The sequence below is a fragment of the Haemaphysalis longicornis genome, unplaced genomic scaffold, assembly GCF_048455015.1.
Source record: "Haemaphysalis longicornis isolate Haplotype H1 unplaced genomic scaffold, Haemaphysalis longicornis Haplotype H1 scaffold_7, whole genome shotgun sequence".
Lineage (NCBI taxonomy): Eukaryota > Metazoa > Arthropoda > Arachnida > Ixodida > Ixodidae > Haemaphysalis > Haemaphysalis longicornis.
In genome coordinates, this window is record NW_027526422.1 from 134,694,485 (window position 1) to 134,838,663 (window position 144,179).

The 144,179-nt window shown below is 47.1% G+C and overlaps 1 protein-coding gene and 1 pseudogene across 3 annotated transcripts; one reads left to right on the forward strand and one right to left on the reverse strand.

Moving 5' to 3' along the window:
- Positions 1-6,900: 6,900 nt before the first annotated feature.
- On the forward strand, positions 6,901-119,834 carry LOC144147023 (cationic amino acid transporter 3-like). Of its 3 annotated transcripts, none has more exons than XM_077679044.1 (17): positions 6,901-7,042; positions 41,655-41,819; positions 51,642-51,761; positions 55,699-55,827; positions 57,283-57,438; positions 70,407-70,546; positions 72,212-72,329; positions 75,261-75,421; positions 76,384-76,445; positions 78,373-78,512; positions 80,085-80,187; positions 90,920-91,000; positions 95,497-95,663; positions 101,944-102,113; positions 105,325-105,433; positions 110,434-110,541; positions 117,521-119,834. In XM_077679044.1, the coding sequence occupies exons 1-17, from the start codon at positions 6,952-6,954 to the stop codon at positions 117,553-117,555; spliced, it is 2,055 nt and encodes a 684-aa protein (XP_077535170.1). In that variant the 5' UTR covers positions 6,901-6,951; the 3' UTR covers positions 117,556-119,834. The 3 variants fall into 3 exon arrangements, with proteins under 3 accessions (XP_077535170.1, XP_077535171.1, XP_077535172.1); XM_077679046.1 differs by lacking the exon at positions 6,901-7,042 and adding an exon at positions 30,968-31,097; XM_077679045.1 differs by lacking the exon at positions 90,920-91,000 and having other exon boundaries at positions 6,902-7,042.
- Positions 61,401-62,666, reverse strand: LOC144147024 (E3 SUMO-protein ligase ZBED1-like; annotated as a pseudogene).
- Positions 119,835-144,179: the final 24,345 nt, after the last annotated feature.

Consider the following 144,179-nt stretch of genomic DNA (forward strand, 5'->3'; position numbering starts at 1 on the left):
TTCACTTTGAGCTGTTTACGTCTCGGTACATCATCGCCATCCTGGCCATCTGCATCCTCGGGTGCCTGTTGCGTCGGGAATCTGTTCAATTGTATGGCAAAACAGTCTTGCGTTTAATTTTTTTCCGTATGGTTCTCTTAAACGGACAGGTTGCGTTCGTTGCTTTTGATGTCGGATCACCTGCGGTCAACTCGTCACCGCTATTTCCTGGCCCCGCATGTCTCATTTCAATCACGATCGCTTCAGTTTCACCTACACAGTCAATGTACATCGGATGGCGCTTGGGGTCTTCTGCGCAGAAATCAAGACGTCTGTCGTCTATAGGTGGTATGTCTTGCCAATTCATCTCTGGTCTACACTGGTCGTCTTGGCGTCGTTCGGCTACGAGGGTATTGTTTCCGTTCACAGTTTCCTTATTTTTTGTAACATTCTCTTCTCTGTTTGGGCGCTGTGTGGGATCTGATCTAATTTGATTTCTAGTGGATGTGAGGAGAGCTTACGGATTACTTCTGACATCGGTTATCTTCATTTCTAGTTTAACCTTTACCAATATCACCGTGCCTTCAAAGTCAAATGCTTCAAAAATTGGATTACTTCTGACATCGGTTATCTCCATTTCTAGTTTAACCTTTACCGGTATCACCGTGCCTTCAAAGTCAAATGCTTCAAAAATTACATATTCGAGGTTCTCAGTGTCCACGGTATTTTCTAATTCTCTGTTAATCTCGGTCAAGCAATCGTTTTGTCCAGTCAAGAGTTTTTAACAGGTGAGTCAACTCACGTATATCTGGTTGCTCGGCGCGAAGAAAGTCGTCAACCTTCCCGGTCACATCTGTTAGTCGCTCCCGCATGATCCGCCGTCTTTTGATGAGGGCCTCCAAGGCCCAGTGCAGCGTCAGGGACGTCGATATGGCTGGCGATCAGGCACACGAGGCAGAAGTCGACACCATCGTACAGCCGCGAAGGCGCATCTCATGTGTTCCTGTGTCGGCAAAGGTGCAGCACGAATGGGTCCGGCCCGTTTCTTCTTCTAATGCCGAACCCCAGCTTTGTCACGGGTTCTTTGAAACGGCGGCTTCATTCTTGTTCCCCAGAGGTGAGAAGGCGGTCAAGACAATAAGACAAATCCGCTCGGAGTGGCTCACCTCCAGAGGTCCCTTGGTCCCGGGTTTCTTGCACCAAAAATGTGGAGAAAGGGACGAGCCGCCGCGACCCGTTCTGATGCTCGTCTTTAATGGAACATGATCATGATGATGATTAGGATGGGCACGAGGGAGGCGAGGCGTCATCGTTTTCAACAACTGAGGCACGCAAGACAGCAACGGCGGCCATTTTGGTGTTTATCAGTGTTGCGAGATCGCCGCGTCTACGGCCTTGCCGCTAACTTCGACTCGATTGTTTGTTAGCAACACTGCAGAAGATGCAGCCAAGCGGCATCTTAGGACACGCTTATGCTGCTGAAATGCTTCTACACGCGTTATCTTTGAGTCGCGTTTGAAGCGACGTCAGTCGCGCGCAGCCGCAGAGCAGGGAGGACAAGCTAAGTTTATCGGAGTTGACTGCCTAAAACGCAAAAACAACAAAAAAATCCCGCGCTCATTAACCATCGCAGTGTAAACAAATATCATGTGAGGTGAACTGGCCAATGATCAAAGCGGCGGCTCGGCACAATAGGAGAAAATAGTGCCGACACTCTGAAACGTTATCGAGTGACTCTAGCATCACCCAATGCAAGGATGACGTTCTCTACTGCACTGTGCCACTGTAATGATCACATTATTTAGTTAAACTGTAATCGCTTTGGAGTCATTCTCCACATTTGCTTTGTTACCAGCCCGGATTGATGAACAGAGTGCATTGCGGTGAAGCTCGACCTCGGAATTGTGTCACAATCTTAAGGGAGTAAAAATGGTTAAATTGTGTTTTCGCAAGTTGCTGATTATCTCACAACCCCAATAAGATATCGAGCAGTTATTCGCTGATAGAGGTAAGAAATGCAAATGTCTAAAAATTGCCTTACAGGGTTTTCCCCTATCCTACCCCTAACAGGGTGGATTTGGATTTGGACATATTTATTTGCTTTTACGAATTCCTGAACAGATGTTTTCACATTAATATACCCAATTGATTTTGCTTAGAAATGCTATCAATATAAATGCCCGCAAACGATGCCATGATTTTTCCTTACTCATCCCGTGGAAGGGCGATCTTACTTTTGAAAAATTACTGACATAGCGAAGCGAAAAGGGCGAAAATGTGCTTATAACGCCAAGCCCAAAATGCTGGACCAAGAGATTTAAAATCTACAGAGTGCATTCCCATCATGGCGCAGGAGCTCAAAAACGTGAATAAAGCCTTTACGAAAGTGAAAAAGGCAAAATCATCTCTTCCGAAAATTCTTGATTACATTGGAGTCCCACTAAAACCTGAGACTCGCTTTTGATCATTAAACAAGGCTTGCGAATGCCTACAAAGTAATCGCAGTGTTTACAAAGTACTTCTACAAAGTAATCGCAGAGTGGGTAAAAGTTCCGGACTGCAAAGGGGAAGTTATGTGTTAAACTCAATAATAATGTTGACAAACCTGGGAAGCACCGAGTATCGCTAGAATGCATACACTGCAACGGTATGACTTTTAAACGCACGCCCAGAACAACGCCCACTGCTGTGTTTCGGGCCCTTTTGAAAAAAAGGGAGAGGGAAAACTTTATTCCAAAGACTAAGCTCGGTCGCAAGACCTATCCAGCGGCGGATAAACAGGTCAACAAAAAAGAGGAAGTTATGTGGAGGAAATTGCAAACCGGGGTGTTTCCCAACCCTCAACTGTACAGCAAATGGCATCCGGAAGTCTTCAATCCTAGACGCACTCGCTGCAATAGCATTGCAGACCTAGTCCACATGGTCTGGACATGCCCTTTCTATAAGGACCCGAACAGAAATGTGGAATCTTGGGAGATCTTATTACTCAACCATGAAGCAGAAGAGCAACGCAAAGTCATCGGTCTCGCCCTGACCGCCGCCGAATCCCAAGGGATTCCGGCCGACGGTTAGGGGGTGAACGGGGGTCTAGGCTAATGCCCTCTCCCTCGTCATTTTAGACGGGTGCAAATAAAAGGTATTCCTCTCTCTCTCTCTCTCTCTCTCTCTCTCTCTCTCTCTCTCTCTCTCTCTCTCTCTCTCTCTCTCTCTCTCTCTCTCTCTCTCTCTCTCTCTAGTGCGTGTCCCGCACGCACTTGTGTTCTGCAGACCGTGACGGGGGAGAGCAAAAATAGTTGGGAGGCGTCAGGATTACCTGGATGCGCTGCACAAAAAGGGGCTGGAAAGCTGGAATATGACGTAGCAGTAAACTATAGTCAGGACTATAGCTGGACTTTCGCCTTCGACGCAGGTATAAGCAGTCTTATGTGCACGAGGATTTATTTATAACCTTGATGGTTCGATGTCTGATAATGTTGCAGGTATGTGATGATGTTGCTTTCTTATAATTTTGGTGGATAGAATACCTTCCTGATAGGGTAATTCATATCCGACACGGTGGTTTGATGCGACATGAGAAGCCTTTCCGCAATGTTGCGTGTTTCTTCGATCCCAGGAGTGTGGTGAAGATTTGCCATCTTCTTGATATGTTTAGATGTCCGTTCATTGAGTCGTAAAGCTGTAGGCAGTTTCGTGTGAGGCTCCTTTGTCGGCGCATACTTGGCATCTTTCGGTTATACTGTAAATTCTTGCTTGAATGATTCTCCTGCAATTGCGCATGCGCCAATTTGTAATCAGTTACTTCCGCCTTTCCCGTAACATCACTAGATGTTGGTTCACTTGCGGATTCCACCACGTTTTGTGCGCTTTGTGTAATTGTTAACGGTTGATTGCATCACCGAGCTCCAATCGACGACGCCGAGATGAGACTCACGTGAAAGACGACGAATACAACGCTCAGTAGTGCAACCCTGCACCGCACTCTACTCGCTCGCCAGGAGGTAATATGTCTTCTGGTTCCCCATTGTACATGGCGTAAATACACTACATTGTTGAATGACAGCTTTGTAATATCTTGTGGTGTAGGTAACATGGTACCTCTTGCGCAGACGGAGCTTCGAAGCGGCCGCCCGATTTCACTCGTCCAGTACTCAGTCCTTCACAACAAAGCCCATACACAGACAGCGACCATGACCAGCCCGGCATCTATTCTCTTGAAACCGCGCGACCCTGGCATACTTTGGAAAAACGATGACGTGGACATCAAAGCCTGGCTTCACATGTATGGGCGTGACAGCAGTCACAACCAGTGAAATGCAACGCTCGGGCTGGCCGAGTAATATTCTACAGGAAAGGTACGGCTAAGGTCCGGTATGAGGCCCGTGCATAAGAAATTCCAAGTGGAGATGGAATCAAGAAAAAGCCTATGGTCTTATTTCACAAATCCTCCGGTCGTCAGCTAAGTGCTAAAAAGAGTCGTCATCCCGCGCCCTGACACCAACAGAATCACACGCCTCATACATCCAGGACGTGCTGGGTCGGTGTTCTAACTTGACGGCATTATTGCTGAATACCGGAGACTCGAAGAAGCGAGGAGCAGGCGCATCCACCATCAGTTCACGAGGCTTCCGAACACAGCTGTGGCTTCGTCTTGAGAAGACGTGCAACGCCGGCAAGTAACCCTTTGCTAAGTAACCCTTGTCCCACCAACATGTACCCTTTTCTTTACCGTTTTCTTTCCTCGCCCAAAAAAGAACAAATAAAGTAGGGAACAACACCTGCTACACCTCAGCTATGGAAGGTTTAAATCCAATTAAAAATAAATCAACAGGGGCAATTACCCGCAATTTAGTGTTCAAATAGGAGTCACCATATTACAAAACGTGATCTGGTTGGGAAGATTACGACGCAAAAGCACCGAGACCAGCAGCCATCGCACGGGCAGCGGGCTCGGGACATCATTAACACCTTCTTCTCAATTAGGCTGGCCTCTCGAAGGTCGCCAATAAACCCGGCGTCGTGTAGCATACGCGTGCTTCCGTGCCTTCAACAATTCGGTGCCAGGATGAAGACAAACCTGAGCCTATTCGAGCCTGACGCCCAATTAAGCTTCCCTCCAGCGTTCAGTAGCACAGCTTCACGACGCGACAGCGCCCCTTGCGTTATCGGAACGAGCACTCTCGAAGGGCTGCCACCCGAGAACTGACCAATCTGCTTCCATTTTAGTTGGGCCAACCACATCGCTCATGAATGCCCGCGACTATGGCGATCGCCACACAGAAAAAACAAGGCTCCGACTCACCCCAGTCCTTTTCCACCTCTTCGTCAGCCGCAGCGCCATGACACCGCGGCTGCTGTCTATGAGTTTGGGGGTCATTCGCCATCACCGCTCCGCCGCCAGACCCGTTCATTCCGTCGCCCTTCTTCGATCAAAATGGATAACTTCATTTCACGAAAACATTAACCTTGTTATAAGTCTTTCAGCTCTTGTGTTACGACAACAATGAGCGGAGATGAATTCTGTCAGTGTTTTTTTTTTTCTAGGTCTTGTCGAATAGCCAACTGTTTCGTGACATGAGGGGGACTTTATTGTGACGCGCTGTTATTCGAGAGAGCCGCGGGTTTTTGACAGCTTCTGCCTCGAAGCTGCGCTTGGGATTGTGACCGCATAGCGCGACGTCGCAGCGCGTGTTAGGTGCGCAACCGTCGCATTCCGAATAACACAACAGGTGTCCGTGGCCGTCGTGCTCGCAATAGCTTGACAACACGTGCCTACACTATCACACCTATAGAAGCGAAGCAAACAACACGTCACGTACTGAACGTTAGAGAAGCCATCCCAACCGGTCTTCCCCTTCTAGACCGTAGCGCTCGCGTGGGGCTCTGCAAGCGAATGCAGCATGCAGCCTGTACTAGACCAATGCTTCTATTCTACCGAAAACAAGTTTTAAAAAAAACGGCGCAGCTTGTACAAGTGGTGCAACGTTGGGGGGAAAAGCAGAGCTCATGGCCCATCTCCCTTCGCCGGAGATCCGTCGGTTGCAACTCACATGCATTTCCTAACTTGCCGCTGAAAGTTCTCCATGACTGGCGGGCCTGGATCCTTTTGTCCGCAGCCGTTCACATTTTTCCCAAAGTGAACTGCATTAGCCCGCGGCAACTGGCTTCGCGAACTCGGCGTCTGTTGACCGAACTCGACGTCTGTGCTCTCCACTTCAGGCGCGAACCTACGTGAACTGGCGAGTAGAAGAGCTCCGAGAGATCACGCCACGAACGCTGGGCAGAATGTTTTCGAAGGTCGAGCTGGCCGACGCCTGGCGCTCCTCACGAATCGCAGGCTCACGTGCGCTGTCTATTTTCGGTATTTTTTTCTAATGCTGTACGGCGGAACTAAAAGCTTAAACAGCTCTACGGTTAACATGAATCCCCCGTCACCCGGCGTCATACGACATCTGTTCAACCTGGCTGAACGACCTTGGTTATCGTTTTTCCTTTTTTTTTTCAGTAATTGCCCTATCCCAAACAACAGATTCCCGACCGCCGAATTCCTCCTTTGTTGGTTTACATAAGCGCCCTTGAGGATAACGACACTATTTTCTTCCCCGCCGGTACGCGTAGTCGTGCGTACACATTGACATAGAAAGTGCTCGCGACTTGGTCTAGAGCATACCTGTTGTCGCTCGCGTGCGCCAGTGGGCACACAGCGGCCTTGCTGATGTGTGTGCCATTGCGACAGAGCATCACGCGAGCCATAACAGCCGCAGGTGTGCAGCCTTCGCTGGCTATCCGCACTCCTCGTAAAGTCCCTAATACTACCGAGGTATGCAAGTCGCGCGCCGGCCAGTATCTCAGCACTGACGAAAGCCGCGTGATATGCGGTGGCGACCGCGCGGATGAATGCGTGTATAGCGTATCTGAAGACGTGATACACAAGCGAGCGCGAGCCAGAAAGACGGCCACTGAACGCAAGTCAACATGCTCGCAAAGACGTCCAACTTGAATGTTCACGAGCCCCGCAAGATCGGCATCTTCACATTCGGTGTGGATGGGCCAGACGCCTCATCTGGTAAGATGTTTTCACATTGCCCTACAGCGCAAAAGTGTATATACAGAAAGATGGGTCAGCAGTCTACAACGCCAAAGGAGGCATAGGGGTGTGGTTAGGCTCTTTACCCCTATGCCTCCTTTGGCGTTGTAGACTGCTGACCCATCTTTCTGTATTTCCTCAACGAGCCCCTCATTTTCCTTACTATATATATATATATATATATATATATATATATATATATATATCAAGGTTGCAGTCGTCATTGCCAGTGCTATTCGGCTGTTTCCGAAATATTTAATAGTGCCGAATAACGTGTTTGTCATGTTTCTTTGATACAGTAATAAATAGGTGAAAATATAAGTCGAGAAAAAATCCGCCGTTTTTCCGGGAGCGGGAGTCGAACCCACATCTCCACATAACGCGTGCGGTGCGTTAACCAATTCTACTACTAACTCTGTCTCTGTCTCTACTAACCTTATATATATATATATATATATATATATATATATATATATATATATATATATATAGAGTTAGTAGAGACAGAGACAAACGAGAAAGACGTAGAAAATAGAAATAATTTTACTGACGTTTCAGGGAGAGGACTCCCTTTCTTCTTCAGAAAGGGAATCCTCTCCCTGAAACGTCAGTAAACTTATTTCTATTTTCTACGTTTTTCTCGTTTGTCTCTGTCTCTACTAACCTTATTTTTTTCGCGCTCTGTGTGAGTTTTTATCTTTTCAGACTATATATATATATATAATATCGGTGTGTCTAACCGAAAAAAATACCGGTTCGGTTACGGTTCTGGTTCAGGCGAAATCATTTCGTTCCGGTTCAGTTCCGAACCGGTCCGCGGACCGGTTCGGGAGCTTGAACAGGTTCTTGAACCGGTTCGATGAGTTGAATTATCACTAAAATCAGAAAAAAAACATTTAGTAGTTTAAAACGACAGTCAAATCAAAATGCAAAAAAAATTCAAAATGCTGTTGTTCGAAGGGCAGTGGCGCAATTGCAAAGCAAACTTTAAACAATTACGAGATATTAGAAAAACAGATGAAGCGGTGACGATTTACCACCTACTTTCTCGCCCAGACTTAACGACTAGCGACTATTCATAAAGCCACCGCCAAGAGACATGACGGGGGGATATATTTTCTACCCTTTTCTTTTTGTTGAAATTGCAATGGAATCGCCCATCACGCTAACCTTGAAACCTTAAATTTAGGCCTGCGAGTGGCGCGTTCAAATACCAGCGCTTAATACCAATGGCGCACATTTTTATATTTGTAACAAAACAGAAAAATCGTACAACAGGCACATAAATACTGATGTGATTTATTGTAGGGTTCAACGCGCCGATGCAACGCAGGCAATAAGGCGCGCTGTAGTGGAGGGCTTCGGATTAATTTAGACCACTTGGGGACCTTTAACGTGTGCTGAAATCTCGTACACACGGGCGTTTCTGCTTTTTTCTCCTGCATCAGAAAAGCGGCTGCCGCGGCCGGGAATCGAACCCGCGGCCTCGTGCTCAGCAGCGCAACGCCTTAGCCCCTGAGCCACCGCGGCGGGTGGCACATAAATGCTACCAATGAATGAGATTATTTGGTCACCCTGAACAATTTGTTAGCTGTCACCTTACCGAATGTATTAGCCACACTTTTGTCAACAGTAAGCTTTAGTTAACGCTTAGTCGTTGCATTATTGCTCCGACCACTGCAATTCCTTTTGCGAGAGCTATACCGGATGTGTGCATTACCGCCTGACCCCCGGCCATCTTTCCGTGTGCTACATTGCGGAATCTTTCCGTGTGCTACATTGCGGAATCTTATAACAGATTATACTGTTACAAAATAAAAGGAAAATTTGACGCGCGGAGCATGAGATTGAACTTTTTTGTGTAGACGCTCTTTAATTCGTGCACAGCAGTACTCTCCTCCAGAACAAGTAGCAGTAAAAATGATGTGGCGGGTTGGGCAGTCAGTACAAGTGCACCTTCGAAAAAAAGCAGATCTGAAAGAGACGAAACTGCAGAACAAGCAGAAAAGATGATCGCTTGGCGAACGGGGCAGTGTGAGGTACTGGCCTGCTTTTCTGCACGCGTCATCTGCTTTATTACTGTTTCTGCTTCCAAGCAAGGTCGAGGGCTGCAGTTTCTTGCCAAGGGATTAAGTGCGCACCTTAACAGTTTACCTTGACATATCGGTTGTTATTTGTATCCGTAAAAAACAGAGGTTGTACACTGTAGTGTCCTCAAAAACTGACCACGGAACTCACTTCCTTCGCATTGATGACACGTTTGGTTGTGCAAGGCGGGGCTAAGAAAAGTATAGAGCAATATCCAGGTTTTGGGTTTTTTTACTTATTCGGTTTTCAGATTCAGTTTATTTCATGTACAAGTACATCAGGGGGTTGGAGAAAAGCTGCAGTACTGCAGCTTGACAAAGCTCCAACCCCCTTATTTTTTATTTACTTATTTTTTCCGTAATATTTTAAAACAACGTGATTCGCCTTTTCTTTTTTGTTGTTTTCCGTGTAAACACATTAAAAAAAACTGGCGCATTTGATGCCCCGTGCTATATATCTGCTCTGAGGCGCAGCTTATGTTGCAGGCCGGCAGACATATTTTAACCAGCTGGTGATATTAAACGAGGATCAAAATCTCGATACACGGACATTCTGGATTTCCATCTACTTCAGAAAAACGGTCGTGGGGAAGGGGGATCGAGGCCATTTGTGGTCAGCAGCAAACGGCTCAGCCACCGAGTAGCTCCTGCGGTCAGACTTGTCAAGTATTAAGAATTTGCAGGCGTCGGTCCTTTTAAACAAATTATGAAATGCAAAAAGTTTGCACACATCGGATGTGGGCTTTCGCTGTTGCGCAGTGGAGCACTCCTGCAACTTGATTGCTCCAATAAAGCCGCCGTTAGGGAAGGGAAAAGTCGTTTTATATCCCTGCAAGTGCCGGGAATTACATTTCATTTGGTCAGCTTGCACTACGCTCGCGCTTCCAGCAGCAACAGACCATTTCTACATTGGTGCTCATTCATTTCCCCTGTTGTCACATAGAGCGTGATAATGTTCAACTGTGTGGATGAGAAAGTGCGCGAGCGGGTACGAAGTTGATGGTACGTGAAAGAAAAAAGGCCTGATTTGCAAATTGCATTGACTGTGCAATATCAACAACGGAGGGTCGAACCGTTTCGGCATGTACCGGTAACCGTTATTTCTTTTTTCGGTTCAGTTCCGGTTTTCGGTTCGGTTCGATTCCGGTTCGACACTCTGATATATATATATATATGTGTGTGTGTGTGTGTGTGTGTGTGTGTGTGTGTGTGTGTGTGTGTGTGTGTGTGTGTGTGTGTGTGTGTGTGTGTGTGTGTGTGTGTGTGTGTGTGTGTGTGTGTGTGTGTGTGTGTGTGTGTGTGCGTGTGTGCGTGTGTGTGTGTGTGTGTGTGCGTGTGTGTGTTTGTGTGTGTGTGTGTCCTGCTGAACTAATTAGGCAAATAATTGCATATTCAGCGCCAATTCTGCATGAGCCCTCGAACACCGCTGAGGAAAGACTTCAAATACTGTTGGGTCGTAGGAGTCCGCATGTGTTTGCTTAGGTGTTCCTAGACCATCGTCAAGTCCTCTTGCAATTGCTGAAGCTCATCAACCTCTCATCCTAGTGATGCGAACGGTAGAAGCGTGTCGGCATTTTTTTTCGGATATCAACCGAGCATGTTCGCCATCATCTTAAACAAGGTCTTCTTGAAAGAAAAGGTTGTAGGATACACAGGGCGCTTGAAGGCAATAAAAGCATTTAACCTATGTGTGACGTTTGGCCAGGTAACCCTGTGTACACTCGTGGCTTCTTTCAAGTCCTTTAATTGAGTGTCCGTGCAGGGTCTATTCCAAAAAGAGGATTTACCTGCGGTCGCCGCGCAGCAACTGGCTCATTGTCAAATATACATGCACTACCCCGGCGTCAGTCATGTCTACACAGGTGGGTCTTGCCTAGTACAGTCAAACCCGATTATAACGAGCCCGGATAGAGAGAATTATGCTATATATCGAACAAAACAAAATCAGTTACGAAAATACACGCTTAACATATTTATAGAATAAAGCGGAGAGACGAAGGGCCGAGGAGTCCCGGTGATGCGGTGGTAGTTCTATTCTACAAGGTGGCGATGAGAGACGGTCACCTTGACCGTCACCTTGAGATAGGACACTTTGACGGTCACTTCTCTCCTACCTTGACGCTCGAGTCTCGTCCTTGGGGGTGGACGGATCCCACCGTATTCCTTATAACGAAGTTCACATCGGATATATCGAACTCGGCGAACCTAGGATTGCCGCCGAAACGCATTGTCTCACAGCGGTAATTGAGACGTTGGTTGGCCGCGGTTGTGAGTTTGAGCATCACATGGAGCGACGTGACGCCGGACACTTTCCGTAACTGAAGGAGAGAGGAAAGCCGGGCTAGTTGAAAATGGTTCATGACTGCAACCCCGCACAACAAAACTGGACCACAGAATTGCTTCGGGGATTTCCTGAGTGTCGTCGACGACCAGGTTGCCGTCACTGTGAGCCCCTCTGATGCAGACACCGTCGCCGATGTTAAGGCAGCTGGTACTGCTGAAAGCACCAAAGAGGCAGAGGATGTCGCGGTCGGAACGCCGTCCGCCGCTTAATGAAGCGTTTTCGGCAGTTGATATGATCCGCCATTTTATTGCTTCGGTATTGAAATACACGGACTCGAATGCTGTGCTAGTTGGCGCCGCCAAAATGAAAGTGAAAAGAAGAATCGCCTCTTTTTTGCCAAGTAGGCAGTTGAGGCCGGAAGTATCCTTATTGCTTCCAATAAATGGATTTTTTTGTGTATGGTAACGACATGCTTAATTGTGTTGGTTTCCGCTTGTGGGGATGGGGAAGGAGAGGGGTGTCCCGCGTATTGCGAATTCGTAACAAAAATTTGTTGTCGGTGGGTTTTGCTATATCGAACTATTGGATATATCGAACTAATCGCGGCGCATATTTCCGTTCGTTATAGCCGGGTTTGACTGTAAACGCCTCTACGCCTGCGTTTGTTATAACGACATTGCATTAGGAACACAAAATTAGGCGGTCCCATTATACTTTGTCAGCTACGGCGGAACTTTACGCTGTTCTGTTGGCACTGCGCGCGCGGTTCATCTGAATTGTGGCAGTTCCACAAAATTGGTTGATTCTTTCTGACTCTCAAGCAGCACTAGCATCTATGAAACTCACTAGCAGCGCTTTCAATGATTCATTAGAATATAAAACTTTAAAGGCATTCCTAGAGCCTCGAGGTGTACCATATTGTGTTTCAATGGATTCCTGGCCACTGTAATATTCCCGGCAAAGCAGGGGAAGATGTGGCAGCTCGCCAAGCACATCAATTTTCAACCACAGACAACTTGCCTCTTTACATTCCAGACTTGCGACATCTTCTTACGAGATCTTGTGATAGCATTTGACACAATACGTGGTTCGATGGATGCTCACAATGCAGAGGTTGATCCTTTAGTGCGGTTCGATATTCCAATACCCACATCCCGAGGCTAAGAGACGCTTACACACCGCCTGCGTATTTCCACTGCTTATACAAAACATTTTCTGCACAAAATTGGCAAAGTTCAAAGCGCCTGCTGTTTATGGGGTATTCCTGATGAAACTGTTGCTCATGTCATTTATGAATTTCCCCCGTCACGACGCTGCGAGGCAGTGTTTTAAAAATGTGCTGATGTCTTTAGACAATAGGCCTTTTAACCTTGGCGAAGTTCTCGGCCCATGGTCAACACCTAGTCAGCGACGGCGTTCGTTTCTTGCCCTCAAACTATTTCTACAGTCTGCTCATATTTTAGGATTTTATAAGTTTCGAAATGTAACTCTGCCTTTGCCCTTAACGCCCCTTCGAGTCTACGACCACTACTAGCTACCATTAACTTTTATTGTGTTTTTAATTGTATTGTATATCGTCTCTTCTCTTAAGTATACGTTCTACTTTCAATCCATGTGTGTTTTATACTAGTTCGCCCTGAACTGTTTCTTCCTCTTACCATTCCAACTTATATCCACTCACTTGCTTCAATGGACAAATTGGTGTCTCCAGTGTACTGCGTGCGCTTTGCTGGAGCTTGTTCTCCTTACAAAAACTGTTCATAACTCAACGAACATTGCAAAGACTATCAGAAACGTTCACCTTTAAAAAACTGTGCAATGTTTATGGGCGGGTTGCAATGTATTCTTAAGAGCATTTTCCTTACCTGAGAAGGTAGGCGGCACTCATATATGGCTTCAACCTCTCTTATACCTTCTCATAAAACAAAGAAGAAAAAAGTTCACTTCTTTTTCAGAATACTGGCAGGAGAATTTATTAGTCGGATGCAAAGAATTGCGATGAGATATAAACGTTTCTAGATTCGCGCGACCATGTTCTCAAATCGTGAAGATGTCGTCTATGTAGCGGAGGTAAACCTGAGGTTTATGCGGAAAAGAGCTTAATAGGGTGGCTTCAAGTTGCCCCATGAAAGTATTGGCATAGGTCGGCGCGAATGGAGTACCCATGCTGGTTCCGAAAATTTGCAAAAAGTAAGACGAGTCAAATTCAAAATAATTGAGAGTTGAAACTAGTTTTAACAAAGTTAGGTACAGTTCTGGCGCATGCTGGTGCGGGTTCTCTGATAAAGCTTTTGAAATAGCTTTGATTCCTTCGACGAAAGGGATGTTTGTATACAATGCGGCAACGTCAAGAGTAACAAGGAGGGTTCCACTGGGTAGGCGCCCACCCTTATTTATCTCTTCTATTATGCGGAAAAAGGGGGGGGGGGGGGGTGTCCTGAACGAATGAAGAAAGAAGAGCCGGAATGTTGGATAGGTAGTAATTCCGAAACAGAGATAATGCTTCGGTTGTGGTATTGTTATTCGAAACTATGGGTCTGCCAGGAATGTCGGCAGTGACAATAATTCTATGGGGACTTTGTGCACTTTTAGGAGGAGGTAAAAACGTCCTGCATGCTTATTATTGGGTTTCATGAAATTTGAGCCAGTGGTCGTTAATAATTCTCTAGATCGCAGATCTGTGACGCTCTGAAGGATTTTTAGGCTGTACTCCTCGCTCGGATCGTTATCTAAGGGCTTGTAGTGGCAAAGAATATTGAGCTGCCTATAAGCTTCATCTTTGTATTTTCCCATAGGTAAAACAACTACGCTACCAGCCTTATCGGCTGGCTTTATGACTATATCGGTTCTGGCTGATAGGCTATTCAGGGTAACTTCTTCCAACGGAGTTAGGTTCTTGCGCTTGTTGGATCGCTTAGTTGTTGTCAATATTTCTCTTGATGCTGATTTTAAGTACAGATCTAATTCAGGTGATTGATCTATATCTGGAGTACGAGTGCTAGGAGGGTGAAGGGTGCGTTCGTTAATGTCAGGTTGTTCCTGCGTTTCTGAAAAAAACTCATTTCGTCTCGTTCTCCGAGAAAATTCAGTGAGATCTTTATGTAACTCGTATTCATTCACACGGTTATTTGTGGGACAGAAAGTTAGACCTCGTTCTAGGATACATTTTTCGTCGGCCGTTAGTGTTTTGGAAATGTCAATAACGTTTCCTTATTTATTTATTTATTTATTTATTTATTTATTTATTTATTTATTTATTTATTTATTTATATACCAAATTTTAATTGACGAAATATAGGCACTGCAGCATCGGGCCGCGTGTTTATGTTCAGGTCACAGGACTTCAGCTCAAGCATACCAAACCTAAAACACGATCTTTCACTAGAACCATTGCATCTGCACCGGAAAATCGCTCTTCTATGCATTTTTCACAGATACATTCATAGCACCAGGCATTCCCCATTACACACTTGAAGCCCTGTTTCCACATCACGCAAATTTACAACCAAAGCAGCTTCACGAGCATCTGCAGCACCACGAACGCATTTATTTATTGTGCTCTCCCACTTGTTATCCGCTTATGGAACAATCTTCTTGATGATGTCGCGTCGCTTAATAACCCGCAAATATTTCGTCATCCTTTGCAGAAGCATTTTTCAATTTAAACAGGAATGGTACCATTTCTTTCCGTGGGCACCTTTTATTTTATTTTACAGATACGACTACCATGATTCCCTCCCCCAGCTGTTTTTTCGAGTTTTCACAGTTTTTTACCTAATGTTTTTGTTCCTTCTATAAGGACCATAGAAATAAACGTAAAGGAAAAGCAGGAATTTCAACCAGGTTATGGCTTGGTATGCTATCTTACACGTGGGAAAGGGGAACAGTGGGAAAAAATAATAAAACAGAAAATTAAACGACATGTAAGGACAGATCGTAAAGATGTGCGCTCGGCGTTACGACATTATAGACGATGAATTTCAGTGACTTCTGAGAGTAGACTTTTGTGCTACAGTTTTCTGTACAAGTTCAATGTTTTTTGGAAGCACAGAAGCACATTTGTCGCCTTGTGCGTAGATGACGGAGAACGCCAGTGGCCCAGGATTTTCTCCTTGGAGAACGGCAGCCGGGAGTCCAGCGTTTGTAAAGTTGAGGAGAGTAAAATGTCCTTGCCATGACCGTTGTGATGAAGTTCTTCTTTGCACTGATCGTCTAATTGACTTTTTGATGTATACGTTATATGATTAGTTATCGTATAACTTTTGTGGTTTTTTGTTATAACTTCTTCTACAAGCCCCTCTCACCCAATGCTCTGCTAGGTCTGTCTGTCTGTTTGTATATATATTTCGTAACGGTGAACTCACACGTTGAGGGTTGCGACAGGTGAAAAGAGTACGTTTATTCTAAAGGCGAACTTGTGCCCGACAGCAAGCCAGTCACAGTCAGCTTCGACTTCCTCTTCCTCATCTTTTCCCTCGGCCTCTGTGCGGCCCAGAACCTTGTTTTTCTTCTTCTTTTCGTGCCTTATCAAAATCCCCGCTAATAGGATTCTGCTGAGAGCGGAATATATATATATATATATATATATATATATATATATATATATATATATATATATATATATATATATATATGAACAGACGTGTTATTATGTACGCTGAAAATCGGGTGACTGAGGCCCCTGTCAGGTCACGTCCGCCTTTAGTCTCAGCATCCCCTTGGTTTTGCCAAGAAATAAAAATGAAATAGTCAATATATATGTATATGTATATATAGGAAATGAGGGGCTCGTTGAAAATAAGACATAAATAAGAGTTGGCAGTCAAGAAAACCTCGGAAAGCAAAGGGGAGGACATGGTAGGTCATTGAAACAGGTAAAGAGTTTGGAAAGAAAGATTGAAGAATATATATATATATATATATATATATATATATATATATATATATATATATATATATATGGAGTATCTCACCAGTTTTCATTCCGGTGAAGCCGCTTTACTCGGTGGCGTTCTGGAGTTCCTTTTCGCCACCGTCGACCCCTCTTCGTGGTGGTGCCTTTCACGTTTGAAGGAGCCATGAAGACGAAACACAAGCTTGGTTCATTCGAAAGGTTTCCTGGTTAGAATCATACTGACACCACTTTTAACGTACTCTACACTCAAATAAGCTATATAATTAGGAAAAAAGGGAATGGCCATGCGACCCACTGGTTCTTTTCTCGCAACAGAACCTAAGATGTCATACCACAATGCTCTGCGATTGGCTGAACCCGGCAAAAGCAAACGCAATTTAGGCAGAGCTTATAAGCTTGCCGAACGAGCTATTCGCTCCTAAATGCAATGCATATCCATTTTACAGCAGTAAGAATGGTGCGGTAAACAACAAAAGTTACGAAAATACACGTAAACATAGAAGTACCGATGCGCACTGCTTTGGTAGTGGGCGCACTATGCTTGTTTTAGCTGCACAGCAGTCCGACGCTTTGGAGTTATCTTATACGACACTGGCCGATTGGCGTAAGCGACGTTGCTTTACGTGACCCTGTTTCTCAAGTATACTCCATGTTTCAGAAAGCGATTACTTTCTACCCCAACAAAAACAAGCCAGGTGTACATACTCTAAAAAAGCAACGTCGGAGTGCTGACTATGCTAGCGCCATCTGGGAGGTTTCACGGCAAACAAGGCTGCTGAGCCGAATGGCGCACTGGAAGTTTGTTTGTATACGCGCTGCTATTACTTTTTTTTTTGCCGTCGACCTGATCTTTTTTTTTTTTTTTGAGGTGAGGTATCTTTTATTTCGTTGTTACATCGCAAGGCTGACGATAAAAGCTGCATAGAAGCAGCTTGACAAGCCCGTCAGCCCCATTCAAACTTCAGCAGCAGACGGCAAATATGCATGCTGTACAGCTTCTAGTGTAATAAACACAAAACACACCAAAGTATCGCAATTCTATTGCGATAACAAAAATATGCAGAGTAAATATATATATATATATATATATATATATATATATATATATATATATATATATATATATATATATATATATATATATATATATATATATATATATATATATATATATATATATATATATATATATATATATGCATGCACGCTAACAACTAAACAAAGAAACGGTATTGTATTCGAAAAACATGAGAACGCTACATGAAAATCATATTTTTGCTGAGAAAAAAAAGACGAAACAAGAAAAAGAGAAACGACGAGGAACATCCTGAAACAAGCATACTGATCATACTTCATTGTATACGTCACCAAAGCACATGATTTGGCGGGAGAAATAAAATTTTAACCTGAATTGATTAATTTCTCAGTGAATACTGCATCATTTGCTGCCGCGCAAGCGCTGGGGACGCTATAAAACACGAAACCTTTCGGATAAAAGAAACTTGTATTTTGTCTTCAGCAGTTGCCGGTTTGTGACTGCACGTGCGGGGAGTGAAGGGTGTAAAGGAGGGAGGGGGCAGAGAGAGAGAGAACCACTTTATTTACGGCTGGGTCAGGGGAAGGAGGTGGCGGGGGCCCAGAGGGCCTCCGCGGCCTGTTGGGCCCAAGAGACGGGGGTGGTCTGGGTCTCCGGAGTCGAGCTCCGCAGGACCTTCTCCCAGTGGGGGGGGGGGGGGGGGGGGGGGGGGGGGACAGGGAGAAAAGGGGAGCGCGGGTAGTTACAGAGAAAGTGTAGTTCAGAGTCCCGGGCGCCGCAGAGTGGGCAGAATTGGGAGGGGAAGAGCGAAGTGTGTGAGTGAGAAAGGGAGGCTCTGCAGGGGAAGGAGTGCGCTTAGAGGAGGCGCCAGGTTCTGACCTCCTCTTGTGTGAGGTTGGGGTGCGGGGGGGATAGTGGCGGCAGAGTGTGCGGTAGTGTTGTGTGATCTCCCGGTACGAGATGAGAATGTCCCGGAAGCTGGAAGGCCGTGGTTGATCTCCAACAAAGAACCTGCTCGGGTAGTCATATCTCGAGCTTCTCTGTTGGCCGGCACCTATTTCCGTATGGGCGTGGGCCCACAACAATTTTGTGGGCAATTTTGGATATTCTGCCAGCTTGGAAATTTCTGATTGCGGATTGCGAATCTGACAAAATGGTGTGTGGACAGAGGTCTCGGGGTAGGGCGAGGGATACGGCCGCTTCCTCCGCCGCTGTGGCTGAACTCGTGAGAACAGCGAGGGAGTCCTGAGTTGTGCTATCCTCGAAGAGCCCTACTATGAAGAATGCAGCTCGGGAGATGCAGCTAGCAGCGTCTACGTAGATGGTATAAGGTGACGGGGGATGCAGGCGTTGCAGGTTCGCTGCGCGGGCAGTACGTCTTGCCGCATGTAATGTGGGGTGGTAGTTGCGAGGTAGTGGCTTAATTCTTATGAGTTGGAGAAATTGTTGGGGGATGGGGACGGAGGATGGGGGAGAATATGGGTTGAGATAGAGAGTCGAGCGAGTACGGAACGCCCACTGTGGGTGCGGGCAGTCGCTGGATTAGGAACGTGCTGTGGGTTTCGATGAGTTCAGACGAGGTGTTATTATGTGCAACAAGCATAGGGAGGCGGTCGGTAGGGGCATTCGGTGGACGGAAAAGAGCACCCCTATAGACTTTGCGGAGAAGGCAGTCCGATTTGGCTTTGTCGGTTACGGTGAGCCTGCGGTATGGGAGGGGGTACGTAAACCTGCTGATTACGAAGGAATTGAGCAGCCGAAGTCGCTCGGGCTCCGTCAGGCCGTGGTGCCGAGTTGTAATGCGTCTGAGGAGTCCTATGGTCTAAAGTGTGTGTGAGCGTAGTCGTTGGAAGGTGAGCGAATTTCCGCGCTTAGCTTGTATCGCGACGCCAAGTATGTGTATGGAGGGGTCGATAGGCACTTGGGTGTTGTCAATCCAGACGGCGATGCGGGGCGCAGTGGGTGGGTTTGGACGAGTGGGATGTAGGATGAGAAGTTCTGATTTGTGCGGTGACCATGATAGACCGATTGTGCGGGCGACTGTACTCGCAATTTCTGCTCCTAGCTGCAGCGTCTCTTCGATGTGAGCGTCACTGCCACTGGTCATCCAGGGGTGATGTCATCGGCGTATACAGAAGTGTGTAGGTTGGGGATGGTTAGTAGGGCGGTGGCCACGGGGATCATAGCAAGATTAACGAGAAGAAGGGATATAACCGAACCCTGAGGGGGTGCCGACTGGTGGTAAGGGGAAGAGGTTTGAGGTAAGGGGCCCTAGGCGAAGGGTAGCTGTGCGGTTACTGAGAAAGGAGGCGACATAGTAATAAGTGCGTGATCCCAGGTTAAGGGAATTGAGAAACCGTAGGATGGCTGCGTGAGAGACGTTATCGAATGCTTTGTGCAAGTCGAGGGCTAGGATAGCCGCACTGTCACTCTTGGATGGCAAAAGAAGTAGGTCATTGTGTAGTTGAAGGTGGGTGTCCTCAGTGGAGAGGCCTGGACGGAAGCCGGTGAGTATGTGTGGGAGAAGGTCATGATATTCCAGGTAGGTTGTGAGGCGGCTAGGGATAATGTGTTCAAGGAGTTTTCCTAGACATGAGGTCAGGGATATCGGTCGGAGGTGCTCGATTTTGGCGGGTTTATTGGGCTTGGGTACGAGGGAGATGTCGGCATGGCGCCAGGAAGTGGGGAGGGTGCCAGATCGCCAGTGGTGGTGGAACACGTTCAAGATGGTGTCGAGGGTGCATCCGTCTAGGTTACGCATGAGTTTATTACTTATGTTATCTGCACCGGGGGCTGTTTGACGCCGAAGTTCTGTGATGGCATGTTCGATCTCTGCGATGGTGCTGTCGGCGTCGAGGGGGGTGTTAGGCAAGCCCGCGTATGTACCCGTAGGACTAGAGGTGGTAGTGAGGGGGATGTATTAAGACCGGAGTTCGGAGAGCAGCTGGGCTGTGGTACCAGGGTATGTGTGGATAAGGGAATGAATGCGGGATGATGTGTGTGCTTTGGCAGGGGTGGGGTCGAGTAAATGTCTTAGTAGCGCCCACGTGCGTTTCATGGAGAGCCCACCACGCATATCGTCGCAAATTTGGTACCAGTGAACTCGGGTGAGCGCTGCTGTGTGTTCTTGAATTTGCGTTTGGAGATGTGCACGCGAAGCTATAGGTTTCATGCCCTCACTGGTGACTTGTTCGTTGGGATAGCGGGAGACTTACACGTGGGCGTCAAACAGCCGAATGCGGCCTGTCTGGTGCTTCACTGGTGAGTGGATTGGGTTGTGTGTTACACCATAAGTTGCTACGACGTGGGAGGGAAATAGACGGCCTCATGTTTGTTCGCTAGACTAAAGCTCAAGTCCTTCCAAGTTTCATTCAGCTAAATGGCTGGAAGTATGCTCAATCGCAAATTACAAACAAACGTGGTTCGTTTATATCGTGCACTCTGTCGACTGCGTCCAGCTTCGCAGGTCATACGTCTTCACAGATTGGATGGGCACTATTTTTATTCGTGTTACTATACCTTACTATTTCCGCGTATGCCCCTCTCTATGCCCCTTCCCTTGGAAAGGATGAGCGATTACACGCTTTTACTGCGCAACCGCACGAGGCGCTGGCTTGAGCCTTGACCTTGTCCGACCTTGAAAATCAAATTTACTCTTCTAGAAAGGACACATTTCTCGGTTTGAACTGGAGCGATAATATATGTTAAGTGTAAGCAATAACAAATGCATGTCCATGTATACATGAGTATGTACACCCAAGAGCAGATGTTTACGGACCACGAAAGCAGCAATTTTGAGGTATTTCTCTGCCGCACGGCAGGCCGGAATACTCTGTGCGGTAGTTTTCATTAGTTAATTACTTATAAAACAGCTCGCATGCATTCGAGTTTGTCGGGCTGCTATAGGACGAGAAACAACCTAGAATTTCCATTTCTCTGGTCCGTAAACTTTTGATCGTGGCTGTACATACATTGTTTATTGCATGCGTACTATCGCGCGTACGCAGTTGCCCTAGGGATGGTGGCACCAAAGTACAGCGAGGTGGACTTCGCTTCCACTAATAAGATTTGTGAAGATGGTTCCCAGTTTCTTTCCATGTTAAAGCCAAGAGCAGGCTGCTTGGTTGAAACCTTCAGATCATCGATTGTGGAAACAGCGGTGAAGCATTCAGGGCGCAAGCACCGGTTAGTTCTAGAGACGTCTGCGGTTGAAAAAAAAAAAATCATTTGGAAAAAAACAGGTTTCTTTGTTTTGTTTTGTTTTCAACCAGGACAACATTGAAAAAATCAATCATCGCTTCTACGGACAAATTCATTGTGATGCGACCAATCTTCAGTGAGGGAAACGCTTTCTGAAATCAATGTCTTGACGTTTATGCGCCCAGCGCCTATCACGCACCCTGTACCCACCCCAGTCCCCGTCTAACTCATGAGGCTGCGTGTCTCAATCGCCAGGCTCACGCTTCTCCCCTCCCCTCCCGTCATGTCATTCACCCCATCTATCAGCGTCCTGCCCGTCCTTCCTGTTCCACCTGTTGTTCCTACCCATCCATACCTCATTCTTATTGAGTACACACCCCATCATCTCTTGCCCCATCCCTCGCCTCCATCACTTCCTCGGAGCTGTGGCTGTCTACAGTGAACGTCCTGGCTGCCCAGGAAGTTCTCTGTGAACATCTGCACCAGCTCCGCACGAACATTCTCTAGCACTACTTGGACCCGGTGAATTGAAGACTAAAATCAGGACCTGGACGTAGGTCCTGCGGACAATAAAGGTTGTTCTATCTCGCACGCGCGTTCTGCGCCGAATTGAGATTCGTACTGGATACCTCAAGTCATTAAGATATGACGGCCAGCCGAGCTCTTTGTGAACCTCTCTAGCTGGGCAACTCTTTGCGCCTCTATCAGTTCCTCCAAGGTATTATCAATTACTAACGCATCAAACCTTCGGTGGGCGTGGTAACTGGTATCCCGAGAGCTTGTTTATATGCTTTCCTGATTATAGTATTATTTTGATCTTTTCACCGGTACTGACCTATACGGGGCAGAAACTTGGAGGCTCGCTAAGAGGGTTCAACTTAAATTCAGAACGACTCAGCGGGCAATGGAGCGGAATATGATAGGTGTAACATTAAGGGACAAGAAGAGGGCGGAGTGGGTCAGGGAGGGAACAAACGCGTGTCAAGGACATATTAGTAGAAATTAGGAAGAAGAATCGGACGTGGGCAGGGCATGTAATTCGAAGGCAAGATAACCGTTGGTCATTGAGGGTAACAGAGTGGATCCCTAGAGAAGGCAAGCGTTGCAGGGGGCGGCAGAAAGTTAGATGGGCAGATGAGATCAAGAAGTTTGCGGGGATAAATTGGTCGCCGTTTGCACAGAACCGGGGTAATTGGAGAATAATGGGAGAGGCATTTGCCCTGCAGTGGGCGTAGATAGGCTGGTGATGATGATTATGGTCTTTTCGTCCACCCTTAGGCTCAAAAAAGGTGTTACGTACGTTACGTACGGGAATGCGTCCCCGAACCGGGCTCCATCGCCTCCGTCATGTGAGGTAGCGTGGTAAAGAGCGGCCAGTAAAAGTTGCTGCCTTTGTCATGACGACAAGAAGCCGAAGGCAAACTTAACTGGTTTACTGCATTGCGAGAGGTGAGCCGAAGCAATAGGCACCGGCCACTGCCCAGAGGGTGACACAGAGCCAGCAACACTCAGTGCCGCCTTCGGTTGGTACGTACAACACTGGGTCGGTCACCGCACGCCAGCACGTTCGTGACTGAGGCGCGCTCCGTTTCTGCCGCAGCAGGTGAATCAATCATATTAATAGCCCCTTGTGTTTAAAATCAACTGCGATATTCTACATTAATCCTGTCATACAGTGCAGGAGAACGAAGACGGATTTACTCGATTGAACGCGCGTATGGAATGGAAGGTCGAAACCCATCATCGTGACGCCCACAAGAGAAACGCATGCGCGGGATAGCTCACGCGTCTTCTGACTGCCCCGCACAACCTCCTCATGATCTGCGTGTATTGGTTCAAAAGAAAAAATTACGCCCATCTTCCCGCGATGGAACCCTGATGTAATGCGACGCATCGGGGGGTTCAATTGGTCGTAACGTTGCCTTGAGCGTTTGCGCTGACGCTAGTATTGGATTGTGTCAGCCCACTCGCTGAAGGGACCATCGCTTCCATCACGTCTTCATCGGAAGAATCAAGTCAAGCACGGAGTCGGAGGGACTCCGCCGCCGGAGGGACATGCCTCAGAGCAAGAGATGCGTCGCATCTAAAAATACTTTATTGATTTAGAGTCTCATAATACGGTATCAGTCGTTGCGCAATAAGCCGATCTATGTAGTACACTTGTCGAAATACGTTGTTGACTGCACAGCTATGGAACATGGGCGTTACATAGTGGTGTGATCTGATTATGGTACTTGGCATATGCAACAGTACGAAAGTCACATTTGTTTGTGTGTACCGGAAGCGGTGACGTTAATGACTGGAACGCACCATCGAATACGACGTCAACAGATGAAAATCCAATGCTTATTCTGAATCCATGAACTTCGATTACAACAACCAAAAATTATAAGAGTGCGTCGTACCCGGTACAACGTGCCATCTGCTTTTGATGTCGCTTTGTTCGCTTCTCTTTGTTCACCTTCTCCAGCCTTACGAATAGAGGAAAATACCTGTGTGTCTATGTTGGCTAGTCCACAAATAAACTTCACGGTTTTCTAGGTGCTACCCAACGCGCCAGCTGTACAAAAACACGCCGCAACAAAAAGGAAGTTTTTGTTAGAGAAAGCTATCAAAGAACTTTCATTCGGATGAGAAAGCCGGAGAGCGAGGGGGAGCGGGGTGTGAGCATGGCACCCAATAAGGATTTTGGAATTATTTTAGAATATTCGTATTTGGCGACATTTTTCACTCTACACAACGGCTCTGGCTCGACAACTCTGCTAGAAAGTAATTGTGTCGCTTTTATTACCTCCCAGCTAATTCGCAGCAAAAGCTTTTCCAACTTTTATTGAAGCCGATGTTATCTGTATTTTTCTTAGCCGTTCAATGGATTAGGCGTAGGTCTTGCATAGTTTTTTTTTTTTTTTGCAGGAAAAACCAATGGTAATAAGGATATCCAATAGCTGAAGAAGCATTTAGGAACATCAACGCCTAGAGAGTCCACACCACGTGTGGTTGTCTGTAATAAATACGGCGATAGCCACGGGAAACAATAGATAAACCATAAAGTGGAACCCCCGGGTAAAACTACGTTGTGATAACTGCGTTTGAGCGTGCCCGTTGCCAACAAATATTCTGCGCACTTACGCGTATTTATAGCCTGCTACCCAACCTTATAACCACCTGCTCGTATTTCACAGCAGCACGTAATCCGCTCACTCACTCTGTTTTTAAAATGCAGTAACCAATGCAGTAACTATGGCTTGGTACCTGCTAAAAGAGAAGCGTCTGCGAGGAAATGCAAAGCCTTGAAAGCAACCTTCACAGTGTCCTTGCCTACAGCTCGGCAGGAGGGCAATATTATTTCATCTGCGCCGTTTTAATTGGACGCTTCCACCATCTACGTACAACATTTCTTTCTGCCATTGTTGCAGTATTTTCTAGGTATGCGTACAATATGCTAGACGTCTTTCCGAAGACGCATTCGAGGGTGATTAAGGCGGTTGGCGCGGCCCGGCCGAAACAGAGTTGTGCTCGTCGGCCGCGGCTGGCGCTGCGTTCGCCCGACAAACAAGTGCCTGGATCATCATCATCATCATCATCATATCTACGCCCACTGCAGGTCAAAGGCCTCTCCCATTAATCTCCAATTATCCCGGAGCCTAAACAGGAACAATAGCCTTCCGGGCGAGGTTACAGTGGGACTCGAGCCGAGTGACAGCATGGGTTCGCTACTTCCAAACGAATTCGAACTATCCGCCGAGAGGGCGGGTTTTATACACAATAACCGTAATGGCCGCGCAGCTAGCTGTACCACTGCTTCTGTGCAGACGGCCTGAAAATAATACAGACACACACAAGACTCCCTCCGAGTTCGTGAGGGGCCAGTAGTAGCGGCGCTCGTTGAGTCTGATAGAGGGGGAAGGAGATCTCGGCTGCGGCGTCCATAGAGTTTCATACAAATAACTTTTGTAAGAAACTCTATGGCGGCGTCCTCTTCTCCGGGATAAGTATCTACATGAAGATCCGTTGGCAGCCGCCGAGTTCGAAACACCGACAGCGAGGCGCCCACGTCCGGCCGTTCACCGGCAAGCAGTAATCTGTCCGAGCAGACTTTCTTTCACAGCACCGGAGCACTCCACAACTTGCAGCACGCGCGAAAAGGGTAGCCGCGCGCTGTACGCTATGTACGCTAACAGTACGCTATGCGACTCAGGGCAAGCGCTTGTACTAGCGTGATCACACTTCCCTCCTTCATTCCGTGATGTCGGTTTGCTATTCTGAAAATCAGCCTGGCGGTTTGATGGACGCTTTTTTCTAAAGCTTCGTCGGTTTCAATATTTTGCCCGTTGGCCTGAATTCTCAACCCGAAGATCCTGATACTCGTCACAACTGGAACGAGATTACCATCAGCAAAAAGCTCAATTTCAGGGACTTACAGGGCACGGTTACGTCCTCTCATTGTGGGTTTGTTAAGTAGCAACTCCAATTTCTGCGGAGAGCCCGCTAGACCTCTCGGCTTCACGTATTTTTTTATTGCACCGATCGCTGCCTGGGGAGTGTTCTAAGTTCGATCATGATTACCTCCGGTGACCCAGAGGGTGATGTCATCAGCGTGGAAGCTGTGGTTCAAGCCTTCTATCCGATCTAGTATTTCAGAAAGGCCAGTCATGGCTGCATTAAAAGGCAAGGACGACAGGACGGATCCTTGCGGTGTTCCCCGGCTACACAATGCTATGTCCTCTTATCTGACCCCTCCGATAGTTACTTGAGCTTTCCGGTCGGAGGGAAAGTTGGTTATGTATTCGTAGGTTCTACGACCCACTCCCAGTTTTTGTAAGTTTTCTAGGATGGCCTCGTGAGCGATGTTATCGAAGGCCTTTGTTAAGTCCAATCCCAAAATTTTTGTTTTCGTGTCTAGGGACGAAAACGGCTTTTGGCGGCACGCTCTGCTACATATTTTTGGGCCTGATAAGGTGTCGGCAACCCACGCCAGACAATTTCGGGCCCTTTTCCCCCTCCTCCCCCCTCCCTAAAAACCCCATCGCATCGCATTGCGGTTCGTTGAATTAGCTCTGGAAAGAGCAGCACGTCTTCCAAGAAAACCAGTAGGAAACGCGATGTTATCTCTGGCTCAGGGAAGGAACGCTTAAGCCGCGAACACCAGACACGGGCAACAAACAGCATTCAGCAGCGCCAAGGCGCACTGGGACGGAGCGGTTTGTTGAGTATTTTAAAGGAGCACTGACACCAATTTTCCGCGTTAGTATTATTGCACAGTTCGCTTCCTTCACTAAACAGAATACCCTGGCTGAAATATGACCGGCCTGCGACGCGAAGAACATAGTTCAATTGGATCTCATTTATCGCGCCGACGGAGCAGCGCGCGGAGCGGCACTCAGCAAATGGACATCAGCGTGACATCACTCCAGGAGAGGAAAATGAAGTGACGCGACAGCGCTCGTCAAAAACTCGTGACGTCACTTCACGCGCGCTGCCCCACGAGCGGCGAGCGGGCGCAACACCCTCTCAAGCGGGCGCCGGTGACGTCCGCACAAAGCGGTGAGGTCAGCCAGGGAGTCTGTCATATGCGCCATTCGGGGTGAAAGCGTGGGAATTTGAAACAAACGATTTTCAGGCCGTTCAATGTAAATAACTATCGCGCGCTGAATTATTTGAAGTGCTGTTTCAGGTTCGCCAGACCATTAAGCATCGATAAAAGCAATAAATGTGTAACATAAAATTTTCGTGTCAGTGCTCCTTTAGGAGTGTAAAAAATGCGCGCGCACAGTTAACCACCGCACAGTTGGTTACCCAACGAAGCTGTTATGTGCGGTCAGTGTTTTATGCATGGCGCACGGCCAACCCATTTCGAAGTATAACGTGCGGCCGGTGTTTGCTATTGCCACATTAGAGAGTTTTAGCAGTCCGTCTGTTCCGTCGCGTGTACGTAGTTACCGTGTCGACCGGGACCCGTCTGGGCACTCGTGCATTCGTCGCGGTAGGTGGATTAGTTCCGCGGGCCGGCCTTCGCCATGGCCGCGCATTCGTCACGGTGAGGTGCGCCTCCTCGCCCTTCCGCGCGCGCAGGCGCATTCGGGCCCCGGTAAACACGGTAACTACGCACGCGACGGAACAGACGGACTGCTAAAACTCTCTATTGACGCTGCTCCGTTTGCACCTCCGGCCGCCCCTGCCCGCCGTTGTCGTTTGAACTGTTCTTCCCGCAGTAGCTCGCTGCGAGCGTGCTCTAATGCGAGAAAGACTTTATTCATATCTCTCCCATGCGGCGTTCCCACTCAAAGGAACACTACAACAGTTTTCCAATCTTTTCTAGAAATCTTAAACTAGCACTGACACGAAATTTCAAAGTTCAGATAACTATGTACAAAATTTCCTTGTATATGGTGATACCCCCTCTGAAGTTTAAACCATAACCGGTCGGTAGAACATGTTTTAAATAAATTTAAATTTTTGCGCGCACGAGAAGGCTCATCCGTGCAAACGAGCAAGCTCATGACGTCACCTGCGCTTCGACCCTAACGGGCGACGTCAGGGCTCCCGTCTCGTATCGAGGCGGTCGCGGTGCTTCTGGCGCACGCTTTTCCGCCTTGTGCATCACGTCCCACTTTTTGGCACTGACGTCACGTGCGACTACAGCAGGTCGGGCCGGTCGGGCACGAGCGCGCGCGCGCACAGGCCGGCATCGATTGTGGTGCGACGAGAACAGTGACGTCAAATGCGTCTTCACATCATGGCGACTGCCTTGGTGTTCGCTTCACCGAAACTGACGCGAATAAACGGAGCTGTAAGTAATTACTTATGCTCCGCTCGACAACCTAATGTGCCATTATGTGATTAAAGGGCTAGTAGGCACCTATAGCCGCGAAAAAAAAAATCGTGTCAGTACTCCTTCAAGAGCTTTCAGGCTGTAGCCAACACATCCCGTGCTTAAAATAGGGGGTCGCGAAGTACCACAGCCAAAAATTACTGCCGTATACCCATCAGATAACTTAGAAACTTGCCCCCCAATTTTTTTTCTCTCTTCTTCTCGGTATTGGCGTTCTCCGAGCGTTTGAATTACGTCATCAGAGCCATGTAGCGGCTTTCTTTCAGTTGCGGATTCGGTAGTGACTTAAAAAAAATTGCCACAAAAGCAAAGCGCAAACAGAAGGCGGATCTGAAGCGACGAACAAAGCCCGCGGTGCCGCTCCGTGCTGGCGACAACTAAAGCTTTCGCAGTTCTTTCAGACCCGAAGGAAAGAGAGAAAGCGTTTATCGGAAGTGTTGCAGAGTCCCTTTAACAGTGTTGGTAGATGCGAGAGTGTAGCTATGTCATCTATAAACAAAGCCAATCATCCTCCCCTTACTTCTAACCCCTCTTCAACCTGTCTTTTCTTTTTCTTTTTTTTTTTTTGCGCATGGGGGGTTTTGCAGGAGAAGCTCAATTGCTGCGTACACAAAAACGCCGGATTTTCCTGTCACCTATAGTCGTCACAAACTTCGCTTTAATTTTTTTACACCACAGCTGTATACCTCTACCCGCAACGGTTTCATCGCCGTTGGTAAAAACGATCTCCGTGGGCAAAAATGCCAAGGCGCCAAGGCCTAAGACGCCGAGCGCATGCGTCAGGCTAATCAGGCACACAGCATAGAGCTCAGAATTCATTTAAGTGAACCACAAAACAAGCATCAAAACTACATCATGGATGGCAAGGCGCCTGGGAACAATGGGACCCCCCTCCCCATGTGTTCCTGGTAAAAATTGTTTGCAGATTATCGGTGAAGGCTAGGCAGGATTAGCGTCACTAAATAGAGCAGATTTTAGATGCGACTGCATCTCATTCACTCGCCTTGTCCCTGCATCCGGCGTCGTCGTCCGCCCCTCCCTCATTCTCCTCGCCGCGCGAGCTGCGCTCTCCGCCGCTCACTCCCTCTCCTCTCCGATGCCCCTCTCTCGCGAGGGGCATTGGATTGGATTCGAATGGATTGACCTGGCTTGGATTTGGATTGGATTAAAGTGGATTGTGTTGCGTCATAGCCGCGGCAGACGCACTGGCGCCGGCGCGTCCCCTCACCGTTATGCGCGCTATAAAACGCGGTGCCTGTGCCGCTCCGGTCCATCGTTCCAGCGCCGTTCCTCCGCTGTCCAACGCTGCAACGTGAACCCCTTATGCGTCGCATCTACACAGGGGTTCCCGCGAGGAGAGGTGGGAGTTTTTTTGCCCAAGTCACCGATCGCATGCGTCAAGCTAGACATCACCCAACATTTCCCGCCAGAGAAGCCGAGCGTAGTGTCAGTAGATAAGGTATTAGAGTACCGCCAATGAGGCACGCAAGCATGGAGGCACACAAGTCAGCAACGGCGGCCGTTTGCCGGCCGTTCATCAGTGTTGCGAAATTACCTCGTCTACGGCCTCGCCGTTAATTTCGACCGGGTCGTTTATTAACAACACCACCGAAGATTTGGCGAAACGGCATCGTTGGATACACTTCTGCTGCTGAAATGCTGTTACATGCGTTATCTTTGATTCGCATCAGAACGACGTCAGTCGCGCGCAGCCGCAGAGCAGGAACAATAGGAGAAAAGAGCGCCGATACTCTGTACCCAATTATGACACTAGCCGAGCGCAAGCGAGTTCAGCCCGCCGAGATGACGAGCTCCTCCATCACCATTTGTAGTGGTTTACATGGTTTACAACAGCTCTGCTGGACATCCACTTTCGCAGGGCGGGATACCTATAACAGGAGAATAATTGACCCTCCGCCCGCAGCTCGTGCAGCCGGCATTAATCGATCGCTTCAATTCATTGTATTAGCCACCGTTCGCAGAGAAGCAGAAAATAGTCTTCGAATTCATAAGCCCCGAGTACGACCAGTAATTCAAATCGTATTTATCAGGGCGGTGCACCCCAAGGCTTCGGTTGCATTTTTACTTTACATATATATTTCGCGGTCCCAGCACGTGTGCGCGCGAACCGAATTCCAACGAGCCCCGTATCCGGCGGCGCTGGCTGAAGCTGGCCTCTGACCTCTACTCCGGCGTATCTCTGACAGAGCACAGCTGAAAGATAAGTATTATCGCAACGCCAACAAGTACGCACGCATTCACGCACGTAAATCGCCTCCGCGGATCGCTACCAGTACTTTTCCGCCTACGTGCACCCGAAATGGAAAAACCTCGTGGGAATAAAACAGCCCCGAACGAACGAGCTGGTGTTATGGGAATAGCGTTCTACAGCTTTTGTGTGCTTTCGTTCACTGCGAATATACGTCAACACATGCCCTAGGCGCGGGCACGCTCAGGCGGAGAAGCTGGGCTACCTATCGGAGGTGAAACCAAAACCGCAACCTGTAGCGCCAATTAGCATTTAGCTATCGCCACCTGTCGACGATGCGCCGAACTAACACCAATATTGCCTTCACCAGTGGGCGGGCGTAACGCACGGGCTGAACCGTTTTATGGGTCTACCGGTGCAGTCACCTGATAGCGAAGACACTCGGTCACTGCTCCGCGTCACCAAATATCTGTGAGTAGTGAGGCAGTGCCTTTTGTTGTGTGTCACTAAATTACGGAATTAGTGAGAGATGAAACTTCCTCGTGTGACCTGCTTGTCGGACGAGCTCGGGTTCAGCAGCTGTCGAACCACGTTTCTCGTTGTTTGAGGAATCCTCCCTCGCAAATTAGCGTAGCCTGGCGGGTGTTCGTTGGGAGGCAGCGACGTTCACGTGATTTCACTTCGTCGTGATTGAATGATGGAGCAGGCGCGGTGATCGGCGTCTACCGCTTTTCGCGGATGTATCGCACAGCTGTTTAGTTGGCAACGTTGTTGACGTCCTGACTTTTGTTTACAAAACCTCTGCTTTCGCGCTGGCTGTCGCGCACAGGTGTGTGCGTGCAGCAAGTTGCTTCGTGAACCGCGTCTTGCCCGCTTTCCTGGAACAGGGCTGGCACAATGAATGAAGGAATGCGTGGGCAGGTGTCACGCTTTGTGGCAATTAGGTAGGATCCTTCGCGGTAAAATTGGATGGGGTGTGTTCTTTCATTCTTGTACAATCCTTTTGGCATTCAAAATGAAAAAAAAAAAACATCTAGTTTCTGAAACAAATGATTTTTCAAGTAGTTTCCAGCCGGCATTAACATCCGAGTGCGTGCGTTTCGGGACTGCTTTATCGCTTTGTCGCAATTTCCGGAATGTGTCATTTAAGTTGGATTATCGTTTGACGTCGTCGGACCTTTGCAACGCAGCCGGTAGCGTTATTCGGGCCGCATACACGACGTTAAACGGCACAAGACCGCTTGGTGACGCACAATAACCGAGAACCCCCACATCGATTATTTTCAGATCCCGCAGTGTGCGCGAATTAAGCTCCAGATTCAATTTCAAATTTCACTCGGGCCCACACTCACTCCACCAGTACTTCGACGACAAAGCCTTTTTTTTTTTTTTTTGTTAGAGAAAGGTTTAGGCAGACTAGAAGGCTGAACAATTTTTTTTTTAACTAAAAGATTGGGCCTTTCATAGCCGTTCTAGACTAGCTTTTATTCAACAACAAATGATGCTTCATTTCTTAGAAATAATAAGTAATAACCCGGCCCCATCACTAAGGCTACTGAACGCAAGATGGTGATTCTGATTCACCACTATGATGGCAATTTTTCTGGTGGATGCGACAAACACCACTGCCCCTGTGTGGCGATTTTGGTGCACGTTTATAGTCCTGAAGTTATCCCAATTTATCCTTGGCCCTACGCTTCACGACCCCGGAATTGGCACTTTTGTAATAAAGAATTTGTTTCTATTTCTTTTGCATTCTGTTGCTGAAGGAGAAATTCACGGTTCTTAATGGGCGAACTAAAGGCTGAATGACTACTTGTTTTAACTGAAACGTGACACCCGTCTTTCCGCTTTGTTCGTGAGAAAAAAACAGTTCTTTGTTGGTTTAGAAGGGAATAATGAAAGATGGCACTGCCCTCTATTGTTTCCCGTGCATGTTTCGAAGCATACCTGCCTTAATGTTTGCATCCGAAAACCTCTTAGTCAACCTTCACCAGCCCCGTGTGACAATTCAGAATTCCGGATGTCTCAAATTTAGTAGCAGTTTTCACTCTTTTGGCATTCTCTGCGTTAGTAAGCAAGTGTTGTTGCTGCAAGGGGTATATTCGAATTCACAGCATAGTAATCTGTCGATAGACGCTAATAATTAATTTCAACACTTTACTATTTAATGGGCCATGCCATGATGCCGTCTAATAGCATCTTCGATAAACCACACCGATGCACACCAGAGCGCACCAGTGCGCCTTTTCATCCTCGATAAACCACACCGGTGTGCACCATCTGTCTTGGATAAACCAGGGCGCACTGTCACGTGGCAGTTTTTGGTTGCTTCTTCGTGCTCCGAGAGAGTCAACGGAGGGGTGCAATCCTGAGATGCATCGTGAACAGTGCCGGCGAAGCAGTTTCCTCTGCCGTCTTCTGCAGCTACAGCACGTTGATGCACTCGTGTAGAGGCGAAAACAGCTGTATTTCATTATTTATGCGGACGGGTTGCTTGCGTATTCACCAGACAGTGATGCAACAGTCTCAGAGCAGGCACCAAGGCCAGAGAAGGCTTATGAACACGCAAAGAGTCTGTGCCATGTAGGAATTTCGCTTACGGCAACAAAGTCTGCATGTGCCAGCCAGTAGGAGTAAATATTGGAGCTTTGCATTCGCTTTGTTCGAATGAGGTATCACGCACAGTCGCTTGAGTGCCTACACCATGAAGGGCCTACATATTTTGCCATAGCACGAAGGACAGGCCGTGACTGTAGGCACTCGCGATGTTGTGGTTCTCAGCAGACGAGATGGAGCTTGTAGGTGCCTGTTTAGTAGGAGTGCGTTGTGGCACATGGGTGAAGGGTATAGGTTGTGTATAGGTGGCTTTCCATAAATATCAGTTTGTAGCAGCGCTGTGCTGTAGTAAGCTGCTTTATTCAAACTTGTCAGCGCTTTCACAAGTTGCTCGCATAGCCCACGAGATGGCGCTAGTGTAGAACCACTCCGTTCTACACTAGCTACACAAAATATGTTTTGAGAGGAGGTTGAGAGCAATAGACCAACGTAGGAGGACAGCTGAAGTTTTCAGGTACCTATACATGAAAGGTGTGGACATGCAGTGGTTAAGGAAAATTGGAGGGCTAACGATGAAATACGGAAACAACAGTGGAGGATACAAGGCAGCCAAGGTAACCAAAAAAGAGTTGAGGCAGATAGAAATGAATAAATGGAGAGAAAGAATGGAAGCTAAAACTTTGTTAGAGACGTACAGGGCAGAGAAATTGAATATCACAGAGGAAACATTCTACGATAATTCTAAAAACAGTGCTTTGCTTTTTGAGGCTAGAGCAGGCGGCTTGTGAATGAAGAGCTTTGTGGGGAAGTATTCACAAAATGTTGGGGTATGCGTGGTCTCCGGAAAAGGAACAGAAACTATGCGGCACACAGTGTTAAGATGCGAGGGTATCCATACAAATCTACATGAGGGAAATATTTGGCTTCCAGAAGCCCTAGGATTGAAGGGTAGCACAGAAAAAGTTAACTTCAAGGCTTTCGAGGTGACGAAAACAAGGTTGTGCGTCGCCTGCGTAGGCATACACAACAGTCATGTTGCAAACTCTGCAAAAAAAAAAAAAAAAAAAGGAGAACACTCCTTTCCACATCAGGGCTTTTACAACAAAAACTGGTGTTGAGATTGTACAATTCCACCTTGTAAAGGGCATGGTGTGGGTTTGAAATGCAGGTGCCTGCTTACTACTGGCATAGCAAGAAATATTTTTTACCCGCCGCGGTGGTTCAGTGGCTAAGGCATTGCGCTGCTGAGCACGAAGTCGCGGGTTCGATTCCCAGCCGTGGCGGCCGCTTTTATTATGGAGGCGAAAAGCAAGAACGCCCTTGTGTATGAGGTTTCGGCGCACGTTAAAGATCCCCAGGTGGTCAAAATTAATTTTGGAGCCATCCACTACGGCGCGCCTCATCGCCTGCGTTGCGTCGGCGCGTTAAACCCCACAATCAATAAAGAAATATTTTTTGGGAAGGGGGGGGTGGGGTTACACCTTGCTGATAAAACAAAAAAGAGAGAGAGCCTGAGCCACTACAATATCTTGGTCATTTTTCTGCTTTAATAAAACCGAGGGGTTAGTGATTTCCTTCGTCGTAATATCTACACAAAAATACGAAGGCATACAGGACTCTTGAGGGCTTCATAATATTCATTTTCTCTCTCTCTCTCTCTGTCACACAGAAAGAAACACTGTTACAAGAAAGAACGCAAATGTACCAGAACATTCCTGAACGATTACTGAAACGCAGAAATAAGGGCCACTGTTTGAAATTTCAGCCCGGAACTGTTGGGTGAGAAAAAAGCGCGCTGTTAAAATATGGTCGTGGCAATATGTGAAGCTTCTGCGAGTGCCTTTACAAGCTGAAAATTACGTGAAGTAGTCCGTTTACCTCCAGTTGCTATTGCACAAGTGAAAAGAAAGGAGTGTCTCCGCACACATTCAAGCTCCTCATTCAGCCGGAGCCGCCACTGGTGGACAGAAAGATGCGAAAGGACAGTTTGTGCACTGACAGTGTCTAGATTAGCATGGCTGAAGAAAGGGGGGTGGAGGGGAATGCAGTACTCAGAAAATTTCTCGGGGTGTTCTTACACTGAAACACCCCCCCTGGCTACGCCCCCTGCTACATACATTTTCTTTTCCTTTTTTACAAGTTTATGCACACAGCTGCACTTCTACAGAATACCTTAAAAACACTAGCGCCACTCAACGCATTTCCCGTTAGTCTTTTCGCATTTACTTGAATTATTTGTTCGGCAATACAAGCCTGTCTCGTGTGGTCGCTGCCTGTTTCATATAGACACGGATACATATTTGAAACTGCACCTCTCTACAAAAACAAACAAGTGTCCTTCTGAAATGACCTACCGCCTGTCAGGCCTTTCCAAAGCTATGTTACCTGGCTCCACTGTGTTGGCTTCATTGGGAAAACCTTAACTTTGCTTTGAATAAATGTGGCCATTTAAAAAAGATGTGTGGGAGGGGTTTGCATGGTGACACTTTCTGAGCGCTCAGAAGTAGGAAAAATCCGAACGTCCCCACTGAGGCGTACTTCAGAAACTGCCACCGGTCTTTCTGATATTGAATTTTCACCCTCGAGGTGTCCTGTCCGAGACAGCGGTAATGTAATGCCTACGTATACAGCGGCAGTGCTTACTGTGCAATAAAACCTCCATGTACTGCGCTGCATGGTGTGTGTAATCTAGCAGGTTTTGCAAATGCAGTAACAGCGCATAAATGCTTTCTACACTGCCACTAAACATCAATGCGTGCATCGGGTGCTCAGAAAATGGACAGCATTGGAAGGACGCAACCTCTTTTAATTCAGAGCTGCAGCCAAGCGTGGAATTAAAGTTTAAAAAATGATGCATTGTTGAATTAAAAATAAAACACAGAAAACTGGGGAACGCATGCAGTCGTGCTGCAGACGGTGCAGCGATAGCTGGCAATGGGATGTCGCATGCATGTCTCTCGCTCTGTCAGGCTATGATGCGGCTATTTCCTCAGATAAGGCACTACAGCATGTCTAGTAGTTGCATACGCAGCTATACGCGGTCACCTTATGCGAGGCTACAAAACTAAATTGGGCAGAGCTCTTTATTATATCAAAGGGAAACCACAATCCAGTGTGGAAGGTCAAACAGTCGCCACTCAGCTTGTATTCCACTTTCAAGGCCTCACACAGTCAATCCAGTCGATGGCAGGTTTGTGCCCATCCAATGTTTCTCATTGGCACACGCTATAAGAGTTAGTGGAAAGTTCACAAACTTGCCGAGCATCTTGCTCTTGACCACAAGAAAAGGAGCTGCCGACTTGTTATTATATGCTGTACAGGTAAGCATTGCAAGTTGGCCGCGTCTTCTCCCTGCTGAATATAAGCATATGAACCTCCCTAGTTGCACACAGCTATAGGATAAGAATGGGATGGAGTGCATTCGGCAGGCATCCTCAGATAATGAATGGCAGCCTACCATTGTCCCTGAAGAAGAAACTGTATGACAGCCGCATCTTACCGGTACTCGCCTATGGGGCAGAAACGTGGGGGCTCACTGAGAGGGTTCAACCTAAATTGAGGACCACTCAGCGAGCAATGGAACGGAAGGTGATAGGTGCCACATTAACTGACAGAAATAGAGCGGGGTGGGTCAGGGAACAAATGCGTGTTAAGGACACATTAGTAGAAACTAAGAAGAAGAAGAAATGGACGTGGGCAGGGCATGCAATGCGGAGGCAAAATAACCGTTCGTCATTACGGGCAACAGAGTGGATCCCTAGAGAAGGCGAGCATGGCAGGGGGTGGCAGAATGTTAGATGGGCAGATGAGATCAAGAAGTTTGCGGGGATAAATTGGTCGCAGTTAGCACACGACCGGGGTAATTGGAGATTAATGGGAGAGGCCTTTGGCCTGCAGCGGGCGTAGATAGGCTGCTGCTGCTGCTGCTGCTGCTGCTGCTGCTGATGATGATGATGATGATATGCTTTCACCGTATACCAAGAAGGAAACGAAATATAACTAAATTGGTCACTGCTCCTTATACAATAGCACAAGAAACCATGATCCGCTGTGAAGGGTCAGGTGGTTGCCACTTAATTTGTATTCCACCCCAAGCGCCCTTGTTGGTTGCAGTACCAAATGCTGCTGTCGCGGTGTTTGCATGACTGTAACGCGAACAGCCCAAAGGACAGTAGCGTTGGCAGCTCTTGCTACAAAATAATGAGTTATGCTCTGGATTGGGAGCTGAGGTAGTTGCGACGTTTTGAAAGCAGATAAAACAAGACGACACCTAACAGTGCATCGCTATGTTTATCGTTGAGTGTTTGGAATGTTTTTTGTTTGCTTGGGCCGCTTACTTTTTTTCCAGCCATGCCTTTCAGGGCTTGAAACCACGAGTAGGCGATTATCAGTCCTGTTTGTGTACGTGCTCCCTTTAACAATGTCAACTCTTTGTAGGAAGTTTGGAGCTTCCACGTCATCCGTAAACAGCCTAAGGTGACACTAACGGCTGAGTAACTTTGTTTGTTTGAACCGGAACAGTTGTGCTTCCTTAGCAGTGCCAGGTGTTATTCAACGACAAACAGTGGTGACGTTGTTTGGAAGCGAATGATTAGAGCTTGTATTTTTTCTCTTGCATTCTCCGTTTACGCCCCGAGCTTCTGCCGCCTCTTAAACGGGGCAGAAACCATGAAGAGTCATCCAACAGCGACCTTTTTTGCCTTGCTGCTTCCGCTAAAAATATCGAGTTTTTGCCGCAGTTTGTTGTCAATGCCTGCTGGTGGTTAAAAACATACTTGGATATTTGTGTCCACGTTCATAAATCTTTGAACTTTAGTTGCTCACATCTGACACCGAAATTGAAAGTGAAATGTACTTGGCTTAAGTTGAAGCTTGGAGGGATAGTAGAACATACTTGAAAAACAAGACAAAGTAAGTTTGTCGTTCTTCGTGCGGCCTGTTGTTGGTTTTGCTGCTTTAAATTCTTGGAACTGAGCCAAAAGACGGGCTAGTAGTGCTGCTTGTTTTATAATGCTCGCTAAGCTAAAGTTCATTTCTCTTTAAAAACATTGGTTCAGTTAAAAGTGCCAGATACATTTATTTTACTAAGTTCTTAGTGAACGGATATATGGTCAAAACGGGGACCATTGGCTGAAAGTTGTGGCACTAGAAAAATTATCATGCCTCATTTTCTTCTGCGTCACAGGTTAATTCCGAAATTGGTGTAAATACTGCACGTATGAGATGTGGCTCATGTTATGGTTCCCGAGATGATGTGGACCAATTTTGTAGACTGCCTCCCCCTCCGCCACAGTCGGCGTCATGGATTAATTGTGGTGTGAACAAGTTACACGTTTTGCACACATCGCCTATAGTTTTTAAAGTACAGTAGACTCCGGTTAAGACAAACTCGAAAAGACAGTGAATCGCTATATTATTAGAAATTCCGCCTAATACTATCAGAAAATCACATTATGAGAAATTATCCAAAATATTATCAGAAATTCATCTTCTGTCAAGGTTCTTTGCATTGTGGATGCGAAAATGAGCAAAGAAAAAAAAAAGGAAAAGGGGGACACTGCTCTTGAAACAGCTTCCTTTAATTTTTAAGTAAACTCTGTGAATAAATTGTTCAGTCTTGCTGCTTTTCCCCCACTGATTTCAAATATGGCATAATTTTTTTGAGTTGGTCAATTACTTCCCCAGATAATTTGAGATAATTAGTCACTTTTGGAGGGACAGTAGACAAACCGGTGTTGGTCATAAAACTGTAATCTTTATATTTTCCAATACTTAGAACCCTAGGGAGTGCATTGAGAGAATAAGTTTTTTGATGCACAGCTTTGAACTAATTTTGCGGCTCATTAAACTTTGGCATTTGAAATGGGAATTCGAAATTGTTCCTTGCCACTGGTGCAACCAAAGTTCAATGAGCCGCAAAATTAGTTCCAAGCGGTGCATCAGAAAACCGATTCTCTTATTGCACTCACCAGGGTTCTTAGCAGTGGAAAATATAAAGATTACAGTTTTACGACCAACACCGTTTTGTCTATTGTTTCTCCAAAAATGGCTAATTATCTCAAATTATCTTGGGAAGTAATTGACTGACTCAAAAAATGATGGCATATTTGAAATCAGCGGGGGAAAAGCAGCAAGTCACAAGTTTCACAGAGTTTACTTAAAAATTAAAAGGATCTGTTTAGAGCAGTGTCCCCCCTTAATCGGAGTCAACTCTATGTGAAACCTCTTGATCCCTACCTGGATTTTGGATAAAATTTTAATGTTTCATCGTTATTCCTCTTGAAAATGTACTGACTCACCTGCTCTTCTGTTTTAGCAATGCAAAGTATTTATAGGGGCCATGAAGGCAAAATGCAAGTTTGGTCCATTCAAAAGACGGCTTTCCCCCAAGTTTGGAATGCAGCTCAGTGAAGGCCCAAAGGCTAGTTGTATCAAATTAAACGAAGTGCTATTTTGGTGTTCATGCCCTTCCTCGATAACTGAAGTGAGACCTTTATTGGGTGCCACGTATTATTTTTTTTTCCGTGTCTCGTCCCGCACATTCCAAAAAAAGAAAAAAAAAGATGTGTTGTGGTGTTGTCACTAGACCTTTGTACGAAGTGTAGACAAGTGTTGCTCGTGAATGTAGTTAACAGAAGAATGGAAACTGCAAAAAAACCAGACAAGAAAGAAAAAAAAGCAAAAAAGACGCTGCAGACACACTGACCCACATTTCTGGATAGGAGGATCGACACTTGAAAGATTATCGCCCCCTCGTATTCTATTTCTGTCCTCTATCCTCGTTCTGAAATTGTTGTTTGCATTCTGGCAACTAGGCCATGTGGTGTCATCTCAAGGATATCACCTGCTCCTGTCATTTTTTTTTTTTTTTTTTTCATTTGTCCTTTCAGTTTACTGTACTCGTAACGTGGTTAGACCAAGCAATCAAAGGTGTTGGTATGGTCCGGTACAAAGCTAGTTTGAAATTTCGAAAAGCGTTAAACTTTAGAGTGTACATAGACTACGACAAATTTTTGAGTGGTTTAATTGCACTTCTAGTCTCGTCTACTGATGGTTCATATGGTTATTGTTTTGCACTCGAGCCCTAGTGTCTTCCTATTTTATTGGAACCCTCACTCGTGTCATCCAGTGTCGTTTAAGGGGGGACATGGCTCTTAAAACAATCACTTTCTTTTCAGTTTTAAGTAAACTCTGTAAAACTTGTCAGTCTTGCTGCTTTTTTCCCACTGATTTCAAATGTGCCATTATTTTTTCAGTTGGGCAATTAGTTCCCGAAATGATTAGAAATAATTAGCCATTTTTGGAGGATCAATAGACAAACCGGTGTTAGTCATAAAACTGTAATCTTTATATTTTCCACTACTAAGAACCCTGGTGAATGCAGTGAGGGAGCAGTTTTTTTGGTGCACTGCTTGGAACTAATTTTACAGCTCACTAAACTTTGGCGTTTGAGATGAGCATTCGGAATGGTTTCTTGCCACTGGTGCCACCAAAGTTTTGATGAGCTGAAAATTAGTTCCAAGCGGTGCATCAAAAAACCAATTCTCTTATTGCACTCACCAGGGTTTAAAATTGCTAATTACCTCTAATCATCTTGGGAACTGATTGCCCAACTGAAAAAATAGTGGCATATTTGAAATAAGTGGGGGAAAAGCTGCAAGACTGATAAGTCTCGCAAAGTTTACTTAACAACTAAAGAAACTGTTTTAAGAGCAGTGTCCCCCCTTTTATCACACTTTTTCTCACGAGCTTACAACTTTATATTCAGTTGTTTCACTGCAAAAGTCTCCAGTTGTGGGACTGTTGCGTGAGTGGCGGCATCCATTAATAAACCGTAAGGAGGTGCATTTTTCTCTAAGGGAAGACTTTAATAGCCAGCATTTTGAGACTTTTTCTCTTTCACGCTTTTGCATTGCTGCTAGTATTGTATGATCGATGCACAGAACACAGTAGCAACCTGTAAACTTTGCTTGGAATTCCTCTTGGCCTTTGCTTTATTCTTAGCAGTTATGCACATAAAGCACTCTGAGCAGGCTAGTTTGTCGCACACATATTACAGCTTCTTGACGCCCTCTTTTTTAACACCAGTTTTTGATGAAAGCGGCAACTCCTTTGCGTTGGCAGCGCAGTGTTGGCACTAGATTTGACATTCCTGCGCGCAGTAACGTTTAAGCAGTGAAGCCTTAATTTAATTGTGGCCTGTTTTAACTGTGTCCGTTCCCTGCGAAATTGTTCCGTAAAAATATGGGGTGGCAAGACACAGAAACAGGGACATGTCCGTAACATCGGTTGAGGCGAAATCGTTCGTTGTATATACGGGTTCTGCGACACGATTCTTATTCTTTTCATGCCTGCAGCGGATGAGAACATTGAGAGTCTTGTTGGAGATACTCTTCGAGCCTATGTGGCGTCGAATACTGCGTGCTGTGTTTGGGGGATTTTCCCTCATGCTGTCGCGTGTCGGTGCAGTCACAAGCAGGGGAGCGGTTGGACCGGGAGACAGACTGGTGCGGGAGATGGGGGACCGGGCGCGGTCATTCGTTGGCGCCCTCATCCGGAGGAAAAAGATCGGCGCCGACGCAGAGGCCTCCCAGCTGAACCGGTGCCTTTCGACCTTTGACCTGACCCTGCTCGGTGAGTAGCGATGCCGCGACGTTACTGAAGCAGCATGAATTAGATAGGTGATGCTGTTTATGTCGCTTTCTATTTTAACTATTGTGCCGTAAACAGAAAACACTCGTTACGGGGCTAGAAGTCCTCACAAAAAATTATAACCGTTCCACTCGCAGAGCAGTGATTCACCATAATGGGCTGTAGTGCCATTATCCACTCACTGCTACCACCCAGCGCATTTCAAATTTCCCGCCTTCGCAGTGCTCGCGCTCCCCTTGCCTGAAACTGCGCCAGCGGGAGTTCTGTTCTTTTTGTGCTTGCTTTTCGTCTGCCACTTTTTTTTTTTTTGCTTACTATCGTAATAACGAACCCAATGAGCATTCCGAACTAAATGAACGCGGGTGCTGCTGGTTAATTACATATATTTTGCCTCAAATGTGCCTGCAGTTTTCTTTGCGCTAAACAACTGGGAGTGTAGGACAAGTGCCAGCGGTTCACAAGTTTCGAACGGTTATGACTATTTAAACCGCTTGGTTTTCAAAGCCTCTATGGGACGCCCTACGACGGAACGCCAGGCTCTACTTGGGTCCGTTATCTCGCTGTGCCGCCTCATTCCGGCAGTTGCTTGACATCGATCGTTACAGCGAGCTACGGCGACAAGGCGAGCCTCTAAAGTGCTCTGCTCTTAAAAGAATGTGCTTCGACACAATGTTTTATCCTGAGCAACTATACTTGTATGACTGCGATTTTGTGTCACGAATGCTACTGCCCCACATGGCAGTCGGCCACCTGGGCATTTCGTGTTGTTTCCGAGTTCTGTTTCGGTTTGATCACTACATCAGTTTTGGTGTGTGAGTAATTTACATAAAGTGTCAGTATATGTTTCTGTCATCCACAAGGTTCGCACAGGTCCTTGAAAACCTTGAAAACCCTTGAATTTAGAAGTGTAAATTTCAAGGCCTGGAAAGTCCTAGAATTTTTAAAGGGTCCTTGAAAACCCTTGATTTTTCTGGAGATAACCAATGGCCCTACCTTTCCACAAGAACTTGAAGGAGCCATGAAGACAAAATACAAGTTTGTGTTATACGAAAGATTTCGTGTTTTGTAGTGCCCCCAGCGCTTGTTCGAATGCAAACGCTGCTTTATTCACTGAGAAATTAATCAATTTATGTTAAAATTTTGATTTTCCCGCTAAATCGTGTGTTTTCGTAGCTGCAATGACATCACAGACCGCTCTGCAGCCTAGGATCCCTTGATTCGCGTGTCCCCCCTACAGGGTAGAGACACGTACACGCTGGGGCCGCCATTTTGGATCGCTCGCTCGCCGCCGAAGCAAGTCATTGCATCAAAATCGCGCTAAAAGTATCGCCGCAACGCGGTTAACTGGCAAAGTTTAAATCAACTTATCTGTTTCGCGTTGCCGGGTAGCGTGGGGAACGAAACTAACAACGCGCTGAGCACGTTGACCCAATCGCAGCGGCACGGGACCGTTCAAAGGGTGTCTCCACACTGTACGGCAGAGTTGGTAACGAGGTATTCGCGTGTTTGTTTACGTTACTCGACCTAGATGGCGCCACCATACCATGGCGTGTCGTTTTCTGCCTTTTTTTTCGTTCTGGGAGAAAATCGTTTCGTGAAACATACTGCTCACTCGACAAATATGTTCACGTAAGACACCGTCGCGTCAATCAATCGGCCAGTGTCGTCTGAGACAACCCCAAAGCCCCGCAGTCCTGTGCAGCTAAACAAGAATAGTGCTCGCAGTACCAACAGCAGCAGTGTGCAGTGGTACTTCTATATTTACATGTGCTTTCGTAACTTACACTTACCACCATTCTTACGGCTTTAAAAAGAATGTGCCCTAAATTTAAGGCAAATAGCTCGTTCGGCAGGCTTATACTCTGCCTAATTTTTGTTTGCTTTTGCCGCCCTCCGCCAATCGCAGAGCTGTCTCGTGTGACATCATAGGTTATGTTGCGGGAAATGAGCTAGTGGGTCGCATGGCCATTTCCTTTTTTCCTAATTATGTGGCTTATTCGACCAAAGTTTACGTTAAAAGTAGTGTCAGTATGATTCTAACGAGGCAATCTTTTGAATGAACCAAACTTGTGTTTTCTCTTCATGGCTCCTTTAAAGTGTTTGTCGTGGATTTTAGGTGTTAAAAATGTAAAGAAACGTTGCAACAATCAAGTTTGAGTGTACTGCGTGAAATTACGAGTTGTGGATTCTCGTTATTACGAGGCAACATTGGGAGCAGCACTCCTCAATAGAATTCATGTCACGATACAATCCCGTGAAAGCCGGCTTCTGTTCTCTATCTTGCATGTTCCATCTACCGTATTTACCCGATTCTAACGCGCCCCCGATTCTAACGCGCACCCGATTTTCCTGGCAAAAAAACCGAAAAAACTTGCAGGCCCGATTGTAACGCGCACGGGACTTTGTGACCTAGACAAACGAATGCGAGAGAAACGGGCGATTTATTTCCTGAAATAATTTCACTCATCTCACTCCTCGTCGCTCTCCGCTGACCACAACATCTTGGCCTCGGTGCCTTCAAGCGCGTTCGCGATGCCACACTTCTGAACGAACGTTCAACCATGGTCGATGGAATCATAGCCCACGCCTCGCACGCCCATCCCGAGAGCTTCTCCAGAGATGCACGCTTCAGCCGACCGCTCATTTTGAACGCGTGGGAGCCGCTGCTGCCATTGCTGTTATCAAGCGCGCAAGTGAAACGATTTGACGATTTGTGTGAACGCCGATAGAAAAGCCTAGGCGCCTAGGCTTGCTGCGTCCGAATAATCGTTGCTAAAAGCATTGGTGCCATCTTGAGATGGCGATGGCGATGGGTGGGACGAAATTTCCTCTGTTTCGGCAGTTTCGGTTTTGTATCCGATTATAACGCGCATGCGAGTTTTCGGCCTTTTTTTTCGGAAAAAAAGTGCGCGTTAGAATCGGGTAAATACGGTAGTCTGTGGACGGCCTTTCATTGCATGTTCGCTGTGCCTCATACGCTCCATCTGCGTTTGCTTTTACGTGCAAATGGTGGTCGTGTACATAGTTCGTCCTGCCTTGCAGCAACACTTGCTGAGTTAATTTCAGCTAATACTCTTGCTGACAAAGCAGGAGATGCAGGCAACATTAACTAAGTTTTGAAATCAAGCAGCCTCAGCAAAACACTAAGAAAAAAGAAAAACCTCTAAATATAAACTCTGAAAAAAAAAAAAAGCTGGGGGAGTATTCATGAATCTATAGCGCCTATCTAAATGTGCATTAATATTCTTAGGTATTAGGCAATATCAAAATTTTGCATTTTGTGTAAAAAGTTATAAATAATCCCAGATAAAACATGATGGGGACCTTGTTTTGTGGTCCTTGAAAGTCCTTGAAAACCCTTGAATTTTTACTTTTGATGCCCGTACGAACCCTGTTACATAAAGTGTCGGTACTATATGTTTCTGCCATCCACTTTCTATGCACACTGAGGCTTTGTTGTTTTCTTTTCCCCGCACGGGGCACCTTGAGTATTCATGGTGACGGTGAGCAGCGACACCGCGGACCCCGAGCTCCCAACATAAGCCGTGTCCAACCGTGGCGAGGTGTTTAAAGGTGAAGGGTAGAAGCCGTAAACGGTGGCCGTCGGAGCCTTGGTCAAGCTCCGGCCGATGGGCTCCCTGCCTGTCTACCAGGCAGGGGGCTCCGGGACCTCTTTGACTACCAGGGTAAGGTCAAAGGAGAAAGTACCCCCGTCTCCCTGCTTTCCAATGTATCACATGGCATTTTCCAAACCCCCCCCCAAACGTGATCGGCCCCCGAAAAGGGGCCGCACCGAAGCTACATTCCCACCCTTGCCAACAATTGCAGCCCAAAAGCCAGATAACTATCCGCGATTCTTGATTGTTGAATCTCTTGACAAGTCGAATCCCATCTCCTCCCAGTCAGTGTTCCTTATCACCAAATTCCTTGAGGGCATCCTGGGCAAGTCTTTCAAAGCCAAGAAACTGAGAACCGGCGAAGTCCTGGTCGAGGTGAACACTCACCAGCAAGCCACAAGCCTCCTTACCCAGAATCGCATGGCAGATCTGGACATCAGAGTCACACCCCACCGTAGCCTCAATAGCTCTCAGGGTGTGATTTCTGAGCCAGATCTGATAAATGAGACAGAAGCCGATCTGCTCGAAGGTCTGAAGGGCGAGGGCGTGACGGCAGTGAGGCGCATCACCATGCGGCGAGATAATAAGCAAATCATGACAAAGCATATAATCTTAACATTTGACCGTTCCTCACTCCCCGAATCCATCAAAGCAGGTTTCATTCATTGTTCTGTCCGGCCGTACATCCCGAACCCGCGGCGCTGTTTCAAGTGCCAACGGTTCGGGCATGGCACCACCTCCTGTCGTGGAAAAACAACGTGTGCGAAATGTTCATCGCAGGATCATGAGACAGATAACTGCCAGGCTGAACAATTAATGTGCAGCAACTGTCATGGACCTCATGCTGCGTACTCCCGCACGTGTGAAAGGTTCCAGATGGAAAAGAAAATAATCAACCTCAAAATCACTGAAAACATCACCTTCCCAGAGGCGCGGAAGAGGTTCGCCTCTTTCCCTCTGGGGAGGTACGCCGACGCAGCTCGCCGGGGGGCGGAGCGGCGTCTGGTTTCCACAGGGACCCAGTTCAGTGAGTCTGACCTGGTCCCTCCGCCGCCCCCCTCTGGGTTGCCTCTGGCAGCCCAATCCGTCGCCACGCCGCTTGCTGAGGCAGCAGCGGTTGTGGTGACATCTTCTGTAGGGACCGGTGCCGCTCCCGCCTCTGTCTCCCCGTCCTCCAGTGTGTTGGAGGGTACCGAGGTGATGGACACCACGGGCCCCGCACCGGTTCCCACCGCACCGCCCGTGCCGCCTTTGCCGCCCCGGACGCCCTCGGCGGTGGCGGCTCAAGCGAAGGGCTCCCGAGGGGGGGCCAAGTCCGGGGGGCCCGGTCCGTCGGGCAACCCTCGGACATCCGACGACGACATGGATGTCGGGCCGTTCCTGCCTGCAACGCAGCGCAAGGAACGCGTCCCGACGCCAAAGCCTCCCGACAAGCCAAGAAAGGCGAGAGTCACAGCCCCGAAAGACGACACATAAACACACACACTCCAGTAGCTCTAACACTAAATAATGGGAAGAGAAAACATAATTCAATGGAACTGTAGAGGCCTTCTTAAAAATCTTGATGACGTATATGAGATTCTGCATGCCAATCAGCCAAGTGTAATGTGTGTTCAGGAAACACACCTGAATTCCAAGAACACAAATTTCTTGAACAGTTACTTGATATACAGAAAGGACAGGGATGGCTGCACGCACTCTTCTGGGGGTGTGGCCATAATTGCTCGGAAATCCTTAGCATGCCACCCTGTCGCTCTGAACACTGTCCTTGAGGCTGTGGCAATTCGAACAATAATATTTAATAGGTTGATAACGGTATGCTCCATATACATTCCTCCTGATGTTGCACTTTCAAGCTCTGACTTCGAGGCACTGGTTGACCAGCTGCCCGAACCATACATTCTTACAGGCGACCTTAATGCTCACAACTCTCTTTGGGGCTCCTCCAGAACGGATGCCCGAGGTCGCCTGGTAGAGAAATTTCTTACATCTTCAGGAGCATGCCTTTTCAACAATAAACAGCCTACATACCATAACATAGGACACAACACATACTCATGTCTTGACTTGGCGATTGGCTCCGCAGTTCTCTTTCCTCTCCTCGAGTGGGGTGTGGGCACTGACCCATACGGTAGTGACCACTTCCCCACCTCACTCACATACATAGGTAAAGGCCCATGCAGTCCATCTTCCCATAATAGGTTCAATGAAGCACGAGCTAACTGGAATACATTTACAGAGACATCCAAACTACACCACACATCCATAGGACACCTACACGTCGAAGAAGCTACCCAACTCCTCACGGCGCACATCCTCGACGCCGCCGAAAAGTCTATTCCCCACGCCTCTGGTGCCCCGCGCAACCAGCGGAGGCCGTGGTGGAATGAGGACTGTAGGCGGGCGCGAGAGGCCCAGAACAAGGCGTGGGGTATCCTTCGTCGGTACCCCACGTCGGGAAACCTCCTCTTGTTCAAACGGGCCAAGGCGCTAGGAAAACGTGTACGCCGTGAGGCAAAACGAGAGAGTTGGCGTACATTCATAACATCAATTAACTCCTACACAGACACACGGAAAGTATGGACCCGAATACGCAAACTGAAGGGACATCAAACACACAGCCTGCCTCTGGTCAGTACAACAGGGGACACACTTGAAGACCAGGCTGACACACTCGCACAACACTTCCAACACGTTTCGAGTTCAGCACACTACACAAACACTTTCATGAAACACAAACTCGTGGCCGAAAATAAGCCTTTACGTGACAATGACACGTCAGCCACTTCTTATAACTCGGAGTTCACAATTCATGAGCTGAGGGGTGCTCTGAGCACGTGCAAACCCTCAGCTCCAGGCCCAGACAACATTACATATACAATGATACAGAACTTACACACAGACACTCTTGTAACACTTCTTCACCTTTTCAACAAGATATGGCTTTCGGGGCACATTCCAAAGTCTTGGAGGGATGCCATAGTTGTAGCATTCTTGAAAGAAGGGAAGGACCCTTCTTCTCCTGCTAGCTATCGACCTATTGCCCTGACCAGCTGCCTGTGCAAGCTTCTCGAGAAGATGATAAACCGGAGGCTCGTGTACTTTTTGGAGTATAACGGCCTTCTCGAGAGCTGCCAGGCAGGCTTCAGGGCGGGGCGATCCACGAATGATCAACTTGTGGCACTAGAGTCGTATATTAAGGATGCCTTCGTGCATAAACAGTTCTGTTTAACTGTGTTTTTCGACCTAGAAAAGGCCTATGACACCGCTTGGCGTTATGGGATCCTTACTGACCTGAAGTCATTCGGTGTTTCTGGTAGTATGTTTAACACCCTTGCTAGCTATTTGTCGGAGAGAACCTTTCGCGTCAGAGTTGGTTCTGCACTGTCAAAGGTACACGTGCAAGAAAATGGCGTGCCGCAAGGCGGAGTTCTAAGCTGCACTCTCTTCATAGTAAAAATGAACTTCCTTGGGAAGGCACTGCCGCCTACAATTTCTTACTCCATGTATGTAGATGACGTGCAGATATCTTTTAAATCATGTAATATGTCCATCTGCGAACGTCAAGTCCAGCTCGGCGTCAAGAAGCTTGCCGGCTGGGCAGACAAGAATGGTTTTAAATTGAATCCTGTAAAAAGCTCCTGCGTTGTGTTCTCTAGGAAGCGCGGGGTCCATATAGACCCAGACATTACTCTTAACAGCGTGTCGATTCCTGTGCACAAGGAACACAAGTTTTTAGGCATTTTATTCGATGAAAAGCTTACATTCATCCCGCATATCAAACAGCTCAAATGCAAATGCTTAAAAACAATGAATATTCTTAAGGTCCTCTCACATCAATCTTATGGGGCCGACAAACAACTCCTGATGCGCCTTTACACGGCCTTGGTGGGGTCTCGGCTCGACTATGGCAGTGTCGTGTATGGGTCTGCTACAAAAACAGCACTGAAAATGCTCGACCCAGTGCTGCATCTTGGCCTTCGCCTCTCATGTGGCGCATTCCGCACTAGCCCTGTTGAAAGTCTTTATGTCGAGTGCGACAAATGGTGCCTAGGGCATCAGCGGGAGTATGTTGACCTGTTGTATGCATCCAAGATCGTGTCTCTGACTAACCATCCTTTTAATCCCACCATGAACGATATCTCAAATTTACAACTCTTTTTAAACAGGCCATCGATTCCCTTACCGTTCTCTCTCAGAGTTAGGGAGGAGGCTTCTGCACTCAATGTCCCCCTTTCTGACACACACAAGACACCCATTCATAATTTCATCGCACCATGGCATCTTCGTTCTGTATCATGCGACTTGTCATTCACTCTTGTAGAAAAAAATAGGGTACCCAGGAATGCAATTCTGCAGCACTTCCTGTTCCTGCAGGACAAGTACAGGTGTGCAGAATTCTATAGCGACGCGTCGAAAACTGGTTCTACAGTATCTTGTGCAGCGCACGGACCAAATTTTAGAGTCAGCAAAACAATGAATTTTCATAACAGTATTTACACGGCAGAAGCATATGGCATTTTACTCGTTTCAAACCACATCATCAGACACAAAATTCCCAAGTCCATTGTGTACACAGACTCTCAAAGCGTTGTACGGGCACTGTCATTAGGAAGGTCATCTAAAAACTATGTTATAAATGCTCTTTTTAAGGTACTAATGTCTGCATATGCCTCAAATCTTGAAATAACTATATGCTGGGTACCAGGGCATTGTGGAATCCCTGGTAATGAGGCCGCCGACCAAATGGCTGGTGATGCTGCTCTCATGACTACGGTTGACATTACAACAGTACCTTACACCGACCTAAAGACACACATCAGACGACAGCTTCGTAACACATGGCAATCACACTGGAGTCAACAAACAGACAACAAACTACACGTAATAAAACCACAACTGGGACGCTACATAGCTGACTCACACAACAGATACACTGAAGTCGCCCTGGCTAGGCTGCGGATAGGCCACACACATGCGACGCACTCCCACCTGCTCACTGGAACTTCGGGACCCACGTGTAGCAGGTGTGGAAAGGGCCTATCCGTAGTCCACATACTAATCACATGCAAGGCACTTGACACAACACGACACAAACATTTCCCTGAATTATACAGACGACACATCCCTTTGCACCCATCACATTTTTTAGCCGACGAACCCATGTTTTCTAGTCAGCGTGTTTTCAAGTTTTTAGCTGAGGTGAACTTTCTGCAGCTCTTGTCATATCACGTATAATCACCCTGGCCCTATACACCAGCCATCTCCATTGTCTTTTGTTTAGCATCACTTTTACTTTTAGTCAAATGTTTTAGTATGTACGGTCTCATCACAATTCAGTAACTTCTTCTTTGGCGCTCTTTGCCCGTAGTCGGCCTTGCGCCAATAAAACCCAACCATCATCATCATCATCATTGTTTTCTTTTGCCGCAGTACTAAAACTGGTCGGTAGCTTTGCCTTTTAATTTCGTTGGGCCAGTGTGCTGTGCCTGGATTGGAGGCAAGGTTTTACTAATCTTTTGCTGATGGCAAACTTGCAGCTTTGATTCTTAGGTGAGAAGTGCCACTGCAGCTTAGTCGGTAGATTTTTGGTGAAGGGAAAACACAGAATCACATCGAGTGCCTCGGTGACTAAAACACATCTGTGCCACTGACCTCAAGGTCTCTAGCCGCTGTTTTTCTACCAGAGGCGGGAAACTAAAATGACTTCTTGTGTGGAATTTAAATTGACAGATGGGGACCTAGGTGGTTCACGTTATTCCGTCGTAGCTCTTACTACGGCATGCCTCAGAGGCTAGGCACTTCTTCAGCAGATCCAATTCCCAATTTATATTTGTACCGAAGTGCACGGCAAACAGTGCACAGCCTCTCAAACGCAGCGGCCGCTTTCCTGGTGGAGTTGAAAAGCAAAAACGCCTGTGTGTTCGAGATTTCAGCGCACATTAAAGATCGCCAGGTGGTCAAAATTAATTCGGAGTCCTCCACTACGGCACGCCTCATCACCTGCGTTGCATCGGCGCGTTAAACCCTACAATTAATCAAAATCAACAATGCACACCCTAAAAAGCTCCTCCAAGTACAACTATACTGCATTTAAAGGGTCAAACACTGCTAAGTGGCACATTCCGTGTGTCCGGGTACACGGATGCCCTAAGATAACCTTGCGTGCCTGCTGTGGTCGTTGCAGGGGTGGGTGGCACCCTTGGTCTGGGAATCTACGTTCTGGCTGGACAAGTGGCCAGCACCAAAGCTGGACCCGCCGTAGTCCTCTCTTTCCTCATCGCAGCCGTCGCCTCCGTTTTTTCAGGTAAGGCAGCAAATGCAGAAGAGGATGCACTGGCATGAGCCCAAAGAATGGCCACTGGCGAAAAAGAAAGTAAAAAAAAAAAAGCTTTCCGCATTGCGCCAATGTTGCACTACACTCACCCGGTTTTTCAAAATCTCTGAGCAAGCCTCTGGTGGTGCGTTTTAATTCTGGTTACCAGGGTGTGTTAGCCTGCTGTCTAACTTTTCCGCCGAGGCGTTTTTTATTATTTTATTCAGTTCTGAGTGATGCTGGGGAAAGGGTGTGTGTTAGGCCTGACTCTCAGCACGGGCAACTGCTGTGGTTAGTGGAAGCAGAGTCCTTCAATGCCTTTCTGGTCATGAAACTTCGCCGTGACGCTATGGGAGAGCTTCATACGCTGCCGCGGCGTGGCGCTGGTGTTGATCGGAGGGCAGCCGGGGGCGTGGTCAGAGTGCGGTTGACAGGGAATGGACCACGGAGTAAGATAAACGAGACGCTCGCCGCCTTGTCAGCTGTGTGGTTTCGCTTTACGTGTCGTGGGCTGCTAAAATGGACTTATCATTTTGTGAGTGACGAAAAAATTTGGTGCGAACGGGCATGCTGCTACTGCGTTCCTGCCTGAAGGTCTGGCTACAGAGCAGCGGCGGCCGCCCGATGCCCTCCGATCTGCGATGGCACCCCTCGAGGTAGCCTTTGTCCCCGCACAAAACTTGGCCAGGAGTTTCATGACCAGAGAAGCATTGAAGGACTCTGGTGGAAGCATGATCTGCTCCAGCTTTGAACGGGTGGGGACATTAAAGGGACAGACAACCGATTTTTGAAGAGTATGTATTCTCTATCCCAAATGAACGGTCATCACTTAAAGCTCCTTGACAAGAAGTGATTTTGCTGATAACGCCCTAGAACTTTTTAAATCGGGAATTTTTATGTCTACGAGCTGTATGTGTCCTGCCAAAAATAATGCTGGCAACCATGATATACAGTAGTGCGGCAACATACTTTTGTGTGTGTGCGAAATAAAAAACACTATTTAAAAACTTGTCCTGAGCTAAAAAAGGTGTGAATCGCAGGCTTTCTTATTCTTTTGTGTGTGTTTTTTAATTCAGCAGTCTATTTTGCACGAAGGCGCCATCTGTTGAGATTGACGATAGGTAGAATTCGGCTTCACGTTGTGGAGGTCGGAAGTTTAATTCTCCCCGGGCGCATCCTTTTTTTTTTTTTTTGAAGCTGCCGTTGCCGTATTTGGCAACTGAAATAGAATATTTTGGCAGAACAGATGCCCCTGAGTCAAGCAGAATTGTCAAAGCTCCTTCACTGAGTCTGTTTACTGAACGCTGCCAGTGATTCTGGGTATGGAGGCTCAGCTAGCCGCACTGAGAGCAACCCAGCGGCGGCGGGCGGCGTGTCTTAAAAATTTTCAAAATAATGTTTAAAAATACATATACAATTTAAACTTATGCAAATGTGTTAAAAAGTTTTCAATAAGTGAATAAACGTTTCAGCAGTTACAGTAGCTGCTAGGTTTGCAGGTCACGTGACAGGGACACATGTTGTAGTGTCAAGTTTCGACACTACAAACCGCCACCCTTCCGATTTCAGAAAGTTTGCTGCCAAATTAAAATTATTTACGCCAATTCGTTTATAAATTGCTTGTGGTTACCGGGCTATATAAAATGCTGGCTTTCATATGAGCTAAAGAACATATACGCGACAAAAATCGGTTGTCCATCTCTTTAACGGTGAACTGCACTCAAATTTTCGACAACATAAAAATAATGTCACCTAATGGTACACATAAGGGTGCGAAATGCAAAATACTGCGCTTCAAATACCAACACGTGCGGCGCAAATGGCTCGCGACATTGGCGTTTCCGGAATCAACTGAATAGAAAAGGCGGCCATTACCGCCGGCCGGACGTGACGTACATGATGGAAGGGAAGCAGTTGTGCCAGAATCTGCGGCCGCTCAGAGCAGCCTTCAAATGCGCGTGGTAGAGTCGCGTTTCGCACTGTTATTTCCACAGAATAACTTTCACTAATATTTTCCCGTGATAGTGGAATTTGGCGGAATTCTGGGATCGCGTTGCTATCAATTGAGATGAAGTAGACCGTTCGACAGCAATTTTTTTCCATCAGAATAACTGCCAGAGTAGCAATTCTTGGCATTGCAAGTAAAAAAGCGAGCCCTGATTTACAAAGCTACTTGCTCGTATGATATTGAAAAGCAGCTTTCGTTAGCATGCGCCTCGGCTGTAACATCACTCTCTTTGAAGGGAACAAACCGCACATGGGCGGAGATCAATCACTATTTCTACTATACATTACGTACAAACAACTTCGTGAATATTGGCCCAGTATCTTTCGCCTTGCTGCACATCGAGAATCGAATTATAAAAGTGGTCTGAAACTATACACTAGCTTCCGCAGCTAAATGATGCGCTAAAACACGAAAAAGTTTCCTATCTACCGCCGTTTTCTACTTTCACCAGAGACTTGTGCTGTTGAAAACATTTTACTTTCAAGTAAACTAAATGTAACGCTCTACCAAAGCAAATACTTTGCTTGGGAATTGAACAAAAATTTAGTTCAGTGTTTAGGAGAGGAGCGGTTTCGTTAACTTTTGCACTTCGCGAAAACGACGGCTGATATTTGTGCGGATGTATTTGTTACTGTGAGAAAGGCTGATTTTGGTTCACTTTGCAAGTGAGGCAAAAGTCGCACAAATGTTTATCCCCGCGTGTACAACAGCTCTGGCTAGGTCGTCAAACTTTTGGAAAGGTCTAAAGAATGGAGGTGGCGTTGGGCCAGCCCAGATATGGCCAATATTGGACGCAGAAGTGCAAGTGGTCAAGAATTTATAAAAATCTTTTTTTTTTCTGTGGTAGATGCAATAGGAATGACAAATGTAAGGCAAGTGCTCGTTTCATGCTATTTTTTCCTTTGAGTATCAATATTATTCAAGTAAAAAAAGTTTTGCTAACTCCAAAACGTTTGCAAGCGTGTGAATAGTTTGTAGGCTTCCAATCTCTTTTATTGCGCTGAAAAAAAGATGGTAACCCCGGGCAAACGTTTCCCTGCGCCGGGCGGAGCGCCCTGCAAGTTGCCGGAGAAGCGCGAGCTTCTTGGGACAGGTTCCCCAACCTCCGTCACAGGCCGCTCGGAACGTGTTTTGGCTACTCTCCGCCAGGTGCAAATGTAGTCTGCTCGGAGGTACTTTGAACGACGGTACCTAGCGTGCTCTGTGGTTACAAAGCTAACGATTTCGCCATGGTGATTTTAAGAGCATAAATTACTTATTTGGATCAAATTTGGACAAAGAAAAATTTGAGTGCAGTTGTCCTTTAGGGAAAGTGCGCTGCTGCCAGTCATATTATAACTAACGTTATCAGCTGCTGTGTACCAGACGACCCTGTATGCATACTGAACATGGCGAAGTTGGTCTCCAAAACTGAATACATAGTGTTAGCACTGAAAGAGGGGACATGGAGTAGAAATTACGGGACAAGCGCTAGTTCCGTGTATTTCTACCCTGTGTTCCATCTGTCACCCCTAGCACTGTGTCTTCAGTATCATGCAACCAACTAGCCCTTAATTTGCTCTCTTAACTTTGGCAAGTTCGGCATTCAGGTCTTTTGAGCTGGGGTGCCCTCTGAAGGTGTAGAGGCAATGATGTAGCTGGATACCACATTTGCCTGAAGATAGCTCTCGCCAAAAATTGAAAAATTGTAGTGGTTCACCATGAACTTCAGTAATGCACGAATAATTTTAGGGGTGTTTCAAATGCCCATTGTGAAGGCGATGTGTATGCGAGGATATTCTCTACTTTCTTTCTGCGCACCCTAGGTGCAGCTGGAGATTGACATGCAAGGGCCATGTGTACATGCTAAAGTGTGGTACCTTCGTTTATTTCTAGCGAGAACTGCATGTGGTATTTTTTCCGTTCCCTTCTTCCCAACAGGCCTATGTTATGCGGAATTCGGAGCACGTGTGCCCCGGGCAGGGTCGGCGTACATCTACAGCTATGTCACGGTCGGGGAGTTCATGGCCTTTGTCATTGGCTGGAACCTCATCTTGGAGTACGTCATCGGTGAGCGCCTTGTTTTCCCGACTGTAGTCTCTTCTCCACCCCCACCCCACTACGTTATTTTTTCTTAATGGGGAAGGCTGGTCTTAAGTTTTTTTGCTTTCCAACCAATTTTGATGAAACTTCACGGGATGTTGTTTTTTTTTTTCTAGGTGATGTCAAATATTCAATTAGTTTTGATGTGAGGTAATTAGTTTTCAAGTTAATTAAATATCTTCCTTAGTTGCTCTTGAGAACAATAGGGAAAAATTCAACAAAAAAATTACCAGCAAGGCATGAATGGATACCAGAAATTGTGGAGAATGAAACGTTGGAAGCAGTTATTTTTTTTTTTTTGCAATCACATACAGGTTTACATCAATTCTAACTTCTAGGTTTCAACTACTCCTGCTAACCAATTAAAAATAATGCTAATTGGACAGCTACTGAAAGACAAAATGCAAAAATCTGCTTCCCTCATTGGATGATTTAAACATTCATACTTACGCTGCAAAAGAAATGACCTTCCTGGCTGCCCTACATGCTGGGGTGTACCTCTCGAGAATTTCCTATCACTGCGATACCACTCGGGGCAAAGAAGTGGGGAATTATGAAAAAATTGTTATTTTTCGTTGAAATGGGGCCTCAGTGGCTTTTCTAAGTACCTGGTACTGTCCTGAGTGCAAAATCTTCAGATGAAAAACTGTGCAAATCAACCGAAAAGTGATGCCTCAAAAATTGATTTTCTGGGCAATTTTTCTGTCCGAAAGACCCCTGTGCCCCCCTTAATTAAGGAAACTGACACGAAATTTTTGTGTTATGTTTCTTTCACTGCTATGGGTGCCTACCAGCCCACTAATTATAGAATGGCATATTAGATGGCCGATCGCAGTGTAAACAATCATTTACGGCATCGTTTATTCGTATCAGCTTTGGTTTCGACAAAACGAACGCCGAGCGGCCGCTATGACAGGATGCCGCCTGTGTCGTCTTGTTGCACCTCTGCCGGTCTAGATGTGTGCATGCCCAGACGGGCCGAGGTCTTCACTATCCCCACGCACCCAAAAATTTCAGTCCCAAAACCACGATGTGATACACACTGCGTAGCAGCGCACGCCAACCGCAGCCAGGCTACGTCAAGGGAGCCCCGACGTCGGCAGTTTGGGTCAAGGAGCAGATGATGTCATGTCGGCCCACTCTGGGCTTTCTTGTGTGGGCAGAGATTAAAATGAATTTAAAATATGTCATGCTGAACAATTACCGTTGAAACTTGCTGGGAGATATCTCCTGAAAAAAAAAAAAGTAAGCATTTGAGATAGTTATCTCAGCTTTTAAATTTCTTATTGCTACTCCTTTAATAGGGCACCTACTTTTGGTGAAACGTAATATTAGGCTGCTCTGTGAGGAAGAAGAAGAAGAGTCCCGTCTCCTGCATATACAGTCTTTTTTTTTTTTTTTGAACGGGGGGATGAACAACAGGCACGGCGTCGGTGGCGCGTGGCTACAGTGGCTACCTGGACAGTCTGCTGAACCACACGATCGAGCGCCACATGCAGCAGTGGATGCCCATTGGGGTCACCTGGCTCTCTTCCTACCCGGACCTCTTCGCCCTTGGCATCACCCTCTTCCTGGCCGGTGAGGGTGTCCCTGCTTGGATTTTAAGTGCAGAGCACTTTAGGGGCTCACCCTGTCGTCGTAGCTGGCTCGCGGGACCCAAGTAGAGTCACACGGGGTTCCGTCGAAGCTGCTGTTGTCGCGGCGAAACCCAGAGGCTTCAAAAGCCAAGCGGTTTATGTAGTAATGAGCGTCCGAAACTTGTAAAACGCTGGCGCTTGTCATACATCTCCCCGTTGTTTAGCGCAAAGAAAACTGCAGGTACATTTGAAGGAAAATTTACGTAATTAACCGCCACCGCTTGCGTTCATTTAGTTAGGAACGCTCGTTGGGTTGGTTTTTACGATAGTAAGTGAAAAAAGTGGCATTGCAACGCCGGGACGTCCGGGAGGAAAAGCGAGCACAAAAAGAAAAGAACTCCAGCTGGCGCAGTTTCAGGCGGGGGCGCGTAAGCACTGTGAAGGCGGGAAATTTGAAATGTGTTGGGTGGTTGCAGTGAGCGGATAACAGTGCCACAGCCCATTATGGCGAATCACTTCTCTGCACTTCTGACAGCTTTCACATTGAGTGGAACGGCTTTAATTTTCACGTTCGTGACATGCTGGTTGATGCGGGTGCGGTCGAATCGGCCTGAACGAGAAGCAAAAATGCCAGGTGTCGAAATTTTGGTGTGCTTAAATTTTAAGACCCTGAGTGTAGGCTTGGGCGAATAGTGAAATTTTTCTTCGAATTGAATTCGAAGCGAATAGTGGTTTTTCTCGAATAATTTCGAATCGAATAGTTCGAATACCGTAATTACCTCATTCTAACGCGCCCCCGATTCTAACGCGCACCCGATTTTCCAGGCGAAAAACCGAAAAAACTTGCACCTCCGTTTGTAACGCGCAGGGAACTTTGTGAGCAAGAAAAACGAATGCGAGAGAAACGGGCGATTTATTTCCCGAAGTAATCTCGCGCATCTCACTCCTCGTCGCTCTCCGAGAGCTCCTTGTCGCCTTCTGCTGACCGCAACATCTCGTCATTGCTGCCGTCAAGCGCGTTCGCGATGCCACACTTCTGAACGTACGTTCAACCATGTTCGATGGGATTGTGGCCCACGCCTCGCATGCCCATCCCGCGAGCTTCTCCAGAGGCATACGCTTCAGCCAACCGCTCGTTGAGACGCTGAAAGCCGCTCGTAAGCCGCGGAAGCGGTGCACCTTCGTTGCCGCTGCTGCCAATTACTGTTATCAAACACGCAAGTGGAATAATTTGACGATTTGTGTGAACGCCGAAACAAACGCCTAGGCACCTAGATCCGAAAAATGGTTGCTAAAAGCTTTGGCGCCATTTTGAGATGGCGGTGGCGATGGGTGGAACGAAATTTCAGCTGTTTCGGCAGTTTCGGTTTTGTATCCGATTCTAACGCGCATGCGATTTTTCGGGCTATTTTTGCAGAAAAAAGGTGCGCGTTAGAATCGGGTAAGTACGGTATCATTACTACTTTTTCTCACATACTTTGGAAAATGATAAGCATTAATCGTAAATATGCACGTGCTTAAGGGGGGCACGGGTCTTAGTGTGGCACGGGTCTTAGAATGGTCCAAAATCGCGAAAATATGCATTTTGGGAAAAACACATTTTTGAAGTCTTTGTACCTTCAAGCACCTACTCTAAAAGTTTTACCGCTGATTTTGATCGGGAATAATCTCAAAAACGACTTTGAAAACGCAGCGGGAGCCGCAAAACGCCGAAAAACGGGCTAAAAAAGCTTGAACTTCGCGCGCGCGCCACACTCGAAGCAGACTGCCGGCGGCGGCCATCTTGGGCTCGCTTTGTAGCTGATTTCTTTGTGCGTATTTTGCGCCAACTCAAAATGGCGTCGCATGAGGAGAACGAGCGGTACCGCCGATTTACCGAAGGTCGTTTCGGAGCCGCTGATTGGCAGGAGCAGGCGCGCTCGAGTCGAGCCCCCCGTTCCGCGTCTCTGATTGGCCGGCGCCGTTGAGCCGCCATTTTTTTTTTTCGTTTTGTTTTTGCAGGCGCGCGTTCGGCGCCGCAGTATTTTCGATTCAGGTGTGTTTTCTTTGCCGTTAGTGACTGCAATTCTGTCACAACGTCTTTACGTCTCGTGCCGCAATGCCTGGAGACTTTTACCTCAAGGAACTACGCGCTGCAAGCGTACGGAAACACGATGGAAGACGCCGTAGACGGCGGTGCCGAGATCGCCTGTCACGTACGAATCTGGTCCGAGAAGCGCCGCGTGAAAACGTCCGGATTTAGTTAGCTGTTGTGCTTTGGTCTCATTTGTGAAAAACAAAGTTGGCAGCACAATACGTTTGTGCTTTTCTTTAGTTTGCATAGACATTGAAGGAAGTGCAAAGTAGGAACTACCGTACTTGAAGTTCAGCAAGAAGTGCAGTTTTCCAGCGCTGTTTACAAAAGTTTTTCATTACTTGCATAGAGCCTTCCTGATTATTTTTGTGGTACGGTCGCATATTTGTTTTTTGTTTTTCTTGAGGAACAGAGTGACACGGCGCTTTTTATATTGGGCCATGCTGTAGCAAGAGTTAGAAACTAAAGATGCATTTCTCTCTTATTTTGCGATGTCATGCTCTGCCTGAGTGTTTCACTATCAGGCTTTTGACCTAGGGTGATAAGACTGGTATCATTTAATTATTAGCTCTAGCAGGTGATGCTGTTTTTATCACTCTGGTATCTATCGCCAAATTGTCTAGCAGGTGATGCTGTTTTTATCACTCTGGTATCCATCGCCAAATTGAAGTCCACTTGCAGCTCTAGTTTATTTTGTGAGGTCACGCTTTTCCTAGCGGGGTGTTTCCTTATCTTACTCTTGAGCCAGGATAACAAGACTGGTATAGTTTCATTTGTATTGAATTGGTCTAGCAGCTGATGCTATTTGCATCACTGAAGCATTGATGACCAAAGTGCATTTCACCTACAGCCTTGCTGTAGGTTTGAGATGCATTGCAGGACAATCTAGTTCTGGGTGGCTGCTGTGCTTCAGTCTCATTGGTACCGCAAAAATAACAACAGCACATGGTAATTGTGGCTTTCTGTATTCTGTAAAGACACAGATGAGGATATACAGTTTCTGAGGTGTAACAGTAGAAAATTTAATTTTCCTTTGCAATTTGTATGGTATTCGTGTAAATTTACGTCAATCTTTTCAGTTATTTTTGTGTTACAGTCACATACTTGGTATGCTTTTCTTCGTGAAGAATAGAGCTACAAAATGATGCTATTTATATTGTTGTAGCTATGCTGTAGCAAAAGTTATCGTGATCTGAATCTTCAAATGCATTTTTCTCGGTTTCTTTTTTTGCAAGACCAAGCTCTGCCTTACGGGGGTTTTTGTAATGTTGCTCTTGGGCTAGGATGACAAGACTGGTACCATTGTATTCGTACTGAATTGATCTAGGGGGTGATGCTATTTTTATTGCTCTATCACTGTTTACCTATTTGCAGAAATTAATAAAAATTAGGCAATTTTATACGAATTGCTGATATCTAATGTTCACCTCTTTCATGCTTTGCAAAAGTCTTCAAAATTAATAAAAATAGCATAGCCCCCCAGAGTAGACCTTTGGCATTATGTCCGTATAAATCATTATTGAGTTTGCTAAAGCGAAATTGCTCTAAACCCCCGTAAGAAATGCCTCAATAAATAAATTTCAAAGTGTTGTATTTCTTGAACAAATGAAGCTATGTCAAAACCAATTGCATATTTGAAATCAGTGTAAAAAACTGCTTAAGACTGCGAATTTTCATCTAGCTGGCACTAATAATAAAAAAAATTGTCTAAAGACCCACCTCCCCCCTTAAGTAACTGATACTCATACAATAAGTTTCGCGAGTCTGAACTGTGTTCATGCACTTTTATTTTATGAACACTATAAGTTTTGGGAGTCTGAACTGTGTTCATGCACTTTTATTATATGAACACTGGGGGAAGGTAACATCAAGCGTTCACGTTATAAAAATAATAGGAGCACTGCAAATGCTGCACATCTCGTGTCAACAGCTGGCGGCACAGTTACAGGTTCTCATGAAGGAAAACAAGCTGCTCGACATGCTCTGTGAGAAGCAGCTCCCGCCTGTTGCTAACTACACCGCCTGCAGTTGAGAACAGTCTCTCACTTCTTGTCTGAGTGGCTGGGATGGAGAAGTACCTCTGAGCTACTTTAGCCAGGGCTGGGTACGATTGGCTCCCACGACCTTTCCACCAGTCCAATGGGTTCTCTGCTCGAGGCAGCAGCGGTGCACTCAGGTAGTCGCAGACTTGCCTAGCGGTATGACCATTGTCAGTTTCTTGACATGCGGTGGAGCTCAATGTAGAAAAAACAGTCCACACAGTGCTTGTCGCACCCATTGCTGATTCTGGCACGACAGAACATCCTTGGTCCCGTTTCTGCTGTGACGGCAAAAGCTTTTCCACAGTACACACAAGCAATGCTCTTGCCCACTTCTTTTCAGCTTCTGTGGTGTAGCAGATACTCTTGAAGCGTGGGTCAATCAGCATGGCAAGTGCTGGCACTTTGGCCATCTTGATGTCGGGGAATCTTGTCGAAAGACTGCGCAAGAGACTGGAGGCAAAAGGTGCTGCTTCGTCTGCTCCAGATACGTGCTCCTCAAGCATCACACGCGTGCAGTGCAGGAGTGGAATAACTTGTGAAAGAGTTGGATAGTGGTCTGCAGAAAGCTCGGCAGTAGCCTGCTCTAAGGGCTGAAGAACTCTGACTATGGCATTCATCAGCTTCCACTCTTACGCGCTGAGATTTTCCACCGAGTCTGCGGGTTGGGACATCTTGGATAACTTCAAGGGCCGGCATGTGCATGTCATTCTGTATTTCGAGGAGCCTTCCTCGTGCTTGCGCGCTTTTCTTGTAGTGTCCCACGATGGACCTTGATTTCACACGGAGTAGGGCAAAACTTGAGACTTCTTTTTTTGCATCACTAATGCACAGTTGAAGAGTGTGTCCAAAACACTGCAGTCCCGCCCACGACGACCTGGCAACAGCCGAAACAAAGTTTCTTCCATTGTCCGTGACAACAATGGTAGGGATGTCTTCGGGAAGGTCCCACTCTTTTACGACCACTTGAAGAAAACGCAGGATATTGTCTGCCGTGTGACCTTCTGGCATTGCTTTGCATGCCAAGGCAAACGCATGCTGCACAAAGTTACGATCCAGCATGTGAACGGTCACGCTCACGTAGCTGTCGCCCGCTCGCGACGTCCACGCGTCCGTTGTGAGCGTGTAGCTCTCTACTCCCCGGGAGAAAATTTCCCACAACACCATTTTCAACTCGTTCATCTTCGCCGCATATAAGTCTAAAATAATCGTCCTTGAAAACTTATTTCTAGAAGGGATGACATACTCGGGCATTGCGTAGTTGATCATATTCACGAAGCTTTTAGCTTCGACCACACTGTACGGCTGAAGGCCGCAGGCAATGAAAGTGGCGATTCTTCGTGTCATCTCTTTCGCTCTTGGGGACGTCGGCTGGAGCTTTGGCTTGAAAATGGGTGCAACAGAAACCGGAGACGAGCTTTCCTTTCCCGCACTCCGCTTTAAGGCCACCATTACTTTACGCTGGCGGTCGGATAAGTAAGCATTGTACTTGCAAGGGTGTCGCTTCAGGTGGCTCACTAACGTTGTAGTCGTTCCGGTCGGGGTCTTCAAAACAGACTGGCACGATTCGCACCGCGCTGTGCCGCCACCGGGAAGCTTGGAGTAGTATTGCCATATTGGATTTGCGAACGTTGAGCGTGAATCGTCTCTTGACGCGCCAAATGACGTTGACGCCACTTTGGAAATAGAGCTGTGCTGAATGGATTGGATTGACTTCTATCTCCCACCTTCAAGCAAAACATGTTAGCGATGGCGATAGGACTGACAGAAGCTATACATGAATGGCTGGCTGCGTGTCGCTACACTGTACTGCCGCTTTGCTGGCGCCACTTGCAGACCGTGCCAACGTTCGAAGACCATGCCAGCGTATTCGGTGACGTCGAATAATTCGAAATTTTCGAATGCTTGAATTCGAGTCGAAGCGAATTCGAATAATAAAATGTTCGATCGAATACAGTTAAACCTCGTTATAACGAGATGGGCTATAACGAAATAATGGATATAACAAGCAAATCGTAATTCCCCTTGAAAGTCCCCATAGAAACCAATGTATTTAAAACCTCGTTTTAACGAGGTAAAATTTCCCTGTTACGGGATATAACGAACAAATTTAGTTGAGAAATCAAATTTTGAGCTAATTTTACAACAGTGCGCAACGCGGATTTGAGACAGTGCGCGACGCGGCAACGGTATGAGCAGTTCAAAACTCGCGCCACGCGCGCGAAGCAGGAAGGCGCGCCATGCGGACGCTCCGCACGCGAAGCCCCCACCCTCCTCTCGCTGCGCACGGCACTATTTACAGTCTCGCGGACTCACCGCGGGCTCCCCGAGAAGCAGTCCTACGTTCGATTTTCCAACGTATCCCTATGGCTTCGGGGAATCCGCGGACTATCCGCGGTGAGTCCGAGAAGAACCCCAATGCACACGGCGCGCGCGGTTGCGTCGCCTTCCTCTCCCCCCTCCCCTCCCCTACCCTGTTCGTATCGCCGACTTCGCTGCGTAGTTTTTTGTGCGTGGGTTTTGGCAGTCTTCAGCCTTATCTTTTAACGTACTGCCCGCGTGATTCCAAAAACGCGAGTGCGACAGGCGGGAAGCGAATCGAAAGACTACCACGCTTGAACAGAAGACGGCTATGATAAAAGCCGTCGCATCGGGCGCGAAGGAAGGTAAGGTGCACTCCGTGGTAAGGTGGCAAGAGACTTTGACGTGTGGACGAGTACGCTGTCAACCATCGTGAGCAACCGAGAGTCCATCGTCAGCGCTGTTGCAAGTGGCTTGAAAAGAAGCGCTAAGGACGGCGTCGGAGGCACTAGATGCGGTGGACGTGCTGCGCCGCTACTTCGGCGCGCACGAGGGCGACGAAGATGCCGTGAACATAGCGGCCGCAGCTGAGGGAGCCATCGCTCGCATCAGGAAGGTGCATCAACGTCCAATTACGGATTTCTTCGTAGCCAAGTCTGTTTTAAATACGAGTTTTGAACTGCAATAAAGTAGGTTCGTGACTTTTCCGCTTTACCTCCGGAATGTGTTTATTTTACTTACTACCGCCGTGCAGCAAGATGCTATTTCGCCGGCTTTTTGTTTGAGGTTACTACAATGCATAATATTTGCAGTAAATGTCGGCTACGGCTATAACGAAATATTGGCTATAACGAGCAAATCGCGGCGCCCCTTCAATTTCGTTATAACGAGGTTTAACTGTATTCGAATTTGTCGAATATTTGCCCATCTCTACCCGAGTGGTTAAAATGAATCCGGAGAGCTCCACTACGGTGTGTTATGCCTCGCAGCCCAGGTGTAGCTTTGGCTAGTTAAACCCCCATAATCCGGAGCTGAATCCGAACCCGCCTGTACCCTGTAGGTACACCAACAACCAGAGTCCATTAGCAAAGTAATAGCAAAGGTAGGGCATGCCTCGCTTGTCACTGTGGGAACAGCTGCGTGTAAAGGAGTCATGAAGACAGAACACAAGTTTGTGTTATTCGAAATATTTCGTGTTTTATAGTGCCCCCCAGCGCTTGTCCGAATGCAAACAATGCTTTATTCACTGAGAAATTAATTAATTTAAGTTAAAACTTTGATTTTCCCACTAAATCGTGCGCTTTCGTTGTCTGCGATGACATCACGGGGTCTTGTTTACCATTAGTGAACCAAGATGGCGCCACCACACCGCGGCAAGCCGCTTTCTGTCTTTGGTTTGTTTGTGAACATATTTGTACCTGGCTTGTTTTGTTCATGGAGACAATTGTTTCGTGAAACATGGTGCTCGCTAGACTAATACCGTCACGTAAGACATCGTCGCTAGCGTCAATCAGCCAGTGTTGTTTGAAACAACCCCAAAGCCCCGCAGTCCTGTGCAGCTAAACCAAGCACAGTGCGTGCAGTACCAACAGCAGCATACGCATCGGTACTTCTATGGTTATGTGTGCTTTCGTAACTTCCACTGTTTGTCCCACCATTCTTAGTGCTTTCAAAAGAATGGGCCCTAAATTTAAGAGCAAATACCGTATTTATTCGAATATAAAGCGAGGTTTTTTTCCGAAAACCGCGGCCTCAAAGTCTACCCCCGCCTTATATTCGAGGGCGGGCTCCGAGATCAGGAACGGCGCGTCGCGGGAAGTCATAAAAAGTCAAAAACAGCCAGAAAAAATCCAGTATGTTTCAATCCCCAAACCGAGTTCAAAACCGCAGCCATATTTCTTTCTCTATGCCGCAGCCAGTTTACCACGTGCGCTTCGCCGCTTGCATGTGCTTGCCTTTGGTGTTCCCTCGCTGGTGTGCGTGTAGCGGCAGCCTCCCGTGACAATTGTAGAGTGTGCTCTACCTTCGTTCGGCGAGGCATTTGACTGGATTACCTACGGGAACCTTTCCGTTGTGACTAATGATCATGGCAAGTCGTCGTCGTCATTACGATGCGGCATTCAAGAGAGATGTGATTACCGATGCCGAAGCTTTGGGCAACTGCGCTGGAGGTCGGAAGTACGGCGTCCCAGAAAACAACGTGCGTCGTTGGAGAAAAGAGAAGGGGGCCCTCTTTGCCTGCGCTGCGATGCGGAAAGCTTTCCGAGGACCGCTCAAAGGTGTGTTTCCCGAAGTGGAGGCTAGTCTGACTGAATTCGTCACACAAACCAGGAGCCGTGACTTGACTGTGACAACGGAAATGCTACAGATGAAAGCCCGAGAGTTCGCAAAAGATCGCGGCATCGCAAAAGCTTCCCCGTGACTACGAAGAAAAGCTGCTGTCTTTTCAGCGCTACGTCATCGGACTGCGAAGAGAGCGCAACTTCCTCCTCGGCCAGATCAGAAACGCGGACGAGACCCCGATATTTTTTGACATGCCGTCGGCGCAAACGGTACACACAAAAGGTGATCGCCAAGTACGCATACGTACCGCAGGGTGCGAAAAAGTGCGGATCACCGTAATGTTAGCGTGCACCGCCGACGGGCACAAGCTACCGCCTTACATGTTGCTGAAGAGGAAAACGATGCCTAAAAACGAAAATTTCCCAAAGGGTGTGCACATCCGCTGCCAAGAAAAAGGCTGGATGACTGAGGAGCTCGTCATCGACTGGATTACAACTGTGTGGTGCCGGCGCCCCGGGGCACTGTTGGCTCGCCAATCGATGCTCGTCCTTGACTCTTTTCTGGGACATCTGACCGAGGGGGTCAAGAAAAAGCTACAGGAAGAAGCCACCGATCTGGTTGTCATCCCCGGAGGCATGACGAGCCAACTGCAGCCACTGGACGTGTGTATTAACAAGCCTTTTAAGGACCATGTAAGACTCCTCTACAACGAATGGATGGCCTCTGACGAAACGGCCTTGACACCGTCAGGCCGTTTGAAGCGTGCATCTCCGTCGGTAGTGGCTCGCTGGATAGCCGACGCTTGGGCAGCTATACCCGACGCTGTGGTGGCAGCTTCTTTCAAGAAGTGCTGCATTTCTAACTCGCTGGACGGCACTGACGACAGCGAAGTTTGGGAGTGCACCAGTGACAAGGACAGCAGTGATGCTTCAGACGATGACAGCTCGTGATTATGTGGTATCGCGGCTGAATTTTGCAAACTTCAACGGTAGGAATTTGAATAAAGTTTCTGGAGGGATCTCTCGCCTTATATTAGTGTGCAAACTTTTTTTCCTTTTCTCCAGTCCTTCAACTCCCCACTCGCCTTATAATCGTGACCGCCTTATATTCGAACAAATACGGTAGCTCATTCGGCAAGCTTATAAGCTCTGCCTAATTTGCGTTTGCTTTTGCCGGCCTCCGCCAATCGCAGAGCTGGCTGGTATGACATCGTAGGTTCTGTTGCAGGAAATGAGCTAGTGGGTCGCATGACCATTCCCTTTTTTCCTAATTATATAGCTTATTTGAGTGAAGTTTACGTTAAAAGTGGTGTGAGTATGATTCTAACGAGGCAATCTTTTAAATGAACCAAACTTGTGTTTTCTCTTCATGGCTCCTTTAAGCATTTGTGAAGTAAAATGTAGACAACCCGGCAGCCTGTACGATGTGAAGTTTGTGATATACTTTGTGGCTGTAAGACTGCTGCTTCTGCAGTCTAAAGGCCTACTCAGGAGAACCTCCAATAGGCCAGAAAGGAATCCGATCTGGACCAAATGAAAGGAACGTAAAGTCATCCCCAAGCAAGAACAGTGCTGTTGGAGCACCTTGAAATAGGCGGTCTCTTTAAACTTTGACAGCTGTTTTCTCAAAAGTGGATTTTAAGAATTGATTCTGTTTCAGGGAAAGGATTGCAGAACAACCACAGCACCGTTATTGGCCCAGTTTGTGTTCTATATCATCTTTTGAATGTTTTGAACGATAATGCATTCTCAGATTTGCGTTTGTGGCTATGCTAAGTTCTTGCCATGACATAAGGTCGGTTAATTGTGTTGAAATAGTAGGTACGTGATCATCGGCCAACTCAAGGTCCACTGCATTACGAAGGCCTCTCCCATTGACTTCCAACCGCTTCTGTCTTGCGCCGCTCGGGTCCACTGTTGGACACTGAGTTTCCGTATTTTATCCCTCCATCGTGTTATTGGCCTTCCCGTTCTTCTATATAGACCCATCTTTTGGTATCCACTGTGTTGCCCTAATTGTCCGCCAATTGTCCGTTCGTCTCACTACATGGCCAGCCCAAGTCCATTTCTTTTTCTTTACCTGAAGTAAGATATCATCCACTCGGGTTTGTTCCCTGATCCATGAAGCCCTTTTCCTGTCCCGAAGTGATACTCCTATCATTATTCATTCCGTGGCCCATTGAGCAGACCGAAGTTTGCTTTCCAGTTGTTTAATGAGGCGCCATGTTTCAGCCCCGTATGTCATCACTGGCAGCACGCACTGTTTGTATGTTCTTCTTTTGAGTGATTGTGTGATTGTCATATCCTGTGGGATGCTAAATTTGACTAATACCTGTGTTACAAGGCAACTTTTTATTGACGGTGTAACGCTCGCTTACAAGTGAGCCCTATGTATGTATTTACAAATGGACACTGGATAGGAAACGGATTCGAAGGCATTTGGAAGGCCTTTGAAACGATCGTGTAGCACAGGTATTAAATTGAAGTATTCATAACCCCCCTTTCATGTTTTATTACCTTGCTACGCCTTTCATGAATGGGCAACAGATAAATGTTTGTAAGACAGAAATTACTGAAGACACCAGCTTGGAATTGTAAATGTAATTTTTTGAAGTGTTTTGTAGTACTCCTTCCAAATTCAATTACTCCATGTCAAAAAACGAGCGTTTTCTGCAATCACCACCTGCCCCCTTAAGTGCTGTAGGATGTTTTTGCCTACTTTTCAATCTATTGTTACTGTATAGGTCAGCTTAGGCCACCTGCAGAAAGAGTTAACAAACTGAGATCAGTGATGAAACAGAGCTGATCTCTTTTGTTTTGTTTTTAAAGGGGCACCGACAGAAAAATTTGCATCTTGTTTTTTTTTTGTTGCGATAAGTAGCTAGTGACTTACTTGTCACCTGTAAAAACCTCATTTGCTTCAGCATGCGATGGTTGTTTAATTAGAGGCATTTTCAATGCGGCCAGTCGCAGTTTCAGTTTCAGCGGGGGCCGCGAAACAATGGATTTTGTGTGAACAAAGCTGACCACGTGACCGTCGGAGGGATATCACAGAGCAAAGCTGCCGTGGCCCTGTCGAATCCGTGTCGCCGGCAGTTTCTGCGAATTCCCCCCTGATATCATGAGCCACTTAATTAAAAAGCGACCATGGAGGTGATGCAGGCACTGCCAGTGCAAATGCTGCCGTGGCTAGAGAACGACGTGCGACGCTCGAGACAGTGGGTGGCAAGACGCGCGCTGGAAGCAGCCGGCCCATTTTTGTCCCTGTTGTGCTGCTCTGGCAAATCAGTCCGTGCAGCCATAGAGTTTCTTAGTAAGTATACTAGAGAGGAAAGTGCGCCCCGCAAGCCATGTTGTCGTGGGGGTTTGTGGGAAGACCCCCCCCTTTTTGGCTTGGGCTTGGCATGACAATTGGATCCTTAAGCGGTTTTTGGGATTTGCTTTCTTCACTATGCATTAACACGTTTACGAGCTACAAGGAAGCCGAAATCCTACCTGTTCTGTGGTAGCCGTGTTCAGTGAAACAGCAGGCAATGCGTGATCGCACCTGACGTTGCTCATGCTGCAGTCGAAGGACGTATGACTGAGCGGGTAATATGCCGCCGCGAAATCTGTAGCCAACGAAAAGAAGAAACAAAACGTACTTCGACGAAGACAAGATACGGCAGGTACGGGCGCTTGTATGCGTCGTATCTTGTCATCGTCCACGACTGTTTAATGCCACGTTTTCATTTTTCTTGTGAAACTAGCTGGCGGTCGCAGTGCACCGGTTCACCACGAAGGCAACATTTTCATAGGCACGCTCAAAAAACTTTCGAAGCTCTTCAAACAACTTATTATTTGAAATAATGGTAAAATTAATAAAATCACAGTCTCTCAGGAGTTACGACCAAATATTAACATTGTTTGTAACTACAACCTTGGCCTACGGAATAGCAGGCACAACCGTTCCGGCAAAAATACGCTGTACTTCTTTTTTTCTTACTTTTAAAACGGCCTGTTTTTATTTTCCACGCACATAATTGCACACTATTCTTCGCGTTTTTGTGGCACTTTAAATTTGCGTTCACTAAAACGTTTCAATCCAAGCCAATGATGAAACTAAGGCGAGCGCGATGTATAATGGCGGCCCATGACGACACAGATGACCTTGATGTGAGCCGCGTAGACGCTAGCGTCAGATTCCTCTCTAGTGTATACTGTAAGAAACTATGCGTGCAGCTGCTTGCTCTCGAGCGCTGTTCCTAAGCCGTGTGCGCTTGCACGTGTGCAGTGATGCTGGCCATTGGGGTGAAGGAGTCCACGCGCTTCAACAACATCTTCACGGGCCTCAATCTTCTGGTGGTGGTGTACGTGGTCATTGCGGGCTCCTTCAAGGCCGACATCACCAACTGGCGCCTCAAGCCACAGGACGTGAGTCGCTGCCTCTGCCCACTCATCTTCCTCTCTCTCCCCCATCTCTCTCTCTCTCTCTCTTGCACTGCACCTCTTTCTCTGTCTCCCTCTGTTCCCCTCTCTTGCTTTCCTCTCCATCTCTCTCATCACCCTTTCTGTTTCTCTCTTCCCCCTCTCCTATCCCCCTGTTTCTCTCATTTTTGCTCTCCCCCCTGTCTTGATCTCTCATCTTTTTCTCTCTCACCCCCATCTCGTGCCCTTCCCCTCTCTACCCCTCCCTTGTCCGACTAATCGAATGCAGCCACCGCGATCTTTGTGATTGTGTTCGATTAGTCGGACATGGCGCGTTCGCATTCACAACTGGTCACCTCCTTTTCCTGCCACAAGATGGCGTCATGTTGATGTCCATTTGCCGTGGGCCACTTCCCAAGCTGTTCAGTCGCCACAATGAATAGAATAAAATTGAAATATGTTCTATGCATTTCAGTCCATCCATACCAGGATATTCTGCTGAGTAATGGTATTGAAATTTAGTATAATGCCAAACCCCAAAGTTGGTGTCAGCATCCCATAAATGAAATTTGCATTTTTTTATTGATTTAAAGTGCCGACGCAACGCAGGCGATGAGGCGCGCCGTAGTGGAGGGCTCCGGATTAATTTTGACCACCTGGGGATCTTTATCATGCGCCAACATCTCGAACACACGGGCGTTTTTGCTTTACGCCTCCATCAGAAAAGCAGCTGCCGCGGCCAGGAATCGAACCCGCGACCTCGTGCTCAGCAGCACAGCGCCTTAGCCACTGAGCCACCACGGTGGGTAGTTTGAAATTTTACGAAGATTTTTACTGCAAGTAGGACTTCAGTATATGTACCGACCTCTTACTCTGCTTGTTAGAAAACAGCTGCATCATAGCTGTTGCTGGTGAGCTCCTGCTCGCCTCGAAGGGTTGTCAACACTCTTTTTAACTCTAGAAAGTTGGGGAACAACCCTCCTCTCTCCTGTTTAGTGTTTTCAGTGTGTAATAAAACCTTGTTAAAATCGGTGCAAGCTTTCTAATTTATTTGAAAGCACCCCAAAGGTGTGGCTGCCACAGAGCGGCTCTAAATAAATCGAGCTGTTCTACATTTCTTGTGTTACCTTCATAAGTTAGCAGCAGTTGCGGCCAGCAAAGTCTTTTATGAAAGGTCAACTTCACCCGCCGTGATGGCTCAGTGGCTGCGGTGTTGTGCTGCTGAGCCCAAGGACATGGGTTCGATTCCCAGCTGCAGCGGCAGTCGCTTTTCGAATGGAAGCAGAAAGCAAAAACGCCCATGTGTTGAGGTTTCGGTGCGCATCAAAGATTTCCAGGCGGTCAAAATTAATTCGGAGCCCTCCCACTGCGTACGCTTCATAGCCCTGGTGTAGCTTTGGCCCCTAAAACCCCAAAATTTGAAAGTTCAGCTTGCTTGCCTAGCGATCCATTCTGCCCGCGTAAACGCACGCTTGTTTGACTGATCGGGCATGCTTGTTTGAGATGGGGCACTCTTTTAGGGGCTGCCTGCAGTGCATTACAGCGTTAATGGTTTGTGTTTGAGCAAAACTAAAACATCTAGCTTTATCTGAAGAGCAGAATTTCTGCTTTTGATCATTTTTGTCTACACTGGTGGTGATGATGATGACGCTTTCATGATGATGCCTGCAGATTCCAGGAGAGCACCATGGCAAGGGGGGCTTCTTCCCCTATGGCATTGGCGGCATGCTCAATGGCGCTGCCTCCTGCTTTTACGCCTTCGTGGGCTTCGACTGCATCGCTACCATGGGTGCGTGCGTGTGCGAGCATCTTCCTTTTCCCTTTTTCTTCTTTGTCATTTCGTTCCTTTGTTTTAGTTCTTTCGGATGCTTTGTGGGAATTTGACTGAAGAAAAAGGCTGGGTAACCGCAGACCAAACTGGGGAACCATTTCCAGGCAGTCTTGAATTGCAGTTTGAACCGCTTCTGCGTTCGCTAGCACTTCTGCCATCATCGGTTGGCACAAAACGGTCTCTTTCCCCAGATTCATAAGTCAGGAATTTCTTTGCTCAAAAATCGTGCATTTATTAGTTAAAGGGACAGACAACCGATTTTTGTCGAGTATATATTCTCTATCCCAAATGAAAGGGCATCACTTAAAGCCCCTAGAAGAGAAACGGTTTTGCTGATAACGCCCTAGAATTTTTTAAATCGAAATTTTTAGATCTACGAGGCGTATGTGTCCCTCCCAAAAATAATGCTGGCAACTATGACATAGAGTAGCTCGGCAACATACTTTTGTCTGTATGCGAAATGAAAAACGATATTTGAAAACTTGTCTCCAGCTAAAAAGTTTGAATCACATGCTTTCCTGTTCCTTTATGTGTGTTTTTAATGCAACGGTCTATTTTGCACGAATGCGCCATCTGTTGGGAAAGACGATAGGTAGAATCTGGCTTCACGTTGTGGAGGCGGGAAGTTTGGTTCTCCCTGGGCGCGACTTTTTTTTTTTTTTTTTAAGCTGCCTTTGGCGTATTTGGAAACTGAAATCAATTATTTTGGCAGAACAAACGCTCCTGACTCAGGCAGAATCCTCAAAGCTCCTTCACAGGGTCTGTTTACTGAACGCTGCCGTTGATTCTGGGCATGGAGGCTCAGTTAGCCACACTGAGAGCAACCTTGCGGCGGCAGGCGGCGTGTGTTTAAAATTTTCAAAATAATGTTTAGAAATACATACACAATTTAATCTTGTACAAATACTTGTGTTAAAAGGTTTTCAATACGTAAATAAACGTTTCAGCAGTTACAGTAGCTGCTGGGTTTGCAGGTCACGTGACAGGTACACATATTGTAGTGTCAAGTTTCGACACTACGAACCGCCACCCTTCCGATTTCAGGAAGTTTGCTGCCGAATTAAAATTATTTCCGCCAATTTGTTTAGAAATTGCTTTTGGTTACCGGGCTAAATAAAACGCCGGCTTTCATTTGGGATAGAGAACATATACGCGACAAAGATCGGTTGTCTGTCCCTTTAATACGGCTACTCAAAATTTTGACTATTAAGACGAAAGCTTTAAGTTCCCCATCTGGCAAAAGAGCACCGTTGTTGTCGTTGTCCGGCAAAGAAAATGGCTGTCACTGCAAAGAGTTACAAAAAACGTGTGACACAGTGAGGTTTGAACCTGGGTCTCCGCAGTACCAGCCCAATGTGCTATCTATGCATGTTGCCAGCGTAGAACAAAGGTTGTTGTTTTTGTTCCTTTCATCGTGGCACGTACCCACTTGGTATATTGGCTAGGAATCGGGAGATTTAATTCTTTCATGACCACGGAAAAATGGCCGATTTTCAGTGCATCCAGAAAACTTTTTTTTTTCTCTTTAGCTACTAGATACATTTAGCATTGCTATGCATGAAATTGTAGCTTATAGATTTCTCTTTGAAGCACATAATAGGAGTTTTGTGAAAGGTGTAATTATTGAGTTTATTGGTCAGCAAAACAAAAAATGCAGAAAAAAGTATACGCAAAACACAAAGATGCGATTTTATCGAGCTTAAAAATTATTTTAGGAATTCTAAGATATACGAAATGTTTCTACATTCCTAAGCTATGACTCAGTATATACATCAGCACTGTACACGAAGTTTTTGCGGGCCCACCAACCTAACCACCGTGACAGCTGTGCCGCTCCGCGAAGCCACTCGAGAGTCAGTCGGTCTTTCTAAAATATCTACTTAAGCATGTTTTTTTGCGTTCTCACCCCAAATCCTTATCACTGCAGCGGTAAAAACCAAGAAAAATAAATTTCGTGCTCTTGAGAAGCAGAGCGTGTTGCTCCGCAGCGCCAATTTTACACCAGCGCCAGGCGATCTTGATGGTGATAACGTGATAAGGCGTGGTGCGTTTGGCAAAATATCCCCGCCGCACGTTGTCCAGACCCTACACATGAAAGTAACACTGCAGTCATCAGATATTAGGCCAGTTTGTTTATAAATACAGCGCGAAGTCAAAAACGAATCTTCCCTGGCAGCACCTGTCCAATTCTGAGGCTGTTGAATGGGAGAGACTTCATCAGAACTAAAATCTGAAGAATCCATATTGTTGCTGGAGTCATCACTGCTGTTGGGGTAAAAAAAATCAGCAGCAGTAGTGGCCGAAGTCCCTGAAACCGCTATCCGCCTTTGCAGAGCGCACAGTGAAACCGGATGCCGTTTTCACCCAACTCGCCGCTACCTCGGGTTCAAATTTCATGGCGTCGGTTGCCCGAATAGCGCCGTTTTTACTTTTTGCGGGAGGTTTGAAAATCATCGTTCACCCGTGAATGATGGCCTGTGGCATGGTCACGAAAGAGTTAAGGGCTAATGTGGCCGCTTCACAAAATTCACAAAACCATGCATTGGAAATGGAAAAGTAATCTAACAGTGCATGCCGCGTTACGCCTGAACTTGGTGGCAGGAGAGTAGAAGAGATGCACACCAGCCGTGCAGAACCATGATTTTAAAGAAGTAGTGGCATGTGACAGTCAGCTTGCTGACGTAATTCGTCCAAAAGAGAAAGAAACGAAAGCGAAAAAAGAGAGTCAAATACAATGTAACAGGGAACAAGTTGCTTATGTATGCTGCCAGGCTTTCGTCCTTCAAACCATGTGGGCAGACCTAAGTGCCTCTGAGTAATTGTTGCTGCTTTTACGCTGGGGTATTTATTTCAATTTAATTCTCCTCCTTCAATCCCCCCTCCCTCCAGGCGAAGAGGTCAGGAACCCCCGGCGCGCCATCCCGGTCGGAATCGTGCTCTCGTTGGGAATTGTGTTCCTGGCCTACTTTGGGGTGTCCATCATTGAGACGCTGCTCTGGCCCTACTACGACCAGAACGTGTCCGCACCACTGCCTTTCGTCTTCCAAATGGTACGTTCCGGCCTCCTTTCGATTTTCTTAGAGCGGCCAATTGCAGTGAAGATTTCGGCCTCTTGAAAACCCTATTTCCGTATAGTCTGCCTAAAAAGACTGCGAGATGCAAAATATGACAGCTTAAACTCACGCTTGCACACTGCAAATGACCCCACAAATCAGTTATATTGAAGCTGAAATTGAGGAGAGCGTGGCCTTTAGGGCCAGGCTGAAGTGATGTCACAGCCGGCAAGCGAGCGGCGCGATGGCCAGCAGCTTGGGACAAAGCCTTACACGCAAGCTCTATGCGTGCACGCGGCAGGAAATGGGGAAAGCTCTCATAGCAGAGCTGAACCAGTTGGTTCTCCTGGCTACCCGGAGGACCGAGCACCTGGCGGGCCACAATGTAGCTTCCAATTTATGGACATTTGCGCTATCCACCGGTAGGTGCACCGTCGTGTGCGATGGAGCCATTTTAAATGCTTCTGACTGATTAACAAGGCATCTCACGGGGCTAGCACTCGTGTCCCAGTTCATTTTGTGGTACGTACTGCACCTTCAAAGTAAATTTGGCCGAGGTGAGATTTCGGCGCAGTTGGCCTTTTAAACCCTTGGCAGGAGCTTCGCAATTCCAGGCCTCATTTGGTTTGTGGCATCTACGGAAGTTTGGCTAAAATTTTGAGGCACAGTATCGGACCGTGCACTGGTTAAGTACGTGTGTTTCATGCGGCACAACGCTGTTAAGTACTGTCTAGTACATGTTGCCTGCATCAGCATACCAAACTAGATGCCTCTCCAAAAGAAGTGATGAATTCTTGCCTGTAATGACTGCCTTCGATTCTACGGTAATCATGTGCTGTATATACTGTCAATAGACAACTATGAAAACTCAATTGGAAATGTCGTCTTGTGCTTCTCGGATACATTCTACGCTGCTCTGATAACTTAGTCGCCGCAATGGAGTCCCACTTCCCTTGCAGGTTGGCTGGCCTGTCGCCAAGTGGATAATCTCCATTGGAGCCTTGGCGGGCCTCTCCACAAGGTGAGAAGGTTCAGAAAGGGTTGGATTAACACTTCAAAGTTGATCCCTCCTCTTTAAAACGTCTGGAATGGAACTATCAGGGGAACTTGAGAGTTTCTTGGCCGTGATTAACTTTTAAGCAGCCTGCTAACATCGGTTTTCCGGTTCTTTCGGCGAAAAAAGCAAAAAAAACATTGTCTGTTCGCCTTTGTTTTCAATGATTGATGGATCTTGGAATCTGGGGCTGTCAAATTCCCAGTGCTACTGGGCCTTGTCTTGCTGATGATGCTTAGCAGTTTTTAACAGCAATGCTGCTGCTACTGGATGGAGTTCCTGCGTTAACTCCCCGAACGCATACCCACTTAGCAAGACTGGTGAAGATTGGCCAAAAAGGAAAAAGAAAATTTCAGTGTTCACCTTGGGAGGAGAACTAACCAAATAATGTTGAGAGTGGGAGAAGTGCTGGAGAAAATACGCTGGCATCTTTATTTTTTTTTCTTTGAAAGTGGGTCGCATGTCATTGGTTGTTGACGAAGACCGCAGGGCAGATACTGATAAAGTGCGTACGATGATTTGCCTGCCAGCACTTCTACTGGAAATTAAACTGAAGTGAAAGTGACCAACAACAGGTCTTAAAGGAGCCATGAAGGCAAAATACAAGATGGGTTTATTAGAAAGGCTGCTTAGTCCCGATAACAATGATACCAATATCATCACAATCTTCGAACAAATAACGGAGATATTAAAGAAAACCCCAGCCAATTTCCCGCAACTTTTCTATGACGTCGCGGAACCTTGTTTGTGCGATTGGTGGCTGCCTAACTGACCTGTCGAGACGACACATGACTGGACGTCTGTAATGGGGCCTCTAGTTCCATTTGACCGCATCACTTGAATGCTAACTTGCAGTTAACGCACTGAAAATTATGTTTTATTGTTGGCCCGTATGACGCCATTCTTGCTCATAACACATCACTGTGGTGCAAAATTTGAAAGTTTTTAAATACTTCTTGCTTTTTTCTCGTTAAAAAAACATCTTTTGTGGCTGTAATGGAGCTGAGTGAGATACTGAATCCTAGTTATTTCAAATTAAACGAAGTTGTATTTTCTCTTCATGGCTCCTTAAGGGAGCCTCGCTCTATCGTGACCACTGGGCAGGCCCACTAGACAGCTTCCTTCCTGGGGGTTATCTCAGTGACTCTAGCGCATCACCGACCACAATCTAAATCTGGTACCCTGTGATTTTTTCTGTTGTTGTTGTTGTTGTTAAGGCATGTAAAGCTGCATTGTCAGCGATTTTGAATGGATAAAGCTGTTTTGCATTCCGATGACGTGCTCTGCAAAGGAGTCAAGTGTTTCACAATGGCGGCACCTCTTTTTGGACTGTCTTATGTGGATAAGTTGTTATCTGGGCTGAGAGAGAGTGAGCCCCTTGAAAACTTTTAAACTTGGTGCAGAGCAATCTTCCACCCATAGTGTGTGTGTGGCTGAGAACTTTTCTACTGACCCTCGTATTGCGCGAGGGTCTCAAAAATTATCCGATGGTCTGGAAGTTGCGACTGCATAGATAAGATAATAGACGCAAAGTTGCAAGAAAGGTAGGGTACACGAATTTCGCAAACTGTGTGTTTTGTAAACACAGCGAACATCAAGCCAAGTGTTGGCTGTTGTGGGCATCCTGTTCTACTCGCCCACCAATTGCAGCTGAGTGATTGTAGATGTATGGAGATCGACCACCGGGATAATTGGAGATCTGTGGGAGAGGCCTTTGCCCTCCAGTTGGCCTAGATAGGCTAATGATGATGGTGGTGGTGATGGTGATGATGATAGTGTTTAAAAATCGTGCAGACCAGGGGTGCAGCTATTCACGCCCTACCGCCCCTGAGTGCGTGCTTGTGGGCTGTGCTGTGTCCTCACTCTGGCGTTACCTCCGTGCGCCTCTGTGCAGCCTCTTGGGAGCCATGTTCCCGCTTCCGCGCGTCCTCTACGCCATGGGCTCGGACGGACTCATCTTCCGCTTCCTGGCCACCGTCCATCCGCGCCTCAGGACACCCCTCATCGCAACGGCCCTCTCGGGCGTCTTTTCCGGTCAGTGGGGTTAAAAAAAGAGGGGCGAGAGGTGGGCATGACAAAGCTAAGAAATGTGACTTAGCTGACATCTGTCCTCTGTTTGCTTTGTAGAGTCATTTACTTGTCTTTAGAATCTGGTTCACGATGAAGTTGCAAACAATTCCTGTCTGCTCTCAATGCATGGCCACCTACAGGAGGAGTGTAGTTTTATTAAAGGGCTGCAACTCCTTTTTTTGTCGAAACTGTCGCAAAACAAATTATATGAGAATTAATTTCAAATTAATTCTAGGGAAGTTGTGTATCTTGATTGGATCAGTGTGGTAAGTCACCCTTTGTAACTCAATGTAGCTGTCATCCACCAATACAGCTTCACTGGTATTATTCCGTTTTCAGAGTAGCAGAAGGGCTCTAAATTTTGGTTTTGTATTTTGAGTTTTTATTACTTGACTTAAAAGAAAAGCGGCCCCGATGAATGGTTTGCCATAGAGTATGTTGCAACTTGAAGGTGATGTCTTAGCGCGATCATAAATTAATTTCTTGCATCCCAAATGGCTTGTCCTGTGAAAACAACATGCATTCGTTTTTTTGGCGTAAAGGTAATGGTGCGTAGGTTGCACATACTTCTTGAACATGTTGTGCAGTTAATATTTAACTCCGCACGGTAATTGGTAATAAGGGCATTACTACGTCTCTTTAACTGCAGTAGCGTAAAGTGCTGTTGCAACAAATGAAAGATAATAAAAACCGCTGTTGCCACTGGCTTTGTATCTTTTTAATACTACTGGCTTATTCGATTCAGTGTTTGAAGACAGTTTCTAGAAAGATAATAAAAACTATTGTTGCCACTGGCTTTGTATCTTTTTAAAGGAGCCACGAAGACAAAATACAAGTTGAGTTTATTAGAAAGACTGCTTAGTCCCGATAACAATGATACCAATATCATCGCAATCTTCGAACAAATAACGGAGATGTTAAAGAAAACGTGTGAAGCAGTCGCGAACCCCTAGCCAATTTCCCACAACTTTTCTATGACGTTGCGGAACCTTGTTTGTGCAATTGGCGGCCGCCTAACTGACCTGTCGTGATGACACATGACTGGACGTCTGTAATGGGGCCTCTAGTTCCATTTGACCGCATCACTTGATTGCTAACGTGCAGTTGATGCACTAAAAATTGTTTTATTGTTGTCCCGTATGGCGTCATTCTTGCTCATAACACGTCACTGTGGCGCAAAATTTGAAAGTTTTTAGATACTTCTTGCTTTTTTTTAGTTAAAAAAACATCTTTTGAGGTTGTAATGGAGCGGAGTGAGATACTGAATCCTAGTTCTCTCAAATTACACGAAGTTGTATTTTCTCTTCATGGCTCTTAATAGTACCAACTTATTCGATTCATTGTTTGACAGCAGTTTCTAGAAAGATAATAAAAACTATTGTTGCCACTGGCTTTGTATTTTTTAATACTACCGACTTATTCGATTCGGTATTTGAAGGCGGTTTTTTTGCCGCATCTGTATTCGATTCATGTTTGAAAATTTTAACATTTGCGCACCCCTCATGTTCAGTCGGTTGTTGTTGCTGCGTGCTGCAGGTGTAATGGCCATGATGTTCAACGTGGAAGAGCTCGCCAACATGATGTCGATCGGAACGCTATTGGCCTACAGCCTGGTTGCGGTCTCGGTGCTGATGCTCAGGTATGTGAGGGTTTCTTGGGCTACTGAAACCTGAAAATTTTCGTGTGCCTGTCTCCCGATTCAGCCGCTAGGCCTAAAGTTAAGAGAATTCTTGAAGGAGACGTTTATATGGGTGAAAGTTTTCCAAGTGAAGAACAATATTTCAACCGCAAAATACAAAAGCGGGTCAAGCGCCCGACTCAAACCGTAGCATGCGGTCCGAACGAATGGTGCCAGTAGTGCGAACGAGGAAAAATTGAATTGAAGGAGGCACACTGGTCTTAAACCAAAAAATGTTTACAGTTATGACAATGAAAATTGGGGGTCGTATGTATTTTTTAATTCTGATTGTAGATATAAAATATTTACATTCAAATTCATTTGAATTTTTTTTATTTGATTGTTTTAAAACCTTTGTAGAAGAACTGCTAAAGGGATGCAGCTGAACAAGGTACGAGTGAACTGTGCACAAATCAAGGAGTGCAATGAGACAACATCATCATTCTATCTGGTCTGTAACGGATGTTACAACTGTTTGAAGTTTAGGCTTGAAGGGTAAGAATCAGAAAAACCGGTCTTGCCATCCAAGTCCTAACTTCAAACAGTCGTAACATCTGCTATAGACCAGATAGATTGATGATGTTAGTCTCACTGCACTCCTTGATTTGTGCACAGTTCACTCGTACCTTGTTCAGCTGCATCCCTTAGCAGTTCTTTCACAAAGGCTTTAAAACAATCAAGTAAAAAAATTCGAATGAATTTGAATGTAGCCGTTTTACACAAAAACAAATTTTATATTTACAATGGAAATGAAAAACTTCGTATGTGTTCTCATTTTCATCATCATAACTGTAAAAATAGTTTTTGATCAAAGACCCATGTGCCCCCTTAATTCAGCAAACTTATCACGGGAGGGCTGAGACAGGAGGAGAAAAATGTGAGAGGTGGGGGGGAGGGGGAGGGAGGGAGGGAGGGGGAGGGGGGGGGCAGTTACGTGCACCTGGGTAGCGCAAGGCTATCGCCTTTCGATGACGTTTGCAGAGAAGGGAGCAGATACACGGTCAATTTTTTTCAGTTACGGCAATAACTGTCAACCGCTTGTGATAAGCACCTTCCTGTCGGCATGCTGGGTGGTCATCGCCGTGTGGCTTGCTGCTGGTCACTTAAGTGGTCATTAACAGCAAAGGCAGCGTGATGGGGTGATAAAGGGTGTGGTGCGGGGGCAGTGTCACGGCGCATTCTCCTACGTTTCCTGCCAGCACTCTTTCCTGCGGTACGCCTGTGCTTGCAAAGAAGCTGCCTTTAGAGGGTGCAGGAAGACAAAATAGAAGTTTGATTGATCCAAAAGGCTGCTTTCTCCCAATAACAGCACCAATTTTATCGCCAACAAATAATTGAGAGTTTAGAGAAAACGTACGAAGCTGTGGCAACTCTTAGATTACTTTCCGGCGATTTTTCGATTACGTCACAGAACCTTGTTTGTGTGATTAGCGTGTACAGTTGAACCTCGATTTAACGAACCTCGATTTGACGAAATTCGCGATATAACAAAGTTTTTCAATTTTTCTATCGAAATTTTGCTAAATGCATGTATTTTTATCTCGATTTTGCGAAGTAATTTCGTGCGGCGCTTCCGATTTAACGAAGTCACAGCAAGAAAGCATGAACGAGATTCAGGTCGAGACAATTTTATTTTGCTTCTCAGAGCCTGCATTGAAAACATTAATTACTCGCATTAACACTTAAAAGCCTAAAACGAAAGAAAAACGGTGACAGCTACGATTGACAACAGTTAAAAGTGACGAAAGAAGCTGCTCAAACCGCTAGCAGTCATAGGCAGCTTAATAGCACGTACACCATTTTGACGTCTCCATCGTTGCCTACGCCAGCGCCGTCTATGCTTAGGCTGGGGAAGCCTACTTCAAATATTTTTTTCGAGGCCTCCTTGTTCCCGGTGCCGCTGCTCTAGGTTGTTCTCGCTAATATTTTGTTCGTGCGTCAGTAGGTAAGCCTTTTAAGCAGCATGAGTGCTCCAAAGAAAAGAAAAGTGCTCACTCTCAAGATGAAAGTGAAGATAATCGCTGACGTGATGAATGGTGAGAAGAAAAAAACTGTCGCCGAGAGGTACGACATCCCACAGAGTACTCTTTGAACGATACTGAAGTTGAAGGACAACATCACATGTGCCGTGAGTACTGCTGGCCCCAGCTCTGACCGAAAAAAGGTGAAAGTGGCTACGTACCGTATTTATTCGAATCTAGGCCGGCCCCGATTCTAAGCCGGCCCCCAAAAGTCCGAAGAAAAAAAAAAAAAAACTTACCTCAATTGTAGGCCGAACAAAAAGGCGAGGTCAGCGTTCACAAAAAGAAAACACATTTATTGAACATGAAGATGCGGTGCTCATTCTGAATCGTCATCGCTGGTAGCCTCTGAATGCCATCCTCGTTACGGCGCACGCAAATATCCTCTCCCGTTGCGTCCTCCATTGTTGGACATTTTTTTCATCCAGGCGGAAGTCCCGCCCGGCTTGAACGTTTGACGACAACTCCGTGGCTAAAACAACTTTTCTTTTAAAAGCGGCACTATAATGGCACCGCTTGTTTGGTGCATTGCACTGTCAAAATCAAACGCCACACCGCACGCAGGCCACTATCCGCACAGTTCAAAATGGCGGCATCGACCCCCGCTATGGCCCCTTAAGTGGCTACTGGGTCGTCTAGTAATGGCTAAAATACTTTCTTTTCTGGGCGGCGCTAGCTGCGTGCCACTTCCCTCAATTTCACTCGGAAATTGGCGCGTGTTTCAAAATCCTCGAATCCAAGCCGACCCTGGAGTTTGATATATCAGTATTTCAAAAAAACTATCGGCTTAGATTCGAATAAATATGGTATGTGGACGTCGAGAAGGCGCTGTTCAGTTGGTTTATGGACATGCAAGCGAAAAACATGCCTTTGTGCGGATCCATGCTCCAACAAAAAGCCCTGAACTTTGCTTGCATGCTCGGTTGCCATGACTCCAAGGCGAGCAGCAGGTGGCTGCAGAGGTTTTAAAGAGCGCCACGCAATTGTCAGAAAAGCAGTCAGCGGCAAGTCCGCCGAGGCCAACGCAGTCGGTGCCGAGGACTGGTTGCGTAACCGGCTTCCCAAAATTTTGGACCGGTACGACGCGGCGGATATTTACAATGCCGACGAAACGGCACTGTTTTTTCGCCTCCTGCCAAACAGAACGCTGGCGTTAAAGGACGAGAAGTGCCATGGGGGAAAGCAGTCCCGCCAGTGATTGACAGTGCTTCTTTGCGTCAACGTGGACGGGAGCGACAAACGAATTCCGCTGGCCGTTAGCAAAAGCAGGAGGTCACGTTGTTTCAGCGGGAGAAACTTGCCTGTCGAGTACGTTTCTAACACCTAGGCATGGATGACACGAGCCGACAAGAGTGCACGATATGTAGACGTGGCCGCATACCACGCCAGACCCGGGCAGTACGTGGCAGCGGTCGTGGCAGCGACCACGGGCATCACAGTCACCGCGGCCAGCTTCCGAGCAAGTACACCGGCGCAAGCAGAAGAAATCGCCATCGCCCTCGCCGCAACCGACCCCGGCTGCGCAGTCATCCTCAGTGACTCAAAATCGGCCATACGCAACTACGGTACCAACGCTGTCGCGGCAATCGCGGCAAGAATTCTCAGCAACGCTCCAGGCTCTAACACCCGCCCCTTGAGACTGCAATGGTTCCCCGCACACGAGGAGCAGGCCCTGGGGTAGACCGCGCCCGCAACCGCAACATCACTGCGGACCGGGCCGCTCGCGAACTCACCAGTCGGGCGGCCCCCCAGGAGAGGTCTCCCCCCACGCCCCTGAATCCCGGACGGAGATCCCATGAAGATGCGCCCTACTCGCTACCTACGCCACTAGAAGACTATGGCACCATACTACGGTGGTACCGAGACACCAGGAGGCGGTTCCCGGCCCCACACCCCAACCTCACTCGAAGCGAGGGGACCCTCTATCGCCAAATACAAACAGACTCTGTGCTCACACCAGTACTGGGCCGCCACATAGCCCCCGCAATCTACGAGACATCCGAGTGTACAAACAGACTCTGTGCTCACACCAGTACTGGGCCGCCACATAGCCCCCGCAATCTACGAGACATCCGAGTGTACCGTCTGCCGCGCCACTCGCGGCATGCTGGCCCACATACTACAGTGCGCACCCCAAGACCTCGCACCCTCAAGCATCCGACAACTACCAGTAACAGTGCGAAGAGCCATCACCTCGTCAGACTACAACACCCAGAAATTAGTCGTCCAGTGCGTCCGGGAGGCCCTGGAGAGGCAGCGGGTAGGCGGCGGCGAGCCCCTTGGGGCCGAGCGCCGGACGCCTGACCTGAAGCTCCTAGGGCTGGCCCGGATGACACCATCGGCGCCACCGGACCGTTTCTATTCAATAAAGTCTTTTCTCTCTCTCTGTTCACAGACTGGCTGATGGAGCTGGACACTGACATGTTGAAGAACAGAAAAATATTCCTGCTCGTAGACGACTGTTCCGCTCATCATGTTGAGGGTTTGGTGCTAAAGAACATCAAGCTGGAATTCTTCCCAGCCAACTGCTCCTCCCTCATTCAGCCCCTAGACCAGGGAATAATTCATAGCGTGAAGTGCTCGTATCGCAAGCGCCTCATTGAAAAGATGCTCTTCAACCTGCAACTGAAGAGAGAGACAAAAATCGACGTTTTCACGGCGGTTGAAATGCTCGCCATTTTGTGGCAGGTGACCAAAAGGGAGGTAACTGCCAACTGCTTTCGCAAAGGAGGGATACAGAAGCCGCGCCCTTCGCTGCATGGTGAGCTCGCATCAGATGACGAGGTCAGCGATGAAGAGAGCGCGGAGCCAACGGCAAAGGCTGCCGAGTCGGGAAAAGAGTTGGTCGACCATGGTGGTGTAGGCAGCGACGTCAACGTCGACAACTTCATTAGTAGTGACGCCTATGCCATTACTACAGAAGAGCTGGACGACAACACCATAATTGAAAGCGTCAGCAATAAACGCGTGCGTGACGACAGCGCCGACTCCGAGCCCGAGGAAGTGTCGGTGAAACCAACGGCCACCAAAGTCATGGATGCGATCGATGTTCTGCGGAGACACGCAGGTGAACATTCTTTAGAGCAAGCCTTGCTAGCGCTGTCGGTGTACGAGCGTGACGTAATGCCCACCCTAGTGAAGAAACGCCAGGCACTGCTCACGGGCTTCTTTGCTACGGCGTGAACATGGAGTGCTGGTGGCAATAAATTGCTCTTTAAACGAGGTCATCTTCGTTTCACCCATGCTCATTTGACAGCTGCGGTGCGGGAATCGGTTCTTTAGCTCTCAGTGGGCGGAGAACTAATTGTTCATTAGAATTCGGCTGTAAGATAATTAATGTAAGCCTACCGCTCTAGTGAGAGTACGTAAGCGCTGCTCCACACAATGAAGCGGTCCGCGAGTACTCCGCTCAACTTACGATTGTGGCTTCATCTCAGGTGTTGTGGTTGCATCACGTGCCCATACTACAGAGCCTTTGTATATGAAAAAAATCTTTCGAAAGCTTCATAGCACCCTTCCGCTGTAGGCCCGCCGCACCCCTTAATGCTGCGCCTAAGCCTACCACTGTACGGACGAAAATAGGCATAACCTTGATCCACCATCTCGTCTTCGAAGTGAAGTTCGCGGCGTATGGACGTGTGTCAATTTATCAACAGCGGCGTTCAGTAGGAACCGAAATGAAAAAAAAAAAAAAAGAAAACAAATTGGAAACCTAGTGATGTCTGCTATCATATTTAATTAGGCGCTGTGGAAAAAGCACCGGTTTTACGACGACGCATGGACTATCGTCAGCTATCGGAATTCCATTGCCGAAGTATTAAAACTTCATTCACACAATTTTCGCAGCCAGTTCTAGTACAAATTTACACTTAAGTGGAGAGGTAACTATATAGCAGTTGTTTCTGGGTGATGGGCATGGTTTTGAAACCTCAATAACTGGTTAAATGGGCTTTAAAATCGAAACCTCAATTTTACGAAATTCGCGATTTAACGAAATTTGCGCCTCCAAGTACGACTTCGTTATATCGAGGTTTAACTGTAGTGTCACTAGATAAGGGTACAGCGTATCGGCACTCTTTTCTCCCATTGTTCCGTGTTGCCGCCGTGATCATTGGTCAGTTCGCATTGCGTGACATTGGTTTACACTGTGACAGTTCATGGGCCCCTCCATTTTGTTGGTAATGCGTTTTCTGTCAGTCAACTGTGGTAGTGTCAGCTTGTCCTTCCTGCTCTGCGGCTGGACGCGACTGGTGTCGTTCTGAACGCAAATCAAAGATAACGCCTGTTTCAGAAATTGAGCGGCCAAGGTGTGTCAGAAGATGCCGTGTTGCTGCGTCTTCGGCAGTGTTGTTTACAAGTGACCCTGTCAAAGTTAGCAGTGAGGTCGCAGAAGCGGCAGTCTGGCAACACTGATAAACGCCAAAATGGCCGCCGTTGCTCACTTGCGCATTGCGGTGACGGTACTCTGTATCTTATCTAGTTGCACTAGCGCGTACCAACCCAAGCCGCCGTCAAGAAAAAAAACGACTGGGCAATTTTAGTGGGGCGTCTAGTTCTGTTTGGTTGCATGTCTTGAATGCTAGCGTGGAGTTCGCACACTGATAAGTCTGCTTTTAGGGCTGGCCCAAATATATGATCCCACTCATATCACATCACTGTAGCACGAAATTTGGAAGTTTTTACAATACAGCCGAACCCCGCAATAACGAAACCGCCGGGGAAAGCCAGAAAATTCGCTTTTGCGGGAATTTCGTTGCTGCGAGAATGAAACATAAACGACCGGAAAATCGGCTACAAACCAAAAATTTATCCAACGTCACAGTTCAGGTCTCACTGTACAAGTGGTTCATTGCTAGTCGTCGCGCGCGCCTAAGAACGACGAGATCGTGTCAAACGCATCCAAAACACTCCATGGGTTCACCTTCTCTGCACGTTTTTCGCCCTGGCCCTCGGCACCGAGTATGTCCGATCATGCAAGCGAAGCCCAGCTTCTTCTGTTAATGAACTTTGCTAGATAGAGTGGCACCTCGTTGCACCAATACTGTTTAGAAAACTAAGTGAGCACAGCTTTGTTGACGTCCAGAAAGTCTACAGCTGTCACTGTTTTGTTTTGCGCACGTGAGAACTGGAATGGTTGAGCGAGCTGCAGGCGTTTCCAAACTCGTCGGCACTATCCTCCCTTTATACTCCCTTCCTCCACTTGGGCCACTGACTTCGACGATGGTGGCTGCCTTATCTCGTAACGATAAAAACTTCTACTTTTGGGCTGGCGAAGGCATCTTACCGTGCGCAAACACGCCGATCGCCGCACGCACACAACAAACACACGCGCGCTGTTTAGCGGTAGCGAGCTACGTAGCCCAAGCCAAAGCAGCGACTTGAGTCACCATGTGTCGCCCCCTGGTGGTGCCGCTGCGAGGCTGCCTCCACGGCCGCCGGCTGCGCGGTCTTTTGTAAACAAATGTGGCTACGGCCATGCAAAAGTGCTGTGGCAGAAGTTTACGCACTTTGAGTCTGAAAGAAATGTATTTGAGCACTTTTTGGACACAGTTAACCTTCAGTGGGTAGGTAAAATGCCGACCAAACTTGCAGAGAATCTCGTTAGCGCGGGATCAGTTTCCAAAAACGTTTCGTTGCCGTGAGATATAAAATACATGGACGTCTATGGACGTTCGCCGGGGATGCGAAAATATTTCGTTGCCGCGGGAATTTCGTACGCGCGGGATTTCGTTATTGCGGGGTTTGACTGTACTTGCGTTTTTTTTTTTTTTTTTTTTTTTTTTCAGTTAAACAAACGTCTTTCATGGCTGTAGTGGTGCTCAGTGAAGCTCTGAAGCCTCGTTCTTTCAGACTAGACGAAGTTGTATTTTCTCTTCATGGCCTCATGGATGGTGGTTGAACGTGGAGTGCCAACTAGCTTCTTACGGGGTTAGTTATGCTTATTTCCAGGTACATTCTGAATTTGCGGACTTTCTAGCCCACTGAGATATCCAGATGCATCTCAAGCTGGACCCATCTCCCAGAACCCAGACTGATTTCCTTCCCTCTGGTCACTTAGGTCAATCCAGATGCATCTCAAGCTGGACCCATCTCCCAGAACCCAGACTGATTTCCTTCCCTCTGGTCACTTAGGTCAATCCAGATGCATCTCAAGCTGGACCCATCTCCCAGAACCCAGACTGATTTCCTTCCCTCTGGTCACTTAGGTCACTAAGAGCAAGATTCTGTTCCTTTGTGGGCAGAAGCCCACTTCCTGCGCATACCCACCCAGTCGAAAAAAACAATTGGAGATGATTTCAAATCTCCCGCAAAATCTGAAACCCGCGCTCCACAGACAACTATCGCCATCTGGTGTGTTCATTGGCAACTTCTCTTTCAATTTCGGTTTCGTTTGTTTATGTGCCTCGTGTGGTGGCGGTGTAGCAAGAGAAATTTGAACCGAAGGTAGAGGGGAGCAGGAGCAAAAAAATTTCCCCGCATTTCCCCGAGGGGAAGAATGTGAAAGTGCGAATGCATGAGTTGAATTTGCGCGGTTCGGTAATGTTCGCGAAAGAGAGATCACACACACAACTACAAAGAAAGAAAGATGCATTTATTCACAGACACCTATTTGTGTTGTCGTTGTACTTGATTGCTAGAGCGGATCTCAGCTTTGAAATTTCATGTCAGTACTCCTTTAAGCGGGTGCATTAGCCCTTCTCACGCCCGATTCCTGGCCAATCCCCCACGTGGGTATGTGCCATGCACAGACACCTATTTGTGTTGTCGTCGTACTTGATTGCTAGAGCGGATCTCAGCTTTGAAATTTCGTGTCAGTACTCCTTTAAGCGGGTGCATTAGCTCTTCTCACGCCCGATTCCTGGCCAATCCCCCACGTGGGTATGTGCCATGTCAGCGGCCAGGCAGCGCGCGCCCATCTCCCCCCGTTGCCAAGGAAGACGAGGAGATTCCTGGCCAATCCCCCACGTGGGTATGTGCCATGTCAGCGGCCAGGCAACGCGCGCCCATCTCCCCCCGTTGCCAAGGAAGACGAGGAGATTCCTGGCCAATCCCCCACGTGGGTATGTGCCATGTCAGCGGCCAGGCAACGCGCGCCCATCTCCCCCCGTTGCCAAGGAAGACGAGGAGCGCGCACACCCGCAGCTGTTGCTATGTGGACGGACGGTGGTCACCGGAATTCAGGGTCGCTTATAAAGTGCATTCGCACTTAAAATGGCGCCGGGTTCGCGCTGCTTTCCGCACAGTCGGACTGCTGTAGCAAGCACTTCGGCAGCTCCTACTGTCGATTTTTCTGATTCCAGCATCAGTGAGGGGTCAAGCAATGATGTGGAATCTTCAGATTTCAGTTCGGACGACGAAGCTCCGGTTCAGGTGCCTCGCACTTCAACAAGCGCTGGCAGGTAATTTCGTTGTGACTCCAGGTTGTATTTATAAACAAAACGTGCTTCTTATCTGACGACTGCGGTTTTGATTTTGTGTTTAGGGTCTCGACAACGTACGGCCGGAATATTTTGCCAAATGCACCGCGCCATATCGTGCTATTACCTTCAAGATAACCTGGCGCTCGTGTCAGATTAGCGCGGCAGGGTTCAGGTGCGACGCTTCTCGAGAGCGCTGGATTTTTTTTCTTGTTTTTTACCACCGAACTGATAAGGATTTTGTGCGAGAACACAAAAGAGTATACTTGGATGCGCATTTTACAGAGACTCACTCACCCTTGAGTGCCTTCGCGGCGTGGTACAGCCGTCAGTTCCGCTAGGTTAACGGGCCCTCAAAAATCGAAAACGTGATGTACACTGTTGATTTATATATTGAATCATAGCCAAGAAACGTAGGAACAATTTGTATATCTTAAAATTCCTGAAATAATTTTTAGTGTCGGTAAAATTGCCGATTTGTGTTTTTCGTATACTTTTCTTGGGGGCTTTTTTCTGATTACTTGATGAATAAACTGTAAGTAATTGTACCTTTAACAAAACTGCTGCTTTGTGTTTGGAAGAGCAATCTATAAGCTACAATTTCATGCATAGCAAGGCTAAGTGTGTCCAGCAGTTCAAGTGAAAAAAAAAACATTTCGTGGAAGCACTCAAAATCGGCCGTTTTTCCGCCGTAATGAAAGAGTTAACTTGGAACAGCAGTCCTCGTATTCTTCTATGCAACCACTAAAAGAGCTCTGATGTTCTGCCTCGGTAGCTTAGTAATAGAATCGCAAGATTTCGAACGTAATAAAATCGCGGGATTTCGAATGAACGCCCTAGACTCGAGCCCCAGCAGTGTCAATATTTTTTTTCCAAGACACGTGATTTTTTTCTTAAATTGTAAAATATTCTTGTTGCTCAATTTGGCGCATTCCTTTCGTAAGTAAAAGTGACTTGGTATCTTCTAGGTCGGTTCAGACAGGTGGGGCGCGGCTCACCGACTCATTTAATTGATGTTGTGCATCGCACCGCAAGTGCCGAGATTGTGCCTATCTTGGAGTGGAATGTCACCACTATAGAAGGGTAGGTTGAGTGGGATGGGTCGTCACAGCACGGAGTTCCTACCCTGCACTTGCTTCGGGTGCTGTGCTTGCTACATACCTCCTGACTGTCTCTCCCGTTTCCTGCCTCTACAACACCCACTGCCTGTCTTCCTCCTCCTTCCCGCCGTTGCCACCGACGTCGATCGACAAGGTATGAGCCTGTCAGTCACCACCCGTCAGTCACCACCCCTGAGCAGTCTCTGTCGGTCTCTATCTCGCAGAGACGACGAATGTAAGTCCTGGGAAAGCCTCCCCTGCCTGCCTGCCTGCATGCCTGCCTGCCTGCATGCGTGCTTGTTTGTTTGACCTATTCCCTTCTGAACCCTGCTTGAATCTGGTGTGCTGTAGTCTGTAGTTAGACGTTAGACCTGTTTCAGACCCGCCGCGGTGGCTCATTGGCTAAGGCGTTGTGCTGCTGAGCCCAAGAACACAGGTTCAATTCCAGCCATGAAAACGCCAGTGTGTGCGAGATTTCGGTGCACATTAAAGATCCCCAGGTGGTCAAAATTAATCCGAAACCCTCCACTACGGCGCGCCTCATCACCTGCGTTGCGTCGGCGCGTTAAACCCTACAATCAGTCAATTGAACGATCCCAGCAATGGTGTGTGCTTTTGAGATAGAGGGGGAAAGCGAAAGCACCCATGTGTCTATATTTCATCGCATGTTATGGACGCCCAAGCGGTCAAAATTAATCCGCAGCACTCCACTACGGTGCACCTCATAGCCCAGGCTTAGCTTCAGCGCTTTAAATCCCATAATCATCTTCAATGGGGGACAAGTGAGTAATAGCAGCCACATTGTTGCGCTGTTGCAGAGCTATGGTTTCACCAGGTGTGGTCTTTAACTTCCCTCTATCACTCTTGAGTCACCCGCTAGTTAAAACCCTTGAAAGAGTGCTGCGTCCAGTTGTAGAATCGTGGTGCGTGCATTCGGGCTCATAACAAGCTTAGCTAGAGATGGTTGGTTTGCCACCGTTTGGAAGTGCATGGTAGTAAGTAATGATTGCTGTGCTCTCATACTACTTCGGTCTTTTTATTCGAAAGGGTGTTGCAACGGTAAATGGGCATCTCTAAAAAAGTTTCTGATTAAACCACTTCTTCGTTCATGCTCAAACTGTACGCGAGGGTCAGAGTTTCTTGTCTGTTTTCTTTAACGCCATGGATGGGAGGGCACCGCCCTGCATGTTTAGAAATTAAATAAAAACGATTTTTGCCTATGAAAGCGCCGGCAGCCGTTTTGAAAAAAATGGCTATCTTACAACAGCAGCACCGCTTGTGGTGTCCAAAATGGAACACACATTGTCAGCTTTGCAGGAGGGAGCGGCCATATGCAATGGCAGATCACATGTTTCTTTTTGTTTTTCGTTTAGGATGGTTGCGTGCAGTTACTTACGGTAATGAAATGATCCATCCTTTTGTGAATTGTGTCGTGCATTTAGTTTTGAATAGGGATGGGCGAATATAGATTTTGAGGTTCGAAGCGAATTCGAAGCGAATAGTGATTTGGTCGAATAATTTCGAATCGAATAGTTCGAATAGTAGACATTGCAAATCACAAAGACAAATGAGCAACTTGTGACCTGACTAATGTACACATTTTTTTCTAATAATTAGAACTCACGTAGGCACAGCATTGTGTAAAACTATTACCAGTTGAACATTTATTGCAAAATCTTACACTACACACAGCTTTCCTTTGCTGTATTCACAAGTTTTCATGAAGAAATGCCGGTTGCGCCACATGCTCTAGGTGTAGCAGTTTCCGCCGGCTGCTCATTCACAAGTTTAAGCGCCGCCTAGAAACTCGCAGAGTTAAGCGCCGCCTAGAAGCTCCGTTAAAAAAAGAAGTATTGTAGCCACTAGTATCCTCGGCCGTAGCCAAGCAAAGCGCAAGTGGCTGGCCGCCATTTTGAATAGGCTCGCTTAGTGCGGCGTACTGCCGCGCTGTGCGAGCCTATTCAAAATGGCGGCATGCCTATTCAAAATGGTGGCCTGTACAAGTCTGCTGGCTTGGTGCCGCGATGTTCGGAGCGGTGTCGTTTCAGTGCCGCCTTTTTTTTTTTTAACCTAAAGTGTGCTGGCGGCCGAGAGCTTCGTCGAACCTCTAGGCAAGGCAGCAACTCGGCAGTGCCGGCACTGATAATAGAAATGTCCGCGTCGGTGGGTCTTGAGCCAAGCCTGGGGTAACTCTGGGAAAGCTTGACCGAAAAGCTTGGCTTTCAGCTGCCTATTCGGGAGCATCGAATAATTCGAAAATATCGAATACCTGCATTCGGATCGAAGCGAATAACGAATAGAGAGCTATTCGATCGAATATTCGACAATACCCAATATTCGCCCATCCCTAGTTTTGAATATAACAGGTGGTGCCGCTATTCTAAGGTGGTCATGTTTCTGAGGTTGTCGAGGCTCCCATAGGCATAAATTGTTTTTTATTCGATTGGTACAAAAGCGAGTATGTGATGTCACTGTTCTTTTTGTTAAACGAAGTAGGCAGCAAAATGCGACTTTCGTTTAAGTATGAGCACAAGCGAGGGAGTGGGTTGCTCAGAACAAAAATTTTAAAGACAGGCATTTATTGTTGCAACACCTTGTGTGTATAAAAAGCAGTCAGCGAGGGAGGTGTTAGAAGTTCACAGCTGATGGCATGAGGTTTTCAGGATAAGAATTAAGGATGTGACACAAGTGGACAGTTTTTTTTGTTGTTGTCAGGCCACCCCCATTCACCTGGCCTAAAAGAATGAAACGGGCCATTGTTTGAGTGGTCTACCACTAACTAGCCACCTAACACTTCTGCTTGCATGTGGTACTTACTAACTTGTGTTACTAGAGCATTGTCAATATATTTTCTCACCATGATGGTGGCAGAACACGTGTTCCACTGCTCACGGTTGTGACAGAAATCAGGAGCACTGAATACGCCCTAACTGCCTCTGGTTCAGCCTGGGTGTGAACCTTGCACAAAATTATTGTCATGGGCACACTACTTGATGATGTCGCAACCATAGCAGTACACCTTGGTTCACACCCTAGGCTTCAGAAGCACCCAGCAATGCAGGAGAATCTTGATTGCTGCGGTATAGAGTAGTGTGCTCCGTACAGTATTCTTTATACAAACAAGAGAGAGAACTATGAGCAAGGTGTCTGACTCAATGCATTGCTAGTGTTTCGGCAAGAGGACTTGCCTTTGCCCTGACGAAAGCAAGTCTTCTTGCCGAAACATTGGCAACGCACTGAGGCAATTATCTTGTTCAAAGTTTTCTCTTTCTCGTGTTTTCCTGCCATTTTCACAGTTTCATTGCTCTATACATGTACAGTAAAACCTCGTTATAACAAAATGGGACGTAACGAACTAATGGATGTAACGAAGCAATCATAAATTCCCCTTGAGATTCCCATAGACACCCATGTATTTAGGACCTTATTTTAACGAAGCTAAAATTTCCTCGCAATGGGTATAACGAACCTTTTTTTTTACACAGCGAGCATTTAGGGATTATTTTGGTACCCCGTCTGGGCGGTAATTCAAAACTCATGCTAGCTAGGGGCCGCCAAGTAAAGCGCACTAATATGGCTGCAAGCGCCTGGCAACACGCGCGAGGGTGCACGTGTCCCGGGCTTCCAGTAGGGTGCTCGGATGTTTCTCCTGTCACTATACCGGGGTGCGGCAGACCTACTGTGCCGCTTCTTTGGCACTCACGTTGATGGCGAGGATGGGCTCAAAATCTCGGCTGCAGCTGAAAAAGCCATCATTTGTCTGAAGAAGACGGCAAAAATCTATTAAGGACTTTCTCTGCGGAGTGAGTCGCCAGTCCATGTGCTGTTGAATGATCATGGATGGGTTGTCAGCGGAATAAAGTGACGATTATTTGCAGTTTTTTTTTCTGTTATTTTTTGTTTGTTTATTTTCACGTGCTGCTGTAAGTTTCATTGGTCGGTACATCCTCTCTAGTTTGCAAACTGCCAGTAGAAAGGACATTGGCTATAAAGAAGTAATGATTATAATGAAGTAACTACAGCACCCCCTTTAACATTGTTATAACAAGGTTTTACTGTACACACATATACTTGCAACTAACAGATATATGTGGTTGTGCAGCAGCATAGCACTTTTGATGTTCCAAACACAGCTCATTCACTGTGTGGGGTGACAAGCATAGAGTTTCTTAGTATATATACTAGAGAAGATACTGTGCCTGGAAATCCATGTCAGTGACAGGGGGGGGTTATGGGAAGATCAGTGCTGCTGGCTTTTGGATTCTGAAGCGTTTTTCGGGGTTTGCTTTCTTCACTATTCATTGATATGCCAAGACACCCGTTCCGACAGACTCTCATTAAAAGGAATACGCCTGACTTCCTTTTCCCTTAGCTTTAAAACTGTGTGTTTTATTTTCTACATATATAACAAAGCACTCTTCTTGCCGTTTTTTGTGGCACTGCATCTGAATTCACGGCCACTAAAACGTTTCAATCCAAGCCGACGACGAAAGTAAGGCGAGCGTATGGTATAATGGTGGCCCATGGCTACGCAGACGGTCTTGATGTGAGCCGCATAGACACCAGCGCCAGATTCCTCTCTAGTGTATACTGTAAGAAACTCTAGGTCACAAGAACAGCTGCAACCGTTCGAGATGCTCTGGGTGTGCCCCGGGGCCGTTCCCTCGACGCCTGACCTACGTTACAGAGCTGCACTTGATGCGCTCTGACGGTGTTCTGGTCGCTGTGCAGGTATGACGTTGCTCAGGAGCATCAGCCCGACGGCGACATTGATGTGGGGGCGAAGCAGCAACCACCGGGTCCGCGGGGAGTTGCCACAATGCTCTTCAATTTGGACAAGCTCTCCAGCCCCACGGAGGCCACTGCGTTCATCGTCAAGACTCTTACCCTGGCCGTGGGTAAGAGTTAGCTTAATTTTAAGTAATTTAGGGGTTAATTTAGTTGAACTCTTTTGTTTCCGCGGGAAAATTGACCGTTTTTTAGGGGTCCAAGAACACATTTTTTTCTGCTACAAATATTGTTTAGGCACTGATTACAGGAACACAAATTGCAGATTATTTAATGGCCTTTCCAATAACACCAGTTTTTTAAATGTTTTCATGCATCATAATTGTGAAAAAAAAATTAAAATCACAATTTTTGTCAAGTTGTCGAAGAAAATGATAAATAAGGAGTTGTGTGTAAGAAACCACTGATAGTAGAAAAAAATTAGAATGTACATTTTGTGGGGAAACATTTCAAAAACACACCCTACAAAAAAATGTCGACTTGTGCAGAACAGTTTGTCAGATATTAAAAAAATGTTAGCACACGTGGTGCTCGTGCCATGCGGTGAAGCCCAACTTCCATTTCAAATAGTGCAATTTTGGGTTTTTGCCTGGAAGAAATCTGGTGCTTTGACACTTTCAGAGGCATTATTTTTTCCCCACGTAACGTAAAAACATCTTGTCAATGACTGACTTTGTATTCACGGCACGAACAGTATTTGGGACAAGCACATGATGCGGAAAAACATCCATGAAGTTGAAAACGGAACTCCGCGGTTGACGTTCACTGTCAATTATCTCTCAAACCATAAAGTTGCGCTTTATCATCATCTTCTGACTCCTGCAGTGGGCATAGACAGGCTAATGATTATGATGGTGATAACAATAAGCTGCGAAGTGCTCTTTTTGGTGAGAGGTGGGTGTGTTTGACTAGTATGGGGCACAGGACGGCCCCTAAAGGACACCAGCTCTGTAGCTTCGTCCATGCTGCCGCGTGTCGGGTCTTGGCTTAGACTTTACATATGCATCGCTGCTGTGCACGGATTGCTTTGATGGCCGTGTCATAAATGATGGAGCTCTTTGGTCCATGTGGAAGGTTTCATCCGAACTGTTGCCCCATGGCAGTACAGTTGAACCTCGTTATAAGAGACATGGATGTAAGAGACAAATGGGTATAAGAGACACTATCAGGGGTGAGACAGCTGCGCATATTGCACAGTTTTGATACAAATTTGTTTTCCTGCGCCAGGCTGCTCCAAAAGCTTCAAAAGTGCAAGAATTGCGCCAAACTGCTCCAAAACAGTCTGAGAGCCAAGGATTTTAACGCTCCCGTCAGTCTCAGTGGGGGAAAATCCTTACTGATGGCATAATTTTTCAGCACCCCCAATGTAATGCTGTTTGTAAAGGTTTAGTTGATTGATCATTCAATAAAACACCCGCATAAAACTGCCTCCAAGGTAGTTTTTTTTTAAAGTCACGTCAGGTTGCACATGTTACATTCTGTGAGTTTTAAAATTTCCCTATCGGAAACTATTCCAAAGCCCTGTAGAAAAAATGCTTATGTCTACTGAGGCGACAAACTACTTGGGCGAGTTGATGAAAAAACAACAATTTTCGGGGCGCCCTATCTCCGGAACGACTCCAGCGGTCGCCGCCATCTTGGTGTGGTGAAGATTGGAAAACATGGCCGCCGGGCAAAGCAGTTGCTCAGGCAGAGTGCTCTTCGCCGATTTGTACCGTGGTTTTGGTTATGGGGGTGGCTGGGTTTACATTTAGTCGTTTGATCTGTTGCGGGAAGTTGTGCGACTCGAATGACGGGTGTTCATCGAAAACAACGTGGTGCCGATGGATTCGCCGTGTTTCGGCCTTGAGTGAGGCGCGGTGCATGCTTGAAGTGAAATTTTGGACTCGTTGCAGTGTTCTAAAACGCTGAAATATTGCTGCCTCTGATAGCAAGCTTGCGAGCGGCGGGAATGGGACGATAGACACTGCAGAAGTGGCGGCGCAGGCTACATCGCCGCAAGATATTCAAGCAGTGTCTTAGGACGGGGTATTATTGCACGCTAGTAATAATGGTTCATCTATCTGAAGTGAAATTTGGAGCCACTGGGCAGGTGGCTAAACATACCAACGTTACTCAAATTATGATCGTAGTGAACGTGTACCTTGGGGATTGAAATAGGGAGGGGGGGGCGACGCCTGTCACCTCGCTTTGCGCGACTTTTGCCGTGGCTCTACACTTGTGCGTAAAGCGCAGCCTGCGATTGCAAAAATAATAATTTAGGCATTCACGTGATAATGAAAATGCCTTGGAGTTGCTTAGTTTTTCAATTCGATATTCTCAACGGCGGTCCACGCTATCTATGCATTGAGCCTAGAAATTTAAAAATGGTTTGTAAAAATGTAGTGCAGTTCGTACCTTGTGATACTCTGATAGAAAAAAACTTTATTGGTAGCTGTTTCAGTGTTATGTACATGTACGTTCAAAACCGATTAAATGGTGCACTTCCCTCCTTCCCCTCTGATTTGCCAAAAATTTAATTTTTTAAGCTCGTAAGGTGACATTAAAAATGTCGTTCTTCTGCTCCAAATCAAGGTTCTCCTGCTCCGAAATCGAGATTTTGCTGCTCCAAACACTGCTCCCAAGTCTGGTTCAGCTGTCTCACCCCTGCACTATTCACCCACATGGTTGGCTGCCCTATCTTTCCCATTAAATTGACCTCTTTTATAACAGACATCGGATGTAGACAGTTGGTTATAAGGGACAATTCATCCTTGAACTTCAATCAACGATCTCGCTTGTAACAGGCATTTTAACTTCAGATGCAGAGCCACCAGTCACTAATTGCAGTTGCTTCCATTGTGGAAACGCAGGTGGATGACAGCCGGCTGCAGTCGCAGTTTATTTTAACTTCAGCAAACACACAGTGGTTCAGTCAGCTATGAAATGACGATGAGAAGCCCTGCCAATGGAAATGCAACTTACACAAGTGGTTAAAACTTACTGCCATCCATTGGAGCGCGACTGCACATGCGGGCGGCTCTCCCACCCGCATAGCTCCCAATCAAGAAGCATTGCAGATGTTGAGTCCTGCAAGCGTAATGAATAGCCTGAGCACACAGCGGAAGAAGCTGTGCTCTCTGGCTATTCATCAGGCTTGTGAACTCAACATCTACGATTCATCTTCCACAAACAGTGAAAGGAAAAAAAGCTTGTAGAATAAATTGTAAAAACCACTGTGTAAATGCAGTCATGAAGCAAACAAAGATTCCAAATTCTGGGGGCCAAACATAAATTAGAACGAATCTTTTTCAACATGCTGTAGCGTTCTTTTCAGCTTATTTTAGTCATACGGTGCCCACATTGAACTAGGGTCTGATTAGTAAGTGAAAACACAGTTCCCTGCTTATAAGAGACATCTTATATAAGAGGCAGAAACTGCTCCCCGGTATGTGTCTCTTATAAAGGGGTTCAACTGTAGTCCTGGGTAGAAACAACGCACATTTGTTGGGAGCGGCGCTTTAATCAGCATACATCGTGTGGGCAAACCTGGCAACCTGAGCTGATAGGGAAGGGCTCATTTGTGGGCAGCATTTGCAAAGCTTTCAGAGGAGTCAAGTCTTACCACTTTGGGAAGTTGATGCTTCTAGTCATGGCAGGTATTTGATGACTGCTTTCAGTAGCAGCGTGGGTGCAGATTCATGACCCAGTTCTCTCAGGAAGTGTCGAGTGTCGAGCTGTATTTGGAGCTACCTCCGTAGCTTCGTGGTTACATTACCGCAAGTGCCGGGTTGTCTCCACTGGCCGTGGCTTGCATCATGCAGGTGGCATCCATGGCAGCATCTGTGCTTGCCATAAGCATACTGTGTTTTCATGCGCGGGAAACACTTCATACGGTTTGCGCTTAACAGTAGCCATGAATTTCAGTGTAGCAAAGTGAATCACGAATCTTACCGGCTTTGTTACATTATGGTTTCTTTTTGTATATGCCACTCAAACGCATTGTTCTGGGATTTTGGAGAAGCTAGTCTCTTCGGCCAATCCTCTTGACGGTGATAGCCATGCTATGTAGTTTTAAGTGCGGAATACTTTAGGGGCTTGCCTTGTCGTCGTAGTTCACTGTAACGGTCGATGTCAAATGGCTGCCAGAATCGGGCAATGCCACGAGATGACAGACCCAAGTAAAGCTCGGTGTTCCGTTGTAGGGCATCCCGCGCAGAGGCTTCAAAAACCAAGCGGTTTATGTAGTCATACCGTATTTACACGATTGTAGGTTGACCCCTTTTTTCAAGTTTGACAATCCAATGTTGGGGGGGTCGACTTAGAATCGAAATCGAACTTTGTGCCGCTTGTAACGGCCAGAGAAATGAAAAATCAGGAGTGCTACGAGGTGGGGAAAGCGTAACACCCTCGTTTCTGTGGTTACGGTCGAAGCGTAGCGTTTACCATTCCATACATTCTAGCGTCAATAAAGCTGATGCCGACTTTGAAAGTTGGCGTTCCTGATCTGTGTGCTTTGTCTCCACCGTACCTAGAGCGGCTTACCTTCCACCAGCGCGTTCGGATGAACGTGTATGATTGTGCCTACAGCGCCCTGCATTGATTCAAGGGATTCGGTAATACCCATTTTGTTTATTGGAGACGAACAAAACGCTTCTTGAATGCGAGGAACGTACTCACGAATCAAAGGAAATCGCGAGCGGCCGCTAGTGGCAGCCGCCATGTTTGTTTTTATATCGTGCTCCAGTGCCGCTGCCGGTATCTTCGATGGGTGTCATCTCGCAGCGAATGTGTTCTCATAATTGGGAATAAAGTGTCCCGCTCACCCCACAGTGCATGGTTATTCCACATGCTTATACAAAAGCTGTTCTTTTTTAACATCTACTGCAAGCACCACGAGCGTATGGCTCTTGAGGGAGCATCGATCATTGATGGAAGAGCCGCCGTATGGGGGGTATTGGTAGTTGACGGAAGAGCTTCTTCTTGTGATATGACTTTCTAGGTGGCCGCGTTGCAGTATTTCTTTCTGTATAGCGTTGCCGCGTGTTCTTGTGTCACTTCTGTGTTGTGCGAATCGTCCCGTCTGTCATGAGTGCCCTGGGCCGTCACCTTTGGTAAATCTTTTGAAAAGATTTTCGGGGGTGACACCTGGGCCTTAAGAACTCTCTCGGCGTTTGTTCACAGCAGCGTTCAAATGGGCTGCCTCCTACGCTCGTTTTTTTTTTTTTTTTAGAGAGAGAGAGAGAGAGAGGGAGGGGGAGGGGGAGGGGGGGGGGGGGAGTCGACCTACATTCGAGTCGACTTACAATCGTGTAAATACGGTGGGCGTTCGAAACTTGTGAACCACTGGCACTTGTCATACATCTCCCCGTTGTTTAACGCAAGGTACATTTGAGGCAAAATATACATAATTAATTGCCACCGTCTGCGTTCCTTTAGTTAAGGCCGCCCATTGGGTTGGTTTTTACGATAGTTAAGCGCAAAAAAGTGGCAGTGCAATGCCGGAACATGCGGGAGGAAAAGCACAAAGAGAACAGAACTCCCGCTAGCGCAGTTTAAGGTAGGGGCCTGCAAGCACTGCGAAGGCGGGAAATTAGAAATGCGTTGGGTGGTAGCAGTGAGCGGATAACGGCGCCACAGCCCATTATGGCGAATCACTGCTCTGCACTTCCGACAGCTTTCACATTGAGTGGAACGGCTATAGTTTTTTCAGTATGTGCTATTCAAGCATGTTGTTTTGTGATTATGGAGGAGCTAGTCCCTTCGGCCAATCCCCCTGACTGTGATAGGCATGCTAGGTAGTTTTTGAAGCAGCATGTGCTCTTCTGCCATAAACAGTTGACTGACACGTTGAGAATGAGGTTCACAAGGAAACATGCACCTCATCTGTAATGTCCTTTTTTTTATGGTGAAAGCAATAGATATCTATGTTTCAGGGAATGTGTGAGGTATAAAAAATTTGTGTGAGGTACGCAGAATCGTCTAAAAAAAGTTAAAGCTGTGAGAGGGGGGAAGTGTAAGCTTGGGATCGCGCATTAAGAAAGGGAAATAATAGTTTGGGAGCAGGCTCTGAGGAGAGCTTTGAGGAAAAGCGACAGAGGGTGCCTTCAGAAAGGGGAACAGCAGGATGGGACGAGGGGAAACCTTAACACACGTGCAGTACGAGCCGTGTTGAGAGGTGAAGGCACTGACGGGGCAAACAGGGGGCTCCTGGCGATGGCGAGTGAGCTGAACAAGCTTCCTCGGCTGCTGTCCACGGGCCTGGCGAAGTGGTGACGGGCACGACTGCAAAGTTAAGCAGAAAGTTTCGCAGCAGATCGACAGAAGGTCCGACTATGCTTTCTTTGCCTTCACATTCTCGGAAGGTTCCAAGTATTTCCTTGAATTCCGGTTTTCTCATTTTTGCGGCAGGTGCACTGTTTCTGGTGCTGACGGCGCTGTTGGTGTTTGCTGAAGACAAGCTGTTCGCCCTGGCGCCTTCGGCCGTGGGGCCGTTTGCACTGCTGGTCGTGGTGTCGCTCTTCTGCATCGTCTGCATCATCAGGCAGCCCAGCGCCAGCACCGACAACCTCTCGTTTGCGGTACGTGGGGTGCTACTCCGCCTTAGCTCAGGACGTTTGCGGGCATTTGCTCTGCCCATTACCCAAATGAGTGAATGTAGTAATGCAGTGAAGAACAAGCAGGGATCTTGTTTGAAGTCAATGTTTATTGGAGCGAACTTGTTCTTTGCAAAGGACTTGAGGAATTCACAAGCATCGAAGAAGCACTTAGCAGAGTGGCGCGCTCAAATGATCGTAGGCGAATCAAATGTGGCAGCGTTTCTTCTGTACGCATTTATCTACACTGCTCTATTTACTGGGAACATCGGTTTAGATAAAGAACAAGGACAGTTTAGGACAGTGACCGCAAAGCAGCGCCGCCTCCTTGTCTGCAGCAAAACCCAGTACTTCCAAGTCTTGGAAGCGCTTGTCTCCTTCTTGTCTGCCACATAACCTGCTTTGTGCAGTAGATACTCACCAGGTATGTGCAGGAGCTGGCACTACGGCTGGCATTGAGCCCTGGTGAATGGACCTTATATTTGAGGAATTTGAATGGGGTCAATCCATTCATTTTCAGATAATGAATGGCAGCCTACCATTGTCCCTGAAGAAGAAAGTGTATGACAGCTGCATCTTGCCGGTACTCACCTACAGCACAGAAACGTGGGGGCTCACTAAGAGGGTTCAACTTAAATTGAGGACAACTCAGCGAGCAATGGAGCGAAAGATGATAGGTGTAACATTAATGGACAAGCAGAGAGCGGAGTGGGTCAGGGAACAAACGCGTGTTAAGGACATATTAGTAGAAATTAAGAAGAAATGGACGTGGGCAGGGCACGTAATGCGAAGGCAAGATAACCGCTGGTCATTGAGGGTAACAGAGTGGATCCCTAGGGAAGGCAAGCGCTGCAGGGGGCGGCAGAAAGTTAGATGGGCGGATGATATCAAGTAGTTTGCAGGGATAAATTGGTCGCAGTCAGCTCAGGACCGGGGTAATTGGAAATTAATGGGAGAGGTTTTTGCCCTGCAGTGGGCGTAGATAGGCTGGTGGTGATGATGATCATGAATTTCATTGGCTCTCTTTTATTCACTGGCATGTCGTTGTATGAGAGAGGTGAAGAAAGGTTGGCGAGGCTTACGGCATGGCACAAATTTGATTTATGTGGCAGGCTTGCTCGAGACATGCATGCAAGAAGCCAAATGTTACTCTTTGAATGAGTCTGGTTCAAGCCACATTGGTTTTCTGATGGAGGCAACAAAGGGGAAAAACACGCCTGTGCGTCAAGGGTTCAGGGCATGTTAGAGGGGCCATGCAGACAAAGCACAAATTTGGTTCATTCGAAAGATTGCCTCTTGAAACTTATACTGACACCACTTTTAATGCACACTTCGTTAAAATGAGCGCTCTAATTGGGAAGAAAGGGAATGGCCGTGCGACCCACTAGCTTATTTTCCACAACAGATCCTATGATGTCACATTCCCATCTATGCGATTGGCTGAGGCCGGCAAAAGCAAACACAAGTTAGGCAGGGCTTAGATGCTTGCCGAACGAGTTATTTGCAATTAAATTTAGAGCACGTTTTTTTATAGTAGTAAGAATTATTTGGTGAACAATTAAAGTTACGAACGAACATGGAAACACTGAAGCAGTTAGTGTGGCACTTTGCTGGCTGACACTGCCTAACAGAGCCGTCGGACACGTTGGACTTGTCTGACACAGCACAGACAAACTGGCATATGCGGCACAGTCACTTTGATGACCGTGTTTGTCGAGCCATAGCTTACGTTTTAGGAAACGATTAGTATGAACCCCGATAAAAATACAGCACGTATAGAACTCCAGCCAGAAGCAAAGTACCGCTGGCGCTTCAGCGGTATGGCAGCGCCATCTATGAAAGAAGGCGGTAAACAAGATGAGATGGTAGCAGCCCTGGTCAGCAGGCTATCTTTAGTTTTAAGGCCCGGCTCTGGATACGTCATTGTCGACGCCAAGAAAACACGATTTATTGGGGGAATTGAAATTTTGGCTAAAAAATTAATTTATCAGTGAATAAAGCATCGTTTGCTGCCAGACAAGTGCTGAGGCCACTGTAAAACACTAAATCTTTCGAATAAAACAAACTTGTATTTTGTCTGCATGGCTCCTTTAAAGATCCCGAGGTGTTTCATATTATTCTGAAGCCCTCCACTAAAGCACGCCTGATACAGGGTTCGCACAGGTCATTGAAAACCTTGAAAACCCTTGAATTTAGAAGTGTCAATTTCAAGGCCTGGAAAGTCCTGGAATTTTTTAATGGTCCTTGAAAACCCTTGATTTTTCCGGAGAGAATCAATGGCCCTGTCTTTTCACAAGAATTTAAAGTGTTTTGGGGAATTTGAGGTGCTAACAAATGTAAAAAAAACATTGTAACAATCAAGTTTCAGTGTATTGCGTGAAATTACAAGTTTGGTGGATTTTCATTATTACAAGGCAACATTGGGAGCAGGCCCTTGTCAATCCAATTCATGTCACGATACAATCCAGTGAAAGCCGGCTTCTGTTCGCCATCTTGCATCTTCCATCTACTCTGTGGACGCTCGCTCCTTGCATGTTTGCTGTGCCGCATACGCTCCATCTGCGTTTGCTTTTACATGCAAATGTTGGACGTGTACATTGTTCATCCTGCCTTGCAGCAACACTTGCGGATTTAATTTCAGCTGGTACTCTTGCTGACAAAGCAGGAGATGCAGGCAACATTAACGAAGTTTTGAAATCAAACAGCCTCGGCAAACACAAAGGAAAAATAAAAACTTCTAAATACCAGCCATGAAATAAAAAATAAAGCTGCGGAAGCATTTACGAACCTGTTAGCAACTATCTAAACGTGCACTAATGTGATTAGGTATTGTGCAATAAAAAACTTTTTGCATTCTGTTGGAAAAGTTATAAATAATCCCATATAAAACGTTAGATGGGGACCTTGAAAATGTGTTTTCTGGCCCTTGAAAGTCCTTGAAAACCCCGGAATTTTTGCTTTTCAAGCCTGTACGAACCCTGCTGATAGGCCCAGTGTTGCTTCCCAAAATTTGAAGAAAAAAGAAAATGTGGATCTCTTTCAGCTCTGCTTCTATTGGCAGAATTCAGTTAATCTCGTTTCCACAAGTTGAACACTGGATCATGTGAATTTGCATATCTAATGAATGTTGATGACCCTTCATTCTTTGTTTGTGTGTGATTTGGGAGGTCCACTTTGAACCTTTGAATCTTTGCAGGTCCCCCTGGTGCCATTCATCCCCCTGTTCAACATGTTCGTCAACTTGTACCTGATGATGCGTCTTCCCCTCGCCACGTGGGCTCGGTTCGGCATCTGGATGGCTGCCGGTGAGGGCAGAGGGCAACTCCGCTGCTCTGACCGACGTGCCTGCCTTTTATTCCGCAGTCGAGTCCACTTATAACAAACTTGACCGTCACACTGAATGCGTTTGTTACATCTGCAGTTCGTAGTGAGTGCAATCCGTATATTTATTTATTTATTAGTGCGATAATGCCTTACAGGCCCATCAGGGCGTTGGGTAAGGAGGGACTTTCTTAGGAACTTTTCACAAGATAATAACAGCCGTTGTATAACTACTGAACATATCAAGATACCGTCAGCAGGTCAATTTACGAATGAGCTACATGTGGAACGCAAAAAACATCGTCACAACAGGTGTAAATCAAGCAGCTATACAATAAGTAATAACACGCCAAAAAATATTGCGGACCGCAAAACAAGAAACATTACACAAGTAATAAGCAATAGTGCACCATCACTGTAAAGGAGCACAAGCATTCCTTAGTTTGGGTGTTAACTTGAAAAAGTGCTTCTGTAGATTTTCCCCCAATGTTTCGGGTTTCAGGGTGCAATTTCTCGCACTCTGAAACATGGTGCGGCCAGGCACGGCATGCAATGACATGGCTGTAACTGCAGCCCATTACCGCTTGCAAGAATGTGATCCCTGGTGCAAACAAAGTTGCACATGTGGGAGAATGGCTAGTTATGGAGGTGAAAATTGGGCCGTGAATCTTCATCGGCGCTGCTAGTGAAAGTGGCCATCAAATATCAGCTGCTTGGATAAGCCAGAACATTTCTGGGCACGAAAGCCCAGTTGCTCCAAGCGCTTTGAAACTGCCGCCATTTGTGCGCCTCTCCCTATTGGTTGTGTTGACGCACAGGTTGCGTTGACGCATCGAAATGTAGGGCTTGACGAAATCTTGCGAGTTAACAGCGTGGGAACACCTACTAAAGGTTTTTTTTAAAATAAGGTAAAGTATGTTTCATCTTCCTTTTGGAAGGTTTGTTCACCCCGGTTCAGAGGGGACAAAGCTTCCGTATGGAAACCGTACCGTCTTTTTACCTTTCTATACCACCAACAGGATGAAGTAGTCATGGTTAGAGCTCCAAAAGAGTTTCGAATGCTTCACTTCGACAGAAAGTACAAGTTTCCCATGACCGCTTGAGGAGCATCGCAGAAATGTCTGCTGGAAAGCACAGCCTATGACACTATCATAGGAACACATTGAACACAACATGTTTAAACATCGTGCCACACAATTCTCATTTTTTGCGGGAATTTTTTTGCTTGTTCATTTATTCCATCTTTATAGCTGAACTCAAGAAGGCTGTGCAAACGAACATGAGGGGGAAATTCTTAAACCGTTCCCTTGCCGCTTAGTTTGCTACATTGCTTTGCTTCGCTACATTAGTTTGCCCAGAGGCAGGCTAGAGAGCAGAGAGATGGTTCAGCCGTCACATATTTGTGCTCATCACTCACTCCCTGTATGGGAGAAACCTGAAATCCATGCCGACGAAGCCCCTTCTTTTTTCAACTATCTTTCAAGCTTGTTGTTTTCGTTTCCTGGGTGCCAGTACAGTTGGGAAGGAGAAGTGAGGAGGCAGTGTGATTCCGTGCAGCACATTTGATGCTACGCATGCGTGAAAAGCCTTTTCGAAGTGGTGACTGCGGACGCCTCGCACAATCTACTGTTACTGTGACTTAGCTGCACTCTTGAGTATGTTCGTTCTATCTGAATCATGATGCTCTTGCCTTACCACACGTTGGGGACACTTATGTTTTAATCAACCAGATTTTGGGAAATCCCCAAGGTGGAGTAAGTTTCTGCGAAGGAAAGTTTGACATCCACTTCAATGCAGCCGTACGGCTACAAACGAAGCTGTAAAGCTTTCTCAGAAACTTCGCAGTTGAAGAAAAATTTGTCATGGTCCAGAATTCGTCCTGGTCTGAATTTTTCTTCAACTGTGAAGTTTCTGAGAAAGCTTTACAGCTTTCCTTTGTAGCCATACGGCTGCACTGAAGTGGATGCCAAACTTTCCTTCGCAGTTATGTTTTGAAGTCTAAAATAGCAGGGACTGAGATTTTTTTACTTCAAAATATGACCCCTGATCTGACGAATTTTCGCCAAACACTTGACTATGGGATGGGCATGCTGTGCTCATTCGTAATAACAACGTTCAACCGTACTTGGTGTTCAAAACTGTGTCAGCGAAATTGCAACTTCCGTTGTTAGTTTGCACATAAACTTGCACGTGCCTGTACACCCACAGCTGTAAATCCAATCTCTAATCCTTTTACAGTGGGAAATAGCATGAAAAGGCTTAGCATGTAATGCCACTTAGCAGGGCATGTGTTGTGGATAGGGAGCATCAGGTAGACCATCTATTCAATGGATGTACACCCAGGGATCGAGAAGGAAATAGGGAAGAACCAAGGTCTCTATCCAGAGGTAAACTATGAAAATTCAGAGGGAAAAGAATGGACTCGCACACCCAAGGTAGAGGTGGCTTGATATATTTGGGTGAGGCCTTCTTCATGCAGTGGACACAAGCAGGTTATGATTATGATGATGATGATGATGGTGAGGCGTACCATTTACAGAAGAGAGAGAAAGAGTGTAAGAAGCGTATTAAATGGAGAAGAATTGTCGTTGAAAGGGAGGTAGTCACAGATCATTTCTTTTACATGTGAAGCACTTTTTGGGCTGCTTTCATCTTAGAGAATCGGGGGGTTACTCGTACAAGGGCTTTGCTAGCAAGACCACGGGTAAACTGTGTGCTCAGTGCACACAATAATCAGGTTGAGGCGCTGACTATCGAAATTCATAGATCTTCGGGTCCCCGGGCTAGCTACAACTGTCCCTGACTGTGGACTGTGAGTTGGGTGAGTTAATTAATATTCATCATTAACTGTCAACGCACAAAAGGCTCGACACATAAAGGGACAGCCCGTGCATCCTGTCGGTTACTTACTTTTCGCGTCTCGTCTTTCGTACGCTGATTGTTCATTATGTCCCTAGAACCCGTGCCGAGGTCACTTTTAAGTGCCGAGCAACTTTTAAGTGCAGAGCACTTTAGGGGCTCACCTTGTCGTCGTAGCTCGCTCGCTAGACCCAAGTAGATCACCACATGGTGTTCCGCCGTTGCGGCGTACTCCAGAGGCTTCGAAAGCCAAGCGGTTTAAGTAGTCATAAGCATTCGAAACTCGTGAACCGCTGTCGCTTGTCATGCATTGCCCCGTTGTTTAGCGGAGAGAAAACTGTAGATACGTTTGAGGCAAAATCATCATCATCATCGTCACCACCACCACCACCATCACCAGCCTGTCTACGCCCACTGCAGGGCAAAGGCCTCTCCCATAGACCTCCAATTATCCCGATCCTGTGCTAACTGCGACCAATTTATCCCTGCACACTACTTGATCTCATCTGCCCATCTAACTTTCTGCCGCCCCCTGCCATGCTTGCCTTCTCTGGGGATCCACTCTGTTACTGTTACCCTCAATGACCAACGGTTATCTTGCCTTCGCATTACATGTCCTGCCCACGCCCATTTCTTCTTAATTTCTGCTAATGTGTCCTTAACCCGCGTTTGTTCCCTGACCCACTCCGCTCTCTTCTTGTCCCTTGATGTTACGCCTATCATCTTCTGTTCTAGTTCTCGCTGAGTCGTCCTCAATTTAAGTTGAACTCTCTTAGTGAGCCTCCAAGTTTCTGCCCTGTACGCGAGGCAAAATATACGTAATTAACCGGCAGCGCCCATGTTCATTTTTTTAGGAATGCTCGTTGGGTTGGTTTCTACGATAGTAAGCGAAAAAAAGTGGCAGTGCAATGCCGGCAGAACGGGAAGAAAAACAAGCACAAGAACAACAGAACTGGGGACGCACGAGCACTACGGAGGCGGGAAATTTGAAATGCATTGGGTGGTAGCAGTGAGCAGATAACAGCAGTACAGCCCATTATGGTGAATCACTGCTCTGCACTTCCGGCAGCTTTTACATTGAGAGGAACGGCTTTAATTTTTTCATCGTTAACTGTCAGTGCACAAAAGAGGAGACACGAAAATGAAGGGCCGTATTTTCCGGTGTACAAGTCACATTTTTTTTTTTTGTGAAATTTTCGTTGGTGCATCTCATCCACCAGTGCGACTTACGTATGGAATAAATCTGGTACATGGCGACTGCATGTAGTCCACGCTCGTAAAGTTGCCTGTGTGCTGCGTGATGTCAGCGCACGTTAAAGAGACACGGCTCTATGGTTTAAATGAATGAATTATTTGTTAGCAAGTCGGAGGAAGAAGGCCTCAATGGTTTTGCCTAAATGCTGTCTGTAAGTATGTCATCTGTGTGTATCAATAAACCATTTTTGAGAAGTTAGTTCTATCTAGACTTCGGAAGGAAGATGCAAGTGTCTAGCACTGCTTACCGGGGTTGCGTTCAGAAGCGGTGGCTCTTTGTGATTGCTCCTTTCGACCCGCCGCGGTGGCTCAGTGGCTAAGGCGTTGCGCTGCTGGGCACGAGGTCGCGGGTTCGATTCCCAGCCACGGCGGCCGGTTTTCTGATGGAGGCGAAAAGCAAAAACGCCCGTGTGTACGAGATTTCGGTGCACGTTAAAGATCCCCAGGTGGTCAAAATTAATCCGGAGCCCTCCACTACGGCGCGCCTCATCGCCTGCGTTGCGTCGGCGCGTTAAACTTCACAATCAATCAGAAGCGGTGGCCGCCGCAACCATGTACTTTCGCCGCACTTTCTAATGAACTGATCCTCTATGAGTTTACGGGATTAATAAGTACGTTTTGTACACCGGTGCGACTTGTATACGTTTTTTTTTTTCTACCGGAAAAACTGTCGTTTCGAGGGGGCTGAAACTTCTACAAAAGTGTGACTTATAGACCGGAAAATACGGTAACTGACAGGACGCACGAGCTGTTCTGTCAGTTCTTTCTGTTCGCGTCTTGTCTTTCGTGCACTGATTGTTCATTTTGTCCCTAGAATCCCTGCCGAGGTGACTTTCTTCCATCACCCTCGCCCACAACCCTTTCTCTGCAGGGATGCTGATCTACTTTGGCTACGGCATCTGGCACAGCTCACAGCGGAAAGCGTCGCCACCCATCCTGGACGAGATCGGCGGCGAGTCGGCCTGTTCCTCCGATGACGGTGAGGCGGCGCCGCTCATGTCGTGTTGACAGCAGGGGGAAGGGTCGCCCCCTGTGCCCTCTGACCCCTCCCCCCTGCCACTCGAGGAGGGGAAAGGTCAGCACGCCCCCCTCCTGGCGACCCCTACCAGGACCCGCCGTGCCTACCGTTTCGCCTACCACGTGACTGCCCTGTTGGTGTGCGGTGCTGTCGCTTGTGTGCTTTGACGAGGTCGCCGTCACGTGCTTCTGCTGTTGTGCGTGCGTGCTGCCATTGTAGGGCACGTGCTTTGTGTGTTGTGTGGCGTCGTCATCGTGCGTTGCTCTGCCGTCACTAACAGTGGTTGTTGGTGTGGCTGCTGTGTTGGGTGATGACGTTCCTTTATCCCTGGCTATCGAGCTTCTCACTGGTGCCTCCTAGATATACGGGGACCACCTGCACCCATTTTGTCGCAGTGGGGCTTTGAGATGCTTGCTTAGAGCTGGGGATTCATCTCATCGCACGCTAGAAACAAAATTCATCTTTGTTTCGCTGCGTTTGTGTGCAACGAAATGATGATGTGTTAACTGCGCGGAGCCGTCAACCAACTGCCACCAGTGTTATAGGGCGGGACGCGTGACACAGTTTGTGGAACGTGTAAGAGCTTCCAAACATAGGCGTTCGACTGGCCACCATGGGGCTGTAAGGTTGCATTGCCGTAACTAATGTGACCTTTGAACTTTGGGCCTGTGTTGCCCTGAAGCCATTTGCCAGACTGGATATGAGCGTGTGTGGCAAGAGCAAAAAAAGATGGAAACCGGCTATCAATCGAGGCATCGAGGTAAAGCCTCGGTGGCAATCTGAATCAATGGGCAATTGATTCGAGGTGCGGAAGAACAGGTCATTTTATTTCAACTTTTCGAATTCAAGTGCGGAAATAGGAGGAGCAACTTAACAGTAACAAGGCCAGGTGGACGTCTCAATGCTACCGCTTCGGTTTCGCTTAATGACGCATTTGCTGCAGCCAAACACGTTTTTTCTGACACGTCGTACCGAATGGACGGGCACAGGTTTTTATGGCGCATTCATTGAGCTGTGGACTCATTCAAGGGTGCTCTGCTTGGTGAATATGTCCAATTTGTACAGTGCGTTTAACAAGACAAGCTCTTCTAACCAGGCAACTGGCAGGGTACTGTGATTTGGGCCGTGAATGTCTCTCTCTGTGTGATGTGTGCTTGCTTGTGTATGTGAACCCTATACGCACACCTTCTATGCAAACAAGGGGGTGGAGGGGTGGGGGTGTACAGTACAGTGCAGCCCGCTTATAGTTAACCAGTTGTAACGGAATACCAGGCATAGAGAATGAAGTTTAATTTCCAAGCACTGTTTACATACGTGCAACGAAATTTAGGTCCACTTTTTATGATAGATTTTAAAAGGCAGGGCTCACTCAGCTATATTGTGTGTTAAAACGTCCAAAATGAGCCAAGTTCCGCATGAGTCGGTCTAAAAGTCAGAACATACGCAAAAAGACCTGCAAAACGTCGACTTAACTGTTCTGACGCAGGGTGGTCATATGATGGTGATTTCAGAAACACCGAACAAAGAACCTGCATGTGATGTGTACCTGACATTGAAAACATGGGAAGTCTTCCTTTGTGGTTCTCGAACTGTCGTGACACATAAATTTGTCTCGTGTTTGTTCAGTGTACAGACAAGGAAGGTTCCCTATGGTGTCCCCCTGTGGGATGCGTGGCTGTGCATTTTTATTTCAACACGAAGTAAATGCGGCACACTCCAGGGATTGATTTGGCAAGGCCTGTCAGCATGATGAGGCGACGAACAGATTTGGAATGCAACATTCGTATTACGCTAGTCCCAGATGTTCACCATTGGGGGTGCATTCATGTAGACTCGCCGATAACGCCGGTGGATGCCGAAGTAGTTCCGTATTTATTCAAATCTAAGCCGATAGTTTTTTGTTTTTTTTTTTTGAAATACTGATATATCAAACTCCAGGGTCGGCTTGGATTCGAGGGTTTTGAAACACACGCCAATTTCCGACTGAATTTGAGGTAAGTGGCGCGGAGCTGGCGCCACCTAGAAAAGAAAGAAAAAATCTTATCTAATCTTTCATATCTGACCATTATAGCTATCACCATTAGTTCCGGTTCCGTAGATGCCGGTCGTCGTGTTTGCTGCGTTCACTTGCCTCTCGGAAGCAGTGGGCTCCTGCTCTGAAGAGGATGCAACCATCCTACCAATGTGGGGTGAAACATCCGAGATCAGAGGAATAGAAGCATTACAGTGTGTTTGCCAGGCCATTCTGGTCCACACGTGAAACGTGTATTTTTGTTCTTGGCTCTGCATGCTGTTCCACTTTTCAATTCAAGAAAACTGCACGCTGCTCCTGAAGTGTTGCTGGCTTCCCCCGCTACCAAATTGACGGAGTTTGGCGTGACATCAGGCAGTCACGTGCTCTTGTGGCCTGTTGCAACTCAGCATGTCACTCCTTCCCACTTGGGCTCCTTAAAAAACAGTCGAGCAACTAACATGCTTTGGAGAAGTGACTTTTCACGTGGTGAACTCGATTTTTTTTAAATTTTCATATCTGCTCCTCTTTCCATTGCCGGGAACTTTGATTATTATGTTTTACAACTATGCTGCCCTCTATGGAATTGTGTGCTGGATCGAATCCAAAACCAAAGCCATGCCAGCGGCAAACCATTTTCATCGCATTTTCTCACCTGTGCGGGTGGAAAGCCGTGCGAGAACTGTCTCCACAAAGCTGACGCAGTCCATTGAAATCTTTCAATAGTCTTGATTTTGAGGACATTAATTCAAGGGCCCTTGAAACTATTGAGCTCCTTGTAATCCCTGAAAACCTCCTGGACTTCATTTTACGCACTTACGATGAATTTTATTTAGTCATGCTGATTTCAGAGGCGTTTCACAGCGGCAATATCAGTAACTTTTGGTTCCAATTGTGACTATGCCCGAGTTTTCTGGCAAATAATCTAGGCTGCAAATCCAATCCAATCCAGTGCAAGTCACATCGTTGATGGCCGGCCCGTCTGGCTCCTGCATGCCATTTCTCATGGTAAAGTTTAGTGTTTACATGGCTTATGCGTACATTCCTATTTTGACAAAATGCCAGAAAGTCAGAAGTTAGTCTGCATTGCAACAATGGGGGAATCTGTCGCTAAGAGCCATTGAAAGCTCCAAAGCACTAATCCAGGGCGCTGATTTGTGGCGGGTTGTACGCAAGAAGCAAGCCTGATGCTGGAAATGACCTCCCAGCATGAAAAACATAACTTCCTCTCTGGCAGCAACCCTTGACAGGGACTGCAGACAGCATGACTCCATGATTAAAGCCAAGATTTTGTGTACTATGATAGTTGTGTCTTCATGCTGCTTTTACAGCTCCAGCGGATCAGTTTTTGCAACTGTTCAAAAAGATGATTTGGGATAGCGATATCGCGAGAACTTTCATCCGTTCGAAAAAAATTCCACAAACGTCGCGTCAAACGTCTACGCCCATTTCTGCTTCACCTGTACTGGACCTGGTGAGGTTTCGCAATTTTGTTGCCCATTTTGACGGAACCTTAAATGAATACCTGCTAAAGAAACCTCCTAATGTTCACATTAGACTGTGGAACAGTTGTCAGGTGAGCCCGACATATTTGACAGGAGTCAGCAGATTTCTTTTTAGAAGACGCTGAAGCCAAAAAAGAAAAAAAAATGACGTGGTTTATCTAGTCAAGCCCAACGGTTTCCATCAAAAAGTCCAAGAGGCAGAGATAATGGCTGTCGAATTTGAATGCGAAAACTGGGCTCCTTTCTTAGTAATTCATGCAAGGGTAGAAAACTGCCAACACTTCCTGAATTTTGCGTTTTTACATCCTCAAAATCTGAAAAGCAGATATTAACAGACCAACTTTTTTCGATTCCCAATGTGTTTGTTATAAGCGGGCTATACTGACTGTACGTACCTATATTCTGATTAGCTAGTGAGAATGACATGCTGCCCGTTAAGAGACAATGTTATTGACTTCCAGTGTTTGCATTAAGGGTTTCACAATTTGGGCTGGAACTTTCCTCTCTATTTTGGCATGTGTGATCGGAACTCTTGTCCTAGACTTTGTTTAGTGACAGTACACGTTTTTGAAGGCGGACTGGCCATATCCACTCGTTTCATGTTTTACTTGTGACACTTTGTTTCTAATGCCCTGCAAGACTGATGTGCTTTGTTTCGTGCTGATGCTCTTGTGCTTACTAACAATGTGTCTGTACAAGACTAACCCATTGTTGCTGTGTATGTGTAAGCCCCTCCGAGTCATTGTCAACTGTGCTGTGAACACGTATCGTCGTAGGTGGTGGGCTCTAAGTTTGAGCTTTTGAAAATGTTCTATTGGCCTGTGCTTGTGTTTGATTGGTTTGTGCGTGTTTGTGTTTGCTTCAATTTTCGCTGCTGTGGTTATGGGCAGGTAGATAGATGCAACAGCCTTATGAAGGGAGACAGACTCTGATCAACAGCCACTCATTAACAAAAAACTCACAAAATTGCGAGCATTTTAAGGGTGTGTGTTGGAGGGGCTGTGTGCAGATTGTACAAAGTGCACCGAGTATTTACATGCAGCTGTTCCTAGTAAGCACACTTTTGAAGGAAGGAAACCAAAAACAGAGGCGGCTCGATGTTTGAAAATGTAGACATCTATCGTATACACTCGTGTAAGGGCCGCACTTCTTTTCCACGATTTTGACGAGGTGCGGCCCTTTCCACGGAAGTGTGAAATTTTTGTTCAGTTTTCAATCCTTGATGGAAAAACCTATTTAGTTTATGCAATATATGCCTAATGATGGGATATCTGGCATTTAGCTGCGCACATCCTCGCTAGATGTCGTCATCAGTATCGCTGTTTTGGGCTCGGCTCGTCACCGCTGCTTGGGTCATCCGCACGTTCATGTATCCAATCGTCCTCAGTGCCATCCATGGCATTGGAAATCCCGGTGACCTTAACTCTTTGCAGTAATGTCAGTGGACACTGCACGCCACGCGTTTAAAATCTAAGAGATGCCCTCCTTAGTTGTCCAATTGTTATTAGCAGCCTGATCGCCTGTGATACCTACCTGTGTGTGTGGAAGAATGAACACCACAAAGGAACCCTAAGAAGCCGTCGCGGCTGCATGTGCTCGATTTTGTTGCTGGGGCATGGGCCACTGTACCGGAAGATGCTGTGGAACACTCTTTCAGGGGTTGCGGCATAAACCACAGCCCTGGATGGTTTGGAGGAAGGTGACCTGTATGGTGGACTGGCAGAAGTTGGAACCGTGACGACAAAAGATTGGGGTGGACTTAAGGCGTAATGCTGCGAAACTTTTCCTTGGAACTGACTCGGAGGAGACTTTTCATGGTTTTGAGCGCAATGACTAACATTCTCTGGCAATATGTTAGGTCCGTGTGCATTCCGTTCATTTTTTGTTCTGGGAAGAGATCTTTGTCACCGCCACCTTGAATTTTGGTGCCGTTCCGGGGTAGCGCCCTCTCCCCAATTTGCCAACGATCTCAACTAGCCTGCAGCTGGGCGCTTGCTCGGAATTTTAAAGTAGTCGGAATTTGTTTCTTCCACGACTATCTTTTAAAAATAAGAATTTGCTGCGCACTTTTAATGTTCGGGTTCATGGTCGCTGCATCATCGAGAGAGGCATCATTTTCCATCTGGAACAGTTACGCACAAATGTGTTGACAGCTCAATTTTTCACTTGCATTAGGGCTCGCATAACTTTCTGTGTGATGAAGTATACGAAGCTGTGAAACAACAGGTGAAGCTAAGGTTTCAAATAGAGAATGCGCAGTGCATAGAAATGTTATCGTGCAGCCAAACTCAAACACCACGAAGTAACCTCCACTGGATGGATCATGAAGGAAAAGTTTGGTACGCAGTTGTAATCATTGTAACATCACCAGCTTCTTGGTGCGTTTTTTTTTTTTTTTTTTTTTTTCAGTGCTTTTAGTTGTGTTTGCATACGATCAACCCAATGGGTGCATTTCTAAAACAACAGACAGAACGGGCTACTTTTGAACCCACAAATTGAACCACGCTTGAATTACATGGGCGTTTGCAACAGAACTGTGAAGCCCCTGTCTCAAGGCGTGATTGACAAAGCCAAACATAGTTACATATACAACTTCCATAATCCAGTTGGTGTTAGTTCGAAACATTGTCAGGAGTGTAGCCTGCCTACCTTTTGTTCTCAGTTACGCAATTTCATAGATTCTTCTCGCCTCATAGCAGTCTTCCAGATGTTAAATTTTGACAAATTTATGACTTTTCAATCTATATGAATTGACTTCGTAAGCCAGCCAACTACATTCTAATAGCCTCGTCTTCCAAAGTTCCCTTGATACCACTAAAAATTGCGTCAAAGAGTTTGTGACGAGGAGTTTGGCATCGGTGCTGTGTCAAACGCTTTTAAGTGCAGAGCACTTTAGGGGCTCGCCTTGTCGTTGTAGCTCGCTCGCTGGACCCAAGTAGAGCCACACAGCATTTCGCCGTAGCCGCTGTCGTTGCGGTGTAATCCATAGGCTTCGAAAGGCAAGCGGTTTGTATAGTCATAAGCGTTCGAGACTCGTGAACCGCTGGCACTTAAAAAACTGTTGGTACATTTGAGGCAAAATATACATAATTAACCGGCAGCATCCATGTTCATTTAGTTTGGAATGCTCGTTGAGTTGGTTTTTACGATAGCAAGTGAAAAGAAGTGGCAGTGAAATGCCGGCACGTGCAGGAGGAAAAGCAAGCACAAAAAGGACACAATTCCCGCTGGCGCAGTTTCAGGCAGGGGGTGCGCGAGCACTGCGAAGGCGGGAACTTCGAATTGCATTGGGTGGTAGCAGTGAGCGGATAACGACGCTACGGCCTATTATGGCGAATCGCAGCTCTGAACTTTCGGCAGCGTTCACATTGAGAGGAACGGCTTTAATTTTTATGTTCCTTCTCTATTTCTTTCTCTCTTGCAGTCATCGCGGGTACGCCAAGCTCGCCAAAACACTGACCAGGGCACTTCGTTGCCAGCTCTTCCAGACTTTTTTTATTCTTTTAAGCCTTTGAACGACGATGGCTGCTCACGTTGGTACGGAGATGCAAGTTGCCACCGTCAGTTGACGTTTGTTGCCAAGACTCTGTCCCCTGTGATAGACATAGGCAGTCAATGCCTGCAGTAATAACGAACCGAGCAGCACTCTTTTGTGCACGGTTCATGGGGGCAAAAACTTTCATTAGACGTTTTGCACAGAAAGCGAGATTGTCGACGTATGAAAAGACCGCTGTTGTACTGTCATAACAGCCACACGAGTGCTTGTAAACATTCCTGCTAGATTGCGTGTTGGCTGCTTGAACGTGAGCAGAGTTGTTAGTTAATAAGGCAGAAATGTACGGGCAGGCCACATTTGCAGATTTTCCGATATACGCAGATATCTGTCATTATTTTATACTCTTCTGCAGTGCCAATGTTGTTATTACAATATTTAAATCTGACGAGACCCTGCGTGGTTTGTGCGCATGCTCAGACGTTTTATTGTATGTGACGCCATTTTTGAGACCTCCGCGACATTTGCGTGTAAAAAAAAAATGTGCAGGAAACGAAATTGTTTTTTGGTGGTAATGGACAGCAACAGCGTTTAGATGTGCAGTCTTGGAGAGGTCTGCTCGGTGCTAGTGATTTTATCATTGTATGACAGTTCAGTGTCATGAAATGTGGGGATATGCGGTAGCAAGTGATCCGTGTACAACTTGTTCTAGAGCCCTGTGGCGTGAATGTTTGCGAAAAATGTGTTTTTTACTCTAGAGCAATTCACGTGTTGCACATTGTAAATGCTGCTCTAGAACGATTATTGTATACGTATCTGTTGTACCAAAGTTTGCAATTATCCAATTTAGCAAACAGTTAGTACCAAAAATGTGTCAATTAAGTGTCATTACAAATCCAGTCTTACTTTCCACTTGTTTGTACTTGTTCATTATTGTATCTTGTATAAGCCTTGTAAATGGCATGCCAGTGTTTTTATTTATCGGGTGACAGAGCAGCTTATACACATCTTTTACTCATCTAGTCTTGACACTGTGACTTTCTCTGTGCACGACGCCTTTTAAATCCGTGTTGCCGTTCTGAGCTTTCATGTGTATGCGTGATTCCGTGATCGCAAAGTTATTCCTTTAGCAATGCATTCGCTGCATCTACGTAAGTGCTGCCAGGTTTATACACATCTCCATTACACTAAATGAAACTTCTACCTTCTCGCAAAGTAGCGACGTTTCCAAGCGCCCCTTCCTAATTTAGTCCACACCATACAACATAGTCACTAAACTCTTTAAGCTTACGTTTTATGACGTTTCTTTTCTTTACAAATTGACGTTCTTAATGTGCAGATAATTTTGTTTTTGCTGAATGTTACAAGTCTTTGACATTCCATTGCAGCTTTCCAGAGCTGTGTAATGTGTAAGAGAGAGTCTAGAGTGAAAGGGAGACATACTCGAGAACCTGTGGTTACTTTGGGTCGACGATAGCTTCCACATGCTGGCTCTGGGAAAGAGTAGGGCATAGGATTGTTAAAATGTGAGCCTCGTGCTGCGCCTTCAACCAGAACTGGAGTTTTTCTTTGACAAGTTAAGGTTCGTCTTTTTAACACTCCCGTGCGAAAGCTGTCACCTATACCGAAAAACGACGTACCGTCAATTTCTTTCTTTTTTCCCCTGTCTTTCACTGCCAGGAGAACAGGAAATGCGAGTGTGCAGCTTTTGTTAAGTCTTTGTGGCCCTCACTTGAGAAAACTGTGAGATTCGACACTGTGCACATGCCCTTTATGATAAGTATTGATCGGCACTGTGAAGAAGTGCACAGATTTGCTTGCTTTATCCTATGGATAATGTTTTGTAAAGGTGGGCAACTGCAAGCTTGTTGTTGCTTCAGCGCATAGGCGATGATGCGTTCCATGTAGAGCTTACATGATGTCATATTCTCTTAGCATGTTCAGTTCTCTCTTGTCATCGCAACGGATTGAGCCTCAATGAATTTTTAAGTTGAGAACTGCACAGGCCGCATTTTTTGTTCAGTCTGTTTGCTCTTGTAGGATAAGTGTTTGTGCAGATGTTAATTCCCGGTTTGCTGATGTCTTGTTCAAAGACTGCTGCTGTACCGGTGCCATCTCTGTGCGGTACTGCTTTTTGGTATTACTACTTTGTACTAGGGCAAAAAAAATATTGCCTGTGCCTCATTCCCTTGTTGTGCAGTGTATAATAAAACTGTTCTCCTGTGCCATTGGTGCACTCTTATTACTTGCTTGTTGCTTTCTCGTTTCTTTTGTCATGTTATACAGATTTAGATTGATTGATTGATTGAATTTTTTATTGGAGCAAGGAGGACATATGCCGTACGGTGGGGAGAGGAGATGGAAGGAAGGCCATTACCAATTAAGGACCATATTCACAGGAGGAATTCTTGTTATGGGGGCCTGAAAGTCTTAACGGGGTCGGACCCAGTTAGACCACTCGCGCCAGATTGCTCTTCACTGAAAAAGTGGCAATTGTTCGTCATAAAGATGCGTCAAATCCAGTATGTGCTTCATGTGGTAGGGTGTTGGGATCAATGTTTGTTAGGCTTTCTGGCCGATGTTTGGCAAAGTGTGGGCACGTCACACTAGGTGGTGGAGATCTCATTTGGCGTCAGTGTTGCAGTAGGGGCATCGTGGGTATGTGTTGGGGCATCTTGTCCATTTCTGTGTAATGTGAGGAGGGTAGGCGGCATCTGCGCATAGTTTGTTGACGAAGACTTCCTTGGATCTGCTGCAGGAGACAATGTTGGCAAGATACCTAGGGGGGCATCTTGACGACAAAAGACGTTACCTGTTAGTAACGTCTTTTGCTCTCTTTTAGTTAGAGAACTAAGAGGGCTGGAGGACTGGGTGTGAAAGACAAAAGGGAAACCAGTGGAGGCGTAAAGTTGAAACATCCTGTGCCGCCTCGTGGAAAAAAAGAAAGCATTGTCGGCATAGATTTGTCTGGCAGTGTCTTATGCGGACGTGATGTCGGAGTGCGAACTAGTACTCTCGATGCCAGCCTTCGCGACATCCGTCACGATTTCACGTGGACACTTACAGTGGTACCTACGTAGTTTCCATGTAGCGCGCATATGGGTGGTACCTACGTAGTTTTATATGGGGCGTGCACTTTTGAGCATCGGTTCTGATTTTGGATTGCAACATTAGGCCTCGCCCAAACGGGCAAGGCCTCCCAAAAATTGGCCTATAGGCTCATTGGAGTGTCCCTCCCCACGGTAATCTTTAGTAAAAGGCAATAAAGAGAATTATATTTTATCGAAGGTAACAAACATAGAGAAAACACAGCAGCTCATATACAAAAGCACATGTTACATTGCAATCAAGATGGCTGAATAGCACAAGTGACAAATAATAGACACAACTGACTGATTAAGAATAATATGGCACTATTTCCATGTGCAGTCATTGGTTTCGCACTGTGATAAAGCGGGTTGACCAGTGCTAGAGGAAGGCTTCCTCTCCCAGCGCTCGCAGCTCCGCCTCCAGGTGCTCCACCAGACGGGCACAGACTTTCCAGAGCATTGGGTACATGGCTCAATGGGGCCAGGCCGTTAGGGATGCATTGCCGCACCTTCTCCATAAGACCAATGCTCCCACGCAATGCACAACAGAAAGGTTACCAAAGCGTCGCGCATCTTTGTGCGAGCGCCAAGCCTCGCGCGAAACATCCGGCCCAAAAGACGCCAGAACGTCTTTGCCAACTGGCAATCGTACATAGCATGTCTCAACGTTTCGACCTGGCCGCACTCGGAGCACTGGGAGGTGGGCACCACCCCCCACGCTGCCAAGCTATCTCTGGTAGGAAGGACCCCCCAGCCTCACTCCCATCCAAAGTCCCTCACGTCTGAGGGAAGCACTGAAGAAGTCAGTTGTTTCCACCTGGCTCTCCTCGTCTTCCCCAGCTGCGCATCCATCGTAAGCTATCAGACAGCCAGGCACTCACTGATCTTAGTTGGCTGAGTTCCTGTGATCTCCAATTCGGACAGCTCCTGTCTCAGCTTCGTGAAGGTGCCTATGATGTGTGCAAAAAGGAGGCGGCTGCTCGTCTGAGGGGCAACGCCACGTAGCGGTAGAACCGCCGCCTGGACGTCCCTAGAAAGTACTTGACAAGAGCTCTCCCTGGGAAGTCGCGGTCATGTACCACATCCAGTACACTGCGCAATGCCAATATACTGCACATAGTGGTGATACAGGGAAGACCGAAGCCGCCCATACTTTTCGTAAGTCGCAGAAAGACGCGCGCCACTGATTCTGTTTAGCTGGCCCGAAAGAAGGCCCCAAACTTCGTAGTCAGCTGCTGCTTCACTCTTGGTGGCGGGCATGCCACTCAAGCTGCGTAAAAAAGCGCGGCTGAGACACACGACTTAATCACATAGCCTCGTTCCGACAGCGGCAGCTGATATTGCGCCGCGATGGAATGACGCCTATCCCGTCCATCCATTCCACTCCACCAGGCAGGTCCAATGCAAACGACCCAAAACGCATGGCTTTGCTTTGGCCCCTGTTTAGCTGAACTCTGAACAGCTCATTGTATGCACCGAAGAGCTGTAGGAACGCTGCGAAGCTGGCCTCGCCCTACAAAAACAGGGACATGTCGTCATTGTATGCGGTGGTCTTAATTGACCCGGCAGAGGGAATCTGCGAATGCAGCGGCATTCAGTCACACAAAGTAGAAGAGAATCGGCCCACAGTGCGAAAAGGAGTGGCGAAAGGCAACAACCCTGCGCGCTCAGCTGCCCGGTTGACGAACACGCCGAGACTCCCATGTACATAAGCTCCAACCTGGCCACGAACTGCGCCGGGGAAGTGTGGCATTTCAGCACACCCAGCAGGTACTGGTGCTTGACTCTGTCGAAGGCTTTCGCCTGGTCCAGAGACACAAAGCAACCAGAGATACCTGCCCGGTTGGCATAAGTGAACAGGTCGCGCGTCAATATCAACGAAGAGAAAACGGAACGCCCGAAAACGCTGCAGTTCATTTCCGCTAGGATCGTGCCTTTTTTCCACCACCACATCCATCGCTCAGTCAAAGGCATGCAGTCTTTCTGAGGCAGCTTCAAGCAGTACCATTCCCCACTCCACATCTCATGTCCGTCATATATCCTGCCGCGAAGATGCTTGCGCCTTTCTGTTCTGTGGAACAAGCCTCACTTCACCGCATCATTTGGTCATGCTCAGTAATACCGGCATCACATAGGAGGAGAAGGAGGAATGCCTTTATTATCAGAGGGGGCATGAATGCCCTGTTGGGGAAGGAGAGGGATACGAAGGAAGGTGGGAATAATCGAAAAAAGAACACTGTTCAGGGTTCAATCACTTGAAAGGGTGGAGGGCATTTTGAAGTCCGTAAACATATAGTTCGCAAGTTTCGTGAAGAGATAGGTGCGACGATTTTTGATAGGTATCGGTCCAGGTTATTACACCAACTTGTAGAGACAGACCACTGGTTAGAGCGTATTCAATAACTTTCTCAAGCACTGAGGGGTCCTCTCGATGCTTGAGAACGTTATTGAATACGCACTAACCACAGGGGTTTATGCAGAATTTCGATTTTGGGGGGGTGTTGTATAAATCCCTAGGCAGGGTGCTTGTGGAATCTTTTTGGGGGGGGTGTGGAAGTCCTTCTGGGGGTGTGTTAGGGGGGTGTGTATAAATCCCTGACTAACCAGTGGTCTCTACAAGTTGGTGCAATAACATGGACCGATAGAAATAATTCCGACCTTCATAACATCATCCTTACCAGAGTCTGAGGCTGCCATCTCTAGCCCGGCTCCCCTCGTGCAAGAAGCCCTCGCCCAGTTGGCTGAAGACACCGAGCTCCCAAAACATACGAGCCCCGCTGTCTAGATGACTGCGTGAACAACTCACTAGTGCAGTCACCGTATGTCGCTCACAATCTCCGCCAGTGCGGCACTTCCGCGCCAGGTTAGTATCGATGCTATCTTGTAGTCATGGCTTTGGTATGAGGACCACACGGCTCTCGCTAAACGAGTTCGGCCGGACGCTCGACACAGGACATTCAACACAGGGTGTCCGAGACGGCAAGAACGGGCTCGCAAGTGATTATTCGTTCTGATTTTGGATTTCAAGATTAGGCCTCGCCCAAACGGGCAAGGCCTCCCAAAAATTGGCCTATAGGCTCATTGCAGTGTCCCTCCCCACGGTAATCTTTAGTAAAAGGCGATAAAGAGAATTTTATTTCATCGATGGTGACATACATCGAGACACACAGCAGCTCATATACAAAGGCGCGCTTTACTTGCACTCGTGATGGCGAGATAGCACAAGTTACAACTGAGAAACAACTAACTGATTAGTACGGTACTAATTCCATGCGCACAAGTTAAAAAAAAGAAAAAAAATCGATGGTGACATATACATCGAGACACACAGCAGCTCAACACAAAAGCACGCTTTACTTGCAATCGTGATGGCTAGATAGCACAAGTTACAATGAGAAACAACTAACTGATTAGTATGGTACTAATTCCATGTGAACAAGTGAAAACAAAGAAAACAATCCAAAAAGAAAAACAACAGATTAGTATGGCACTATTTCCATGTGCACACGTTGGTTTCGCACAGTGATGAAGCGGGTCGACCAGCGCCGGAGGAAGGCTGCTTCCCCCAGCGCTGGCAGCTCCGCCTCCAGGTGCTCCGCCAGACGTGCACGGACCTTCCAGAGCATTGGGTACATGGCTCGTTGGGGCCGCGCCGTTAGGGAAGCGTAGCCACGCCTCCTCCACAAGACCAATGCCCCCACGCACAGCAGAAAGGTTTTCAGAGCGTCGCGCGTCTTAGTGCGGGCGCCAAGCCTCACGCGAAACTGCCTGCCCAAAAGACGCCAGAACGTCCTTGCCACCCGGCAATCGTACATCGCGTGTTTTAACGTCTCTACCTGACCGCACTGGGGGCACCGCGAGTTAGGCACCACCCCCCACGATGCCAAGCGGTCTCTAGTAGGAAGGACCCCCCAGCCTCTCTCCCACCCAAAGTCCCTCACGTCTGAGGGAAGCACGGAAGAGGTCAGCTGCTTCCACCTGGCCCCCCTCGCTCTCCCCAGCTGCACATCGCTGAGCTGTCCGACAGCCAGGCGCTCACAGATCTTGGTTGGCTGAGTCCCTGCGATCTCTGATCCGGACAGCTGCTCTCTTAGCTTTGTGTATGTGCCGATGACATACGTGTAAAAATGAGGCGGCTGCTCGGCTGAGGGGCCCACGCCGCGTTCTCGGTAGAACAGTCGCCTGGATGTCCCCAGAAAGTACTCGACAAGAGCCCCTCCTGGGAAGTCGCGGTCATGTACCAGATCCAGTACACCTCGCAGTGCCAATATGCTGCACATAGTAGTGACACAGGGAATACTGAAACCACCCATACCTTTAGGTAGTCGCAGAAAGACGCGAGCCACTCGCTCAGTTTTGCCTGCCCAAAAGAAGGCCCCGAACTTCGTATTTAGCTGCCGCATCACTCTTGTTGGCGGGCATGCCACGCGGGCCGCGTAAAAAAGCGCGGCCGAGACACACGACTTAATTACGTAACCTCGTTCCGACAGAGGCAGCTGATACTGCGCCGCGATGGAAAGGCGTCTCTCCGCGTTCTCAAGGAGTTCCCTCCACGTCCTGTTCGCCACATCCCCAGAAGGGTGGAAAATGACGCCCAACACTCTTACTCCCTCCACCCATTCCACTCCACCGGGGAGGTCCGATGCAAACGACCCAAAGCGCATAGCTCTGCTTTTGCCCCCGTTCAGCTGGGCCCCGGACAACTCGCTGTACGCACCGAAGACCTGTAGGAAGGCCGCGAAGCTGTCCCTGCCCCGCAAAAACAGGGACACGTCGTCGGCATACGCAGTGGTCTTGACCTGACCCTGCCCCGGCAGAGGGAAACCGCGAATGCTGGGACATTTGGTCACACAGCGAAGGAGGGGGTCGATGCAAAGTGCGAAAAGGAGTGGCGAAAGGCAACAGCCCTGCCTGATTCCACGGCTCACTACAAATGGCGCGCTCAGCTTTCCGTTGACAAGCAAGCGCGCCGAGACTCCCGTGTACATAAGCTCCAACCTGGCCACGAACTCCGCCGGGAATCCGTAGCACTTCAGCACACCCAGCAGGTAGTGGTGCTCGACTCTGTCGAAGGCTTTCGCCTGATCGACAGAGACGAAGCAACCAGAGATACCTGTCCGGGTGGCATACGTGAACAGGTCGCGAGTCAAGGCCAACGATGAAAAAATGGAACGACCGGGAACGCTGCAGTTCTGGGACTCGCTCACAATCTCCGGTAACGTGGCACTTACGCGCCTGGCTAGAATCGATGCTGCTATCTTATAGTCGCTGTTCAAAAGCGTTATTGGCCGATACGCCTTGGGGTCGGACGGGTCCCCTCCTGGTTTTGGTATGAGGACCACCCGGCTCTCACGAAAAGACTCCGGCCGGACGCCGTCAACTATAAATGCATTGATCATTTCGAGAAGTGCTTTCTTGATTATAGGAAAAAACACTCTGTAGAAACCTGTCTGGATCCCATCTGGTCCAGGGGCGGACTGCTCGTTCATGGCGTCGAGGGTGTCTTTCAGTTCCCTGGCTGTGGCCGGAGCGCAGAACTGCTCGAGTAGGTGCTCGGGGACGCGCGGTACCCCGTCACAAAACTCCCTAAGCCTCTCCTCGTAGTCCGGCCCCCCCCTCGAACCCCTCTCTGACGTGAACTGTTCCGAGACGTATTGCGTGAAGACAGAACCTATGTCCTCCTGCATGTCACCCACGCTCCCATCCGGCATTGTCACATTTGGCACGTGCGAACGCGTTTGGTCCGCTGAGCCGGTTCTAACATGACGGAGAACAGCTGGGTTAGACACTGGCCTGCCAAGCACTACAGTCTCGCTCGCCGCTCGCGAGGACAGCCTCAGAAGCAAAACATAACGCGCCTTTAGCTGGCTCGCGTAATCACGCATAGCGAATGTTAGGGGAGTGCCCTTATTTACTATACGGAGTCGCCTCAGCGTGTCGTTTAGCTCTTCTGTGATCCTAACTTTCCTTTCGCGTCCGGCACGCACAAGCAGCCCACGGAAGCGCGCCTTCAGTTCGTCCCATGTGGTGGAGCTCGCCTCGGAAACCACCTCAGCCGCCAGAGCTGCGCCTATGCTCGCCGAGCTCGCGGGATCGGTCAGAAGGCATTTGTCCATCCGCCATAGGTCGCAGCGCGGGACGCAATCCTCGAACGACAGAGTGAGCGACACCGGTCGATGGTCGGAGATGCGCGGGCAGTCGGTGGGGAATGATAGGACGTCACAGGTGTTTACGTGGCGGCTAAGCTGTGGCGGAAGATAGAATTTGTCTAGCCTGCTAGCAGACCTGCCCCTAGCCCATGTAGCCGCAAATTCATCCCCGTGCACCAGTTCCCACGCATCCTGAAGCCGAAATTGGGTGACCAGGTTGCGGAGCTCGCCTGCGCCTTGGTAGGGTCTACCCTGCCCAGGTCCTCGTACGTCTCGCTGGGGGTCCAACACACAGTTGAAATCCCCTACAAGCATTGTAGGATATTGCTCTAGTAAGTAAGCGTCTAGGGAGCTGTAGAAATCAGCTTTGTAATTGCGCCTAGTCGGTGCGTATACGACGACCGCCCGCACTCGGCGCGAACACAAATGAAAATCTACGGCCAGTGTCCGGCCGTCCAAACCAAAGGTACAAAAGGCTCTGTTGCGCAAGCAGTCCCGTAAAAAAACGACCCCCACCCCAGATGCGAGAGAGTCACTCAAACTAAAAAACGCCTGTACTGCAAACTTTTCTCGGAACAAAGAGATGTCGCGTGAAGTGTGAAAGTTGCACTCCTGTAAGAAAAGGATGTCAACTTTTCGTGCTCTAGCATAGTGCATGATTTCCCTTTGCTTGTCTGGGCTCCGAAATCCCTGAGCATTCAAAGTGAGAAAATGCACCAGCATTAAAAATATTAGTGCACTACTAGCAGTTGACATTCTTTCCTTTTACAGCATGGTTTTGTCAGGTGGCTCTGACATGCATAATTTCTTACTCTTTTGATATTTTGAGTCCGCAGCCAATAAACTCCCGTTGTTAATCCGGTCCAGGTTCTCGGGATTCTTCGTCTCGTTAAGAAGGTCGTCAACTTGGCTGATTGGGTTTACCAGCCGTGGATCCTTGGGGACGGTTGACTCCCTCTCTGGACCGGTCGGCTTGGGAGCTTTTGCGGACTGGCTCGCTTTCACTGCCTTGGTCTTGGCGCTCTTGCCGGCCTGGACGTTTGTGCGAAGGGGCACCCCACGTGCTCGAAGTTGCCGGGTGGCGTCCGCTGGCTCTGGATCAGATGCCTCCGTTTCCTGCGACGTCGAGTCGGTGGAAGAGGACGTCAGATCGCCGAGAGACGACTCCGGGTTGACGCGCTGCTCATCGTTGCTCTCCGGGGTGCTGTCGGCGGCACCGCAGACGGACAGGGATGCCCCGGATGAGACCGCCTCCTCCTCCCCGTCGTCAGTGGACTCGCCTGAAGGGGTCTCCATCTCGTCGGGCCTGTTGGGATCGTCCGATGGAGTCTCCATCTCGTCGATGACCAGCTCGTCGCACGACTCCGGCTCCAGCTCAGGATCAGCAGTCCTTCCCGCTCCGCCGGCCGGGGGCAGCTCGGGAAACTCTCCAGCCGCTGCTCGGGCATAGGAGCGTGGCCTCAGACAGTCAGACGACGCGTGCCGGCCCCCGCAACGACGGCACGAGGCGGTGCACTCGGCGCCGTCATGGCCGTAGTCGAGGCAACGGTGACACCATGGGGTCCGGCAGTCCCCTCCGTGATGCCCCTCACGACCGCACCGTGAGCACACTCGCCTGACCCCCTATATTCACACTGTACGCGGCAGCCCTTCACCATCATGAAGTTTGGTATTGGCTTGATCATTTCCATTCTGACGAGCCGTGTGCCCGTGCCGACGTAAGGGCGGCCCTTGAACGTCGGTTCTCGTACGGCGATCACTTTGCCGTATGGGGCAAGCGCCGCCTCGAGGTCGCCGTCAGGAATGTACAGTTTTAGTCTGTACACCGTTACATACAGGACTTGGGGTCCGACGCACGCAACGGTACACGGGATGCCGTTCACGATGATGGCTCCTCGTTCGCTTAGTCTTGCTGCTGCAGCAGCAGTCTTCACAGATGCGCAAAACTTGTAGTTACCCTGGTGTTGCAGGGACTCCAGGCCGCGAGGGCCGACGATTTCTTCAATTGAATCAATGATGTCGTCTGCGACGGCATCCTTCGGTACGGAGAAGACGAAACAGTGCGCCTTCGGCGGCACCTGCCTCCCAGGCGCCATTGTTGCTCGGGTTTACCGGGGAGGCCTAGACGGTGGTGCAGACTTCACGGGTTCGGCGCGAACTTCGGCGGTCGCCTCATCGGGAATGGCAGCCCGAGCATGCCTCAAAAACCGTGCTCCTCAGAGCGCGTTCGGCTTACGGTACCTAGTTATTCGCTAGCTCGATAGGTGATAGAAACTGGTAGGGCGACCGAATCGGTAGCCGTGCCTGGCGGGGTGTTGCCTCGGCACAACTAACACGATCCGATCGCGGAAAAAGAAAGAAAAAAGGAAGAAAGGAACGAAAGATTATTGCGTGACTTTGAGGAGAGACCTGAGCGAAAGATTATTGCGTGGATTTGAGGAGAGACCTGAGCGATGACGGTGCAAGGTCTTTAGAGACCACCCCCGAAATCTACCTTCCTCAAGTGACCAGTTGCTGCCGCTGTTGTGCACAAATGTTTGAAGTTAATTTGTAGTTCTCGGTTTAGAAACCTAAATTAGCGGAGACTACTCTTTCCGTTGCATATTCTTTTTAATAAGGCCATTTTTAGTACGACAATGTGAATTCCTGAAACATTACTGAAGCGACGTGTTCGGCAAAGGAGTGGAGCGTGCCCGTGGTCGACGAAGTACGTTTTAGGTTTTAGGCACCACCAGAATTTTGAATGGAGGGTAGGCGGCTCGAATTGCACAAAGCCGGCCGGCGACGACATCGCCGGTCCTGGCGTCTGCTAACGCCTGTCTCATTCACCCCGGAGGTTGAAGCGATCACGGATGCGTCGGTAGCGTTAACACATCACGGATGTGTCGGTAGCGTCGAACACACGAATGCAGTGGTGAACGTAGTAGTTTTAATGCTTTTAATGCCTAAAGGAGGACTGTGGTCGAAGTTGGGGGAATGGGTGGTTAGGCCGCCGGTGATGATAAATACAGGACCTGCTTCGGAGAGAGTCGTTCAGTAGCGGTTGTCTTGGTAGTAGTACCGATTCGTGCAGGGGGAACGAAGAACGGCGCCTCAAGTTACAATCCTTATCAGCAAAAGTGAAGCTCTACCACGATGACTTGATAATTACCGCCTGCAAGACAGCAACAATTTGTTCCCTGTAATCCTGTAACAAACCGTGCAGACAGACACCATACACAGACACCACACAGCACAACCGCACAACCAGGCACAACACAACAGAGAAGTGAAACAAATAAAAATATGTGGTCAAGTACACGCGTATGCTGTATTTTAATTACGCTAGAAAAAGGGACAGCAATCAATTTAGTTCGCAGACTTACGTACAAGCGCTTGGTTACTGATACAAAATAAGTGCAGAAAAAAAAAAAAAAAAACACGTAGTACTCAATATTTCGGACCGATGGCGCCACAAACACTGAAACGGTTGAAACGGAGCTCGACGGCACAACGCGCGAAGTTTAAATATCGTCCACGATACGTGTGGTTGTCCTGCCGCCCTCCCATATGGTGCGCTGCATGGCGACAGCGAAAACAACTTAATAGAGGATTAGTATGCTGAGTAGCGACAGCAGGTATTAGCAGCGATAGCAGGGGGTTAACGTGGCCGACGCGTAAGAAGACCGGTTAGCGAGAGTCATGATATGTGCCCCTATTCGGAATCGGACAGGAGTCCAGCTCGGTCACTAGCAGCCAAAGCGCGCTTTCTTCTCTCGGTCATTCCTTCGTACTGCTGTTTCACAGCTCACACTCCCCCGCTTCTTTGTTTTTATATTAGATATGATTGATTATGAGGTTTAACGCGCCGACGCTGCCCAGGCGATGAGGCGCGCCGTAGCGGAGGTCTCCGGAAATCTCGAACCCACGGGCGTTTTCGATTTTCGCCTCCATCTGAAGAGCATTCACCGCGACAAATTTTCCGTCTCATTCGCCCTCATGGCATGCCTGTTGGGCGGTCAGCTATGAAGTGCTACGTATGCACGGAGGATTTCAACTCCCAGCGGAACTACAGTAGACTCGCGACAACTCAAACTCGAATAATTAAAACTTTCGGTTAATTCAAACAAGGTTCAAAATTTTAGGTGGCCCACTGGTTTCGACGTATTTTAAATTCAAACTGCTACATTGCGTGGATTCGGTTAATTAGTACTTCCTGCTAGTCCTTGCCCGAAAATATCCCGTGTCTTTGCCGCTTCTAGCGGCACATTTTCATCCTTATATCACTAACAGTCACGGATAAAGCCACATTACTTGCGTGCACGTGTCAAAGCGAACCTGCGCGCGCCAACAGCCGTGTGTTGGCGGGTGGAAACTTTGTTTTAAACTCTCATTCAGAGACAAAGCAGTCATCCATTAGTGATTTTTTTTTATTTCAAAGTGTGAATAGCACATTAATATTGTGCGGGATGCGTTGAATCGTAAATATACGCGAATGTTTCATTACAACACAAGTTAGCATGTTGCGTTATTAGTCATATTTATGAGAACTAATGATAATTCGAACTTCTGGACTTCACGCGAAATCCTGGGGTCTCTTCGCGAGTCATATATCCGCGAGTCTATATATATATATAAATCATCGCGAGTCTATATATCCACTTCGTTACCGAGCTCGGTTTTCGTTGTTGTACTTGTTCATATATGCGCAGTAGGCCGCGCAAAGTGGAATAATTTGCTGACTAATGGCGTATTCATTCTTCGTTTAATTCACCATATTCGGTGGTCACTGTATAATTATCACCAAACGCTTCTAACGGGTTCATTAGACTCGCGTGTTCAACTTGCGTTGTTTAGCACGGGGTCCAGCATTCCTGCATGAACGTCTATGGCAGATGTCGCGTTCCCGGGCATTCTCGTTTGAAGTTGTCTCAGAACCGATATCCGCGATACTGAAGCGATAGCGATGGGAAACGGCAACGTTGAAGAGGCGGCCTGCTAGGTGGATTGATTGATTGATTGATTGATTGATTGATTGATTGATTGATTGATTGATTGATTGATTGATTGATTGATTGATTGATTGATTGATTGATTGATTGATTGATTGAAAAAACGTTTATTGAAACATGGAAGACAAGAGGTCCGAGCGTCGGTAAGGGAAGAAAGGAGGAGGTAAAAAACTATAAGCGCAGTATTCCGTTGTTCACATTGAGGTCTCGATGATGTCCATTTGGAGAGGCAGTCAGAGGTGGAGTCTCAAGCGTGTCCGCTGCTAACCAATCACAGGTCACCAGTCGCCGATATGCGCTATCATATTAGTCGTGCTAGGCCTCTCTAGCACTATTTGCGCGAGTAAGGGGGTGCCCAGTAGAGTTGGGCCAGGTTGAGGGTGCGGAGCGGTGAAAGTACGGTGGCTATTGAAGGTTGGACATGCCCAGACCAAGCGAATGAGGTCGGCTCGCAGGCTGCGGGATTCGGGGAGGAAGGTGAGGCGTGTACCATTTACGAATTGTTTCTGGAATGAAGAAGAACAATTTAAACCCGACATTACTTACGATGTATCGCGAACATTTTTCACTCTTTGAAGAAACAACGAAGCAATATGCTCGGGGAAAAAAAAACATAATGGGAGCCATTTCATTGTGCGAGGGTGAATGAAGAGCGAAGCTGTGTAAAATTGACATCGCGCACAAGGTTAGAGAAATTGAACGTGCTTATTTCCCCCCCATTTTCGTAATTTTAGGGACTATGCCTTTGTGATTATAACGAAACTTGATAAGACTAGAGTTCCATTTTAGCACGAAAACATGGGGCTGTCCGTTTTACTCCCGTAGAAGCTCTTGTATTGACAGCAAACGGTAGTTCTGTAACGTTTACAACTGCGCTGCGAACGAATTATGACGAACAAATGAAACTATGAGTAGCGATAGAGGCCTCCTTAGCGGCCCATTGTCATTGATCGATTTCTTTTAATGCGTAGCGTTCTTTGCCGAGTACCCCCACAGCCAGAACCGTGTAACGCCATGCATTTCCAGAAAAATGCGGATATCGCGGAAGTTCCACGTGTAATCGCTATAGTAGCGTAAATGGTCGCACGAAATTTGAATATATATATATATATATATATATATATATATATATATATATATATATATATATATATATATATATATATATATATATATATATAAAAATTACGAAAAAGGGCGAAACAAATTTTGCGAAATTTTCACCCCGTAATCGTTATAATAGCCTAAATAGAGATAAGTGGTCGAAAAATGGTTTGAAAAATTAAGAAAAAAGAAAAATATAAAATAATTTACGGAAACTGGCGAACCGTGTAACGCCCTGCATTTCCACAATAATGCAGATTTCGGGAAAGTTCCAAATGTAATCGTTATAATAACGCTAAAGGAGATAATAGGTCGGACTAAATTTTCAAAAACTGAAAAATAAGAAACACAAAAAAACCCTGGAAAATGGAAAAACGTATAACGCATGGCATTTCCACAATAATGCAGATTTCGCGGAAGTTTCACATGTAATCTTTATAATAGCGTAAACAGAAATTATTGGTTGAACGAAATTTTGAAAAACTAAAAAAAATAAGAAAACTACATAATAATTACCTGAAATTGTGAACCGTGAGACGCCTGCTTTCCTATAATAGTGCAGATTTTTTGAAAGTTCCAAATTTAGCCCTTATAATAACGTAAATGGAGATAATTGGTCGGACGAAATGCTGAATAACTGAAAAATAACAAGAATATTCAAAAATTAACTACGGAATATGTCAAAACGTATAAGGCATGACATATGCACAACAATGCAGATTTCGCGAAAGTTCCAGCTGTAATCGTTATAATAGCGTAAATGGAGATAAGGGGGGAACACAATATTGATATATATATATATATATATATATATATATATATATATATATATATATATATATATATATATATATATATATATATATATATAAAGGAATTACGAAAAATGGCAAACCGGGTAATGCACCGAATTTCCACAATAATGCAGGTTTCGCGAAAGTTCCAAACGTAACCGCCTTAATAACGTAAAGGGAGATAATTGGTGGGACAAAATTTTGAAACACTAAAAAATAAGACAAAATATTACAAAATTACGGAGAATGGCAAAAAGTATAACGCGTGTAATTTCCACAATGATGCAGATTTCGTGAAAGTTTCACCTGTAGTCGTTATAATAGCGCAAATTGAGATAATTGGTGAAGTAAATTTTGAAAAAAAAACAAAAAAATAAGAAAAATATAAAATAATTACAGGAAATGGTGAACGGTGTAACGCCCTGCATTTCCACAATAATGAAGATTACGCGTAAGTTCCACATGAAATCGTTATAATAACATAGATGGAGATAATGGGTCGGACGAAATTTCGAAAAACTAAGAAATAAGAAAAATAAAAGATTACAGAAAATGGCAAAGCGTATAAGGAATGGCGTTTCTACAATAATGCATATTTCGCAAAAGTTTCGTTATATAGCGTAAATGGAAATAATTGGTTAAACGAAATTTGGAAAACTAAAAAAATAAGAAAAATATGGAATAATTACAGAGACTGGTGAACCGTGTAACGGCCGGCATTTTCACAATATTGCAGATTTCGCGAAACATCCGAATGAAATCGCCATAATATCGTCCAAATATATATATATATATATATATATATATATATATATATATATATATATATATATATATATATATATATATATATATATATATATATATATATATATATATAGACTGAAAAGATAAAAACTCACACAGAGCGCGAAAAACATAATAAGGTTGGTAGAGACAGAGACAAACGAGAAAGACGTAGAAAATAAAAATAAGTTTACTGACGTTTCTGGGAGAGGACTCCCTTTCTTCAGAGGGGACTCCCCTCTGAAGAAAGGGAGTCCTCTCCCAGAAACGTCAGTAAACTTATTTTTATTTTCTACGTCTTTCTCGTTTGTCTCTGTCTCTACCAACCTTATTATATATATATATATATATATATATATATATATATATATATATATATATATATATATATATATATATATATATTGTCCTCATGACATCGGGACGACGTTATGATACGTTTAAAACGCGGGAACTGCGAACGCAGATGATCCAGCCGCAAAGGCGAACCTTGAGTCCACATTATCATCAATCATCAACACAATTTATACAACCCTTAAGTGCCGCTAGTGTGGTATGCATAATTATCAACGGTAATAAAATCATACGCATTCACCCGTGGGCTCTTCAGTCGGTCAAAGTTTACTGCATACTGCTTTCAAACTTTCACCCCAGCTGCAGCTGTCTTGTAAGTGCACGAACTTGTTAACTTGCAGAAATCTTCGGCCATCGGTACACCCTGCGCCACATACGTTTGACGTCAAGGCAAATCGATGAGGGCTTTCCGCGGCCAACATTTTATTCCACGACAGAACCGATATGTGCTTTGACATTCGGAACTGGACCTTGCAGCATACGTTTAATTAACAATGTCTCTGCGGGTGGTCACTGTCGTTTTAAAATGCTCTACGCATGGAACGTAAGGAATCGCTGCATCGCGTGTCGCCGACCTCGGACTCGGGCATATTCCGTTCCGTACAGGGACACCCAGTCGTCATACTAACCTTTGCTCGGCATCGAAAATAGTGCGTTGCGCTCCGGCATACCGCAATACCAGACTGGGTTTCGTGCGTCCAACCTCACTTCTCCATACGAATCGATTACTGCGATTGTGGGGTGCACATTTAAATTTGCCGTGCGTACGTTCAGATTCGTGTCTCTGAGTGTAGGCCCACTAAATAGACCCCAGCGTAGGCTTTTAGGAGGCAAGGTCAATGATTTGCGACGGCAATGTTTGCCCGGAGGTCGCTTAATGGAACGTAGTACTAGTAAAGAGAAATGACTTTACTGAGTTTAAAGTGGGTTTATGGGAGTGGTGCGGCCGTCGGTTCGAGGCCGGCGGCGACGAAATGTCTCGACCTCTGGGTACGAGGTGCCCAGCGCTCCCTCCCACTGCTCGTCAAAGGGATCTTTAGGAAAGGATTTCAGGTACGCTCAGTGTGGACTATTATACGGCGAGGAATATTGCGAGGGGGGAATTCGGAACGTCGCAGAGCAATGTGCTCTCAGGAGTGTGCGATGCCGCAGTATTACATTGCAAGGCTGTCGGTGGCGGTTCGAGATGGATCCTTTTCTACATTTCTTGACGCTGCCATTTACCATACTTGAAGCCCCTTATAGGTGCTGCGGCTGCTGGCGTCTCCTGTCGTCGTCGTCGTAATCGGTGTCTCATGTATAGTTACGGTACTAAAACACCAGGAAACTCGTCTATGCCTCGCGCTAGAACGTAATTAACGGGTACTGACCGGGCCACTCGTTTACTCCTCGCGCTGGAGCGCTTCGTAAGAGAGAGAGAAAAAAAGAGAGAGAGAGAGAGAGAGAGAGAGAGAGAGAGAGAGAGAGAGAGAGAGAGAGAGAGAGAGAGAGAGAGAGAGAGAGAGAGAGAGAAGTAACTTTATTGTCATCCTTTTTAAGACGAATGCACCGCGCCGGAATGTCCGGTGTCGTCGTACCATCAGTCTTCGTAAACGCGTACTACAAAAACACCGGGATACTCGTTTACGCCTCGCGCTAGAGAGCTACGTGCTTCAAAGACAAGAAGACTTTACAGCCAAGCTGTATACCTCTACCTCCAAACGGTTTCACCTCCGTTGGCAAAAACGCCAAGGCGTTAAGAATGTACTTGCGCGCTGAATGCTTTTCCCTTCCCCAGGTTTCACGTTAGTGTAGATGGCCCGGTATTTTTTATTTGAAGCGGCCCTGAAGACAAAATGCAAGTTTGTTTCACTAAAAAAGTGATTCGTAACACTGACATCACTTTTAACGCAGCCTCCAAACAGATAGTCGATATAGTAAAGAAAACAGATTAAACAGTTACGGCGCCCCAGCCACTTTTCGGGCGGTTTCTCTGTGACGTCAGAGAATTAAGTTTTTGTGATTGGCGGGCGCCGGCATAAGCCACCCCTAAGAAACGTTACCGAGCGACAGTGGTGGGATCTGTAGGTGCGTTTGGTCACACCACTTGAGTGCTAACGCGCACTTAACGCACTGATAATTGTGTTTTTAGTGCTAGACCATATTACGTCACTCATGCTCGTATTACTTCACCGTAGCGCGAAATTTGAAAGTTTTTCAGTATTTCTCGCCATTTTTCCGCCAAAGAAAAAAAGGTCCCGTGCTATCTGCACTAACGTAAAACCTGGTGAGGGGCGAAGCATGCAGTGCATAAGTGTATTCTTGGCGCCTTGGCGTTTTTGCTAACGGAGATGAAACCGTTGGGCGGTGGAGGTGTACAGCTTTGCTGTAAAAGGCTTGTGTCTTTGAAGCACGAAGCTGTCTAGCGCGAGGAGTAAGCGTGTGTCCCGGTGTTTTTTTAATGCGAAGCAGTATATGTCTAACACCCCAGTTTTCATTCCGGTGAAGCCGATTTACTCGGCTCCACTCCGGGGCTCCGCCTCGCCACCGCCGACCGCCTTATCACAACTGCTATTCCCCTCGCCAACATTATTGTCGCCTCTTTCACAAGTTGACTATCGGCTGACAACCACCGCAGCGCGGTTATTAGCATGCGGATAACACACAGAGACGCGAATGGGCACAAAAATGACCGAAAGTCGCCGCCACCATAGCCTCGAAAGGCGCCTCAGTCAAATATTCGACCTCGCCGAGTAGGAGTGAATTGAAGAGCCACTTGCCCAGTTGGAACGCCGGTGCGAGCCTACAGTTCTTCAACTTTAGAGGCTTTCCAAGCGACATTTTCAACAGTGTATTTCACGCCTAAGTGTGCGCCCATCACCGGTTGCCGGTTTCTGCGTGCACGGGTTGCGGGGAGAGGGGGGAGGGAAGTGGGGCGTGCACACACAGCTGCGCACCATGCCGCTGACGATAATGCCCATTGTGCTGGTTCGAGATTTAAACGCGGAAGTCTCATCGCTCAATGCGTCCTGTCAACTTTCCCCAGTAATCGAGCGGTTTCGGTCTGGGTTGGTGTGTTACACAACAGCAAGGGGGAAGGGGAGGAAAGCGGGGAGTCACACGTTTCTACGCTAGAATAAAGCTCGAGACCTTCCAGCTTTAACTCTCGCTATGGGACGGAAGAGCGGGGATCGAGAAGCGCCCGAACAGAAGCGCGAATAGGCGCGGAAGCAATAGAAAGCCGCCGTTGCGTCCCCTAGTTCCAGCTCGTCGAGTTGCTGCGAATCCCTCCCGGATGAACGGTGACTTGCCCGCGTGCAACACCGACGTGGTACAATATCACTTGTTCAGCTTAAAGGCCTTTTAGAGCGACATTTTCGGCGGTTTCTTTCACTTCTATGGGCACGCACATAACCGGTGGCCGGCATGCACTGGTTGGGAGGGCGGGCATGCACGCGAAGCTATAGGTTTCATGTCCGTATTGATGACATGTCGGTTGTGCTGGCGGGAGGTTTAGACGCGGATGTCAAACGGCCCAATGCGACTTGTCCGGTGTCCTCTCTGTGGTCGAGCGGATTGGTTTGGCGTGGTACACAGACAGTAAGATGCCTACGACGCGGGAGTAAAACAGGCAGCTCCGTGTTAGTCCGCTAGACTGAATCTTGGCACCTACCAAGTTTCATTCAGCTAATTGTCTAGGAAGTATGCTCAATCGCAAATTACGAACAAACGTGTTTTCTTTCCTGCACCAAGTGGACTGCGCCCAGCTTCCCAGGTCATCCTTCTTCACAGAGTGGAAGGGCGCTAATTTTTTAGAACGCGTTACGTTCCAGCGCGAGGCGTAAACGAGTTTTTCGGTGTTTTAGTACCGTGACTACATGAGACGACGATTGCGACGACGACAACAGGAGACGCCAACAGCCCGAGCTCTTGATGGGCTTCGCACCTAAAACACGTCTTTCGTGGTTGGCATGGATTTCAGTGAGATACCAAAGTCGAATTCTTTCAAACTGAGTAACACTCTGTTTTGCCTTCATGTCCCTGTTAAATATAAGGCTGGTCGGATCTGTCGTTGTTCTGGGTATGCTCTTTGAAGGCTGCCGTAAGGGAAGCCTCGCGCTGGTTCTCGCGGTTTTCGAGCGAGCGAAAAAAGGCGACAATACCCGTGGGACTTCAACGAGGAAGTGCGATAGAAGTGGGGCGTGGGGCATTTTCTCAGACCTTCACGTAGCCAGGCAGATGCCTGCCGCGCGAGAAGGAAAAGCTATTTTGACTTTATAACTGTTTCGTGGCTGCTCGAGGTCGTCTAACCTTGATGATAACAAAGGTGAGGGCCGCAGTTGGTAGAGTTGTGAATCCAAATTTAGCGTGCGCGGCCTACGAGTGCCAGGGATCAGGGAAACTGGCAGACCGTACGTTGCGCGCCACGTATGGGATGTCGATCTGTTACCCGTCTCGGTCACTTATTTATGGGCATGCAGTGCACGGTAAATCTGAATTCACAACCTTCATGAAGTTTCCTATCTTGTTTCCCATGGTAATGTTGTACACATGGGGATGTGCATTACTCTGCGTACTGGGTTGTGTTGCTGTTACTTAGAGGACCCTATTTATTTATTTATTTATTTATTTATTTATTTATTTATTTATTTATTTATTTATTTATTTATTTATTAAGGGAAGATTATAAAGCTCCCCAGGGCCCAAGTGCCTTTGAAACGCGAGGTGTTGGAGAAAGAGAGAGAGAAAAAACTTTATTCGCCCAGAAGTAGAGAAAGTAACTGTAATTCAAAACAGCGCAAAAAAGACGGGTCAAGAAACGACGACACACGTATGGCGCTGACCAGCAACTGGTTGGTTTATTCCGCGGTTTGCGAAATATACCCAAGGAAGGAAGGCGAGAAGGAACTGTGATAAAAAAAAAATACACCAACAATACACACAAAATGCAATATCTATACACGTGCATTGCCCAAAACGTTAGCAAAGTTGATACAGCGCAACGATATAACACGCGGCCAGAGGCGGGAGGCAAGGAAACGCAATCCTGGACAGTGCAGCTTGGTTTTTTATGAGTCCATGGATAGCAGATTTTTTACCTCGTAATTGAACAGAACGCTTACAACACAATCGCTGCCTGCCTTGTGAATGAGGTATGCTTCATAGATTTCACGCTCGCTGTTTTGAATTTCAGTGAGCATGCACCAACTAGCCCAAACCACCGCTCTAACGCAGTAGGGAGCTTGGACTCCCTCTGCCGCGTTAGTCAGCCAGGAGATCTTGGTTCCTGGCGGCTTCTTCGGCCATCTGGGCAAGGCGTAGCTGCATTAGGGGATCGGAACTGCGCAGCAGGGTTTTTCGGTGCTCTGTGTGTTTGATGTCTATGGGGGGTAGGTGGGTCTTGTACCATGGTTTCTACCGGCACTTACACATAATACGCGTGAGGTCTGCGCGGAAACAAACGCTCCGGTGCGTGTGTATTAGCGCGCAGTAACCACCAAAGTCACCCACCATTCAAAACGTGACTTGGACCTCAAGCTCATCACCAATTGTATACGCATCTTAAGTAAATTGCACATGGGGAACTTTCCGCCAATCTGTCCTTTTTTGTGCTTGTCCACCCCCCACGCCCCACGGCGTTCCTTTTGTAGTGTGTTGATTGCACGGATACTTGGGTGTTTTCTTGTTCACAGGGCAGCGCTGTTACACTGCTCGCTATGCCCAGAGATCTTTTAATATTTTTTAAATGCGAATGCATTTCTTAGTCGGGGGTTGTCGTTAGTTGGCCGGCGTGCGCCTAGCAACAGCTGTGGCGCGCCTAGCAACCGGAGCACTTGATAGCTCGGGCGGGAGTAGCGGAGGGCAAGGGGATAGGAGGAGCGCGCGCGGGCGTGTGAGGGCGCTCGCATCGCGGAGCTCGGGCGGAGTAGCGAAGAGTGAGTGGAGAGGAGGAGCGCGCTCGGGCGTGTGAGGGCGCTCGCATCGCGGAGCTCGGCGGAGAGAGCTCGCGCGCGGGGCGGGCGTGTTGCGCGGGTCTCTCTCTCCTCTCCGCGTACCCTCTCTCCGCTCGCTGCGCTCGGAAAAATATATATAAATGCAGTGGAGCGCGCGCCTCTCTCCGTGACTGCTTGCCGCAGCGCACTCATCGGTGCACCCAATGCATTCGCATTTCCGCACGATCCCCTTCGGGGAGGTGGGGGGAGTTTTTTTTTTCACATGCGCAGTATTCTCAAGACCAAAACATGACTTTACCCTCAGCCTTATCCGTATAATCACATGGAAACGCATTTCGAACAGGTTAGTTATCAATTGGTGCACCTAATGTCACTAGATAAGATACAGAGTACCGTCACTGAGGCACGCAAGCGGGCAACGGTGGCCATTTAGGTGCTAATCAGTGTTACCAGATTGCCGCTTCTGCGGCTTCACCGCTAACTTTGACAAGGTCATTTGTAAACAACACTGCCGAAGACACAGCAAAACGCAATCTCCGGACACACTTCAGCTGCTGGAATTGTGTTGCAAGCCTTATCTTTGATTCGCGTTTGGAACGTCATCAGTCGCGCGCAGCCACAGAGAAGGGAGGACAAGCAAAGTCTACCACAGTTGACCGACTAAAATGCATAAACAACAAAATGGCAGCGCCCATGCATGAACCATCGCAGTGTAAACAAATGTCACGTGACGCGAAATGACCAATTATCACGGCGGCGGTGGCACGGAACAATAGGAGAAAAGTGCGCCGGCACTCTGTACCCTTATCTAGTGACACTAGGCGCCCCATTCGCAAGATCAGTGGAGTCAAAATAAAAGTTTGTGCGTGTATTTATGTGCCTTTCTTAGAGGATACTATTGTCAACGCTAAAGATAAATAAAAATTGCTCGTACCTGTGGCCTAAATTCGGTGTCACCTCTCTATGTCGTCTGCTACAAAGCTTCGCTTGTCATCCACCTTCACGGAGGGTAAAGGCTGGGGATATTTTGCTCTCTTTCAATTTCCGGCTAAAAAATGAGAGAGAGAGAGAGAGAGAGAGAGAGAGAGAGAGAGAGAGAGAGAGAGAGAGAGAGAGGGAGAATCTTTAATGAAACCTGAAAAGGCTAGCTCCACCAACGGTAGGGTTTGCTACTCCAGATGGGGGAAGGAAGCTCACACTACTGCGTAAAACTTGAAGGTAGCGAAGTTGTACGCAGCAGTAGCGTTTTTCTTCTTTTTCGCCTCCTGGCGTTGTTTAGGCCTCGCCGCTGTACGACGGACCACAGCTGGATGTGCGTCTTCCTTTATCGCACACGGTTCTGCGCCGCACGTGACCTCATGGCCTTCCTTCGTGACGCGCGCTTATCGCTGCGGCGGTGGCCTCCTCGCCTTCCTCCGCCACGTTCCGCGCACCGGTCCCGCGCCTGTCTTCTTTCCCTCCTCGCCTATCTCTGCCTGTGGCCCATCTCTCTCCGTTACCGGGCCGCTGCTCAGTGCCGGGCGCTTGCGGAAGGGGGTGTGGTTTGACCTCTGGCGCTCAAGGGCAAAACTGGTCACCCTGCGAAGATTTCCCGAGGTAGCGTTGTGTAGCTTTCGCTACAAAAGAACTAAGAATTTCGAGAGTAAATATAGCAGGGAACCACACTGCGAATGGGAAGAGTCTAGCTCCACACGCTCGTGGTTTCGTGCTGAGAATTTAGTCTCCAGTGGTGGGGTCTGAACCAGCGGTTTTAACGCGAAAGCATTAGTGTTGGCCGGGTTGGTGAAAGCGCGTACACAGGCAGTGTCCCCCAAAGGCGCCCACAAATGACATGCTCAGTAGGGAAAAGAGGGTGCAATGACACGCCCCGCAGTTTTACGCCTTTTTTGATAAAACTCAAGTTTTGGAAAAATCGCAGAATAAAACACCCGTGCAAAATTTTGGGAAGCTTTCCACATTTAGAACCGGCAAAGTACATACGTGCGCTCATTCTAAATTCCGCTGAGCACGCCTGAAATTGAGGTCCAGAATGTAGCAAGTGGAGGAAGGAAAGACAAAGCGCCGCGCGGAACACAAAATTCTACTCAAGGAGAAAAAAAACCGGCTATGCTGGTCAGAGAAGAGTTCGCCACATTTTTCCTCCTTTCCATTTGTATCTGGTATCCCCTTCCACGTGTTTTATTCCCATGCAAATAGTTTTTCTTGTTTCAGTAGGACAGTTCATAGTTGCGCTGGTGTTGTCTTATTTGTTCGGCGTGTCTTCCCGAAATTAGTGTACGCTGCGTACGACGTTGAACCACAAGTGTCCATTAAAGCTGTGTCCTGAGAGCATATGTCATCTTCCACAAAGCTCACGCCGCCCGCAACACCTGAGGCAGAAACACTTTGCGCACGCTATATTCCCGTCGGCTGCAACAAATCCCAAAGCGCATGCATCAGAAACAGACAAAAAATTCCTTGGGGCACTTAAGTCGGCTTACGTGCTTTGAAGGCCAAAGCGTGGGGATACTTATTAAAAACGCCTGTACTGCCACATCGTACTTCTCTGTTTCTTTCTTCGCTTTTGTTTCTTTGTCATGTTACCGCAAATTAATTCGACCAGCTTCTTTTCTTCCACGTCACGTGATCACGTGACGTCACCTTCAGGTGTCAGGGTGCACGCACTATTCTTTACGTTTCCGTTTCATAGTTTAGCGAATTCTGTGGAGCGGGCACATTTAGCCCCTCAACCCTTCCGCTTCTTGGCCAATCCCCCAAGTGGGTATGTGTGACAGAGGAAGGAACAACAGCGGCACCGACTTTTCTTCTACGCTGGAAACTTGCGGAGATAACACAGTCGTAGACGCCTTTAAGATTAATAATCACTTGGCAGGAGTGTGATCTGGAGGAAACCATAGGCTCAGCGTGCCTATCCAGCATTCACGTTTTTCATAAACTATGCAGAGCGATTAGAAAAAAAATTCCCCGCATTTCCCCGAGGGGAAGAATGTGAAAGTGCGAATGCATGAGTTGAATTTGCGCGGTTCGGTAATGTTCGCGAAAGAGAGATCACACACACACACAACTACAAAGAAAGAAAGATGCATTTATTCACAGACACCTATTTGTGTTGTCGTTGTACTTGATTGCTAGAGCGGATCTCAGCTTTGAAATTTCGTGTCAGTACTCCTTTAAGCGGGTGCATTAGCCCTTCTCACGCCCGATTCCTGGCCAATCCCCCACGTGGGTATGTGCCATGTCAGCGGCCAGGCAGCGCGCGCCCATCTCCCCCCGTTGCCAAGGAAGACGAGGAGATTCCTGGCCAATCCCCCACGTGGGTATGTGCCATGTCAGCGGCCAGGCAGCGCGGGGTGCATTAGCCCTTCTCACGCTCGATTCCTGGCCAATCGC

What these genes read in the sequence shown, in the direction of transcription:
- LOC144147023 (XM_077679044.1), top strand. Translation starts at nt 6,952, where the DNA reads ATGCTCGCAAAGACGTCCAACTTGAATGTTCACGAGCCCCGCAAGATC. An exon ending in CCTCTCGGGCGTCTTTTCCG is followed by an intron (nt 78,513 to 80,084) that starts GTCAGTGGGGTT and finishes TGCGTGCTGCAG; the next exon opens with GTGTAATGGCCATGATGTTC. An exon ending in ATCTCGCAGAGACGACGAAT is followed by an intron (nt 91,001 to 95,496) that starts GTAAGTCCTGGG and finishes GTCGCTGTGCAG; the next exon opens with GTATGACGTTGCTCAGGAGC.